At 38.3% G+C, this 112,064-nt stretch overlaps 8 protein-coding genes across 8 annotated transcripts; 5 read left to right on the forward strand and 3 right to left on the reverse strand.

Moving 5' to 3' along the window:
* Positions 1–5,902: 5,902 nt before the first annotated feature.
* On the reverse strand, positions 5,903–8,377 carry LOC146476838 (uncharacterized). Its single transcript, XM_085113881.1, has 2 exons — positions 6,556–8,377; positions 5,903–5,952 (listed from the first exon to the last, which is right to left on the reverse strand). The coding sequence occupies exons 1-2, from the start codon at positions 8,375–8,377 to the stop codon at positions 5,903–5,905; spliced, it is 1,872 nt and encodes a 623-aa protein (XP_084970007.1).
* A 3,826-nt stretch (positions 8,378–12,203) lies between these two features.
* LOC146476839 (protein FAM81A-like) lies at positions 12,204–14,886 on the forward strand. The gene has a single exon (XM_085113951.1). The coding sequence runs from the start codon at positions 12,324–12,326 to the stop codon at positions 13,395–13,397; it is 1,074 nt and encodes a 357-aa protein (XP_084970077.1). The 5' UTR covers positions 12,204–12,323; the 3' UTR covers positions 13,398–14,886.
* Positions 14,887–15,842: 956 nt separating this feature from the next.
* LOC146476840 (AP-3 complex subunit beta-2-like) lies at positions 15,843–58,786 on the reverse strand. The gene is made up of 31 exons (XM_085113945.1): positions 58,609–58,786; positions 58,414–58,489; positions 50,418–50,492; positions 49,932–50,027; positions 49,199–49,294; positions 48,149–48,213; positions 46,994–47,060; positions 46,273–46,455; positions 44,921–45,088; positions 44,410–44,507; positions 44,025–44,079; positions 43,395–43,466; positions 42,519–42,581; positions 40,120–40,252; positions 39,344–39,396; positions 38,066–38,122; positions 37,259–37,369; positions 36,694–36,759; positions 35,192–35,299; positions 34,996–35,074; positions 33,261–33,379; positions 32,533–32,638; positions 30,773–30,880; positions 29,184–29,296; positions 28,516–28,630; positions 23,783–23,904; positions 22,474–22,659; positions 21,822–21,864; positions 19,733–19,817; positions 19,262–19,359; positions 15,843–17,822 (listed from the first exon to the last, which is right to left on the reverse strand). The coding sequence occupies exons 1-31, from the start codon at positions 58,707–58,709 to the stop codon at positions 17,521–17,523; spliced, it is 3,219 nt and encodes a 1,072-aa protein (XP_084970071.1). The 5' UTR covers positions 58,710–58,786; the 3' UTR covers positions 15,843–17,520.
* A 10-nt stretch (positions 58,787–58,796) lies between these two features.
* LOC146476841 (HAUS augmin-like complex subunit 1) lies at positions 58,797–68,798 on the forward strand. Its single transcript, XM_085113952.1, has 9 exons — positions 58,797–58,922; positions 63,064–63,238; positions 64,110–64,242; positions 64,929–65,063; positions 65,573–65,696; positions 66,726–66,791; positions 67,102–67,173; positions 67,345–67,392; positions 67,870–68,798. The coding sequence occupies exons 1-9, from the start codon at positions 58,827–58,829 to the stop codon at positions 67,918–67,920; spliced, it is 900 nt and encodes a 299-aa protein (XP_084970078.1). The 5' UTR covers positions 58,797–58,826; the 3' UTR covers positions 67,921–68,798.
* A 1,548-nt stretch (positions 68,799–70,346) lies between these two features.
* Positions 70,347–75,251, reverse strand: LOC146476842 (uncharacterized). Its single transcript, XM_085113950.1, has 2 exons — positions 75,117–75,251; positions 70,347–74,526 (listed from the first exon to the last, which is right to left on the reverse strand). Exon 2 carries the CDS (start codon positions 74,486–74,488, stop codon positions 72,944–72,946), a length of 1,545 nt encoding a protein of 514 aa, XP_084970076.1. The 5' UTR covers positions 74,489–74,526; positions 75,117–75,251; the 3' UTR covers positions 70,347–72,943.
* A 254-nt stretch (positions 75,252–75,505) lies between these two features.
* Positions 75,506–92,422, forward strand: LOC146476843 (uncharacterized). The gene is made up of 12 exons (XM_085113946.1): positions 75,506–76,960; positions 82,152–82,211; positions 82,412–82,464; positions 84,084–84,228; positions 85,001–85,677; positions 85,914–86,021; positions 86,544–86,625; positions 87,762–87,876; positions 89,129–89,267; positions 90,381–90,492; positions 91,585–91,691; positions 91,779–92,422. Exons 1-12 carry the CDS (start codon positions 75,506–75,508, stop codon positions 91,876–91,878), a joined length of 3,153 nt encoding a protein of 1,050 aa, XP_084970072.1. The 3' UTR covers positions 91,879–92,422.
* A 3,488-nt stretch (positions 92,423–95,910) lies between these two features.
* LOC146476844 (peptidyl-prolyl cis-trans isomerase FKBP8-like) lies at positions 95,911–104,814 on the forward strand. Its single transcript, XM_085113967.1, has 11 exons — positions 95,911–96,670; positions 97,795–97,942; positions 98,998–99,085; positions 100,833–100,952; positions 101,139–101,213; positions 101,541–101,574; positions 102,099–102,155; positions 102,453–102,542; positions 103,276–103,353; positions 103,894–104,019; positions 104,423–104,814. The coding sequence occupies exons 1-11, from the start codon at positions 95,954–95,956 to the stop codon at positions 104,504–104,506; spliced, it is 1,617 nt and encodes a 538-aa protein (XP_084970093.1). The 5' UTR covers positions 95,911–95,953; the 3' UTR covers positions 104,507–104,814.
* Positions 104,815–106,594: 1,780 nt separating this feature from the next.
* LOC146476845 (LITAF domain-containing protein-like) lies at positions 106,595–109,531 on the forward strand. Its single transcript, XM_085113968.1, has 2 exons — positions 106,595–106,966; positions 109,221–109,531. The coding sequence occupies exons 1-2, from the start codon at positions 106,737–106,739 to the stop codon at positions 109,390–109,392; spliced, it is 402 nt and encodes a 133-aa protein (XP_084970094.1). The 5' UTR covers positions 106,595–106,736; the 3' UTR covers positions 109,393–109,531.
* The last annotated feature ends 2,533 nt before the right edge of the window (positions 109,532–112,064 follow it).

A 112,064-nucleotide genomic window follows, 5' to 3' on the forward strand; every position in this document is an offset into this window, starting at 1 on the left:
TAAAGACAAGGACGTCATCAAAGAATGCCAAAAGTTCTTCCCATGTAATTCCTACTGATAGACTTGCAACGTGCCGTACAAAGAAGAGAGCTGCGATACAAAGCCCAAAGGGTACTCATTTCCACTGCCAGTGGCCCTGCTGCTTTGTAGGGAATGCTGTTTTCTCCCTGTCATCTGGGTGAATTTCAAACGCATGATAGACAGAGACAAGTTCAGGGTTAAAAAAAAAATTCGCTCCAGCAAGAGTATCGATCATGTCTTCCACCCTTGGAATAGGGTAGTGTTCCGTGACAGTGACACTATTTAGCCTGCGGCAATCGACACAGTAACGGTAAGAGCCATCTTTCGTAGAAGCTTAGACGAGTTGACCACTCCGATGACTGGTGGATGGCTCTATTATGTTCTCCTCTTGTTGAGGAGAAAAGCGGCGCAGCGGAAGTCTCACAGGAGTTGCAGTTCCGGTGTTAATTCTAAGTTGTGCCTTAGCACAGTGGCCAATATCGTGTAGTCCCCTGGACACTGCGTTAGAGTGCTTGACCATGATTTTCCCCACGCTCAGCTTCTGATCTCTATCTGATCATTATCTATAGGGAACAGTTGCCTCATCTCGTCAACGACAGCCCAAACCGGTTCCAGTTCAACTGACAATGCATTGAAATTCATTGTTCCTATATGGCTGTCATTAGAGGTGGACTCAATCTTGTAATTTCGCGCTGTGGGTATTGCTTGGCCCCTCTCTATGGCTAGACAGAACTCCCCAGCAATTCTGTCCTTGTAGATTGTAACTGTTTGATCAAAATAGTTGTAGAAACGGACTGGCACTGATCCGTTACTGACTAAGGATAGATTACTGTGTACTGCAATTGGGAACCCTTTCAAAGAATTTATCCATAGGTTCAAGGACTCCCTGAATTCCCTCCAAATTTGCCCCATTTACATGGCACATGAGATCAACTTTGTCTGGCTGAATAGTAGCAGTTTCTACCAGGAAGACTGTGCACCCCCCAACTTGATTCATCTCTCAATTTAACGTCTGTGTTTCCAGCGTGAAGGATTCCTTTGCTAAAATCGACAACACACCATTCTCAAGGCAAAGTGGATAAATTAATGCGAAGATTTGATTTCTATACTCTACAGTCTCTACAAATTAGCATATTAACAATGGAGTGTAACCAACACTTGCGGCCAGCTCCACGAACGCGTTGATGGACACAGACAAAAATCGTCGTCTATTTGTAAACACTACTTGAGCGATCATAACTCGAGCGTACCTCCTTGTCTTTCAGAACAATTTCACGTTCGAACAAATTTGATTGCCTAATTAAGGAGATGCTTTTCATAAGAAAATTTAAACCATCCCTAAACGTGCAAACAGACTTGATTCGCGCAAAGGTATTCACTTGAAGAACTTGCGATCCATTGTTAATATACTAATTTATAGAGACTGTAGAGTATAGAAATCAAATCTTCGCATTAATTGATCCACTTTGCCTTGAGAATGGTGTCACGATGACGCCGAAACGTCGGCTATTAACTTTAATTTTCGCTTGCTTATGCTTCAAGAAATCATCACTGATCAAAATCATTGATTATACCGATATTTTCGCAACATCTATACGCTTTTTTGAAAGATTCTTTGTATAATTGTTTGAAACAAAATGGACAAATTGTTTCTTCCTTCGCCATCTCAGCATGGATAATTTTGTTACACTCCATATAATATAAAATATATAATATATTTTTAAAATATTCCGAGGTAAAATGTGTTGTAAAATCTCAAGGTTAAAAATATATAGTATACAAATCCCAGTGTCAAATCCCAAAGGTCAAATGAATTGGAAATCCTAAGGTCAGTAGTTAGACACTTGGAGTGTTATGGCTCACTTCAAGGAAGTGAGTCAGAACCGCCAAGTGTCAAGCCAAGCCACTTTTTTAAAAGCAGTCACCCTCGGGAAAGAGCCAAGTGACTGCTAAATAGAGATTTCCTAAAACTTAGCACGCAAGACGGCAAAACTCGAACCAAAATGCAAAAACTGCATGGATCAGACGTTATGCATTTTATTGTGAGCAACAACAGCTACGCAAAATACAATTTTCAAACAACTTGACCCAGCCAATTTAGTCATGACCTTTCTAAAGAGGCCTATGAACTGTGGAAAATTCCTAATCATGGGGAAACGAGTTACTATGGTCTTCAAGTTAGTTCTGAGTATCTACCTGAAAGATCAGCGACTGAGACAGTTTTTCTTTTGGTTGACTGCAACATAATCGGTCACATAAAAAGGGTCTGTATTGGACCCATGCAGGCGTATCTGTCCAACACAGCATTCTCTCGTTTACTATGTGTACGTTTTATGAGCCGTTCGAAAAATTGGACGTGCTTCGTTTGTCATCTTGCCAAAACATTGCACTGTCACTTATCCAACTAGGTGAACATTTAATAGAGGTAAAATACAATAAAATTAAGACTTTGCCCCTGACTTTGAAAATTGTACCCCTCCTTAACACCACCCCTCAGTTATAATTAACAATCAATCAGTCCCCTAAGACGTGACAGAAAAAAGGCAAAGATCTCATTAACTTAAAATAAACATTGAATAAACCTATCCTCTATAGTTACTGTTTGTATGGGATTACTGTGAATACGAAAGAATCTTTTTCCAAAAATATATATAATTCCGCATCTTTATACTAATTGGTCTAATTGTATGAGTGACGCCATACAGAGTTCTACGCCAATACAAATCGCAACTAATTTAAATTTTATGGCATTTCATACATTGAAAGGTTTCTTCTAATGTCAACTGTAAAAAAAATGTAAAGCTGTTTGCAGTTTAGAGGTCTTTCTCTTCTGGACGTACGACTTCCCAAATACATGAAGGGTTGTAGACCTTTACAGTGGCACAGGAACCTCTATTGCACGACTCTTAATCGATTTTCTACCCTTTAAATTCATTACAGAGTTATTTTCTCTGGAATCAACAATAACATCCGTTTCCTGTTCTCATGATCCTTTTGCCCTTTTTCTCGTCAAAATATACCGCTTTAAAACAATTTTTAAACAAATGGCGGAAGATTGAAATTAAAGCGAGCAAAGAAAGTTTTAATTTTTTTCCCTCTTGCCCGACGGAAAAATCTTCCTGTCTTGTCTTGGTGCCAGTGATCTGATGTTTTTTTTTTAAAGTGTCTGGATGTCTAGCGGTTGGACAAGGTTTTAAAAAGACTAATTATGCCCGGCAGTCAAACCTTTTCAGTATGGCTCTGTTTTAAGTAATTGTAATCACTAATGTAAACATTATTTTTTCTGATTTTTTACGTACGTTTAACGTATTCAATTTGCTTACAACTTTCGTTGATAGCACAGCAATACTAAGACTACTAAGAGCAACGAAAACCAAAACCATTTCCTATTACCTAACATTTACCACGCTTAGTGAACGTCCGTTCTTCTCTCCCGTGAAGACGTCAACCCTTCACAAATTTCTTCCGCTCTGTAGTATTTCAGTGCAATATTTGTGCCTGATTAGAAGCGCCCTAAAGTGTAAGTTAACAATTAAACGGTTTGGTTGAATGAAGCCTTATGTATGGAGACACGAAAACCAAGTGATCTTTCGCTTCCAGATTATAAACAGTTAGCTTGAACTTACGTTAAGTTTACATTTTTGCCCAAAGCAAGCTAAAAATGCACTTACCTTACCTTGGTGCTAACGCAAACAGCTAGACGCTCCTTTGATATATTCTCTGTTGAGAGCTGTTTTCTACACCACAAACTAAAGCTTAGTAGAAGCCTTTCGAAAAGGAGATAAAATATGAGATGAAAAAGCCCAAAGAAAAACTGTTATACGCAGTCTTCTAAACAAAAGGCAAACGGCTCTGTGGGCGAACTCGTGAATTGAACAGGTGAATGCGAACAGGTGAATGAAATGATATTTTGGATTATGTCTAAGTGACCGAAATCCTGCCGGCTTTTTTAACGTGACAGTTACTTTCTACGTCCAAACGATGGCTTCTGTCAACGCTGTATAACGTCGGCAGTGGCTTTCAACTTTTCTTCTTAAAGTTGCCATTTAAGTTGACTTTATCCTGTTCCAACATAAATATAGAATTACGTGAAGCGTTGCAGTGCTCAGTGGTTATCGCAAACATACGCAAATTTTCAGTGTTTAAATTTGTTCTGGATAATCGATCTTATCGCTAACACTGGACCCCGAATGAAAGAGTTTTTTTACCTTCAGCCTTTCACTCACGGCATTGACTTAGATCTTTATAATTAATTGAATGTTTACATTTTGCAGCCGGAGATAGAAATGAGTGAAGTGTTGTGTTACTAGCTGTCTAGAAATTATTAGTGTTTTCTTACTGATCTCACATCGAATGAGATTTAACGCACAGTGAAATTTCCTTTTTCACCTTAATTCTTTCACTCACGGCATTTCCTCCAACTTTTGATGTCAGTTCCTTTGAAGGGTTTCACGTCTGCGTTTCATGTTTACTCTTTGAGCAGTTCAGCGTGTCACAGTCGAACTTTTTGGATAGATCAGTCCTGGAAAGAAAAGTTGAACCTTAGTTTCAGGATAAATGAAAGGATTTAGCAGACGCCACCTTTATCAACTTTTTATTTCAAGAACCGCTTATTCGCTGCGTTGATTTTTCGTTTTTGTTTTATGTTCCATAATGGCGTCTGATGGTGAATACGTAGCTAATGAATAATTTGTGATTTTGATTAAATTCCGATTAAATTAATATAAGGTTTACAGCACACCGATCGACTAAGCGAGTCATTTCCCCCAACTCCTATAACTCGTCCATTGCGCATGCGGAATTCACGATTTAAAAAGCGCGCGAATCAAAGCATCGTTTTCGATATTTTAAAGCTTTTTTAGTGAACAGCTCCTCTTTGCCACAGTTCATCCTGAAACGCCAGGGTTTTCAACTGTTTTGTAAAGTAGCGGACATATTTCTGAAAACAGCGGACGTGAATGTTTTCTTGGCCTCTCGAGCGCCGAAGGCGCAAGCACCTAGGGGGCATGCTCCCCCAGGAAATTTTTAAAATAGAATACCCAGAAACGCCATTTCCAGCGTTTCTGGAACCAAGGAAACAGTTTCCTAGGCTATGCTGGCGCTCACTAAAATTCTCTTCAAAAAGTAAATTACTGAATGAAAATGGTCAGGTGGTAGGGGGAGGGGGAGGGAGAATGGCAACAACAGAATTTTCATTGGCTTATCATTGCGAATTTATTTGATTTTCAAAAATGTTTGGTAACATGGGTTGTAGTCCATTCATCAAAGTGTAGTCTATTCATCAAGAAGCTGAATCATCACTGTCTGTGTAACACAAGTTGCGTGTTTTACCTTGGGATTTCCCTCAAGACTTGGCCGAGCAGGAATGAGAACGAAATAGTCACTTCAATTCCGTTTAAATGAAGAGGGGAAACCAATAAAATATCCCGCCGCTCCATAAGCAAAGAAAAAAGAGTTATATGGCCGTTGTGAAGAATGTAATTGATTATTCTGTTATCCTCTAGTCAGTATGTTCATGAGATGCCTTAGTAAGAAAAATATATAATACAGTGGTAAAAAAAAATAGCCAATATTGATCTTAAAGTACCGGACGTGGAATGGCAAACGACCGGACGAAACGTCCGGCCTCCGGCCTCAAATGAAAATGATAAGAGAAGCAGAGACCGATACAACGTAGAATTACGGTTTAAAGGTTACTATATTTCGGCTGGCCAAACCAGCCTTCTTCAGGTATAATGAAAATTTACATTGGGACACACGCTTATATAGCTGACAAATATTTGCGCAATAGCGGAACTACGTAAAACTAAATTGATTGACAGTAAATATGAAGCAAATGAAATAATAGTAACAAAAAATAAAAAATAATAAAAGGAAAAAGCTAGTACATTTCTTCGCGAATATTAAGACCATGTGGAGAGAGTGTTCTGCCTTTTGAGATTAAAAAGGCTTCCCTGGCCTTACGGATTGAGTCTCGGTTAGAGTAGACTTTTTCTATGGGGATTAATTGCATGTCGTTAGCGGTGTGGTTAGGAGCGGTGAGGAAGTGTTCTGCGGCTGTGGTGGGTTTAGATTTAGTGTTAGGGTTATCTATGGTGCGGCGATGTTCATTAAAGCGGTCTTTTAAGCGTCGTTTAGTCTCTCCTATGTATTGTAAATTACAGCGGTTACATTGGATCATGTAGATTAGATTTTTAGTTTCACAGGTCAGGTTAGATTTGATAGGGCGCGTTTCACCAGTGGAAAAGAAGGTGTAGTTAGTGAGACCATCGGAAATGTATGGGCAAGTGGCGCAATTTTTACCGCAACGATAGGAGCCGGAAGGGAGTTGTGGGTGGGGATTAGTCGAGTTAGAAGAAAGTTTAGCCGAAACCAGTAAGTCGCGTAGGTTAGGAGATCGTCTGAAAGCCACAACAGGCAAATTTGGAAAAACCTTTTTGCAGCGGTCAGACGAGTGCAGTAAATGATAATGTTTTTTTATGATGTTGGAGATGTGAGGAAGCGATGGGTTAAAAGTAGTAATAAAGGGTACACGCGTAGGTTTGTTCATGTCTTTAGTTTGTAAAGCGAGTCTGCGTGGGATGTTGGCGGCACGTTGTATTTGTTTAGTGACAAAGTTTCGTTTGTAGCCTCGTTTGAGTAGGTATGTAGTAAGTTGTGCAGTGCGTATATTAAACGTTTCGTCAGTAGAACAAATACGTCGTAAGCGGAGTGCTAGACTGAAAGGAATAGCATTTTTTGTATGCAGGGGATGGCAAGATGAATACAGTAGATGTTGGTGTTTGTCTGTAGGTTTAGTGTACAGGTCAGTGCTGATGTTACCGTCGTTCGTTAAAGAAACATTAACATCAAGGAAAGATACGTTAGTAGAAGAGTGCGAGCTAGTGAATTTAATGGTAGGGTGAATGTTGTTAAGATAATCGATGAAGATTTTTAAGTTATCCAGACCTTCAGTCCAGATCATAAAAATATCATCAATATAACGAAACCACATGTGAGGGTGAAATGGGGCATTTTTCAAAGCATTCGCTTCGAAATGGCCAAGAAAAAGGTTGGCAAAAGAGGGGGCCATTTTAGTACCCATGGCTGTGCCGTGGATCTGAAGGTAGTGGTTATCGTTAAAAGAAAAATTATTCATGGTAAGAATCATGCGAATGAGGTCACAGAGTGTGCCAGTGGGAATGTTACTATGAAGGCGAGTACGTAGGAAATGGTCACAAGCATTAATACCTTCGTTATGTGGAATATTAGTGTATAAAGATGAGACATCAAGTGTGACTAACAATGAATTAGAGGGTAGCTTACCGATGGTAAGAAGTTTGTTAAGGAAGTCATTAGTGTCTTTAACAAAGGATGGTAATTTGTGAACTAAAGGTTGAAGGTGATAGTCGACAAATTGAGATATGCGTTCGGTGGGATGGCTATTAGATGAAACAATGGGGCGTCCTGGGTTTCCGGGTTTGTGTATTTTGGGTAGTATGTAAAAGCGTCCTGGTTTTACGTCAGTTTGTATGAGGTATTTTCTAGTTTTCTCGTTGATAAGTTTGTCATGATACATCCTGTTAACATAAAAAGTTACACGTTTTTGTATGTCAGCAGTTATGTCTTCGTTCAAGCGTTTGTAAAATTTTGAGTCATTAAGTTGTCTGTTACATTCGTCGATGTACCAAGTTTTGTCCATAACAACAGTACCGGAACCTTTGTCAGCGGGTTTTATAATTATGTCTTGTCGTTGTTTAAGTTGGCTAATGGCCTGTCTCTCTGTAGCAGTAAGGTTGTCACGGATTTTGTTAGGTGTACCAGTAGTTATGTCAAGTTTAACAGCGTCTAAAAAAGTGTCAAGAGCTCGTTCTCTGTCTGTGGGGGGATTCCAAGTACTTTTGTTATGGAAAGGAGTGTCGTCTTTGTTAGCGTTCGCGGTGTTGCTGTTATCGTCAAAAAAATACTCAGTAAGTCGCATGCGTCGAGAGAAGTCGTAGATGTCAGCTGAAACTTCTGACCAGTCAATATGTCGTGGTGTGGGACAGAATGTAAGTCCACGTGCAAGGATTGATGTTTCGTCGGTAGATAGAGAATAGCTAGAGAGGTTAATAACAGAAGAATTATCTAGTTGAATGTTAGCGGGTTTGGTTTTACGGCAAGACCGTTTACGCGTGGGTGTGACGTTAGAAGATTGAGTTGAGTTAGAGATGTTATGTGTGACATAAGAAGACGTGTCGTTATTATTAGTAATGCTGTTGACCTGTGGGTTAACGAGGCTGTTATCGGTAAAATTATGGTTGTCGATAATACGGCGGATCGGAGCGGTCTTTTTGGCACGTCGGTTGGTAAGTAGAGACTCAAGCGATAAGGCCATAGAATCCAGTTTGGTTGAATAAAATAAAAATTCATCTTTGTGTACAGGAGTTGCGTAATAGTTCCATGTGGTTTGAGAGTTCCATTGAAAGTTGCTTTATCTTGTGTTTATATTCGGCGATTTATAGTTTCAGGTAGTGGTAAGCAGTAGAGTATGAGATGTATCTCCATCGTCGATAGAGTTTGTAGTTCATGTATAGTGGCGGTAGCTGTGGGTATAGTGATGCTGGAATGAAGTTGTTGTCTTTGTAAAAGGAGTAATTCTGAAGGTGATGTTTGTATCGTGTGAGCTTGAGGTAGATTCTTTTCGTGGCGTTGAAAAGGCCGGTATATGCACATGGTGTGTGTCGGTCTGAGGCAGCTGGTGTGGGTTGTCTGGTCGTACGACACCTGATCACCTTCAGAATTACTCCTTTTACAAAGACAACAACTTCATTCCAGCATCACTATACCCACAGCTAGAGAAACTAGAAAATACCTCATACAAACTGACGTAAAACCAGGACGCTTTTACATACTACCCAAAATACACAAACCCGGAAACCCAGGACGCCCCATTGTTTCATCTAATAGCCATCCCACCGAACGCATATCTCAATTTGTCGACTATCACCTTCAACCTTTAGTTCACAAATTACCATCCTTTGTTAAAGACACTAATGACTTCCTTAACAAACTTCTTACTATCGGTAAGCTACCCTCTAATTCATTGTTAGTCACACTTGATGTCTCATCTTTATACACTAATATTCCACATAACGAAGGTATTAATGCTTGTGACCATTTCCTACGTACTCGCCTTCATAGTAACATTCCCACTGGCACACTCTGTGACCTCATTCGCATGATTCTTACCATGAATAATTTTTCTTTTAACGATAACCACTACCTTCAGATCCACGGCACAGCCATGGGTACTAAAATGGCCCCCTCTTTTGCCAACCTTTTTCTTGGCCATTTCGAAGCGAATGCTTTGAAAAATGCCCCATTTCACCCTCACATGTGGTTTCGTTATATTGATGATATTTTTATGATCTGGACTGAAGGTCTGGATAACTTAAAAATCTTCATCGATTATCTTAACAACATTCACCCTACCATTAAATTCACTAGCTCGCACTCTTCTACTAACGTATCTTTCCTTGATGTTAATGTTTCTTTAACGAACGACGGTAACATCATCACTGACCTGTACACTAAACCTACAGACAAACACCAACATCTACTGTATTCATCTTGCCATCCCCTGCATACAAAAAATGCTATTCCTTTCAGTCTAGCACTCCGCTTACGACGTATTTGTTCTACTGACGAAACGTTTAATATACGCACTGCACAACTTACTACATACCTACTCAAACGAGGCTACAAACGAAACTTTGTCACTAAACAAATACAACGTGCCGCCAACATCCCACGCAGACTCGCTTTACAAACTAAAGACATGAACAAACCTACGCGTGTACCCTTTATTACTACTTTTAACCCATCGCTTCCTCACATCTCCAACATCATAAAAAAACATTATCATTTACTGCACTCGTCTGACCGCTGCAAAAAGGTTTTTCCAAATTTGCCTGTTGTGGCTTTCAGACGATCTCCTAACCTACGCGACTTACTGGTTTCGGCTAAACTTTCTTCTAACTCGACTAATCCCCACCCACAACTCCCTTCCGGCTCCTATCGTTGCGGTAAAAATTGCGCCACTTGCCCATACATTTCCGATGGTCTCACTAACTACACCTTCTTTTCCACTGGTGAAACGCGCCCTATCAAATCTAACCTGACCTGTGAAACTAAAAATCTAATCTACATGATCCAATGTAACCGCTGTAATTTACAATACATAGGAGAGACTAAACGACGCTTAAAAGACCGCTTTAATGAACACCGCCGCACCATAGATAACCCTAACACTAAATCTAAACCCACCACAGCCGCAGAACACTTCCTCACCGCTCCTAACCACACCGCTAACGACATGCAATTAATCCCCATAGAAAAAGTCTACTCTAACCGAGACTCAATCCGTAAGGCCAGGGAAGCCTTTTTAATCTCAAAAGGCAGAACACTCTCTCCACATGGTCTTAATATTCGCGAAGAAATGTACTAGCTTTTTCCTTTTATTATTTTTTATTTTTTGTTACTATTATTTCATTTGCTTCATATTTACTGTCAATCAATTTAGTTTTACGTAGTTCCGCTATTGCGCAAATATTTGTCAGCTATATAAGCGTGTGTCCCAATGTAAATTTTCATTATACCTGAAGAAGGCTGGTTTGGCCAGCCGAAATATAGTAACCTTTAAACCGTAATTCTACGTTGTATCGGTCTCTGCTTCTCTTATCATTTGTATTTTTTAAAGCCGATCAGATCTACAATTGATCCAACGTATACCAGCAGGATTATCGTCCACGGTTGTTGCTTGGACTTGACTCAAATGAAAACCCTGAAACGCCTGACGGAAAAGTGTAATTTTTTTTTCACAAGGAAGGAAGAATAACAGCAAAACTGTCAACGGCATGGGAAAGATTACGTTCCAAACCATGACGAGGAAACTTTTTCAGACATTTAGAACAACCAACTACTGTCAGCTCAAGTTTATTTTTACTTTTCTCATCTTACATCTTTTGACCGAAAAAAATAATAATGCTCTACTGAAATTTGGCGTTAATACATCTACACGAATCTGACGATAAACTATCGATTCATGTAGTTTAACGTAACTTTGCAACGCAGTCAATTGTTCAGTGTACCGCAGTTACGTGACCGATGACGTCAGAATGCCAAGGATTGTATATAACGTTCTTTACACGGGCTTCTATTGCTAGATCGAATTTGATTTTGCCTTGTGCGTCCAAATGCCGAAGATATGACCATCCAAAGTCATTAGTACCTAGACTCCCTAATCTTTATAATTATGGTTAGGCCCCTTAATTTTTAAATTTGATAAAATCATGATCTTATTGAAGTAAAACGCTTTTTGGGGATGTAGTCACGTGACTTATGACGTTATTACCCAGTGACGCAGCCTAAGGTCGCGTCTGATAACGCACAGATAACGTCAAAACGTTGTGACGTTTTGGCGTCCTCTATGCGTTATCAGAGTAAAGACCCATGGGAAAATGGAATCTATTTGTTTTATACAATAACCCAGACATTTCAACATATTTCTTGAGCGGGCATCGCGTTGCCTGAGCTGAGTCAAAAACTTTCCAGCAAACTCAGTTCTAGACTCACTACACACATTCCGAGTGTGATCCTCTAAATTAGAGTATAATCCGAACGAATTTCACTAACAGTATTTTCAATCCTAACCTTTATTCCACAAGGAAATCCTGACCCCAAAATATTACAGCATGTAAGTCACTTCACTGCGATTTGTAATTGATTATATTACTATCCGATACCGGATTTATAGGCGACGTATTTCGACAAATATTTGTTTCCTTTTGACGTCACAACAAAGCTCTAGCTTTTTTTTTTTTTTTTTATCCTGGTTCACTGACGGTATTCTTCCAATTTTTTATCGGGCAGTTTTCCTTTCCTGCGAAAAGTGGCCTGATGCTCAGGCTATTATTTTGCATACCATACAGCCTCCGAGAGAATAGTATGGAAAAGCAACTTCATTGATTTTTCTTTAATTTTATAAGGATTTGTAGTTAGCACTAACCAAAGCCTAGACACTTAACTTTTACAGTATGTTTATTAGCCAGAGTGCAGCCGCCCACTCTCTTTCAAGACTGAAACAATCACTTGATTTTCTGTTCAGTTGGTAGCGAGGTTCAGTGAAGTCGCCATTTTGAATCCCGTGAAAACACTGGCACTAGTTTTGACGAAGTAAATAGAATTTCCATAGCGATGATGCGTATGCGTGTAGGAATGTTGCCTGATCTTTTTTACACAATCAAAATTTAAAAATCTTTTAAGAAAGAAGACTTTAAGATATGGAAAGACCATACTCCAGAGAAGGAACAAGCCTTCCTGCTATCGTGAATAACAATGCGGACGAAAGATTTGGTCGAATGGAGAACTTAGAAGATCGGTTGGCGCTTCAAGAGAAAACAACAAGATCGCTCGTTGAAAGGGCGCTTACAGTAAAAGAAGATATTATTGAAAGCCTGAGCATTGCTCAGATAAGCTGGCAAGGCGAGAAGAAAGCGAGAACCTTGCTACAAGAACATATACGGACAATAACTACAGTCGTGAAAAGGTTAAGCAAAGAAATCGAGGCCTTGGAGAACGAAATACGGTCAAGACAAAATCAAGTCGAAGGACAAAGTACAGCTGTGAAAAACCTAGAACTTCATCATGTTGCCGGAGTTACGGATTTGAGAGGCCGTGTAGCCAGGTGCGACTCGGCTATTCAGAGGCTTGTATCAGATATGAGAAGTAACAATGAGGTAATAAGCGATTTTAGACAAAAACAGGAGCTTGCAACGAGAGAGGTACGCGACCAAATAAGCTCCCAAGAGAAGAGTATTTCTAATTTGACGTTGAAAATGGAGAAATTTGTGATGGATCAGTCAAACAGCCTTCAGAAATTAAAAGGAGATGCGGATCAACGCGTTGTACAGCTCGATTCTAAGACAAAAACTGTGGTTGAAGACATTCGAGGCAATATTTCGTCAAACCGTTTATGGGCAGAATCGGAGTATTTTAAATTGAGCCAGGATTTTCAAACCCGGCTAGAGAGGTTTGAAGGGCTAATGGTGGAACGGCAGGACAAATTGGAAAGAAGAGTGGATCATTATCTGGCCAAAGTCGATAGAATTCTGGAAGAAGAAAAAAGCAAATATTATAACATATGGGAGGTTAGACTGAAAGAGGTCAAATCAGAACAGGACAAGATTTTGCATCAATCAATGGCGCAAATTAGGGATGAATACAGACAAGGATTTAACACCGTTCATGAAAGTATTTCCAGTCTCCAGAAAGTGTTCCATGCAAAATTGAAATTGTTGGAAGATGACTTGCGGAAAGCGATAAATAATGTTCTGAGAATGGTAGTACTTGTCTGACAAGTAGTCTTATGGCTGTAATGAATCAGGCAATTCCAACAGTGCCTCTCCCCCTTCCCACCGGGCTGATCATCTGACATTAACATTTTTGGAAAGTGCCACGGCTGGGACAAACGAGCTGGCCAAATGCCCCACAGTGCTGGTAAAAAGATAGCATTTGTTTTGTGGATCTAACATCTTATTTAGATCAGGAATTTATTGTCTTTGCTGGTGAAATTGTAATTCAAAGGGAGCAACAGTAGTTGTCAGGTGAAAATCCCAACGCTGTCGAATGCCCGGGGTAGACTAATGCCCAAACCCTGGGACAGGCAATGTTGAAAATACCCAGGGGTGGGGGGAGGGGGCACTGGTGGAATTGACATGATGCATGATGTCGCTCCCAGACCTCACTTGGGTATGAGATTAGGGTCCAAAGGTTGAATGATACTTTTCCTTCTGTCCACCTACATGTAACATGGAAACTTCCTTAGTAATGAAACCTTGTTGTATTAGATAGTTTTACCCATCAGATTCATGCAGCTGGACTGCACATTGACTCACTGGTCTAAAAATGTTGGCTTGAGTCAATGTCCAATCCTGCCTGATCTAACTTAGCCAGTCAGTATTTCATCACCTTGTAGCTTTGTTGGTTGATAGGCTGGAGCAAATGGAGTGATAAGAAGTGGTGTGGGAAGGAGTAAAAGCACAAAATGTGTAAGGATGCTTATGGCAGTTTTGAGCCTTTGTAAGACACTTCCTATGGCTTTGGTCACCACTTAACCTTAACGTAACTGGTGGTTTTGTTGGGGTTTGGTGGCCACTCCTCAATGGCCAAACAAAGTTACCGTGATCTATCTCACCACACTCTTTCTTTTCCAACTAGTTTCTGTGTTTATATACAGTTTGAAGGCTGGGTGTATGTTTTCTGCTGCGTGTTACCACTACACAAACTTTGAGAGAGGAACAGTCACTGCAAACAGTTTAGCTGTAACCAGTCATATGAACAAGCCCTAAAGATGGCTTATCACGCAGACTCAATTCAGTGGTTTTTAAATTCCGAGGCAGCAATGGCACTGAACTGCAGGAGCTATAATCTTGAACTCAAGCTGCTGGCTGCTTTGTCTTAATTTTTACTTAAATTCTTACTGTTATGGTCTTCTGCTCTGTGGTGGAATTCATGTATTTATATATTCCATTTCCATTGCTTCACCTCGATGAGTAAAAAATATTATTACAGTTGTACAAAATAACCAGCACCCAGTTGGCTTAATGCTCAAATATTAGTAGAGCATTGTATTGGTATCACAGAGGTCATGGTTCAAATCTCCTTCAAGCCTGAATTTTTTTCAGGCTTTCTCTTCGCAACTTCTTAAGTTGTGTATATAACTGCGATGGTCATACACTTATTCATACAACAGGTTCTACTGAAAATGTTCATGTACCGTTCCTGTTATTGTAATGTATTATTTTGTAAACCTTTGTTCTAATAAAGGTTGACAGAAAGAAGCCATGTTTGTTTTGACGTATTACCCAACAAATACTGATGTATCCTATGGAACCTCCAACCTCTGTGGAAATTCGTATTAAGCTTTGCTTTGAATTTTGTAGCAACTCATGGACACTTGCCAGAAATTGCTTGCATTTTAACTTGTCTCATGGGCTGCATGTCCATACATGGTGAGTTTGATGAACATTGTCCTTTGACTTGAGGCTAGCCTATGTAGCAATAGTTTCCTTTTCAACAATGGGCAGGCATGTGGGCTAACCCAGGGCTGGATTTTGACGTTCTCAAAGAGTTTGCACCTGTCTTGACCAGCAGTTGATTCCAATTTCAGGTTACTTTTTTTTCCTAACCTCTGGCTCCTCAACATAAGTTATACTGTTATGTACAGCCACTTCATGTGGAAGGCCTTTAATCCTTACCGACAACTCTGTCAGTGATAAAGCTTATAAAACACAGAAATCTGAAAACTGAGTTGTTTATTCTTTGCCATTCATTACTGTGTTTATTGATTCCTTAAATTTCAGTTATATTTTATTCAGTTTCCCTCTTGTGCATGTGCCAATTCTAGACCAACCAGGGTTCCACTCAGGAGTATTATTTTTAAAATTGTTAACTTTAATAATTATAAATCTTTTTGTCATAGCTTCAAGGGAACAAGCCAAAAATCAAAATTAACCTGAATTCCTAATTAAATTAAAGATATATTGCCCTAAAGTAGCCTCCCTTGTAGATGCTCTTTCGGCTCATCATGCAATCTTTCAATCTTTGGGGAGGAAAGATTGCGTGGCGAGCCAAGAGAGTGCCTGTGAGGGAGGCTTTATTAAAGGTCACATTCTCTCAAAGTGAATTTAAGAAAAGGTATGGAAATAATGAGGACATTTTAAATGCTGAGATGGGTACCATAATGATTTGATTTACTGGCAGTTTCTTCCCCCATAGCATGGTAACACAAGGACAACCAGTGTCAATTGGGTTTCTTTATTATAACTGAATTGAATTAGATATATATTCTACTGTCTGCTCGGGATCCAGTAACATGATGATTGTTGATGATATCGAGGTAGAAAAGACCAGCACATGCTATTCTGACTTTGTGAATTTGCATTGTTACAACTCTCAGTTACAGTATGACTGTCTTATTTTCTATTTAGGTGTTCATTTACCACCCTATGTTGGTGTCAAAAAACGAAATAAGTGCCATATCTCTAAAAACAACCACCCTCCTTTGAACTACCAAAAAATAAATTAATGCCCCAGGTAGTAAATCAAATCAATACGGTACTTAAGGGTTAGTATTTCCTTCCTGAGACAAAATTGCTTTACAATTACCACTAGCACAAAAATCAACACATTACCAACAGTCCCATAGGAAATGTTAATAAATGGATTTCAAACAATTTATTATGTGATGACAGTGCAGCTTAGGTTTTAAAATGTGTTAGAAATAACTGCTGGGATCCTACCCGTACTAAAGTTTTGGTAGCTAACACACTGAGATAAAACCGTAACATGGCTAAAATCACCTTTTACAACAAACACTATGAGGTTCAGCTACCTTCTACTACCAACATGGAGAACATTTTTAATTTTTTTTTTCAAAAACCTAGATTCAACCACCTCCTTTCTCTGCTCTCTCAAGCCAGAAAAAAATTCATGAAACATTTTTTATGGCATATGCCCACAATTTGTATGTTTAAATTTATTTAGTATTATACAAATATTTGGGGAAATGCCTCAGTCCCTCAATTACAAAAAATCAGAAAACCTACCCTGATAATGGTGCACAAGAAAGTGAGCTGGACTGGATTGAGAGAGGTAGAAATTGATTTCACGAAAATAAAAATCTACATGGGAACAATAATTATTGTTATTAGTATATACCACAGAAGTGAATAGTGTCTTTCGCATGCGCTGATTGGCTAGCTTAGAGTTGATTAGCCAAATACTATTCACCCCCGCGCAGCTGAAGAGAAACAAGATGGCTTCCCGTTTTGCCACGGTCACTTAAGAGGAAATTATTTCGATAAACGAGACAGCTGTTACAAAAAAGACAAAAATGGCAACAAAGTTTAGTTTGACGGCATTAAATGGTAAGTTATTTTAATCTTTCCAACCTCAAATTCTAAGGCAAAAAATGAAAATAATGCATTCATTTGTTTACGAAAACTGCCGAGCAATATAATTACAATGTAAACAATGAAACATTTAATGTTTTGCAGCATGGTTTCAACTGAACAGCAGGACAAATTTCACACAACAATTGAAGAAATGACACCTTAGCAACCAAATAACTGCCCTTAAAAGTTTTATTTGTTCGCAAGAAAGCGAGACGGAACTTTCTACAAAAAGAAATTGCTTACGCTGGGCTTACCGCACGGCACGCGAGATTGTAAAATCTCCCAACATTTGTTGGTATACTGTCAAAAATAAAGGAATTTTTTTTGGTCTGCTAGTTATTCAGCTTGTGTGGTATATACTAAAACAATTATTCACCTCAGTGTTGGTGAATGTGATGGATATTATCTTGCCGCTTCGCGGCTCGGTAAATATCCATCACTATTCACCTCCACTTTGGTGAATAATTGTTAATTATTTATTACTTTTCTTTCATTCAACTAGGTGAGCACTGCCTGATAGAAATCATTGCAAAGCTTGCTTGATTTCTTTAACAAGCATGGAGCTAATTGCCATCTTTTCACAGTTCACTGTAATAGAGCTGTCCTTTCCATTTGTAGGCACTTTAACAGTCACAAGGACATGTGTTCCTCCAGAGATGGTACGCCCAGCAAATCTGTATGTGGACACCCCCTCAGGGAGAGGTGTGGCACCTATATAAGTGACAGCTGCTGCTTCCTTTACTTTGGCACACACTTGTTCTTCAGAAGATAGGTTAGAAGAAATGTCCAGCTTTCCTGAACTCTCATTCAAACCTCGCAGTTTACCTGCAATAGGATGCAGTTATAACCATGAATAAATTTAGAAAATGGCTATATATAAAGATCATTAAAATGTTATTTTTTGTCCACAGACTACACAGCTATTTAAGGATGATGCCTCCTAATGCAGAGGTTTTTTAGTGCAGTTTATGACTATGTGGGAAAATCAGGTCTTAGCAAGGGTTTTTGGAATCCAAAAAGAATATTTAGGGTAGCCACAAATTTCTGGATAGTTATAAAGCACAAAATTTAAGCTTGATTATAACTGAAAAATGTGTGGTTACCCCCAGTTTTCCTTTTGAAATTCTAATACCCCTTGCTAAGACCTTTGCATAGATCATAAACCGTACAAAACTAATTTTTAATCTGATTCTCATGGACCATCTTAAGATGTGCAGAACATATGCACAGTAGGAAACAGAAGCAAGTAGTTTGTCCTTAATTTCAATGGCATAAAAGTTGTAACAAGTGTTATCTTATGAAAAACCTTTAAAGTCTCTTTGGCTACATAACTGAAACACATAGGAATATCAAAATAGCAAAAGGCAAATAGTTTTGATCACTGGTTGACAACTTATTTGTATTTGGTCTGTTAAAATAGAGAAACTAATGGTACTTTTTTGGAATTCTAAAATTAGAATTTTTACAGGTAATATAATGATGTCCCCCCCAGGGGGGGGGGGGGGAATGCTCTAGAACGTTTTATACAGGGAGGCTCTGCCCTCAGGACCAACTTTTATTTATTTATTTTTGACAGAAAAGGTATCCTTTCCAGATGCCTTCCATAGAGGTACCCCTTTTACATATACCCACAGTAGGTTGGTCTGTTTGAGATATTTTGAAAGGCCCTTTTAAGTTTCCCTTACCCTTACCCTCCAACCTGAAAAAGGTACCCCTTTTGTGCATAGCCTCCTTGTATAGTCCATTATGGAGAGTTCCCCCCCCCCAACACCCAAGATGTTGCCCACATCTTGCACACATTGTGATTAAAGGGGCATGCTGGGATATTAGAGAAATTTTTTGCCACCGTGCTACATTACTGGTATAAGTATCATTGTTATATACCTAGACTTTCACTCAACAAAGCGACCCGACTGGGATACAATTCCGCAGTTGTTGCCCTCTCAGTTGTTTGTTTATTTGTTTTGCTGTGATTGTTGAAGGGAAAGTCTAAATATACAGTAAAGCCCTTAATGTATGGTCCCTCTGGAAACTAGTTAATTTTGTTTTCCCTCGAGTCCTGATGTATCAGGACTCTTGGGAAACAAAACTAACTGTTTCCCTTGGGACCACACATTAAGTGTACATTGTTTTAGCGGCAGGTTAAAAGCCCAAGTCAAACATGACTTTAAAGTATTTTTACTTTCAAGCTAGCTTTCCTTGTTTATGTATCAGACCAGAAGGTTTGTGAATTTATTATTAACTAAAAAATATACTAGGCAAACCTTGCTTGGCCAGGAAATCAGCTTCAGTCATGGGACAACCTTGTAACAACTCGCCAACTGGAGCTTTGATGCTCACTGGAAACTTGCTGTTTTGTGTACTAAAATAGTAAGGGCAAAGATGTCACTCATGATCAGCTGATTGCATAATAATTGGATAATTCCTTGATGTCACACTTCATTGACCAGTCCAGAGGCAGATAAGAGAACACAATGGAATGAATCACACAACACCCAACACCCCTCCCCCCTATATCTTTTCTTCTTGTATTAGGATCTGTTTAACAGTGATACATCTTTTCTCTGACAATTATTAATATTAATTTTGTCAGTAATGTTTTACACAGCCTGACTTTGTGGGACCCTCAACAGCTCAGATAGGTCTAACTGAGAAGCTTAGTCTCACAAGTCCAGCCTACAAGACTTTTTCATATTTTTTAGGTTGCTTTTAGGGCATGGATAAGCTCTTCTTACCACAAATTGAAGCTAGCAGGCTGAGTGGTGTCATTAAAATCAATTCCCACAGTGACTGCGATTGTTGCTCCAGGTGCCAATGATGCTACAGAGTAAATAGAAACAATCACTGCATTGGTCATATTCATATACATTCATTTTACTCCAAGAGCATCTCCCATATTTTGTCAAGACTGTAATGTTTGGTCTCACTAAGACAGATAATTATATTTCTTCTCATTTGAAAAACAGAAATGCAGACAAGTTTCCCATCAGTTAGTGTTTTTGTTCATATGGAAGAGTATGTAGTTTTAATTTCTCCCAATAAAGTTAAGTTATATTTCACTTCCTTGGGGAATGGACTACTGCCAAAAATGATAGAAGTTTTTAATGGGCAACAAAACCGCTCAAAAAGAACCAACCAATAAAATTTTGTTCTTTTACATCTACTCAATTGCTAGTGATCTCAAAAGAAGGCAGACAACTGCTCAAGTAAGCATGCTTCCTGTTTACTTGTTATCAGCATGTGGATTGATGCATTTTAACTCTTGCATACTACCAGACCACACAAGAGTAGTACGGCAGCCATTTCAAATTTAAACATGATTACCATTTTCTATAAAAATTATGTGATTGGCAAAGTAGGAAACGTGATTTCCACAGGCAAAGCTGTTCATGGACAAAAGGTGATCCTGTTAAGCCAGGTACAGACACACTGCCCATGAAAAACTTTATTATATGAATCCCTGAATGAATGTGCTTGTGGGTTAAAATTAAATTCTCGCAGTTCAATAATTATAGTAATCAAGTTGCCTGCAGGTTGTTTCACCACACTAATGTTGGTTTTGGTTGTAAGATGGTCAAGTTATTGTTCCTCAGTGAATATTGCCAGACATAACTAATCAATGATCAATGACATCAATGAGCAATTGATGGGTTATCAATGAGTAATCATCTGATTAGTCACTGATTATTGCTCATGATCAATGAGTGATCAAAAATTCATCAAAGACAAAAAAATTTTGTGGCCTATTGATTACTCATCAATGCCATCAATGAGCCATCAATCCCCCTGATTAGTCATTGATGTTAATGATGACTCATTGATTACCTATTGATTACTCATTGGGAAATCATTTCCTATTATTCAGCAGAACCATTACAAAAAAAAAAAAAAATAAATAAAAATAAGACAATAATAATAATATCGTTCCGCTGAGTGAAAATGGCATGTTGTGATTATCCAAGTACATTGTAAATGTTTTAGCTGTCAAACAAAACAGGTAAACAATAACTATATGGTGTTTCAAGAAGTTTCTAAAATGGTGGGAGATTTCCTAGGAAGACCGTTTGTCAACAAAAAAGAAGGCTATGTCACTAGTAGGCAGTAACAAAGACACTTTCCTTGCCCTCGTGTTTTTGGTGCAGACAGATCTTTGTGAGCTAGTGGTGTGATTATGCGGTGTACATGCTTCAGCAGTGTTATGCTAAAATTGATGGGCTCAGTGCATAACAGACTTATGGTGCATTTCCGATTGCTTTTTGTTGTTTTAGCTCAGATTCATTGATGTTGTGCATGTGGCCTTGAATTCCTTCAAGAAAATGTTTTTCCAATATTTTATCCACTGCTTTACACTTCATTTGCAATAAAAACCTTCACAAAACGAAGTACAAAGCAGTGGATCAAATATTACAGCTATATTTCCTGAAGGAATTCAAGGCCACATGCAAAAACTCCAGTGAATCTGAGCTAACACAATGAAACGTGATCTGAACACACTATCCGTTGGTTATGCACCAAGCCCTACAATTGTGTATATAAGGTTCAATAATACTTGTTTGTTGGATTCTATTATAATACTACGTAAAATAATAAACCAATTGAAGCCATGCAATGATAACAGTGAGTAATCAATGCAATCGATGACTAATCGATGGCTATAAATTTTGTGACCTATTGATTAGTCAATGATAACTTATGATACATCATTGGCAATAACCAATCACTAATCAGCTGATTGCCCATCAATGATTACTCATAGATTAGTTACATGTATGTCTGGATATTGTAACAAGCAAAACATCAGCTACAGTCTTACACTACACTCACCAACTTCTTGAAATTCATGCATACTCATCCCTGCTGTTAATTTCTGCAAACAGATTATTAAAGGTTGTCATGAATTTACATTTAATGAGGTGTAGTTACAATGTGTTGCGTCATTGTCAATACTTCCGGTTTCTGTAACATTAAGCTTTTTATGGAGCAAAGCACGCAACAGAGAGTGTTGGTCAGAGAATGTGTCGGCCTTATGCACCTACTGGTGTGCGGAGATTTGATGATGATGATGAGTGTCAATGTAATATAAAAGATGAAGGCTCATATTAAATAAGCTAGATTCCTCTTGAGACCTGGCAAATTCAACACTAACTTGTGTCTTGAAAAGAAAAGTACCTGCTGCAAAACTCATCATTGCTTACAAGTCTTGAAAAAAAAAATTCAACAACAACAACAACAACAAAACATTGTTCTTGCTGTGAGCAACTACAAGCATATGTAAATCCAGCTAAAATAAAATTTGATCACTTGTACATACACCTACAAAAAAATTCTTCAAAAAATTCATCATGAAAATCACATCAAATGAATTTCAACCAAGAGCAGCATCTAAGTACACTTTTAAGTACTTGCTCTTCCTTAAATAATGTAATGCAAGACTGCAGTGTATAGCACCCAGGTACTAAACATTGCTACATCATACCTTTTCACCAACACATATGTTAGAAATGGGAGCTTCTGAGTTGTTGACTAGCGTGACTTCTACAGCCACCATGGTAGTGGAATAAATACAAGGACCTCTGGTAAACTTGTAGCTGCCACTAAGCCCTTTGCTTTGCATGCGATGGAGCAGCTCGTGTGATTTTGCTGAAGAAAAGCTTGGACTATGCTGCCAAATAAAAAAACAGCAACAAACATAAATACTGGTACTGCTACATGGAGTACTGTGCTAAGAGACATTTGGTTTGACTTCCTGATCAATAGAGAGGTTTTGAATATAATTTTTTGTTTAATTCCTTGTTGAAATTTTGTGTTACTTTTGAATAGTATTGCTTAGATTTGGACAGAAAATAATTGACACTGCATCTGATTGAGGAAAACCTGTGGTAATCAGGGTAAGGATGGGGGGTGGGAAAGAGGTGTCTAAACTTTCCGCTGTCCAAATCTTTCACTCGTAGTTCCTTGAAGGCTATACACTATAATATTATTATATAGTATTGTGTAAGTTATTTTATTATATCTCTCAGTTAGTACACAGGGTGTGATTGGTTAATTTTGCGGGCCCTATTTCACTGTACAGCCCACTAAATTTGGAAGTGTCCTTTTCCGTGCACCTGATTAACCTCAGAGATATAATGAATACCTTACTAACCTCGTTTTCTCGGTCTGTATTGTAAGTTACGGATCCTCGTTTTTTGCTGTTGATTTATGTCCCACTTGGGCAGTAAATCAATGGAAAAAACTTGGTCCGTAACTTACAGTATGGACCTCAAATTGATTAGTAAGAGGTATATATTCTAGACAAGTCAAGAGATGCATAATTTATCTTGATAGGTGGAAAGCTTGAGGCTGAGTGGTACCAGCAGCTGGCTGGAGTTGTTTTACTGACAGCAGACTGAAGTCAACTCCTCAGCGATAATATCTACAACCATAAATAGCAAACTGGTCTGCCTCTTGTTCAATTGATGTGTTATGTATGTTGTTAAGTTTTTTAGTCAATCCAGCTGAGTTGTTTAATTGCTACACTTAGAGAACTTTTATATCAATTTGGTAATATTATTTTTATTGAACAATGTCAATATTTATTGAACAGCCTTTTTAGAGTGATTAATAAAGTATCATCATCATCACCACCACCACCACCACCACCATCATCATCATCATCATCATCATCTGCAACGTTTGCATTCTTAGCCCCACTTTGTGCTACTAATAGTCATTTGCCATGGGAAAATAAAATTAATTAGCAACATTATTTGACTGCTTTACAGGTGAAGTGTGGTTTAACTTACTGGTGTAATAACAGTAGCAGGTAGATCACTTGCAAGAGATAAGGATTCTATTTCAGAGGCCAAACTTGGTGACAGGATATTATTAGAACCAGAACCAATGCTGGGAGTCGCTGGTTCATTTACTGAAACAAATTAAAGCAAATACACAAATTCAACAAATGCCTAAACACTTCTCTATGTCTTTAAGTAAACTACTTCTGAGTTTGTTGATAGAATGTAAATAAGGATGTCTAGTAAAAAGCCTACATACTTGCTGTGATTCATTCTGCTTAGCTTGGTTTCTATATTAATTAAAGTATGTTTCATGATTACTGTAAGGATTTGTCCCATTCAACTATTGCAGCAAGGGCTGAATCTCAGCTTGCATGCGTGTGGGGGTTGCAGTATGAAGCATCCCGCCAGATACTTGGAGGTAACCATGGCAACTCAGTCCGAGCCCCCCCACCATGCACCAGTCACACTGAGAGGCTCAATGGAAAACCTTTCATACTTACCCCACAGGGAGGGAGGGTGGGGTGCAAAAACTAAAAAGGAGTAGCTAGCGAAATGGAAGCAAGCTAGCAATGGCAGACAAAGCAGATGTCCCTGGAATTTCCTGAGGGCGCCCCACATACAACTTTGCAGGTGGACCGCTGACCAGTCCCTGTCTCGAATTAAACTTAGCCTAGATGATATTTAGCCACAATTATTGGGACTTACATGTTAAGGGTTAAGTCTTTATGCAACTGAAGAGAGAGGTGAATGGTTATTTTACCTGTAAAATATAGTTAACTAATGGGAGCTTAACACAACCTTGTCCTTAGTGCATATCAGCGACTTCATCGCCACTAAAAGATCTATTACACTCATCTCGCACAAACAGGGACCTTGCGTGACATTACTTATTATATAGCTGCCTTGTTCTGCATAGCAGAACATAAACTGACCTTTGTGTCTTTGAACAGTACTTCATTACAACTGGACATTGTTAGTAATGTAATCGATACCAAGGTATGCTTATATCCATTAGGTCCGGATTACGTGCCTCATTGTTTGCCTTGCGAGTACACGTTGCAAAATAACTTTTATCAAGTTTACTTCGCCTTAGTGCTGTATTTTGTCTTTACGATTATGCCTCCTCGACCAGCCAAACGCCGTAACCGCCCGGTTAGCCTTAACCCGAAAACCATGTCTCTGCAGGAGCTAAATGCTTTACCTAGGAATTCTTTGATTCTTCTCGCGTCGGCTCGTAATCTCGTGACAACCGGCACGAAGACCCGCTTGGCCCAGCGGGTTTTCGAACACGAACAGGCAGGCACGCACGCACCTCAACGGGAAACTCCAACCGCCTTGAACGAAAATCCTTTGGATGTTGGGCGACCACAGCCTCCAGATCGCCAACAGATGCCTTCGGTCTCCACATTTTCGCCGGATCAACTTCTCCAACTCCGTGAGATCATCGCTGAAGTGGTTGCCCCTCAGCGCTCTGACCAAATTGCTGGCTTGCCACAGGATATTCCTCTACTTTCTCCTGCCAGCGTCCTCAACAGCGGCCCCGCCACCGGCCTCAACGCGCCGAACGCCCTCCCAAACACCTCAAATGCCACGTCGGGAGAATTCCAAGATGGCGGCTTATCGCAACCTCAGCTAGTGCCCAGTCTCCTCCCAACGGCTCTTCCAGGTTCCCTGGGCGTCCCAGTCCACCAACCTCCACACGAGAGCACATTGCCGCCGCTGCCGGAAAAGATCCGCACCAAGATTACCAAACATCACGCTGTTCCGCCGCCTCGCCCCAACAGCAGATGTGGAACCAACTCCTGTTCCCAAGTCAGCACTGACCCTCTGGCACATCGCCTAGCCTTCCTACAGTCCCAGGCGATCGCCAATTCCACCCGCCGTTCATACCAAGCAGGAATTCGTAGATACTCTGCCTTCTGTACCTCCAAGGGATGGCAATGCTTTCCAGCCACGGAGAACACTCTGCGGTTCTTTGCTGCCTATCTTGCCGACCAAGTCAGCTTTAAAACCATCAAGCTCTACCTGGCAGGTATCCGTTTCGCTCACACTGAGAACAGCTTGCCAGACCCCTTCCAGGAAGCACCACTTCTTCATCTCCTCTTGCGGGGAATCAAGCGCACAGTGGGCCTCTCCTCCCGTCAGCGTCTTCCCATTACCATGTCCCTCCTTCGGCAGATTAAAGAGGAGCTAGCTAGGGCTTCTGACCTTCTCCCTTCCGACAAGCTGATGCTATGGTCGGCATTTACTCTAGCCTTCTACGGTTTTCTCCGTTCTAGTGAATTTACAGCTCCATCTGCGACCCAATTCAACCCACTGGTGCATCTCTCCAACTCTGATGTCTCTTTCAACTCTGGAGGATGTCTAACCCTGCATCTAAAGTCATCCAAGACCGACCCTTACCGTCAGGGCTGCACACTCCTCATCGCACCATCTCATCGTTCTGTCTGCGCTGTACGGGCTCTCAAAAGTACCTCTCCACGCGTTCCTTCAACAGCACTTCCCCGCTTTACGTATTCCAGTCTGGAAACTACCTCACCAGGGCTAAAGTCACCTCCATCCTTCGTACTATTTTCCAACGTCTCGGAATACCAACAGAGCTCTACTCATCCCACAGCTTCAGGATCGGTGCCGCAACTACTGCAGCAGAAGCTGGCCTGCCGCCTTGGCTTATCCAGACACTAGGACGATGGTCAAGCAATTGCTTTACTCTCTACATACGAACTCCACCTTCCGTGCTCCAGAAGGTTCCCAGCTGGCTGGCCTCCTCGTCCTCTTAGGGACAGGTTTTATATAAAACATATTTATTGGACTCTGCTTTCGCATATTGTAATTGGCAGTATTTGGGATATTATTTGGGTGCACACCTGCCACTTCCCTTGCATGTTGCAGGCTGGGTGGGGCTCTCGCCCCACCTTAACTTTCACTTACACCCGGGTGGGGACGCACCTCACTCGCTGGCTCATCCATACTTTGCAGGGTGTGCCGCTGCCACCCTTGTTACGTTACTTATCATTGCTAGGGTGTGTTGCTGCCACCCTTGTTGCCTTACTTGTTATTGCTAGGGTGTGTCGCTGCCACCCTTGTTGCGTTACTCATTATCACTAGGGTGTGTCGCTGCCACCCTTATTGCCTCCATTTGCAGGGTGTGTTGCTGCCACCCTCCATTATGCTAGGGAGCACCCAATGTCTTTAGTCCCATTTACTGCCAAAGATTGTGTTGTGTGTATTTATAACTACTATGTTTAGCGACAAGTTGTTAATGGTTATTTTACCTGTAAAATATAGTTAACTAATGGGAGCTTAACACAACCTTGTCCTTAGTGCATATCAGCGACTTCATCGCCACTAAAAGATCTATTACACTCATCTCGCACAAACAGGGACCTTGCGTGACATTACTTATTATATAGCTGCCTTGTTCTGCATAGCAGAACATAAACTGACCTTTGTGTCTTTGAACAGTACTTCATTACAACTGGACATTGTTAGTAATGTAATCGATACCAAGGTATGCTTATATCCATTAGGTCCGGATTACGTGCCTCATTGTTTGCCTTGCGAGTACACGTTGCACAATAACTTTTATCAAGTTTACTTCGCCTTAGTGCTGTATTTTGTCCCACCACTCCCTTTGCCCCTTATTTCAATAAAGCTGGACTACTGGCTTGGGTGCACACCTGCCACTTCCCTTGCATGTTGCAGGCTGGGTGGGGCTCTCGCCCCACCTTAACTTTCACTTACACCCGGGTGGGGACGCACCTCACTCGCTGGCTCATCCATACTTTGCAGGGTGTGCCGCTGCCACCCTTGTTACGTTACTTATCATTGCTAGGGTGTGTTGCTGCCACCCTTGTTGCCTTACTTGTTATTGCTAGGGTGTGTCGCTGCCACCCTTGTTGCGTTACTCATTATCACTAGGGTGTGTCGCTGCCACCCTTATTGCCTCCATTTGCAGGGTGTGTTGCTGCCACCCTCCATTATGCTAGGGAGCACCCAATGTCTTTAGTCCCATTTACTGCCAAAGATTGTGTTGTGTGTATTTATAACTACTATGTTTAGCGACAAGTTGTTAACTTAAGAAATAAGGAAGATAATCCTGAATATGTTGTCAAACTGTTTAACTTTGTCACGATCTACCTGAAAAAGACCTTTAGTCACCATTATATTTTGCTAATTCTTATGCATGTGGTGCCCAACCATTTTGGTTGCAGCTTGGAGTGCTGTGATGAGGTCTCTAGTGCTGTAGCATGGCTAACATTACCAATGAGAGGGTCTCAATAGGGTTAACTGTCAGCTGTCAAACAATCTAAAATTTAACTGGCAACTGTCAAAACGGGCAATTTTTACCACCAACCGTAAAAAAGCAGTTATTATTAGCCATCAAATGGTTTCAAGGTCTTTCAAAATATCACTATTTCAGCTGTTCATCCCGGAATTCTGGCTTTCAAAGAATTGTTTTAACTGATAAACCAGTTTCCATGTTCCCAAATATACTCACTTTATGGTCTTTTTCATTTAAATTGTGTCTAAACTGACATCACGACTAACTTCCATCAGGAAGTACTTCTGGTTTCAAATATTTACAACATTGATAACATTTTTCTAACCAAAAAACAACCCCAGAACACAACTGTTAATATTAAAATGCATAAAAGTTAATATTAAGTCAGGGAAGAAATTTCCCATCAACCATCAAAAGCCCTAAAATTTAAAACAAAATTGTTGATGGAGCTTACAGTCATCAAATATCAGCAAGGTGTTGCCTTTATTTGTTGCTGTAGTAGTTTTGCTGGGTGATTTTTCCGGTTTTGTAGTCTTTGCAGGTGACTTGGTAGATTTTTTCAGTGGAGGCTGAAAAACAAAATAGAAAACAAAGCTGATGTGGTTGATAGCTTATTCACTAATGATAGATTCTGACTGCGAAGTAATCTGAACTTTTAAAGACATTGAAGGTCAAACAATTCAGTAAAGGTTTCTGTGTCATTCAAAAATTGTTGACTCCAGTCAACAAATTGGCCAAAACACTCCCTGACACTTTCTTTGTCTGTCACTTTGTTTGTTTGTTGAAACAGTTCTGATCATGAAGCTAAAGAGACTTAAAAATTATTTTATACAGTCAACTGCCTTTATCGCAGACACCCTCGAGTCTGCAAGTTAGTGTCCTTAATAGCGAGAGTCAGTAATAGCCGGAATTTATTTCAGTAAAACTGTAATTTATTTTTGCTGGGGATTTAGCTACTATCCATATTATTGGGGTGTCCTTAATAGCGAGGTGTCCGCAAGGGGAGAGTTGACTGTATTGGGTATAGTCAAAGTTCAAACAATGTTCTTTTACTACCAAAAAGTCTGTTGCATCTGATTTTGCTCTTAATATTTTCCCCTTCATGTAGAAAAGTGAACAAACCTTTTCTTCATCTGATTCTGAGTCTGAGCTTTCCTCACTGCTTACTGTATCTGATTCATCAGATGACTTTTCCTCACTTTCACTTGCATCACTCTCCTCTTCACTATCACCCCCTGAACAAAATCAAAAGCAATTCCTTTAATCCTTAAAAGCTCCAAAATCAGCATACACATACACATTCTCTTTACTGTTGTGCATATATAAATTTCTTATGTTACTAGTTGGAAGAATTTGTTTAAAAAAATCAAGACTTTTGATCTTTGTTGATTCTTTCCTTTATTCTCATGTCTTAAAGGCTTAACAAGCACTGACATTGTAACTTGGAGAAATTAAATGTTGGTCACCACTGGACTTTTTCAAGGTCCTTTAATTCTCTTTTCTGGTCTAGGAGACACAGAGAACTTTGTGATGGATTTTTTTTTTCTTTGCTGGTGGGCAAGTCTACAACAAACCTCACTCAAAAAATACCAAACAGTTGTCAAAGGGTCAAACATAAGCATGCACCTTATAAATGAATCTGAAGTAGGTGAGTGCAGAGTTTCAGCACAAGGGACTTTTAGATCAGGCTGTCAGTTTAAGGCTGATGAGGGGGGTCATTTTCCCAGAGACCTTTGCAACAGAAAGGGGGGAAGGGGGTGGGGGGTGGGGTTGGGTCTAAATTGGCATGACAAGTGATGACCTAAAGCAAGGATGACAAGACTGGAACATTGGACTTACACTGTCCTCCATCTCATAAAGCTGTAAGTGGTTCCTACAGTTATAAATGTTGGTTCTTCTGGGAGAGTAGTGAGCTCATGTGAAGTTGCCTCAACCCTTTAACATTTTTTGTTCGATTAATCGTTTGCCGGCGAACGATAATTTTACTTGCTCGGTACAAGAGGAGAATAGCCTATGTTAGAAAACAAATAACGCCAGATACAATGTCTGATGAAAGTTTAATGGGTTTAAGTTTGTTGAAGAGGATTGAGGGACAAGCTTACAGGCAGATGGGTGTCTAGGCATCTCATCCAGAATTAGAAGATTTACTTAGGGAAAATGCACCCACTATGCACTGTACGATGCACTACTACACCCTATCAATCAGACTGTGTGAGTCATGATGGATTTCATTCTCAGAGGGCCCCAGTTAAAAGAATATATTAATAACAATTGATTTTGTTGAGATTTGTAACAGCACAGAAAAAGTGAAATGGTGGGTCATTAGTGTAAGGCTATCTACTGTACTGTTAACTGTTTGCTCCTTATCATCCTGGGCCCAGTTGCTCGAAGCATGGTTAGCGCTAACCCAGCTTAAATGCCATGACAACCTATAGGTTTTAATACCTCTTAACCGATGGTTAGCGCTAACCATGCTTCGAGCAACTCAGCCCTGATGAAATATTTATCACTTTGTCAGTTAGCAAGGGAATTTATTAGGACATGTGCAAAATGCAGTTCAGTTTGTGGTACTAGATGTATGCTAAACTTACAAACATCGTTCACCATTGGCACAGCCTTGTAATGCTAAGACCAAAAGTTATGGAATTTTTCATTACAATATTGGAACTCAATCAACATACATCTAATTTACACACTAAAATGGCTGGTACCAGTTTTAGTTGATGCCTCTGATTCACTTTTGCTTTCCTCTTCCTCTGAAGATTCAGATCCACTTTGTGAGCCGCTTTCACTTTCATCCTCACTACCGCTTCCCGATTCTAGACATTGAGTGATTGACAGTAGTTGTACATATTAAATTAGCATCTTGAAGTGACTAAACTCTCTTTTAGCGGTCTATATAAAAATGGCACTAAAATGGAGGAAATGCGTACTTTCAATAATTCATGTATGGTTAAGCTGTTTGGTGTTAATATGCTTACAATGTGTTGTTGCAGAAAATATCCATAAAGCCCTCCTTCAGAAAGTGTTTTGATGTGGCCCCTGGTATTTCCCACTTCATCTAGAATTTCCAGTTGAAGCTGTAGCTTCATATGTCCCTTTAAAACAAAATGGGCTTTTGAAACCTTGAGCACTACCCCTCCAAGTTTGCAATGACCTTCTGTGAAGGGTATAGATATTTTCTGCAAACCTGACAAACATGGCAAGTGTCAGTAGCCCTATTAAGCTCCAATTGCAAACACTACTCCTGACCAGTGATTTTCCTTTTTAAGATAACACAAGCAAACAGTCACAAATCTGTCTCATCATTTCAGATAAAGTGGTTGGTTGAATTATTAACCCTTCTTCCAAATCTGTTAAGTCTTAAATCAGGCAGACTGGAATACTGTAATCAGTAATCCAAAGTGACAGCCAGCAGAGCTCAGACAATACTTGGAACTGTCTGTTTTAATAAAGTGTTGTTGTTGATACTATAGCACTGATTGCCAAAGGTCTAAAAGTCAGTGCAAGGTCATGTACTATGCATGCATGTGTTCAATCATGTGATCGCTTGACTATCCATGGAACAAAAATGAAAATCCTTAACACACTGTAACACTGCCCAGATATGGTGCACTGAATATTAATTTTGTTGTCCATAGCCAATAGATATCCTGCGATATAATTTATGTAATTTTGTACGTTGGAAGAAAAATGGCAAAGTAAAGATTGCCTCCAGCTTTTCTCCAATAACACTTTGCTTTGTTATGAAGTTGAATAACAAAACAATTATCCTGCTCAATCTTGCAAAATATTCCCTGATTTTCACCAACTTGGCGTACCGCCTTGTCAGCTACATGCTAACAATATTGCGATGACTGCTACAAAAGTCAAGTCTCAGCAGAAAAAAAAAACAACATTTTCTTTCTTCCTACATTAACAAGCACTTGTGCCCACTCTGCTGATCAGCCATAATAAAGGAGCAAACTAAAGAAACTTTACACTGTATTCATGCTATCTTGCAAGTATTGACAACAGCTATGTATTGTTGGCAGGTTATCGGCAGGGGAAGAGCTCCACGAAAGAGTCAATCAGAATTTTGCATTGCGAGGGTAACTCACAATTCAAATGCTCTGGCTTTGTTTGGAGTCTCTTTTCCCCACCTGTCTCATCTCCTTGCAGGAGGCAATTACGCTCGTTTTACTATCTCTAAGAAAGATAAGGGACTATTTGTAGTCGAGGAATGTGCAGTTCCAGAAAAAATCCATACCCATCCCATGGAAGGTCATTGGAAATTCCTTGGGGGAGGGGCATCTTAAAAGCCAAAATTTTAGAAGCAAAGTATGAAGCTTAACTGGAATTTCCTGGAGGAAACAAAAAAACTTTCCATGGGGGGAGTATGGATATTTTCTGGAAAAAAAGTTTGATCATAGGCAGAGAAAGAATTTGAACAAAACTCTCTTGCTGTAAAGGAATCTGCACCCAAACTTACCTGATCCGGAATCAGATGCTGACCCAGATTCTGATTCTGAGTAAAATGTTTTTTTCTTTGTTTTTGCAGTCTTCTTCTTTGAGCCAGGTTCCCACAACGATTTAACCTTGCAAAAGGGTTATGCAAACGTTGGCATAAACAAATACATGTAAGAGTTTTAGCTTACTCGTCTCTTGCATTATGTCTTAAAGCTCACCAAGATACACAGTATCACGGTTTATTTCACAAACGTTTTGTACAGTAAAATGTCTGAGTAACAAACTGATTTGTTTTCACTATAAAAGGAAGATTGTTGCACCTATATCACCTATAGTAAGTATCTAAACATGACTGATGAGTGAGTCATAAAATAAAGGCTGCAATAACTTAAAAAAAAATAGTAACAAATTACTTTTAATTAACTAATATAAGAACAATAATTACAAATTCTGAGCTCAAAAATATCATGTGACAGTTGGTGAGGTTGAAGCCAGAAACACCTTCAGTATACCAGCATGATGCAATAAAATCAAAAGCAAATAATGTTCCTGTTAGCAGTTCTTTCACAAAACTGTAAATAGCATAACACAATATATAGACAGAATAAAGAAACAAGCAACATTTTTTTCACTTTTGAAGGTACACATGTATTCAGCCAGACGAGAAAAGTGCTCCATTTAACTCAAAAATAGTTTGCATATTCCACTATACACGTATATGGAGCAGTTTCAGTAAAATCTAAGACTTACTTCTACATTTCTGACTGATGGATCAGGAGCAACCTCTGGATATGTTGGCAGTTCCTGATAACCTGAGGCCTTGAGGTTGATCATGTGAGACAACGAACCCACTTGAAAGCCTTGTCGGTCTGAAAATAAGATGAACATTTCTATTGCTATATTTTTGTAAAAAGAAAAAAAGGCACGTTCTATCCTACTTTAGTAACCTGAAAAGGTGCTGAAACTTTTTTTAAGAAAATTTTATTGAGGATGATTACATTTAACATTAAGAGAACACATCCTAATTTGTTGGGTGTTCTGCGGTTTCATGGGTACCAAAGGGTACACTTCTTTGGTTGGGCTGTCATGTACCATTTTGGCACCATTTTGAATACATTATTTTGGACTGTACACACAGGTTAGTACTTAGTTTGAATGGTAAACAAAAGTATAGCCAATGTTCTGTGACATTATGGAAACCGATTTTGTGTTTCAAGAACTGATGAAACTTCAGTTACAAGTAGAGGAAAGGTAACATGTTAATTGTCCTTTATCTTAACGCTGGTAAAATGCAGGCCTGAGACAATTAAGTTAGGCTGTCAAAATCAGCTGAAGTAATGTGAGGTTCCAGAAACCATCCTTACTCCCCCCACCGATGGGTTTTTGTTTTGCAGCCCCCATCCCCACAAGAAACTTCAGTTTTGCTTCATGCGTTTCTTCTAAAACTTTGGCTTCTAAGACACCCTTCCCCCTAGGAATATCCAATGACCTTCTGTGGGGTGGGTACATGGTTTTTTTCAGGAACTGTACAATGAGTTAAGAGTAGCTCAACTGTCAAGAAGCCAAAATTTACAGCTCACAAGATAAGTTCACTGGAACACACTAGCAACACACACCAAAGAATCAACATGCAGTTATATGTAGTAAATATTAATATATTGAACTATACCAAGTTAAATGAACAAGTTAGCCTTTGTGTTTAACAGTACATGTAAAATAATAACTGTGAATATTCATTCAGAGCCAGACTGAATTGAGCACACTTCACTAACCAATGATACAACACTGTATAACATATTAAAATAAACATTACACATTAACAATGTTTAAATTACATGCTCAATTATTTTAATTAAGAAAGCAATCAGTTATAACAATGAAAACAAAACAAAGTCAAAGAAAAACAACGACAAGAACAAAAAACAATTGGAAAGCTCTTGTCTGTAGAAAGTTTGTTTTCCACATATTTCTGTTGAAGATTTTTGTGAGGAAGAGAAGGACAGAGTGTAAAGGCTTATAATAATATTTGGAGGGGATTCTGCTGTGAGACTGCTTATATCAAGGCCTACAATGTACGCGTGTTTTGTCCCAAGCAACAAGTCATTTCTTCTTATCAGATGTAAAGTACCCCAACAATGAGAATGATGTATTATTTAGTGAATAATGCAAGCATACTCAGAAAAAAGAAATCCAAATGCTCCTTTTGGGAGTTGAACCTAAGACCTTCTGATTACTACATGTAGTTTGGATGCTCTACCACTGAGCTACAGGAGACTCGTGGGAGCTAAGGCCATTAAACTAGGTTCATGGGACAAACATCCTGCATACAATAATGAGAATGATGTATTATTCAGTGAATGATGCAGAGTAAAAGGAAATCTGAGTGCTCCCATCAGGAGCCATACCCCAACAATACTGTGTTAAGAGCCAAAACACAACAACTTGCAAACTGACAGCAATAAAATGCAGATCAATTTTATCATACCTTTGAAGACTGACTCTATAACAGGGGGAGGCTTGGATGCCAGGAAAATTTTCTTCACATATTTACTGAGATGACCACCCTATAAGAACAATGTTAATGAAGTTATAATATATTGTTTAGTTATTAAGTTCTACAATGAGGAGTTTGGTATGTCAGTCAAACATTACAAGTAGGCAAGAATTATGACAAAATTTACCGTGTCACTTGGGATAAGCAGCTGCCGAAGAAACCTGGCTCTGTCTCGGACATCATAACTCTGATCATACTTGGCAAGATTCAACACATACTGGCAAAGAAGTTTGGTCTGGAAAGGACAAATCTAACAATTATTCCATGAGCGTGTGTTAGATGTGAGATATGGTAGACAGGGGTTCATTAAGGGCTAGGGATTGGTCAAAATCTTAAAGGAACCCCTGGATAGATAGCCAATGTGGCATGTTGCACCAAGTTGGCTTTAATCATCTCATATCCAACAAGTGTGAGTGGATTATTATGTTAAAAACAATCAAGATATATCGCTAGATCTTGTTGATTTTGCTTTGCAGGAACAACCAGAGGACAATTGAATGATCACTATTTCTCAGGCATGGTATGATGGCTCAAATACCATGGCTGCTAAGCCAATCAAATCCCTGGAATTGCATTATACAATGATCCAGTTTCTCATAATTATAACCACACTCTCTTTGGCATTTTTTTGTTAAAATTAATTTACAATAATTATGTAAAATGTGAACAAAACCTGCATCTACAAGACTTGGTTCCTTCCCAGACAGTAAATCATGAGTATAACTAAAATATAAACTATTGTTTTGAGTTAATTATTATTTTCTTTTATATCTGCAGGTCCAACAAGAGAACTGCTTCATCACTGACAGTTTTGAATTAATAAATGGAATGTATTGCTATGTGAAGCTGCTTAAATTAAATTTAAAAAAGAGGTGAATTAGTATAGTGCAAAATTCTCTCAGTCTCCAGATAAAATTGGAATTGGGAAAGGTTGGTTTTTGAGGAGAGGGGAAAACTGGAGTACTCAGAGAAAAACCTTTCAGAGCAAGGACGAGAACCAACAACAAACTCAATGCCTATATGACGCCAAGTCTGGGAATTGAACCCACGCCACACGCTCACCACTGCACCATCCAGCTGCTTCATACCATATGCTTTGGAAATGTGGTTGAGTTCTGTATGGCTGTCTACGGTTTGTTAATGGATACAAGGTCTATTTAAAAGAAAACCCACTAATTCAGCTCCTGTGTCACCAACAGCCATCTATGATTTTCTGCATGTACGGTCAACTCTCGCCTTGTGGACACCTGACTATTACAGACACCCCAATAATACAGACAGGAGCTAAGTCCCCAGCAAAAATAGAGTATGTACAGATGTTTGACTGAGATAAATTCCCACTATTACGGACTCTCGCTATTAAGGACACTAACTCGCAGTCCCGTTGATGTCTGCAATAAAGGGAGTTGACTGTACATGTATGTATGCATCTATTCCTTGTCTCTCTTAGAAAGAATATGTCTACTATGCTAATGTTTTCCAACTTTAAAGTGGATGTAAAAAATATAACACTAGGCACTAGGCTTGGGTCGATGAAACAGCTGACATTTCAGACTATAGAACACAACAAACACACACAGAAACTAAAATCCAGACATGTATGTTAGATGTTCTTACTGTAACACTTACCTGTTTTTGGTTTGTGATAAAGAGTTTAGCACCTAAATTCAGGATTTGTAACTTGACAATGTCTTCCTGTCAAAAAATAAAAATAAACATTTTGTAATAAAAGTATATAAAATACAGCAATTTTAAGCTAGCGGTAAAAAAAGTCCAAGTCAAAACTGAGGAACAAAAATATTTTTTCAGGAGTCTTAATTGATTAGTAATTAATTAAGCTCGAATGAAAGTTCACGTTAACCCAGGATTAGCTTAATCGGGCTTTGAACAACGGGGCCCTGGATTTCTCAATTTCTCCGGAACCTCAGAATACCATGGCATTCTGACTAATAGCCTGTCTTTGACTAGCAGCACACTTTCACTATGGTAGCACTGATATGAAATACCTTCATCACAGTCACAAGCTTACTGTACAAGTCAGTACAAACAGTGGGGTCAAACCTTTTTTTGAGTTTTTCTAATTCCACCTTGTGAACACCAGATAACGGTATTAGGAAGTAAGAATGATCTGCATAAATGTTAGCTAACTGGCCATGGATGGATGCTCTCTAAGTCAACAGTGATGGTTGCTCACCTCAGATCCAAATGATTTAGCCATTTTCCTGAGGACATCTGGCGCTACCTTAGGAACTCTCTCACAGTATTCTCCTAATAACCACAGTATGCTTGCCCTTGCCATTGGCACCTGGCAGAGAACACACATAATTTAAACTAGACACACAAACTACACTGCTATTAACTGAAAAGGCCAGATTAATAACATAAATTATTTAACCCTTAGCATAAGCTTCTCAAAATTAAAGACTGGGCAACATTTTTCAAAGTATTTTTCCTTTCATCTGCTGGTGTTCTCATTTTAATCTTCATTATAATTATTTGAATTTTTCATTTCAAATATTAATGATAAGAAGCACTTTCCAGCACAATTTAACAATTACTCCACGAGCACGAATTGGATATAAGATGACGTAGCACCTAGAATAATCATATATCTCATCTCCAACAAGCATGATTATTGGAACAATTGTTTTATTGAAAACAATTAAGGAATATTGCTAGATCTTGCTGATTTCATTTTGCAAAAACAACCGGAGGACAATCTGATGGTCACTATTTCTCAGGCTTGGCATTAAATTTGGCTCATGTACCATGGCAAATGGTACATATCAAATCCCTGGAATTACATTATGTAAATTATTATACTATTTAAGGTGGCTCTAACTTCTGAGTCTGAGAGCCACTTTGCAGTACCTTGGTATCACTGCATGCTACATGTATATGACTGAGATGGTACTAACAAGTAAAACACCACACCTTGTTTCTCAGTTGCTTACTATAACTAATGAGTAACCAAATCATAAAATAAATCAAAAACACTCACTGTAATTGAATCCACTAACTTTGCCATATGCATGATAATGTCTGAATTTCCTTTTGGCTGCAAAGATGAGAAGTAAAATATCTTTATGTTAATAAAAATAAAAATAATCACAGGTTATTTAATATATATTTCCAAACACAGAAGACAATTTGAATTTGAACTGTTCTACACAACAAAGTTCTACATGGAACACATTTTTCCTTAATGTCTTCAGATAGATGTATGTAAATGCAACCATTGTGAAGATTTGTTGAGCAATTTTGATGACTCCAGCAAGTCAACAAACCGGCAAAGACAAGTAACATTGAAACAAAACAAACAAAATAATAAAAAACGAACAACAACTGTCACAACAAAAATTAAAAACATGCCAATCATGATTTAAAGCGGTAGGCAATTGAGCTTTCATTTAAAATATGAATAACTATATTATTATTATTATTATTATTATTATTATGATCATCATTATGTGCAGTTGATAAACGTATGGATGCTAAAACAGAACCACACAGGGTGCCCAGCGTAACCTATGCGATCTGAAGGATATATAAAAAGAAAACTGCTGAGTCAAAAAACATAAAAAAAAAATTAGGGATAAAATATAAAAATCTGATAGACAATCTAAAGCTCTCCAATACTAAAACTATATTGAGCTCCTATGCTATTCCCTCATGGAAAGTCAAGTGACGGTAGCTTTGAAAGTTCTCACTATGTTGAGAGAACTCGAGATGGTAGCCTTCTGCATCCTTCTCAATATGTCATAGCCTCTGCTTATTATTATTATCATTATTATTATTATGGTCTCTGTCTTAGAGGGTCAACAACAGTTAGAAGAGCAATTAGAAGCAATGTTCGAGAAGCGGACTTTGAATTAGACAGATGTCTCGCCAAAATCTAGGTCCTATAATTTTTATACATACTTTTTCTTTTTTTTTATATAATATAGTTTGATGGTTTATCGAATACTTTTTAAATTTAAATAACTCAATGTAATGATTATGTAAATTATTATTACTATTATTATTCAGAATGTGATCATATGAGTTTTCATTCCAAATGAGAATAGCTTCTTGTAAGTTTATGACTTTTGTTTTTTCCTTTACTTGTAAAGAGCTTGGAATATGTTAATGTGAATTAGAACTTTTAACTTGTAAATAGCTTGGAATGTGTTAATAAAGATTTTTTTAAAAGTTATTATTATTATCATCATCATCACCATCATCATCGTCATCATCATTATTATTTTAGGATTTGCTTATAGCATACTTATCGCCCCACCTTAAGCTGAAGAAGTTTCTTAATGACTACAACACTTTCAGCTACAACCACCTCTGTTGAAAACAATAATAGTGATATGTACACGTAAGTCTATCTACAGCCATACAAAACGGGGTCTTATGAACTGAATCATCACAGTTCAACAAGAATTAAATAACAATTATTAACAAACAAATAGACTTCACATTGCCATTGTCATAATCTCTTAAGACATGTTAGTATTCCTGACTGACATTTTAGCCTGTCCAATTTGGGTAAGAGGGTTAGTTTGTAAAGAAACTGTGGTGCTGTATCAGTGGGGGAGCAGAAACAAAATAATGTTTTGTTCTATCACATAAAAGGCAATTTTGACTGGTCACCACAAAGAGATTCAAGTGCTGGCATTTCAAGCATTAGTCATTTGAAGGGGTATGCTGAAAAAAGCCCTAAGTGACATCTGATCTCATGTCAAATTCTCCTTTGCTTATACAAAGAACAAGGCAATTTGCTAGGAGAATTAAGTAGTCAATCAGATGTCACTTAAAGCTTTTTTCCACGCACCCTTTCATTTGTCCTTAGCTCTGACGAAGAGCTGATTGTTGAAATGCCAGCACTTGCATCTCCTTATGGTGGCCAAATTACCTTTAGTTATCAACTCTGTACTTCACTGGAGAACTTGGGGACCACATGTTTAATAAAACCAAACACTGATTTTATGTCCTACACTGTATTTGGGGGCTGACTGTATTCTTTGCTTCATACATGTAGTAGGATAGTATTTTAATATGAACACTCACCATCTCTATTGGAGAGAAGTCTCACCAAGCCGGCTAGACAAGTGTCCGTAACCTCAGAAATATTGGATGCACAACGTCCAATAGCTTGAATGGTTGATGCCACAAACTGCTTATCAGGACTGGAGATATAGCTCTGGAAAAATAAAAGGATGAATCCAAACCCATGAACAATTAAAAAAGACATTATTCCATGAGCCCACATTGGATATGAGATACATGTAGTTAGCAAGGCACATAATGCCATACCCATAATCATCCCATATCCAACATGAATAAGTGTTGTTTTGTTATAAATAGCGAAGAAATATTGCTAGATGTTGTTGATTTCAAGAAGACCACTGATGGCTACTATTTTTCAAGCATGGTATTTAAGGGCTGACATCCCATGGCTGCTAAGTCAATAAAAAGTCAGGAATTGCATAATTTATGGTAAGCATGCAGTTGCAACTCTACAAATCAGTATCTCCATCTTTAACTATTTGTTGCTAAAATGATATGGACTATTTAAAAATCTCAATCATTTTCTTGTGATTATGCAAAGATGTCATATGTTTTGAGTAAAATGGAAAACTAGATACTTTCTAATCATAAACCCCTATAATAAGAGACCTTTTTGTTATTGTTGCTGAACTGAATCCTCAACAATTGAGATCACCGATAATCATAACATATTAAAGGGTCCCATCCAGAATGTTGGGTGTAAATGAAGGGCTGGGAGCATAACCGACTTATGTCGAATTTCAGCCCGTTTTTCGATGTAGCTCGGATTTGTCCAAACTGTTGCATGTGAACTGCAATTCGATTGAAAACCATTGTCCAGTATTTTTTTCACGCCGCTTTGTGTTTCGTGTCAATGCCATTGAGAAATTTTACCATCTTGTAAAGATATATCGGTAACATTATAGACACTGGATGACCAAAAGGACAATGCACTGAGGATTAAATACTTGTATTCAATATACACTCGTTGTCTTCGAAACACGGCACACGAAAGCGGTGTTTTCCGCGGGAGCAACGAAAAGAATGCTGTCACGCTTTTATTTGATTCTGTTACAAACTACTACGTACGTGACAGGAATGTCCGAAATGTAAACAGTTACATTCTCCAAGAGAAAATGTGTCCATTTCCTGGCGTAAAATCCAACTTTGTCCCGTTTGTCGACATATCACTCTTGATAACGCAAAATACTAGCATTCTACACGATTAACAGGAAGACATGTAGCCATTTCAACGATTAACAATGAATAACAACGATTAACGGCAGTTCTATTAAAAGGTAAAGACTATCTATTATTTTTAAGAGCAGTCGGTGTTAACCGTTGAAAATCTATGTTAATCGTACTTTTATTGAATCATTGCCTTGAAATTGTCAAGTTAATCGTTACATACCGAATTTCAAGCCTGGCAAACCACAACTAAGGCTTGCAAAACACCTTGCACATGGCGGGATTTGTCTCTGATGCTCCCGCGGGATTTGATAATCGAATTGAAAAATTCGCCACGGCACAGTCATCACTACCAAGTAGGGATTCTTTGAACAACATTTCCACCAGTTCCTGTGAACTGCATTCGTCAATTTCATAACTTTTCAAAAGATCCATAGATGTCGTGCGTTTACAAACTTCACCAAACAAAAGCGAAACCAACTAGCTAAGTTGTTTATCCCGACTGCCTTGATCTATTTTGGGCTTGTTACAACCCGCAAAAGCAAACCATGGTATCATCTCAAACGTTACTTATAGAAACAACAACTGGTGCGGCTAAACACGGCTCGTGGACAGTGGAAACTTTTAGCCTACCGATAATTTGGAAAACGAGTCTGCCGTGGACAAAAGCTATAAAAAAATTGGCCTTCCAAGCGCGTTCACTTGTAGACAAGCAAACTACCAAATCCCCCTCCCCCTCCCCCTCCCCCTGACTCAATGTTGTCTTTTGGGTCACGAACAGTTTCCTGGCAAGCATCACTTCCCACATCAACATTGCATAAGGGGGAGGGGGGGAGGGAGAAGTAACTGTGGTAGAATTATGAAGGGAGAAACAGTAAGTGAGTGGTTTTTTGGCTGTCTGTGTTCGCTTCTCATTGCATGGGGGGAGGGAGTGGGAGGGAGAAGTAAGCAAGTGGTTTTTGTTCTGTTCGTGTTTGGTTTTCTCAAGGAGTTTTGTCCACGATTGTAAAACTGCGAAATGTTTTCCAAAGCAGGGAGAACCAAAATTCGTACAAATCCGTGCGAAATCGAAAGCTGCGCTAAAATTCGACATAAGGCGGTTATGCTCTCAGACCTTCAAATATAAGAGGTGTTAACTGAATAAAAGTTTTAACTACATATTGTAAATTTGAAGAGTAAAAATAATCAAAACTTTGCATCAGGTAACTTAAATCTACATGTACAGTAGATACCTGAAATTCTCTAAGTATTGTACCAATGCTAGTCTCTCCTGCAACATTTGTCATAATTTCAAGCTAAAGAAAAGACAAGAAAAAGCAACAAAAGTAACAAATTATGAACAGGGTTCAGGGTAACAATAAACACTAGGAGGCACTCTTGGTTTGTGAAACTGCACTATGTCTATATTGTAATAATTATATTGTCATGCCAAAATCCCATAAGGCAACCATTAAGTATTATCTTTCTCCCTATCCAAACTAGTTGTAAATTTATAACCATTATTTTTTTAAAATTGGATTTTGTGATTGTGTGTCGTTATACAATCAGAAAAAACTATTAATTTTAAATTGTTCTTGTAATGCCTGAACAATATAATTAACAAACAAATGGCACAACATGTTATTATTAAATGTCCAAATGGGATCCAGAACCAATTAAAAAAAATTCCCCTACTCAGAATTTTTCTCATCCAATTATTTCCAGGTACCAGAATTATGATCATCGGGGTGAGTGTTAAGTCCTGAGAAGGACTGTTTGGGGTGATATTGACTGACCTTTCAATGACAACCTGAGCGGAAGTCACCTTCAGAGCCAAGTGACTCACTTGACTCTGAAGATGACTTCTGCTCAGGTTCTTGAAACGTCGGTCAATGTTACCTCACACAGTCCTTCTCAGGACTACACTCACCCAGATGATCATAATTTAAATACTTATGATATGACTCGGACCTGGGTTCAAACCATTTACAACATTATTATTATTTCCAAATTGGACAGCATACTTAACGTACGTATACTATGCAGTATGATGTTTTGAACAAAGTCTATGAAAGATATGCTTGGGTATACACTGTAAAACATTAATTAAAGTACCAGTAGACACCAACCTTCAACAAACGTATGTGAGTTGGATCACTAGAATGAACGAAGAAGCCTTTAAGGTAGGGTTCAAACATCCCCTGCAAAACACAATGAAAAAATTCATTTCTAATACTAGTTTCAGAGACGTTCCAACCCTTTGAAATCAGACAATGTTAGGCCACATTGAAAAGAACTACAGGAACTATCCAAATGTTCATTCATTTTATTATGAACACAAAAATGGCATTACTGTCTCTCTAACTGACACTGATGTGTCCAACTGGCTCAAGCATGGAATGCCATCTGCCATCACTACTATGGCTTCATTTTTCTCACGGGCAAAAGAGATGGGGAAAGCTTGTGACAGCATAGTGATAGCACTCCAGATTACACACTAACTTTCACATGGTTCTCTTTGAAAAAGACAACTGAGTGGAACTGATTACAACTTATCATGTCAACCCGCTATAAACATACAAGAAACTAAATAACTATTATTGGTTGAATGATCAAGACGAAAGCGGCAAATATGTGAGTAGGCCTTCTAGCCCAGCCTTACCCAATGTCAGACCAAAATTATCAAAATCTACACCCTATTTTCAGACCAAAAATACCTGGCACAATTGCTCTTAGTGAGAAATACAAGGGTCTCTTACCTTTGAAGTGGCAGACATTGTAGCAATGTTACTCAGAACAATAGTTTGCACCTCTCTGTGAGGAAAAAAAGAAGTTTACTTTAACAAGTTTTCTAAACCTTTTGCAATAACAGATAAGCTGCATTGTTCCCACATGACAATGGTTCTTATTACCGGTAATTAATTAATATTTTTACTATTAACTGGCACAGATTGTTACCAAAAGATAAAACTGCTGGCAACTGAATGTTACATGTATGTATTTGCCTTCCACTTTCAATGTGTTAGCCATGCCCAGATGTAAGTTTAAGGCCCATTTTGCAGCTACATGTACCAGAGTGTATGTCTCTCTCATTGCTGTTTGTAATGTGTCTAATATGTTTACACTGTATCTGGTTAATCGTACCTGTGGCTTCTAAGAAGTCTAACCAGGGAACGAGCTACAATGCCAACTTCATTTAAAGGTGCCAAGTGATGATAAACCCTTGCCACTGCCATCACAACCTGTAAGGAAATTACATGTAGGAGCAAATTAGCAAAATGAGTGGACAATAAGCCTGGAGCTTAATCCAGTCTGTGTAGCATTAAGAACTAGGATAATTTAATTTGAAGGATTATCCCCAGCAGTATATCACATGTATCCATTTTAATAAACACCTGGGAGAGGAGAGACAACATGGAGTAAGTTTCTTGTCTCTTGCAAGGAAACAAAGCAACACTTCAAGATTTATATAGTCTTGAACCACCGACTGACTGAAAATCCAACTGAAGGTGGGATGTACATGTGCAAACCACTACACCATTGCTTCTCTACATCAAGCAATATGCAATTCATTATTATTTGAAGAGGTTGAACAAGTATGTCTGTGAAGGAGATCAGGTACAAGCCAAGTGGTGCATGTAAAATAACAACTCACTGCAGCATTCCTGCTTTGAAGAAGAGGCTTGCATGTTCGTAAGAGTAAACGATGATCAGGATCCATAACATAAGGTTGCTTCTTTGGAACTTTAGCAGATCCATCATCTTCTGAATCCTCTGAGTAATCCGAGTGATCAGACTTGGGATAAAATTCCTCTGACAGAGGCTGAAATCAAATTCAACAATATACACTTAATCACTGGTCCAGAGAAAAATAGCCAGGTTTGTTTTCCCAAGAGTCGTAATGTTTCCCCTGACAAAGTTGAGGAAAATATTTATTTGAGACTTGCGGGAAAGAAAAACTAACTATTTCCTAAGGAACAATCCACAGACATTAAGCGCTTTGTTATACAGCCACAGAAAAGAAGCAAACAAACACCAAAACAACAATTTCAATACAACTTCAGCTACTCTATTGTTTTAAGTTTCATTGTTTGCCATTTTTTGAAAAAGTCACAGACAGTCCAATTCTAGAAATTTAAAGCCTTTTAAAGATAAAAAGAAATAAAGCAACACAGAACTAAATTTCTTACATGATAGTATACTAAGCTAGAACTTCTTTAAGGCAATTTGGATTTTAAGGCCAAAAATAATGTCTACTTGGCATAGTTTTTGATCAAGCTCTTCTGTGAGTTATTAAAAAGATTTAGGATGGCTCTAATGTCAGAGATGGGGCAACGCTTTGAAATCTTTTTGCAGATTATGGCAATTTGCAGGTACGAGAGACAGTTATACTTACAAATGAAGGGTTAAATTATTCCAAAGAACTAGATGGCTCAAGAAAAACGTGGCTTTCAAGGCAAATTTTCAGTGGTAGATACAGGAATGAACCTGAGTCCTATCCATTTTTGTCAAAGGAAATAATTATTATACTCAGAGAGCCAAATTTTTTTTGAAAATAAATCTGGTCCCCCCAGATTTTTACCCCTGGCCCCCAACTTTTCACCATGTCCTGGACCTCCAACTGGGTGTGCAACTGATCACATGCATATCACAGTGGCTGTTTTCTTTAATAAATTTGTCTCCTTGCACCCTCAACATTTAAACCCTAAGCAAGCAACATGTACAAGTCTTGTATATCTTGCTTATAACATTACTCTGTACAGCAAAACAGACTCAGATCGAATTTGCAGATTAAAATAAATTATTGTATTTTTGTATTCATTCTTTTATTTCCATTTTTTTTCTTGCACTTGCCTAAACTAGCTGGACTGCTACCTGTGGGTTTGCAACTGTTGTTTGCTATCATTTTTTTTTTCATTTGACGAGTTGTTGTTCTTGTTTTCTTGATGTACATTGTACTGAATGATTTTCACGAGAAAATACGTAACTTCAGTTTGTATGTGCTACCTCTTTGTTTGGGTCAACAAACTGTGTTCGTGCATATCTTGTCAGCATGTGAATCACTGCCACTTGCCCCCACTCATCTATGTCAATCAACAGGTTACACAACTTGCGGTAGTTCTTGTGTATTAAATCAATTCTCTCTGGGCAAACATCCTCAAAAGCCATCACAGCACTACCTGCAACAAGCTTAACAAGGAAACATTATTAGTCAAACCTATTGTTCACAACTTCAACAAAGACTGAACAATAAGTTAAACATTAAAGCATGGGTATATAGAAGCGTAACACTCCTTATCAACAGTATCTTGTGCATTAAGTGGCTTGATGGGAAAGTTTAATTATTGGTAGTTAGGTCTACAGCTTTCAAAATATATGTGCCATTAAATCTGAGTGAACATCAAAGTAATTTCCTATAGATGCACAGGATCTTATAAATTATGTTAACTTTTGAAAGGAAAAAAAATATTATTTGCATTTATCAGGTCTGTCACTAATTAGTTTTTAGCCATGCCACATCTAGTATTGGGCTTCAAACCCATAACAGTCTTGTTGCTTTGCGAGTAAAATGACCCTATAACCATCAACGTCACTTGTAACGTCAAGGTTCTTTCAAGGGTGTTCAGCTGTAACAGGCGTTACAGGTTACAGTCCTTCATTACAACTCTGTATATCATTCTAAAGTTTAAGAGAAAGATACTTCCCTGTTTCAGTCAGAATTCCTTACCGTTGTCTTATCTTTCAGTAGCTTCTCTATAACCTCAATAAGATAATCTTTTTGTTCAGGATCCAAACTGATAAAATAAAAAGTAAAAACATTTCACTGTCTGGTAACTATTAAAAAAATGCATGCTTTTTTTCTGATTTATTTCATATTCATGTCTAAACTCAACTCTAAACTCAGTTTCGACACAACTAACTGAAAACTTTATTGTTTGTGTCTCAAAAATAAATAAAACGCTACATACATGTACAACTGTGCATTACTTGAGACAATAATAACAAATTGGCTGAAATGTGATTAATGTTTCAATAGAAATTATGTTTGATGTTTTGACCCTACACCCTGGTTATGCCTGAGTCTTGAAGTGTATCATTTATTATTTGTTTTCTACCATTAATTTTTATGGGTGAAAGGAATGTAGATGCATTACTAAACCTAACCTCTATTTTAATAAGGGCTCTATTGAGCTTCCAGGATAACTGGCAAACTAGTGCTCTGACTAGAGATCTTTTGCTGTAATGTAGGCATGAATGATTGGAACAAGGTTGAGCACCCTGTCACCTTTGATGCAAAACTATGCAGTGTAGGGTGCATGGTTTTCAATTGAGTATTGTAAATCCAAGACCAAAGTAGTTTCAAACACAGGAAAATACACAAAAGAAAGTCACAATCCGTTTTGGTTTTGTTTCTCATTGGTTAATAAACTGGCAAGGTGTGAGCTTTGCCAACCAGTCATAGACCACAGTGAAGCAAAACCAAAGTAAACACACTCAATAATATTACAAACCACTCTTACCATAATAATTATTGATATCAAAATATATATATATATGAAAGTAATTATTGAGCAATTTTAAGTTAATGATGTGAAATCTTTGTGCCCTGTCATCGTTTTGGCCTACCTACAGAGCTATAGAGCAAGACAAACAAAGTTTGCACCACTTAATCTAGTATGGAAATTAGCAGAACTCTGTCAAACACAATAATTATTCATCAAGAACATATCATACAGGGGATTGTATGTCACATAGTAATGTGCTCATTCTATTAGTTTGCTTGCTGTTTGGCAAAAAAGTACTTTGATGATTATTATTCACTTGTAAAACTACTTAACTTTTGATACCATTTTAATGTAACCCTTTTTGTCCCACAAAGTACCTGTAAAGTTTAGGGATGGCATGTGCAGCAGTTTTACGCACATAGGGTGACATGTCAGCCACGCCCTATAAAAAACAAACAAACAAAATATCTTATCATGTAAGTATCACACATCAGTGAGCTAGAGCTCAACATTTCTGTGTCATTTCTATTCTTTTACAAACATACATCTAGCAGCATTCAATCTTACAGGAAACAGCTGAATGCACTGATTTACCTGTGGCTTAACAGCTTGAAATATACAGCTACTTCAGTCAGCATTGTCAAATTTTTAAGCCTCAAGCTTATGAGACAAGACTGAAAGTTTGTATGAGTAGCTGTCACAATTTCAAATTTTTCGGTGCCATAGGGTGAGACAAAATACCACAGATGTATACATTTGTGATTAATTTTCTGTAGAGGTGAGCCATAATTGAAGGGGTGCCTGGAAAAGCCCTAAGTGACTTCTGATCAGTTGCTAGATTCTCCTTCCAAATTACCTTGTATTCACTTTTGGAACAAAAGGAGAATTTGATCTTACATCAAAAGTCACTTGGGGCCTTATTCCACACACCCCTTCAATTGAGGATGGTAAATTCATTATTTTAATTACTCAAACATCTTGCATCTTGTCACATACAGTCCCGTAGGCTTACAGACAAAGTTAAACTTCTGCAATACGTGTGGCTGCATAATTACTCTTACTACTGACATGTTCTTTATCCTCCATCAGGAAAAAATGGCCAGAAACTGAATAGATGGTCAGGAATTATTAAAAAATAGAGAAACTCTACCACAAAAACCTGTTGGGTGCACAACTATGATATCACAAACAAAATGCTATCTTGCTTAAAAGATAAGATAATTCACAGTGTTCCAGATAAGTTTCAAATTCAGGGAGTCAATGAATTATTTTGATGGGTCAGTGGATCTGGGTCTCTCCAAATCTTCTTAAGTTTACCATTCACTTTGTCGGGTTTTTCACCAAAGGACCCTCTTCTATCTGAAACACTGACCATGAAAGACTGACATTTGAACCGTACTGTGCTTATCCAAGTAGTGTTACCATACCTCTTTTATAGCAAGCATCATTATTGGTGCAATGACAGGAACTCTGATGCTTGACAAGACACGCAGTGCACTTCCACGGATAAGCTGGTTGGGATCCTGTTCAGGAAAAGAAAATTGTACAAAAGAAAATAAGTCTTACCCCTATTGGTCAACCCTGTTCCCATGAGGTTAGCAACAGTGGAGCTGAGGAGTGTCAGGAAGTACAGTGAGTCCTGCGCTCTGGTGTAAGGTACTACAGGAGTGGTACTGTGAAGGTGAGGTATGTCTTACATGTATAGCGGCGATGAACATGCCGGCAGACTCAGCTATACTAGTCACTTAAATAAATTTAAATCTCTACTACAGAAACAGATATTATGCTGATCCAGAGAGAGCATTGTTCTGCTAACAAGGCACTGCAGTGGAACAGCGATAATCACAAGGTGTCAAGGGAATGGGAAAAATGTGTTTGTTGTATTGGGGTTCTGTTACATGGCTACATTGTACTATAACTGGGCTGAAGAATATTGTTCGTTACACCAGGGTCTTTGTCACATACATGTAGGGGCTCAAAATATCGGGGTGATAATTAATGATTTGATGATGATGATGATCACAATGACAATAACTATAAAATGGTACACCCACAATGCACTTTCTTGTTTATAACTTGCTTCCATGTACAATAAGATACTGTAAACTATTAATCATATGCAATCACATAATTATCAGTCTCAGTCTTAATTTGACTAACCTTCAACCCTTTCTGAAATGTGCTGATAGAAAGAAGGGCCAAATCCTGTTGTTCCTCTGCATATCTAACAAGGTACAAGTATACCAGCTTCTTGACCTGTTGAGTAAATCAGACTTTCTCGTTTTGGCTATAGCAATTAACTGGTTTTAACCTGCTAAAAATGTATCTTTTTGAATGCATACATGTATATAGTCTAGTTACCTACAACATCATATCATAGAGTAGTTTCCTTTGTTTTTTTATTTGTTATTTTATAACTGGCTTGTTTGTTTTTCTTGCCTGCCCGGCCAATCTGCTTTCTGGGACACAAGATTAGTTGATGGGATTTTATCAGAAAAGCAACATTTGGTTCCGCTGTTCAAAATTCACCCTCCATGGCCCAGTCAATTACATGACGTAATATGAGATTAAACAAAAAAAAAAAAAAAAAAAAAAGAAAAGAAAAGAAAGAAAGAAAGAAAGAAAGAAAAGAAAAAAAAAACTTGCCTCAACATTTTTGGAAACAACATTCTTGACTACTGCTGCAAACAGGTCAGACATGTCTCTACCATCAGCCATCATCTACATAATCAGCAAAATATAAAGTATACAATGAAGATTTAGAAAAAAAAACCCTTTAATCAATAGCTTAGCTTGCCCTATTTAATTTGGTTGAAAGCTTCTTTTTTACAACTCTAAGGAAATGCAGCAATGCAATGGATTTCCCAGAATATTTTCTAATGGAAATAGAAAACAATAAATTGTCTACATTTCTACATATGCAAAAGTTTTGGAGAATTCAGAACGCCAATGTAAACACTTGCTATGCTTCTAAAAAAGTTCTTTGTTTTCCCAAACTCCATCTCAATATTATTGCTCTGCAAATTGATACTAACAGTGCTTTGTAAAGCCCTGGTCAAACGGCGCATGATAGTCGATGATAGTCAAAACTATCATCCACTATTATCAACTACCAAATCGGTCGTCAAACAGCTCAAAGAAACTCGTGATAGCTGACGTTGGTTCACCGTGAGCAGTGTCAGGCACCTGCCGAGTGTCAACATTGCGAACAAAACTTCGCATAGATGAATTTTTCGCGGCAAAAGAGGGTAGCAGCCTGCTCTGTTTTCCTTCAGATGTTGGAAGAATGAATGGAAAAGGAATCTAGAGAGCACTGGTAGAGATAACAGCTGACTATCATGCGCAAGGTCAAAGGGGAAAAGCTATCGATCGTTTTCACTCACGTGACCAAATCCTTGACTACCGTTGCTACCCTGCCATATTGGTGTACCAAAATTGTAAACAAACTAGTAGCGGCGCTTGCGAAGAACATGGTTTTGTCAGCCTGTTTGTCTGATTGTTGCTGTAGCAGGAAAAGTGGACGAGATAAAGGAATATACTTTGCAAGGGTGCCTTCCATCGTTACAAATCAAGGTGAAAAAGCTCAAGAGGAGAGAAGATCGCGCTGGATTTCAGCAATTGGCGTGACAACCTCACCGAAGACATCTTAGAGCACGATTGTGTTTGCGAAAAGCACTTCGTTTCAGGAAGAGCGGCTTAAAGCTGGGATAAATTTAATATTGACTGGGTTCCAACATTACATTTGGGACACAAGAAAGTTTCGCTTGTGAACGCGTAACCTAATTTTCGTTAAATTACACACCGGAAAAATTCAATGACTTGTGCACGCTAAGTCAAAACTCAAAAACTATACATCGTATGAAGAAGCTTAAACTTTCGTTGAATTTGCATTAGAATACACTATCCATTAAAAAAAAAAGTAGCACCATAGCACAAATAATAAGAGAGATAGAGGCAAATGAATGCAACAGCTTGTGAACGCGTAGCGCAATTTGCGTTAAATTACACGCCAGAAAATTTCAATTACTTGTGTGCGCAATGTCAAAACTCAAAAACTATAAATCGTATGGATACGATTAAACTATTGCTGAATTTGGAAAACAATACACTGTCGATTAAAAAAAAATAGCAGCATATGTCAAATAATAAGAGAGATACAGGTAAATGAATGCAACAGCTTGTGAACGCGTAACTGAATTTTCGTTAAATTACATGCCGGAAAAATTCAATTGCTTGTGCGTGCTAGGTTAAAACTCAAAAACTATATATTGTATGAAGAAGCTTAAACTTTCGCTGAATTTGAAAAAGAATGCACTGTCCATTAAAAGAAAAATGAACAGCATATGTCAAATAATGAGAGAGATAGTAGTCCAGTCATCTTGTGGTTTGAAGTCAAACTAATTGCAACAGAATTTCTGTCACTGCCAAATGATAGATAGTTGTCAACTTACTAACATACTAAAAGTTCCCCAAAATTCGTGTGGTGGAACATGCTTAGATAAAGCATTATAATATTTCAAGTGTGTACCACAGGGTACCCACGCCGTGGAAAGATATCTTTTATTAATAAGTTAACTTTAATTACAAGAAAGGCTAAAATATTGTTACTAGCTAACGCAAATGTGTTTTTTCTATTACTTGCGTAGCATGTTTGGTGAATTTGATAAAGATTGTGCAACATTTCAAGCATTTAGTGATGTTTGGCATAACAGGCAAAGTGTGGTCCATAATTCAAAAGGTCAAAAAAAGAAACAATCCCATAATATATAGCATTTTTTTGGCTTATTTGGTAACGTCTACATAATAATCTAGTTAAACTGACCAAAATGGATTGTTTGGGGAATTCCGATGGGAATAGGAATGGGGGGGGGGGGGGCTAGTCTACCCGTTTGTCGCATATTCAGGAGGGATATTGATGTGATTTTCATTCATCGTTGGTCTGGTGAGGCAGAATTCGTGCAACTCTATCCTCTACAATTACCACGTGTGGACGAGCACTCCAGTCCATGTTTTCTGCACCTAATAATCTCTAACAAAGACGCGTGAGCTGCTGGTAGGTCAGTTCTTATGGGTTAGAAAATTCCATCTACTAGTTTCCAACTCCAGTCTTTTGTACCTGGTGGTAAACCCTGAGGCTGTGGTAGACCGCGGCTGCAGAAGTCGAAGGGAGACATTCGAGATGTACAAACAAAGTCTCTGTTGTGATCTTCAGGCAGAATCTCGAATATCGTAACGAATCCAGGCTTTCGTCAGACCAGCCGTTGTATAGACAAACAAGGGCTTTCTCTCCAACTGCAATAATATCACTCTTTGTGACATCTTCATTATTAAAAGCCTTATCTTGCTCCTAAAATTCTGCAACCTTCGTAATCTTCTGAAGAGCCAAACCTTTGCCAATCCCATGTATTCCTGTTGTATCACACATCCTAGAACTGCGTGAACAAAAATAATATTTGCGCAAGTTTCTGGTCCCAATCTCTTTCGTCTGTCTCTAAATCTTTCGCTTCGTTGACCTTTGCTTTAGCTGAGGAATGAAAAACAGATCACGAGCGCTTGAATCAGCATGATGACAAAGCAAAAGTAGAAGGTCTGTGTCATCCCCTACAAGGACTGTTGTGATTAACTTTGCGGACTGAACGGCCATATGGACTATCATCAGGTCTGCGTCTCCTGGGGCGTGAATAATATTACATTCTGAAAGTTGCAGTTTCTCCCTAAGTAGTTTTATGAGCCGTTGCTTGTTGGCGGTATTACTTAGAAACACGTCCTTCTTCAGGTTCAAAACCATGTCGCTATCAAAGTTCACTGATGGACCAGAGACACAACGGATCTTCTTTGATGGTCGCAGTCTTTTGTGGAAGGCCCCTCTTCATATCCATCAAATACTACCGTAGCCTGGCTGTACCTTTGGTCACATGTTGTACATAGAGCGAGAGAATTTCCGTGTAGGTAAGGCCCCGTGGCCAGGGAATGCAATGGAGGAGTGCGCCGCCATCAAGAACAAAGTGAACCTTTCCTGTAGACTTGTTTGTTTGCTCATTCTAGGTTCGAGTCCAGATAGGAGAGAGGAATCAAATAATGCTGGTGGATAACCGCACATCTCAACCTTGAAGAATGATTGGGGATTGTCATACTGTCCTCCAGTTGCTACAAAGCTCAATCTCTGAAACAGCAACTGTGGATCCACCTGGATGTTGCCTTCACTTAACCTCACAGCCCTCTTGCACGTAAGGGTAACTACTTGGGTCTTTCTTACGAAATGAGTCGTCATGCGCATTTTTGCCGACCATAGAACTTAACACCTTGTCTCCTACTTCCTTGCACTTATCGACATTGACTTCCTCATCAGCAAGGACACCTGTTGCAATACAGCGCAGCGCATGATCCTGGGAAAATACATATCTCTGGGAAAGGTAATCAACTAGATCAAGGGCGGTCATTATAATTGCGCAGCTATCTTGCTTCAGTGGCTACCCTATGCTGTTCACTAGTTCGATACCTGTAATTAGAAAAGTGAGAATATCAGTCTGATTTGTACTGATTGTGGTAACATAAATACAAATACCATACTATAAACAAGGTGAATACCTGACACCAGTAAGGGTCTGCATGGCGTCACTGCCTTCTGCACAAGCAGGCATTGACATTAACCAAACATGCGCCTGCGTCTCTGACAATCCTTTACCTCAAGTTAAACCACCGCTCGTCTTAATGCTGTGCATTAGAACTTGTTTAATCATCAAATTGGTGGAAAGCCCCGCCCAAATGCAATCCCTTCTCCGTGCGCAATGAAGTCCGTCCTGAAAGTTCTTGTAAATGTTTGGGTGAGTGTTTTGAAGCTCATTCATCATTTGTAGGTAGATATAGGCCGATTTAGCATAAAGTCGGTAGCAGCGGCAAAATAAGGAAGCATGTCATAAACCGATTGGAGGTGCAGACTCCAATTTCCGTGCATTCGGCTTTTATGAATCGGCACAGTATTTCTACCATCTCCATATATGCAGTCCACACAACAGCAGTCCGTTGATTCTTCATTGAACTTTGTACGTGTTTAAGCTTTTCTGAAATTCTTTGGACCACTTCTGTAGAACAGACTTCCTCTACTGTGAATTTGCCTTCTTCAAGTCGTCTTAGCATGGTTCTCACCACCTTAATATCTTCTTCAACAGTTTCGTTCTGGACTCCGCTTGGACGTCACCAAGTTGTATCTGTAAGGGAATGTTTTTTTGCGGGATACTGCTACCGATTTGACTAGTTGGCTCCCGAGCTTTACTAGCAGTCTCTGTGGGGTCAGTACAAGACGCCAGGGTGGTACGTGCAGTCTCTGTGGGATCCGCATGTGAGGCGAGCGACTAGTTGTTCTTTTGCTCTGATCAATATTAGGGCTTCCTGTTTTTTTGGAATCAATTAAATCAAGACGGCATTTCTTATGTACGCATTGGCCAGTTTTCACCTGGATTGTGCACTGGTTGAGTGCCTGGCTTATGCTATTTAAAATGTTTCTGCAACCCTTTTCCGTCAAAGTGACCGTGAGATCTCCATTGTCTAGGGACTCGCTGCAAAAGCAGCAATTCATGATGCATTGTAGTTGCGTACGTCTTCGTAGAATAAATTCCCTTGGAAGAAATCATATTAATATTTCAATAAATAATTCTATTTGTGAATTATTAAGCGTTAGTGTATTTACCTGCAGTACGATTTGAAGAAAAAGGCTGAAAGTAGTGAAAGAAATCGAATTGCCAAACTGTTGCAACTTGTTGTTTCTTGTTTTGAACATGTTGAAAGAGGTGAAACGTCCACAATGACATGTCGTTCGTTTAATTTATTTGTTGCAGTCTTTTATCCCGGCATTAAGAAGACTTTTTTTATAGCAGTTAAGAACGACTATTTGTAGTTCTTTCTAAGACGATAAATTTTTTTTTTGAACAAGACTTTGTTGAATAGCTTTAAGAGTTTGTCCAGCAAGTCTTCTTACATCGCCCAATCGGGCGCCTTTGAGTGAAAAAAAAAAGGCTTTAAAACTTTAACCGTAATTTTGACCTCTATCTCATAGACATTCAATCCAAGATTCCTCGTAAAATTAAGGATTACTGTCACTTGTGTTTTCAGAAGTTACAGAAAGTACCCTCGTCGCTTCTGAAAACACGTGTGATATTAATCATTATAGATTTTACTCGGCCACATGCGATGACATATACAAATAACCTAAATATGCATGATAAACATACAATGTCAACATAAATCAGACTTACCGTTTCTCACAGCACGACCCTGCTGTAAATAGAACAAGTAGATATTGCAGAGAAACCGTAAACGTCCAGTAATAAAAACAAAAGTCTGTGAGTACAGAATTACAGACAATGCAGCGAAACGGACTGAATACTGCCAAGTGTCCATGTTATACCGTTGGAGTCTGGAACCACTCAAATCGTATGTTTTAATCTAATTATTTTATTTTTATCTTTTAATAACATTTTTGTACATTATAAACATTTATTGTAGTCCAAGATGGTTTAGAACCGCTCAAAACAACTTTATTTTGTGTGTTTCAATTTATTATTACTTTCTGGGACGTGGGTACCCTGTGGTACATACTCCAAATATTACAATGCTTAATCTAAGCATGTTCCACCACACGAATTTTGGGGAACTTTTAATATGTTGGTAAGTTGACCACTATCTATCATTCGGCAGTGACAGAAATTCTGTTGCAATTAGTTTGACTTCAACCATAAAAATTTCATTAGATGACTGGACTATAGAGGCAAATGAATGCAAAAGCTTGTGAACGCGTAACCCAATTTTCGTTAAATTACACACTGGAAATATTCAATGACTTGTGCGCGCTAAGTCAAAACTCAAAAACTATAAATCGTATGAAAAAGCTTATTTATAAACTTTCATTGAATTTGGATTAGAATACACTATCCATTAGCACAAATAATAAGAGAGATAGAGGCAAATGAATGCAACAGCTTGTGAATGCAGAGCGCAATTTGCGTTAAATTACACTGCACGCAATGTCAAAACTCAAAAACTATAAATCGTATGGAAAAGATTAAACTATCGCTGAATGCGGAAAAGAATGCACTGGGGATTTAAAAAAAAAAGTAGCAGCAGATGTCAAATAGAGTGTAGAAGCTTGTCTCTAAAACAAGATAACACAAGATATCTGTGGATTCGACCGGAGGTAAACAGTCAGGCTGAAAGTGCTTCCCTTCGATCAACACTGGATCGATTCCGATTGTGGATATTTTCTGCAAATATCGATCTCTGACTGGCAAATCCAGCTTCTTTGCATTTTCAGAAATCGGAAAAGAATAGGCAACCTTCGAATTATCCTCAGAGCTTGATTCGCTTTTGTTTAAATCCATTTTTACTGGTGGGAATTGCAGTTGTGACCTACCAATGCCATATTACGCAATCAAAAGTGGTACACCAATATGGTGGCGGGCCAATGCGTGACGTCACGTGAAAACGATCTATTGTCAACAGTCATGAAGAATTTGAACACGCTCAAAGTGAATGATAGTTGATGATAGTCAATGATATAGCGCATGATAGTTGGTGGTCAAACGAGCTCACGTTTTAACTATCATTGGCTGTCATCAACTATCATCGACTATCACGCGCCGTTTGACCAGGACTTAAGTTTAGGCCAGCTCATTGTGATAACTGTGTACTACAGAGTCATGAAACTGTGTCGGCAACCTTCAGAGATTATAAGAATAAGGACATATGGAAAAGTTTACCTTTTTTAATTTTGAGCTTCTAAGAGGCTTGGTGACAAACTAAACGATCTTCGATGCTCTCCAACGGTCAACATTTACGTTTTCAAATGTTAGGAATGTTCACTGACCATGATCATAAAAATCTGGGATGTGCCAGGAAAGTAGAAGCGCTCTCAATTTTCCGGATTTATCCTGGACCATCCCAGATGATTGGGAATGTCCTTGGTTTTGCATTTTCATAAGTTGGTAAAATCTCTGACAACCGAGAAAATGCAAGATTCCTGATCATCAGGGATGTTCCTCATACAGTCAACTCTCGCCTTGTGGACACCTCGCTATCATGGACACCCTGATAATACGGACAGCAGTTAAAACCCCGCAAAAATATATTAAGGCCGATTTAGACCGTACAACTTTTGCTTACGACTGTCGCATGTGATTTCTAGCGCGCACGCTGCTCGCGCCATGCAAAAAATCACACACAACTCTCGTCATTTAACATTGCCTATAGCTACGATTGTTGACATTTTTTGTGACGTACACAACAGTCGTAAGCGAGTTGTAGGTTTGATTTACACGAAACAATTCGTGTCGTAGGCCTATCGTAAGCTTGTCCCATGCGACAAAGTCGTACTGTGTAAATCGCCCTTAACAGATATTTGACTGAAATGAATTCCTGCTATTACAGACTCTCGCTATTAAGGACAGTAACTTGTGGTCCCGAGGGTGTCCGCAATAAAGGGAGTTGACTGTATATGAAAACCAGACCTTACAACTGTACTTCACTGTTTCTGGTAGAGTTCTATGACCAGAGGAGAAGTGCAGGTTTGTTTAGAGTGATACAATTATTTAGTAGCAAATATATGATAGAATAAAAGCTATAATTAGCTCAAAAACAGCCACTCACGTACCCCTATTATCCGCTTCATAGCATCAAGTTTTAGATTGTCCTTTGAGCTATCTAACATAGTCTTCAGATCATCATGCCTGCAAGTCAACACAGAGTCACGTCCTGGGTGAACTTAAAATCAAATTGAAACCCCGTGACAACTGTACACATCTGGCGCTAACTTCCCTCGAAAATCATGCAGAAAGAGCGAGGTTACCTTTGAAAATCACTAGAAAAAAAACCACCAGTTGAGGTGTCAGGGACATCAGGGTCTCCAGTGGGTCTTTCAGCGTTGTACGACATGCTTGAAGCCGCCATTTGTTGAAATAATCAGCTGATCTTCTCCTTGAGCTAATCAAACATGGCTGCCTTCGTGGAAGTGACCTTCCTTAGCCCCAGTCCTTCTCTCTATGAGACGCGAAAGGAACTGTGGGAATGGAAAGAGTTGACCCGCCATTTTCAAGGAAGAATCAAAGGGTTGTTTATATGGCTGGGATTCAAGCGACTACGAATGGAGGGAAACACAATAAGGCAAGTTTATTTTCAGCTTATGTGTAGTGCTTAGGCACATGCCAGATTGGTAATCTAATCGGACGTAACATGTTGGACACCCTTGGTGTCTAGTCTTGTGTAATGACCAGCAGACAGAGAGGGTCATGCGATATCCACTCAGACTGTAAGCTGCCGTATTTGTGCACACTTTACACTTTAGCTCCGTATAACAATTGATGGAAAGATTTCTGCACAGCCCCATACATTAATTATACATGCATCACTGCCATAATAACCCGCTTACACAAAGAACGAGCATGAATAGAGTTTGAGTCACAAAATGTATACATTTAAATTAAGCTCAATGTGTGACCGGGTTGTGCGGAAATCTTGCCCAGAGTTTTACTGATTTTGGTCTACCACTTGATATGCTATGATCTGGGCTGGAAGGTGTTCACACTTGCGACAGAAGCAACGGAATCAGAATCAGAGTCGGAATCAGAAAACCTTCTGACTTAGTGTGAATCAATACTATAGAAGCAGAAAAGGAAGCCTTGCTTTTGTTCGAAATGGCAGACGGCTGCTATGTTTTCCATTCTAAATCTTGCGTAAATGGATTGGGAATGAGCCCATTGATCGATTCTTCTGCTTACGACTCTGTTTCTGATCAACCAGTTCACACTTGATTGCAAGCGACAGAATCAGAAGAAAAAGGAAACATAATGATCCTTGCGATTCCGATAGTTCCATCAAGTTTACGATTGCAATTCTGTCTCCATGTCATTTATGGTAGACATCACAAGGTGCCCCCTACCCTAAATTCTTACTGAAACACAAATAATTCTGTCAAACATGAAGTCATGTTCAGCTATGTTCTACATTGTATCTCCTGCAATCATCTGTGATCAATTGCGATAAGAAAGTGGTACCAAGAAAATTCACATTTGGCCAATTCTGATGTCTGGGAAGTATGCAGGTAAAATAGATCACTTTCTTTTCTGATCATTTCCAATTCTTTGCGATCAAGTGAATGAATAATTTCTATGATCCTGCAATCATCGGCGATTGTTTGGAATCATGTGAAAACCTGGCCTTACTCCTGCCTTGCACCAAGCCTTCCAAACAATCTTGCATCCAGTGTCTATGGGTTTTCGGTCAATAGACGGTCATCAGGCCCCCAGTTGTTCAAAGAGCAGATAACTTTCTCCGCTGGATAAGAGTTACACAAGACTGTTCTCAGTCTCCTATTGAGACGTAGTCAGGGCACGTTGAGTCGAGGAGATGGAGCAAGAAAAATATTTTTCTATTTTTCCCGGCGCTTCCCCACTCCTGCTTCCCTCAGTAGTTTAGACACTCTCCCCAGGTTGCGCCCGCCGTTACAATCTAAAATCCCACGGAAAAATAGGGGACTGTGAACAGTCTAGAGTTACACTGTATTCGCTCTTTGAACAATCAGGATAGGTGTTTCCATGGCTAACATCTGCTTATGCTCAACAAGATGTCTTTTAACTTTTATCACAATTTTGTTGCATTGTTGCTAGACAAGATACGTGAAATGTTGTTTAGTATAACATGGGCTGATATGAATACGTGTCTCAAACCTCTTTGTCAGTCATGTCCAATACTCACCACTTGTTCGGGTCGTGAAAGTGCCTTTACGACTCGTGCCAGTCGTACGAGCCAAGTGGTGAGTGTGATACTTTTAATGAAAATAACATGACGTTTGATTTGGTAAAACTGCATCTCATTAAAGGAGGTCTTGGCCTGCCAAATTCGTACGAGTCGTACGACTCGTTCAAGTGGTGAAACTGCATCTCATTAAAGGAGGTCCTGGCCTGGCAGATTCGCACGAGTCGTACGACTCATTCAAGTGGTGAAACTGCATCTCATTAAGTAAGGATTCTTTAATCCATGAGCCGAACCAAGCGCAGTACACATGAATATATCTCGTTCTTTAATCCATGAACCGAAACAAGCGCGCTACACATGAATATATCTCGTTCTTCAATCCATGAACCGAAACAACCGCGCTACATGTGTATATAACTTGTTCTTTAATCCATGAACCGCAACAAGCATGCTACACATGAAAATACCTTGTTCTTTAATCCATGAGCCGAAACAAGCGCACTACACATGAATATATCTCGTTCTTTAATCCATGAACCGAAACAAGCATGCTACACATGAAAATACCTCGTCCTTTAATCCATGAGCCGAAACAAGCGCACTACACATGAATATATCTCGTTCTTCAATCCATGAACCGAAACAACCGCGCTACACATGTATATAAATCGTTCTCGTTCTATCAGCGTGAGCGACCAAATGATGCGTTTCTCGTTGAAACAGAAAATAAACTAGGAGTAAACAAAATTTAAACTAGGGGCTGATGCTGTAAAATACAACAAATATAAGTTTTCTTCGTTCTTTAGTGTGAGAAACTAAATGATGCGTTTCTTACAAAACAAAACCTTACAATCGACTGGAACTAGGAAACATGTTTTCCTGGCGACTAATGCAGAATACTATAGATTAAAATTAGTATTTTAAGGAAAAAGTAGACTGTACGGTAGTGTTGGTCAATAACTTTAGTGGCATTTGGTGGCACCTAAAGGAGCCATTGTGAGAGATCATTTTGTAATGACTCTCTTTTACTTCGGTAACCCATTGAGGTACAGAAGTTTGTTGTAGTCTACGTCAAAGTAGAACCACAGATGGCTTTTCTGCTCGGCATTGTTGAGGACAAAATCTACTTGTCTTGCCCTCTTTTCTGCTTTAACTGTTGAGTCTGCCCAGTGTTGCGCCAGCATTATCCATCTTCTGATAAGGGTTGGCTCACAACCGTTGCCGATGAGAAAGAGAACCAACTTGAAGGTTTCGGTTTCACCCATGGGTTTTCTCCAGAATATGAGCCGCATTTCCTTTGACCACGATTTTAAAGGAAAGAATGTGTCCCCGTCAATTACTCTCGTCAACTGCCTTCTTTCCTCCACTACTTCTGCTCGTGACAGTAAACAAGTTTCTTCCAAACAGCCCATGAGATGCATTTTTCGACTCGACAATTTACTTTGTCGACTCGCAAATGCTTCTGTCCACCCGTACGACTCGTACGAGTCGACAACTGATTGCTAGGGCCCTACAGCCTTACAAACACGGACTGATATTTTCTAAGTCTCCCTAATGAGATGCATTTTTCGACTCGACAATTTACTTTGTCGACTCGCAAATGCTTCTGTCCACCCGTACGACTCGTACGAGTCGACAACAGATTCCTAGGGCCCTCAGCCTTACAAACACGGACTGATATTTTCTAAGTCTCCCTAATGAGATGCATTTTTCGACTCGACAATTTACTTTGTCGACTCGACAAAGCCTCTGTCCACTCGTATGACTCATACAAGTCGACAACTGATTGCTAGGGCCCTACAGCCTTACAATCACGGACTGATATTCTAAGTCTCCCTAAAGAGATGCATTTTTCCACTCGACAATTTACTTTGTCGACTCGACAATGCTTCTGTCCACCCGTACGACTCGTACGAGTCGACAACTGATTGCTAGGGCCCTACAGCCTTTAATACAAACACGAACTGATATTCAAAGTCTCCCTAATGAGATGCATTTTTCCACTCGACAATTTACTTTGTCGACTCGACAATCCTTCTGTCCACCCGTACGACTCGTACGAGCCGACAACTGATTGCTAGGGCCCTACAGCCTTACAAACACGGACTGATATTTTCTAAGTCTCCCTAATGAGATGCACCCCTAAAAATTAAAAGCAACATCATGTAATTCCACGAAAATGTAACTACTTCACCACTTGCACTAAACTGACCAGTGGAACAATTGTTCCACGGCTCGTACGAGTCGTAAAGGCACTTTCACGACCCAAACAAGTGGTGAGTATTGGACAACCCTCCTCTTTGTTGCAGTCAGCATTACAGAGAGTAGAACCAGCTTCTGCTACTTGCAAATGTTTCACCAAGACATCTTCATTTCAAGGCATGTTACGCTAGGGAATGTTTCATGCATGCAACTTGGATGTCAACAAACTAGGGAGGCAATTTGAAAGAAAAATTACCTGGTGTAATCCTGGAGAGAAGATCAAATTCATTTATATTTGTGATTCAGTTTCAAAACATGTGGTTCATGGAATCATTTCACTCTTAAACAGGTTTTTTCTTGGCTGCAGCAAGTTTTTGGTCAAGATCCGATTCCTCAATTTGAAATCAACAAGTTCACTTTAAGTGTCCTAGAGCAGCTTGCAAACAGAAATCAAGAGCAGAATAAAAATGCTGAAATAATCACTAAAGACTACATTCAGAAGGCAACAGAATATGCTGCTGAAGGTAAAACTACATGTAAATATAAGACACTGTATTTTATTTTATGAACTATTGAGCTTTCTTGGTCCATTGGACACAAAGTGTTGGCAGGGTACATGTTCTCAGTAACTAAGTATTTTGTTGATACAGTGGTTTATAGTCAACCCCCAACTGGGTGGGGGGGGAGGGGGGCTAGGGAATACAGAACTTTTTAGGGTAGTTTAGGTGGCTATTAGCAAGGCACTGAAAAACCATTTTTTGGGGGTGACATGCCCCTGTAAAATGGCCCCTCAAAAAGACATGTGACACAGCACATTTGTCAAGTTAACGACAACCCAAAATGTACATTGTAAAAGAGACCAAAATATTCATAACTTATTTGAAAAAATTGCTGAAAATTCTGGGACACTCCCCTGGAAAGTGTTACAGTTTGAGAAAAATTAAAACAGTGACAGAATTACTGTCAGGAATAATTCACACGAATTAATAACACCCCAAAATGAAAAGGAAACCAAGACTAGACTGTATTTATCTGCACTTTGTGAAATGGAAATGACAATTTACATTGAACAACAAATGGTGTGAAATTACATGAAACCAAGAGTTTCATGGTATGCCATTGCTTCATACTTTATGGGGTATCTTGTTTCTGAATTGCATTTGACTTGTAAAAGTTTTGTTCTAAGTAACATTTTTTGATTTATTTTAAGAAGCTAAAAACAGGTATTATGTTCACATTATAAATCCCTGAAAATAGAAATGAATACAAATTATTAATTACATGTTTCAAGCAACCACCCATTGATGGTATTTTGAGCCTAGTACTAACTTAACCTGTTTCTTGTTATACATGGATTGTTAATTTGTTTGTCTGTTTTTTTTTTCTTTTTCTCAGTTGAAAGACTCAGCAGGATAATGGAGCAGGTGGGTTTACCAGTATCCAGCATGTCACAGTCAGGAAGAATGAGTTTGAAAACCCTGGCTTCTGTGGCCTTGCTGCTTGGAACCAAGAACTGCTCTACATCAAGGTAACTGAAAAGGGACTTGAGGGGCAGGGGGTGGGGGTGTGCAGTAGAAAGGCACATTGCAAACTGGCAAAGGAGCCAAAGAAATTAAGGATTGGAACTAGGAGTAACGTGTATAAAACCAGTTACTGTTAATGTAAAACAGCATTTGATAGAAGTGTGTCTCTTTACAAGGTCAAGGTAGCAGAAGATTCAAGATTATATTGGGAATCTACTGTATTGTAATTTTGAAATAATGTTGTGTATTATGTTAGGGACTAAATCCCAACAGTATAGTGACACGCAGCATGTATTTAGGATATTTTTAACTGTCATCAAACTTGGGCATTAGGCATACATACACTGTTATGGGTTCAGCAATCATCTTGAAAAAATTCTTTGGCTACATAATGCTGTTCAAATGTGACTACATTTTTAAGAGCATTTTTTAAGGGCATCCAATATGCATTTTTTAATAGGAAAAGTCTCTGCAATTACCAGAATTACAATGTACCAAAGGCTGTATGACCTGTAGGTAGTGTAACCTCTTGTAAATGACCACCTTCCATAAGTGACCTTCTACATGTATATTGTAAGTTAGTTGCTTATGGGGGTGGGGAAGCTCAATGCAGCCTCTGTTTAACATGGCCCTTTAAAAAATTAATGTCAGATCTGAGAGATCACTGTTGAACAAAAGCTGTTGTTTTCAGTCTTTTGTTAGGGATTGCAGAACAAAGTCAGGCCTTGTCAGCTGCAATTGATGCTAACTCAGAAGAGAAGCGACTTCTTTCCAGGCTCTTAATCAAAACAAAGAAAGCTCAAACTAATGTCTCTGACCTACAAAGGTACAAGTCAGTTGGAATTACTTCCTCTTATAATCTTACAATGTACATACAGTAGACAGGGTTCTTAATACTGAAATTAGGCCTTTAACAAGTGCTGTCATTTAAAACCTGTGTTGTTTTGTCATTGACTCCTGGATCAAAGTTGCTGTGGATCCACTTGCCTTTGGTTTGTAGACCAACAGCAAACTTTGACAATGTTATGTTGAAATCCATCACCAATGGAGAGATAAATAAAAAACTTTCACCAATTTGTTTTTTAACATAACTAAAAGAGAACAAATTTCTTGCAACTGGGAGTAAATGGAATAGAATGAAGAGAGTAAAATTAATGCAAAACTAATTATCCACAAAACCTTAAGTTAATATTAATTTTTAATTATTTATTATGTATTCTTTATTTGTCCAGTAAAGATTCATTGTTGTCATGGCAGTTTTGAGTGTCAGCTGTCTATGCTCTTGGGTGTAGTAACTCATGGTTGTAGCATACTATGATAATTGTTCTTTTTTAGATCTCTTGGTGGCCTTCAAGATCAAGTAGCCTTACAGGCTCCAAAGCTGAAGAAAAATGCTCAAGAAACGGACTTTGTGAAATTGAAATGCAAAGAATATGAGAAAATTAACAAGGAACTTGAGGTTAATGTGCATTGTATTTCAGTCTTTGATTAAATCCCGATGATCAGAAATTCAATCGATATCAATCGATAAAATTAGTTAATTGGTATCGATTGGTATCGGCCAATCAATGACCAATCGATAACCACACAAAACCGTTCATCGATTGCCATCGATTGGCTCAGCAACCTTGAACAAACGTCACGCACGCTACCTGTCTGATCATCCGCCAATTTTTAGGAAGCCCTGGGGACAAAAAAACAAATTCCAACCCAGGATACACCAAACACCAAAACTAAAATGGCTCATCGCTTACTACTGTGATGATAAAAGGAACGTCTTTTTATCTTTTGGTGCATATTTTATTTCTTTTAGACGCAATTGGCACCTTTATAGATTTTTTAGTTTGTATGTATGTGATCTTTGTTTTAAGCACAGTTAGGTTCGTTATTATATTAAAGGCTAGGTGTTGCTGCTTTATTCATTATTTTGCAACAACTCATGCTGCTGTTGTTGGCAACTTCATTGTTTGCAAAAGTACAACTTCTGTTACCAGAATTTTTCTGTGAAGGCACGGTGCAACCACTTTCCGTTTTTTGAAGTCTATAGATTGGCCCATGGAAGAAACTTTTAATTTGTCAAAAAAAAAAAATGGATTCCTGTGGACGGGCCGGGGCATTAACGTTAACGAGAAAGAAGAGAGCATTGTTCTCCCGTTAACATTAAAATGAAATGTGTTTATAATTACTGCGTACAAAGTTGTGTTTTTTATGCTTCGATTCTGGTTCCGTCAATCTGCAACCAATCGATAGCAATCGATACCAATTTATCTATCGATTGGTATTGATAATCGATACCAATTGATAACCACAGGAATCTTTGCCATCGATTGGTCATCGATTATCAATATCAATTGATTAATTGATATCGATTGTCTGCGATTATCAATTCCATCGATTGGATTCCCCGGGATTAAATCCAAAGGTAATACAAAGGTTGTGATCCAATAAGAATTGTATAATGAGATGGGGTTTTTTATGTTCACTACAGGGATATCAAAGTAAAGTTCAGCTAGATTCTAGCATCTTCCATGGATCCCTTGTCAAGAAATCAGAGGTATGATGATATATTTTTCTAGAACTGATACAAAGTTTCAGTCAGTGTGATACATTGGAAGGCAAAAGAGGAGAGTGGAGGCTATCTTGAAATCAAGCTCCCTAGTGCAGCTTAGACTTACAATTTGTATGTGGAGGACGTGTGTGTGTGTGGACCATAAGATTTACACCTTTTATGTTGTCTTCTTCACGTGTACTCTCCCTTGCTTTCCCAGTCAGGCAATGGAGCATGGGATCAAAACAAGTTCTTGTTTTGATTGAATTCAAATTACTTTTAAAATAAAGTACTGTGGCTTCCTTTTTGTGATCAGGAAGTGAGGATTATCAAGGAAAAGATGAAACCAATCAAAAGCAAATTAGAAGGTTACCACAGTCTTCCACCCGTAAGTACAGTAATTATTTGATAATCATACCCTTAATAGGAAAATAACTAAAGAGTTACAAGCAGAGAATTAATATTTTTCAATCAATTTTATGTATCGTAGTGAATCTGTACTCATTACATGCCTTTATCAAATGCCATTAACATGCCTGCCAATTTTCTTACTCTATAGGACATTTCTCAAGCCAGAGTTAAGGTTGAAGAAGCAAAGATGCAGTTGGTATGTTGCAGTACTGTTGCTATGATTTACAAATGGACATTGTTATATTTTTGCCTTATTTCCTGTGTTTTACTTTGGAGTCAAGAAAACATTTCCATATTAATCATGTCTCACTTTGGTTACTCACCTGCAGAAGTGAACCTGATTACAAACTGTGAAGCAGTGGTTTTGGCTATTCCTTTTATCTTTTGAAAATTTGGAAGGCAGTTGAATTCTAAAATTAATGTACATAGGTTCATAGGGTTTTCTTGGCCCACACAAAGGGGTGATTTCTAAACGTGTATATTCTACCTTTTCTGAAACTATAAGGTCAAAAAATTAATGAATTAAAGAAATTCATTACTCACAATATCCAGACTTTATGGAAAAAGTCCTGATTGGGAGGTCAAATCATGACTACACTAATGCGCCTTCATGTATATTGCACCAATCACATTATCCCTTCACTAATTTAGTTGTTTTTTCTTTCGGCCCTAGGAAATGTTGGAGCGACAACTGTCAATCAGTATAGACACACTTCACTTGTAGCAGGTGTTGTTCGATCGTCTTTAAATATGGTATCATTAAGTTTGTACAAGGAACTTTGACTTACACATCCTGCTACTTGGGGCTTCTCAACCAGGATATTGCTAGTGCCATGTGTGTTTGGTTGGAATCGTCTCTCTCAAAGGATGAACTGACATGGTTGCTAGGCTGGGAAGATGATAAAATCGTATCCCATGGCTGTGTGAAAGATATTCTATGGCTCTCAGTGTGTTACTCAAAAACCACATCAGAATAGAACAATACACAAACCGTTGACTTTCCGACATGTGCCTAGGCAAAGTGGAGGCTACACTCCCCTTATCTTGAAATCAAATTAAATTTAACAACAAGGTACAAGTCAGACTGCAGGGTGAATTGATTGTGAGAGAATCTTCTGGTTGTCACTGGAGAGTGAGTTGAACAGTAAATTAATAATAATTTACTAGACTAAGTGATTATAGGGGAAAAAGTCAAACTGTCTTGCCGCACACTGAACTTGATGCACTTGAAGTTTTTGACTACAACTTTACTATAGACCGGTATGCATTTGTACAAAATTAATCATCTTGCTGAATCTCTTTAAAAGAAGTTTATTGTGCAGAAAAAAATAATTAAATATTTGACAGCAGACACAGTTTGCTGATGTGAACTAATTAAAGTTGATGTTTTTTTATTTTTTAAATAAAGACAAATTATTGTCAATGACACAGATTTGGCATTCATTAACCAGGAGTAAATTCAGCAGTGCCTGGCATGGTCCTAATTACTTGTAACTGTATATAAGAGCTGTACATTCAGGAAAAGCTATACAGTGTTGGTCCTGGTAGAAATTTGTACATGTAGGACAGTGCGACACAATAAAAACTCTGAAGAAAAACATGCTTCACACAAGGGTTCTCTTAATATTTAAAGCAGGCGGCTACTGTTATGCAGCAGCCATCAGATGGCAAATTATGTAAGAAGTTGCCATCCCCACCCTGCTGCGAACTAGCCAATTTTTTTTGCTGGGGCCAAATCGCAGACAAATTTGTTCGGCCATTAGCTAGCCACAACGTTTTATCATGACAAACATGCTGTGCCTCCATTGAGATCAAAATTAATCCAAAATGGTGCCAGCTCTCTCAATGAAGTCAAGAATAACAAAACTTGCTCATTTTGTATTGCTTCTATGCTTGGGAGAGTACAAAATACTATTAGTACTAAAATGAAAACATGGGAGAGGATTTGCACACTGAGACAAAAAGGCACAAGTGCATTCAACATATATGTATTATTGCTGAGAACTTGGTGAGAAAGATCCAAGTGAACTTTGGTATCATATTCTCCTGTAAAAGGGTCGAGAGTTTCTAAAAAATTCTTGCATTACTTGTATTTTAGAGACTAGAAAATCATCTCTTTCAGTTCTGTGTTTGGTGCCATTTGGTATTTGTACTTGAGCATGTAATCAGAATGATAGTGCTGTTTCTAATTGATGACACGAGTGAATCCGGGCAAATTATCTTTGTCTGTTGCACAATAGCTGACAAGGCCTGACAAAACGTTTTGAGATTTAGTACTGCCAAATTGCACTCGACAAGATTTTTTGTTCATCCAACAAAATATTGGTTGGTGTGTGGTAGGCTTTGAGGGAAGAATTTCTGCAAAGCTTAGAATAGTATTAGCTTAGATTAGTAGCATCTTTTAGCATTTTTATTCATTGTAAATTTTTAATTTTCGAGGTCCTTTTTGTAAACCACTTTTTAGTGAAAAAGTTTCCTCATTAAAGATTGTCATTATTATTATTATTATTATTATTATTATTATTATTATTATTATTAATAAGTATTCTCAGTATCATGAGCAAAATCATACATCAGAACCACTGAGAATTCTTCATTTCATAGTTAATATTAAGGACGGTGCCTACTAATACCGAAGTATTTTTGTGCGGTTTATGACTATGCGGGAAAAGCAGATCTTAGCAAGGCTTACTGGAATTCAAAAAGAAAAATGGGGGTAACCACGCATTTTTCAGAGATAATTAAGCAATAATATTGCTTAAAAGCGCCAAAATATGAAGCAATGTACGGGATTTTTTCCTAAATTGAAGCTCGATTATCTCTGAAAAATGCATGGTTACCCCCAATTTTCTTTTGAGATACCAAAAGCATTTGCTAATTACTGCTTTCTCCATATAGTTTTAAACCGCGCAAAAATATTCCTGTATTAGTAGGCACCACCCATAGGAAACCCGAGTATCTTGAGATGCGCAAAACGTATGCGCAGTAACAATAGTAGGCACCGTCCTTAATAACAGTTTCATTATTTGACTAATGTCACATTATTGTACTGAATACAGGAATTATAGCCCAGTGTTCACTACACCAAACCTGCTGGAGTTCCACCGGGTGCCACGTCTAACTAAAAAGCACTGTCACAAAAACTTTAGCTGATTGTGGAAAACAATTTTATTTTGGACATCCAGCAGTCAAGTTGCCATTGTCATACTAAATAAAAGTTTGTCTCATAATAAATAACATAAGTTAGTTGTTAATGATAAAAATATTTGTCCCTCTGTCATGGCAATTGAATGTCACTATGTTCTGTCCAATTTAAGCTAATTATTTTCCAGCCTGATCTTTCCACTCATCAGGTAAGCAAACAGTGTGTCTTTGACAGAACAATCTAAATGAACCATCAAAAGTCAGTTGCATACTTAGTAATTCTTACATTAACAAATGTACTGTATGGTCAATTATAAGTAATTAAAAAGAAACCTGGTTGTTTGAAGTATGTGTTAATTATTACAATGATAATTATTTTGTGTACTTTAAGCCAGCAACACACTAGGCGATTTTATACACTGTTCGTGGTGATCAGTGAAAATCACCAAAAATGTGCTTGGTACTGCAATAGTGGTTTTGACCAATCGATGTGATCAGTGTACAGAATCGTTGGTATCTGATACACCTGTATGCCAAAAATTGGCAACATTTAAATTTGCCATCGTTCACCTAGTGTGCCTGCTCCCACAATTCTATTCACTTATCACTGTGAATCACCAACTAATTCAACCAATCAGATTGTGCGAATTTATCGCAACTTTTCAAAATGGTGAACAGCAATGAAATTAGTGGAAAATGGTCAAGACCAGCGTACAAAATCACCATGTGTGCTCATCTCAAGTGGTGATGAAATTTTCTTGTGATCAAATTATTTTGCAACAATCAGCGAATAAAATCACCTTGCGTGACACTGGCTTTAGAGTCATTTAGTCCTTGGCTGTATAACTATTAAAGATTTGTTTCTGAGAAAGTATATGATGTTCATGTTTTCCGCTGGATAAAACTGACTAGTCTAGGTATAAAACAGACTCTTTTTACAGTCTTTTTAATTAGCTCTGTACTGTCTGGAATGGTAAAAAAACCTCTTTACTGGAGACCCATGACTATCAATGTTCAAGTTCCCTTTAGTTAAAAGAGTGTATTTAAGTCATAAAAATACAAATTTAAAAATAGTATCATGCTAAAAACTTCAATACAGTTTACATTAACCCGGGAATATCTAATACAGTATTTATGTGCTATACTTTGTTGGCTGTACATAATTAAGATTGACGCTCTTTGAATAAATTGAAGGTTTTGGAATTGACTAAATTGAAGACTACATGCAAACAGTCAAGTAATTTTGAGTGAAACAAACAATCGACCTAAATTCAACATAAGACGGTGCTCTCAGCCTTCAATTATACTTCTGAGTTACTGATTAAAATAATTCAAACTTTGGTGTTAAAAGACATGGTTAAAATGGAGTTTAAAAGACAAGTATCTTAGAAATAAAACTCTCAAAACCCATGGAAAAAATGAATGACACTTAATTTAATCTAGTAAAAGCCTTATATTGAAAAAAGAAAACATTTAGCCATGATTCTATAGACTAGAGTTGTGGAAACGGATGTTTGTGAGAATATGAAACTAAATATTCGAGCCTGCAAGGTATATAATTATATGTTTCAAGTTCTGTCAACTTGTATGATGGAATATTTCTGTTGAGCAGATCAATAATTTCCTTGTGTTGTTTCAGAAAATAACTGTACTCCTCCCATAAAGGTATTTTAGTTTGGAGCACCCTCCCTTCTTGGAAATTTTCATCTTGTTTCCCCAAAAAATTAAAAAAAAATGGGCATGAGAATGAATGGACTGATCACCAAAGAAAAAATGAATGTGTTATTGATGGTTAAACAAATTCTCCCAACAAGTACTAAGAAACATGGAGAAAAGAGAGGAGAATTTGTCTATTGATGCTGTGGCTTATGTAAGGTTTAAAAGCTGACTTTTACAATGTAAGTGGATCCCCCCCCCCCCCCCTTGGGATTTCCAATGACCATTCAGGGGAAGGGGGTATTTGCTGAAACCACACATGTTAAGAAAACAACTCATGGGAAGTTTATAATTTTCTATCTATAGTACTGTTATAAATACCATGGTGATGACTGCTGTTTCAAAACATTTTTTCTTAAATCTGTCAACCATCAAAATTGTAAAAAAAATCCTCTTGTTTCAGCGGCCAAGAGGCCTCTAGTTGGGCATGTTGATATTAAAAAATGATTCTATGCAAAATGTTGCTCCAGAAGCAAGGATTTCGGTCAATCAAAGTGTATGTTTACAAAAGGTGGCTTGCTAAAAGAAGTCACAAAATTGATCAACCCCATGCTACTGTTTGGCTGCATGTCTGTTTATGAAAGTATTTCACTCATCTAGCATTAAGATACCAGTTTCATTGTGGAGATGGCAATAGATTGCATAAGGCAGAGTCATAAGAACTATTCAAGTAGGTTATGTCTGGATGAAATGTTGAAAAATAGCCTGTTTTGAGGGCATTCAGGTAGTGGGGTCCGGCACAAGAACAATTGTGTCCAAATAATAAATGCAAGGAACCTTTTTTCTCCAGTCTCCTCACCTTTCACTTGCATAGCAATATTTTATTTGACAATGTGGATCTCCACTATCTGAATGCTGGCACAGGCTCATAGAAAATAGAAAAAGATTTACAGAACAAATGATCTTGGCCTTTGCTTTGAGCCTCTCTTTTTCTCTTTGCTTGTTTTTTCTTTTACTTTCATTGCTTGGCTTTCCTGCCATCTTTTTTGACATTGTTTCTCATGGATAGAAATTGATGCTGAGCCATACTCACGACCACAAAGATAACACACAACCAAGGATGGCTTGCTGGGTGTAAAACTTTTCTTTCCTTGCACTTCATCAACCCAACTGGATTCTTCGCCATATGCAGTAACCTCTGGTGACAGCAGATCTCCATAACTCCCACTTCTTGGTGGGTTTTTTTGGTTATTATTTTCTTCAGCAACATGGTCAATTTTTATACTAACAGGGAGGTGAACTGAGTGTCGTTTCTTTGATTCTTTTTCTTTCTGTACCTTCTCTGCAGCTTCCAACCTCTGTTGTGCATCCCATTTTTTCAGACATTGCTTTTCATGGATTGGCAGGGAGTGTGCAGTAAACTGTTTCCCACAAAGATAACAAAGTATCATCCTTGATATCTGATGGATGCCCTTGGGTGTTTTTGGTTTGTAGTTACTCCTGTCAAGGAGATTGTCACAAGATGCAGATCGGGGTTTATTCTGTTTTCCTAGAGGGGTGAAACTCATAGCACTGCTTGCCAAGTCCCGTGAAGATGTCAGAGAAGAAACTGATCCTGCCTTAGTGATTGTTGCCTCATGTCCACGAGAACATGGACTGCGAGAACGTTTGGGGTTAGCAAGGCGCCATTTCTTCAGGCACTGAGGTTCATGAATTTTCAAGGACTTTGACCCATATTCACGTCCACAGATATAACACACTGTCAAATTAGGATGACTTGAAGAAGACCTATCAGATAAAGATGTTTCAGTTTTTGTTTCAGTAGCAGTTTCCTGTGAATCGGATGATCCTGTTAGTGACTCTAAAGATCCTTCCCTATTCTGGAGATTCGAAATTGAGTGATTGCCATTTAGCACAATACTTGCTGATGCAGTACAGACATCACTGTCCTGATGTTCTGTCTCTTTAGAAATAGTGTAAGTTGCAACACTGCACTTGTCAACATCTTCATCATCTGATGTGTTTTGCTCTGCAGAGGAACGAGACTGAACTTCTGCCCTCTCAAGTGATGCGTTATATTCAGACGATGAATCTGAAGAATCACCTGGTAATGCAGCAGTGCCAGGACTTAACAGTGGTGTTGTAGTAGCCAGTGACTTTGAACGCTCTTTTAACAACCTTTGTCCCAATTCTATGTCCTTCAGTGTAACAGCACTAGGTCTCTTCTGTGACGTCACGGTCGGCTTGGATGAGGCCCTTATGTCATCTAAACTCAAACTTTGTTGTCGATTAAAAGTTGGTACCTCGGGTAGAACTCTTCGTCTCCGCGGCTCGTGTGAAGATTTTCTTTTCTGTTGTTGCTTGGCGACTTCTTTTTCCCTTAGTTTCGCCATCTCCCATCTTTTTGCACACTGTCGTTCATGGACAGTAATGGAGTGTGAACTAAATTCTCTGCCACAAATATAACAAAGGACTGTTTTCGGCTTTGGCATTTCGAGGACAAGGGCTCGCGCTTGAAGTATTTTCAGATCTGTGGAAAGAACAATTGCAAGTACATTTAATTCCGAATTTGGTAATTATGATCATAACTCATTGCCAAAGACACCATCTTTATTTTAACATTAACCTCACTTAACACCGATGACACGTCTCCATGCACGGTTTAATTTGCCGTCTGTGCAATAGTCAATTGAAGTGAGACAATAAACGCAATATTCTTATCAATTCAGCGAAGAACAAACAACTTCTTAGTACCCGCTTGTTGTCATACCCAAATATCATACAAACAATAAAAACTTTAATATTTTAAACCGAACACAAGGAAGGGTGTCTCAAACAGATTGAAATGAACCAAGCCTTGAAAATTCGGTCGCGAAAACAACTTACAACAGTTTGGCATCGCTGACCAAGACTCAAGTGGAAACAACAAATATTTGGCCATACGAAACAAACACTTTTAGAGATGAAACGGTTGCGATAATGGCCTCGCTCGAATACACATTACGCTCGACGAACTGACGATAAATTTTAATGCTTTTAACGGAACAGTTACAATCACGGCATAGATTTCTGTCGGTATTATCTTGAGGTCGCTTAAATTAAATTAAAGGTTTTACTTACCCGTTCACTGCCCTTTGCCACCCAAAAGCGCTCAGGAAAAAAATCGTTCCTCGTTGCTTGTGACGCGTGAAATTTTGCAAGAACAAGATTTCCTCGCTGTCTTCGCGTCATAGGGGATCTGAAGCGAACAGACAGCTGTCCCTATCACCTGACCTGTTTACAACTGGGAGTTTAGTAACTTGCTGTGGCCAGACCGCCAGAGGGGACGCGAACATACGTGTGTGTGAGGTCACGGCAGAAAAATCTCCTTGAGAAACTCCGTCGTATATTCTACCAGCCTGATTTCTAACCGCTTCCAGGCGTAAAATGAAAAGGGTCGGTTTCCTGGATACGAAAATTCTTTACAAGCAGGTGCGCTGCTACGGTAACGTCCAAAATTAAAATTGAAAATGAAATTTCATTCATTTTCGCGAAAACTGTTCGAGTGTAAACAAAAAATTCAGGTCCGACCGGAAGTGAAGTTACATGCTAAAAATACCACTGGTTCCCAAGCCTTCTCTTCCGGTACGTTAAAGATGGCGGACGGGAATGTTGATACTCCTGATGTTGACGGTCCTTCGACAGTGAAAGCGAAAAATTGCAGGTTCTTTCAGACTAAAAGGGGGTGCCAGTTTGGAGATGATTGCCGCTTTGTGCATATGAAAAAGCTTTCAAATGAACCCGGAAGTTTTTTACGCGAGGTTGATGAATTGCGTAGTGGAAAAGAGGATGGGAAACAATACGAGCTGAAGAACTTGAAACCACAAAATGAAGATCATGAACCTTTGGTTAAAGAAAAGGAACCGGGAGAACAGAAAGATTCTTCTTTGGATAGAAAAGGAATTGTTTGTAAATTCTTTCGAAGGAAAAGAGGCTGCTTGAGAGGCGATAAATGCCCCTTTGTGCACGTGATTGCCGATGGTGAATCTTTTGGTAAGCATTCTGAGAAAAATTCTGGCAAAGCGAATGTGAGGACAAAGATACGAACACAACATCATAGAAAAGCAATCGCCAGCCCAGATATTGGTAATGAACAGGAAACCAACACAACGATAGATTCGCCCAATCTACAGTTTACAGAGAACTACAAGAAACAATTAACTGGACAAGGTGATCCACCGACCCAAAGCAACAATGTGACCAATTCCATGGTAACCCAACAGGGATCAGTGGTCACTATGTCAAACGAGAACAATTTGACCAAATTTGTAGAAACTGGTAAAAGGCACCCACGCCATAAAAAAGGCAATGGAGCCAAAGGTACAGATGGTGGTAAAGGGTTACCTGCAATTGCCAAAGCCAAGGGCAAATCTATAACCAACCATACAGAAGCTAGGAAACAGACCTCACTCCTTGAAAAGAACAATGCAAGCAAAGGTGAAGAAATTGTAATTGGGGACCCATTCCCAAAACAGGATGGTGTTACGAAAGGAATTGCTGGTGGACAAGGGGACCAACTTGATAAAAAGAACAGTGGGACCAAAGGTACCAAAAGTGGGTCAGGGATCTCATGTCCTAGCCAGAAATATGCAACAAAAGGTGTAGAACAAGGAGTGGGGTACCAAAACCCCCAAAAGGACAATATACATGTATCTAAAGGAACAGAGAATCCAAAAGGGGCCTACATTGCTAATAAAGACAATGTAAACAGACAAGGGCAAAAGGCTGAAAAGCCGTATAAAGAAAGTGGTTGCGATGTTAGAGGTACCTACACTCTTGCAGATGCCATTTTCATTGAACCTAAGAGACTTCGATCAACTGAGATACAACAGCTTAAGAGACGTTTTGGAGACAGAGGTGGATACAGTGAAATCAAAGAGAATTCTTCTTACAAAATCAAATTCAAACCAACTGATCCTGACTGGGTGAGCGGTCCATTTATTAATGATATGGTCCTGTTAAGGTGGTTGAACAAGGTTTAGTAGTACCTACATCCCACTACATTTATTTTCAAACTTTACAAGTCTGAGCACTCAAAATAATTATTGGTAAAGGGTGAGCTTAAACTAAGGACATTGTATATTTACGCTTGATGCCCTGAGGGCAGCACGTGTCTTAAAATGGGCTCGATATCTTTGTCATTTTTTTTCTTCATGGTAGCCTGAAATCTGCGTCTTTCAATAATTATTAACTCGTTACGCGTGATGCCTCGAGGGCAGCATTGTGGCGGCCATCTTGTTTACATGTTTTAGACTCCACTAGGCCGTTCTCAAAAAAAAAATTGAACCTGTCAAGGCGGTAAATGGAAAGAATAACTTCTAAGAAGCATTCGACAGTTAAAACGGTGGAAATTGGAGAGTTCCTGGCAAAGGAATTGTGCTTTGTTTGACAGTTTTAGAACCACGATGGGAGACTGATCTGAGAAGAGGTCATTGATAAGCTTACAATGTCATAATAGAATTTTGGAAAGTTCTGGTACAACCAAAAGTAGCGTAACACAAGGGACACAACATAACGTGATCTTCGTGACTCAAACTATTCCATTAGCAAGGATAAATTTATCAATCTGCGAAGCATACAATTGGAATAAGTGAATCATTCACAGCATCACGCATAAATGCCAGTATAGGCATCTTGTTAGTTAAGCTGAGAGAGGGTCTTGGTGCCATTTCCATGGTTTACAGAAATTTCAGCTATTAGAATTCCTCCATTATTTGTCTAAAACAAACTCATTTAAATGTTAAAATTGTTCCCACAGATTTTTAACAGAGGTTTTTGTGGCAAATCCTCGTTTAGTGTGTTTATGTTAAATTCCAAATTATTGAAATTTTTCTGTTAAAATTCAGATTTTTTGCAAATAGACCACTTCTCTGTCTTCTGCCAAATTTCATAATGAGTTGTTCTTGAGAAAATGGTGCATTTCCTTGAAAGTCACAAAAGCACTTTCTCAGTTTTGGGGTGAACTGCACATGCAGTGGTATCAACTGAGTTCTAACAGCGAAGGTGAAAAACTTGTAATAAGGCTGGATTTCTTGCAACGTGACTTTCTGTTAGATACAGATCTTACAGAAACTTTCCCAACCTTCAAACTGGGTAATTTTAGGGAGAAAAAAGCACTTTTTTATCCAGATAAAATGAAAGAAAGAAATTGCTTTATTGGTGTCATGTTGTTTTTCACATTCCTTGAACATGTGATGAGTCACTACAGAGCTTGAGCAATTTAACTGTGTTCAACTACAAATGCATTAGGTGAACAGGGGGATAGATTTTTATCAGAAACTTCCCTTCCTGGGGACATGTTTATAATGTAAAATGCTAAAAAGATTACAATAGGTGACTTTTCACTTAATTTTTTCCCCACCAAGTACCAAGTGAAAAAACAAGGGAACCAAAAGCAATATAACATGCCATGAATGGAAGGTCCTTTACTTTTCAGCAGCAAGAAAGCCATAAGAGCTTAGTGAGCAGCCTAGTTTTTCCCCACTAATCCCCCCCCCCACCACCACCACCACTAGTGAGATTGTGCTTCAACCAAGTTCCCTTGCCCCCTCCCCTCCCCTTTCTCTTGCCAGAAAAAAGCTCTATTGGATTGTCAGTGTCTGATCAGAGGCAGTCCAATTTATAACCTTGTATGGGAAATTCACTTCAGTTTTGAAAATGCTTTACAGCGGTTACCAATGACACGCGACCTATCGCCTTCAAAAGACTCCGATAAAGTTGCGTTTTGGTGGACGTCAATCATAGAAAAGCCGTTGAAATTATTTTGAATTCTGAGAACATTTCAAGGCAACAGAACCAAGAAATTGACAGTTTTATCCGCAGACGGATGGTAAACTTTATGAAAGTTGATTTCCAAGCCAGATTATCTAAAAAAATGGGCATTGTTTAGACGAAGCCTTATTTTTTTTATGAAACATTTGAAATCGCTACACCTGATAATAAATCAGCGATGCGTGCAAGTGAGTAAATTATCACGTGCAATGAAAATTGAAATTTTTAATTCAAAAATACCTTTTGTTTGCGCTTGATCTGGCTCGAGAATCAATTTAAATAAAGTTTACCTTCTCTTAGCGAGGCAAATTTCTTAGTTTCTTGCCGGGTTACCTTGGAATCTTGTCAGAATTCAAAATAATTTCAACGGCTTCTGTTTGATTGACGTCCACCAAAACGCAACTTTATCCGACTCTTTTGAATGCCGTAGGTCGTGTGTTATTGGTAACCGCTGTAAAATACAGCCATTGAACTTCGTATGCGTTCAGTTTTATTTTGATTGTTTGGGGGGGTGAAGCAGGCCAGTAACCGCTGTCGACTTTGCCAGAATCTTTTAGAATAAACCAGTAATAATGATAACATAGACACCAAGTTTGAGAACCCGAAATGCTGGTCATATGTGTTGTTAAGAGCGCCGCAGGCGATAGCAGCGAGCACAAAAGGCGCAAGCTTCTAGGGGGGGTCTGGGGGCATGCCCCCCCCAGAAATTTTTGAAAATTATAGTCTCTAAAATGGCCATTTCGTGTAATTCATGTGGTTTTTCAACATGTTTTATGAGCCATTTATTTGTTATTTGTAGGAATCACGGCATGAAAATTAAGATTCTTTTAGGAATTGGCTGATTTTATCAAAAATTCAGAGCTTGAACACAAATGCGGGTTTTTACTCAGTCGCGGGGGGTCAGCGGGTTTAAACGTTCAAATGCGGGCCAGACCCGCCTGTTGCGCAGGGTTGTAGCTAAGAAATTTGTTTGCCGGTTAGCTGAGAAATTGGGCCGGCGAAAGAACGAGCGAAGTGCCTTCTGCCGTCAGCATAGCTGACAGAGGGGTAGGTATGGGAGGGGGTCGCCGCCTCCCATTAGGGGGGTCTGGGGGGCCTCCCCAGGAAATTTTGAAAATTTTAATTCAATTTGGTGCGCTCTGGCGAAATCTAGGGGCTCTATTATGCAAAAAGAAACAGCCATTAAAGAGAAGGTCAGCTGTGGTGCGGCAGTTTGAAACGTGTGGTACAGAGATTCACCCTGAATTTATTCAAAATTTTCTCCCTTGTTTTGACGTTTCCATATTTCCTTCGTGTGGTTTTCGTTGTTTGGCGTTCACTGTACCCCTAAGGAGAATGACAGACCTGGCTTCTGAGCAGACAGTGCTTTGTTTTACTTCAGTTCGCCAATCTATGCTGTTTTAATTTCTTAATTCCCTTCTTGGTGAGCTCACTAGAAGAATAGTTCTTTATTTAAACATGGTAAAATCCATCCGGAGTATAAAAATCAGAAATAACCTAACTCTCCTAAACAAAATTCAAAACCTAACTACAACTAATCTTATCTAACTAAAACCCGTTTTTCATGAATGCCGTGTATACTCTAACATTAAAAATGAAAATACGTGCGTGAGATTTTCAACATTTACTTAACATTAAAATAATGAGAAAGAAAGCTACATCGCTTTCCATTCGTTCCGAAAAGATAAGTGCTTTTAATAAAGTTTGCACTAGAATATCAGAAAATCGATTCTTATAAACGCTTAAAACTGCAAACAAAAGAGCTGACCACTTGGTCGTTCAGCTGTTCATCCAGTTTTGCGGGTTCGTTCACTCGGTTTCTCGTTCGTTCGTTTTCGCCGGCGAGGAGTTTACGTTTCTGGTTTGTTCTCTTGTTCCTCCGTTTGCCCAGTTCTTCTTGCTATTCATGAGCATAAACATGTTATAAGCAATAAAATTTAACCAATTAAAAGCTGTATTAAAACATTACGAAGAAGTTCCTTCACGCTTTTTTTCTCTGTCATGCTACAGAGAAAGACTTCTTCTTTCTCCGAACCTGGTAACAAACTCGTTCCCTATCTTTCGCAATGCCTTGAATGCGGGGGCTACCAAGCTTCGTGTCGACAAGATGGCGGACGCAGAAAACGGAAAGAGGACACAGTAAACAAGTTCTCAAAACAAGACGTTATTTCAATTACTTTATGGCATCGATACTCAAGGTAGCCAGAAGTTTATTCAACCTTTTCACTTAAAATATATTATTCTAAATCGAACAATTGCTAGTGGGTAACTAAAGAACTGTTCATTGCCCTTTTAACTGAGTGTTTTCCACCGAAAATTCTGCCGGCGATGACCTCTTTCCCAGCCGGCGAATTTCGCCGGCAGCCGGCGCTTAGCGACAACCCTGGTTGCGGGTCACTTGGGGTCTATGTGATAAATTATAATTTATTATTATTAGAATTGACTAAGAGACAGTTTGGACATGAATTATGTATTTTAGTTACACGGAATGCCCGCAGGGCAGGCCGTGTCCAGGTTTTGGTTGGGTATCTTTTTTTCCTTCGTCGTAGCCACCAACGTGCACATTAATTTATGCAATAAAATATGTTCTCTCCCAGAAGGGATCTATTGTTCTGATTGTCTTCAACAAAAACAGCCCAATCAAAATCAATATTTGGCGCTTATACCACCAGGGAGGGAATCGAACCTCTCATCTCTACCTGTGTGACGTCAATGCAAATCACCATTTAGAAGGTTGTTTGCATTCAATGGCAGCCACATGTATGAATTTTTAGACTCTGATCTGCCGTTTTCAGACAGAAAACAAACGTTTTTCAAGCAGTAAATCGAAATAATAACTTCTAGGTGGTACTGGAAAGTTGAAACGGTGGAAATTGGGAGAGTTCACAGCGAAGAAACAACGCTTTCACAAACAGATAATAATTTTAGGTGTATACAGGGCCCCTCAGGATAACAGCCCCGTAGCTGATTGGGCCACCCTGTCTAAATAAAGTTCACTTACTTACTTACTTACTAGATCAAATAATTTAATGCAGAGGAAGCCAGACCGGTTCAGCAGGGTCATGACGTTTTTGCAGAGTTATTCCCGGTATGATTCCCAGTAACACAACGATTAAATATCACGCAGTCTCTCTGATTAAAACCATTCAATTATTTCAATTGTGAAGGGAGGATACAGTTGACTATAAAAATAAGCGAAAAAACTGTATCTCTAAATTTAATCTTATTAGAAAGGAGGATGGTTTTTAAATATCTGTGAAACATATCACGGGGCTACATTAAGCATTCTGTGTAATGCCGATTAAGGGCATCTTGTTAATAATTTTTGTTCTTTTTCACCAACAGCCATTTAAAATTGAAGCAGTATACCTTACTGTGAGCTTTCCCGATGATTATCCATTACATGTGAGTTAATTTCTTTTTATTAATATCATATTTTGTCATTGTCATCATCATTATGATTCCTTTAATTACATAACAGTGACACATGAACCACAAGCAGAGGGAGTCAAATGTAGATAATGTGGCTTCCAACTTGGCTAATGTGCATGTCATTAAATTGTTATCCTGCTATTGTGAAGTTTTCTATCTTTTCATCTTGGTAGATTTTTAACGTGTCATTGTCTGAGGAACAAGACCTTCCTCAGGACATCATCAGGTATGCATTATTAGAGGATATGTCTCAACTGACTATATTTTGACGTGTGAGCAGTGATTTGTCCAGTGGACGCTACGCTACCTGGAGAAACCATTGCTCGCAAGGTAATTTTGATGGGACTTTGGGTAATTGTGATCAAATGTTAAAGGCTCAATTGAATTACATAAAAGATACATTTGTTCATAGTTAGTTACTAACTATGATTTGTTATATGGGAGTGTATAATGGGAGTGTATAATTCATGAGAGTCCTGCTTGACTTGTACCTCTCATTTCATAATATTGTTACTTACTGGTAACAATAAACACCCAATGTGCTTGTTACAAAGTACAAAAAAATTGCTTCCTTGAGAGGGGTTTTAAAGTAACAATCATTCATTGTATTAAAGCAAAGTAATCTGCCAACAGAAACTGTTATATTCTTAAGATATTTACAGTTAAAAAAAATTGTCTCTCCTTAAACCACAACGGCCTTAAAAACCTGTCCTGGTTTAGAGGGGTGGGATTTATTTGGGGGGAGTTTGAATTAAAGGAGGTGTTAATTTAATAATGTATCACAAAATTAATTAATTGATGTCAGTAATATTTTATGCATTGCATGGTTCTCTTTAGACCTTTCCAACTTTGACAATGTTGTGGTGTAATTTGTCGTCAGTAAGAGGACAGATACATAAAAAACTGATGTCAATTTTTTTTTTTTTTTTTTGCAATAACAAATTTAGCAAACAATTTACCGGTAGGCTCAAACACAAGTAACCAGAGAATAATGCAAGTACAAAACAGAGAGTAAACAGAGAATGTTAGCAAAACTTAAATTTTATTGTCATAATAGGGAGATTTTCAGGCTCGCAAACAAAAGTCTAAAAGAATAACTTAGCAAGACACTGGAGAAGTTAAATTTTGAACTAACTTGTATTCCAGTTGACAATTTTCTCCTCAAAATAATTCACGAAACACAGTTATTTATAGCTCCAGTCATTCAAGTCTCTGCAGTAATTCCTACTCGCTACTGATTTGTGCATCAAACCTAACAAATCCTCGCCTTTCTGCTCCAGAGCTGCATTTTAGTTTCTTTTGTTTTACCTGAAGTGTTTAGACAATTTTCTCATGCAAGAATAATAAATTATTTATTTTATTATAGTTTTGAGCTTGAATTCTCGCCACTATAAAGAACACAGTGATAAAAGTTTTGTGAAAGCCGCACTGATGGATTATCTGCTCCCTATAGCTACCTTTTCATCCGTCTTTATGCTTATTGGCAATAAAAATTAGCCAATGAGCTCACAAGAATTTTGACAGTTTACTTACCACTTTTTTAAAAATTATATGTTTTCAAAATTAATAATTTGAATACAAAGAAAAGAAATTTATTTTGTATGTAATATCATTCATAATAGTCTTCCACATAATTATTATTTTCTTGATTGGAGAGTGCCAGATTTATTTTCTATTTTGTAGCATTCATTTCATGATTGTAAAATAAAAAAGTTAATAAATAAAATAATTTATAAGTCAATCTTTTAAAAGAGTTTGACAGTCCACTTCCTGTTGATCATTTTGTATGATAAAGTATTAGACTATCTTTAGTTTATATTTATTTTAATGAATTCTTTTTTCAAGGTTTGTAACTCAAAGAATTCAACAGTGGGCATTACAGCAAGAACAAACTGGAAAACCTCAAGGAAATTTGAAGCTGTTCTTCCGTCCGTTTCTACGTTGGTTTGATAAGAATTTAGGATCTTTCTTCATCGATGCAGGAAAAGAGGTTAATTGACATAGCTCACTAACTATAATTCAGCTTGCTCAAGGGACATTGCATGAACACAAATAATTTGTGTTCATGCAATGTCCCTTAATTATTAATATTATGATTATTAATAGTTACAACCCACCCATTAATTTTCGCGCAATTTTATTGGCTACTTTGCGTCATGTGGTGCAAATTCACAGGACGGTTATCACGCAATAACCCCCGCCTGCATCGATATTTGCCCTCCTATTGTTTCCATTGAAAAGAAAGGCCTTTCAATGAAAGTTGAAAACCTGGTGTGTGTGTCAATCAATAGTCCCAATAACTTTTCAGGCCTGAAAAACTATTATAATCAATTTATTATCATTTTGAAAGGTTTATTTCAAGGTACATTTTATAATTATTTAATTAATTTTGAAAGATAAAATGTTGAAAACTTAACACGATTAAGAAGCACTTTGGGCTAGTTTGCATGAAAAACTACCTTCACTTGAGAGGATTTGGATTTGAAAGCTACTTTTTTGTCCCAGAAACTCTTCAGGAGTTTGCGGAAATTGAAATGCATGCCTTGCCTGTATCCTGCTTGTGAATTATGATAGAAAACCGTAACCTAGTGGGTGACACATCCTCCATGGGTAATGGTTTAAAGGGTTGCCATTATAGCTATTGGTAATTCCTGGCTTTCAACCAGTCATGTAGTCTAGTCATTTTTATTTTAAATAGATTTATTGTGAGTATCTTTAGTTAGTATTTATACTTGTCTTATTATTTTTTAAACTGTACATAGATGGGAAAAAATATGTTTGTTTCAAGCATCACTGGAGTTGACAATACAGCATGTGAAATCCCTCCTTATAAACTACAATTAGACACTCATGATCCAATCAGTGGCTTACCACTCAATCCCCAACAGTTACAAGACGTTGGCTATGGCAGGTTGTGTGATGACACAGCAACTGATGGTGAACTGATGGTAACTCAAGTCAATCAAGCATCAGATGATGGTTTCAATGATCACACAGCTGAGGAGGACAGCAAAGGATTGGAGAGATTGAACGAAGATACAGAAGTTTTAGAAAATTTGGAGGCTTTTACAACAGACAGTACAGGCTGTACCGCTAACCCTCTTGCAAATAACAGAACAATAAATACTGATGTCGGTTGTAGAATCGGTGGTGACATGATGTTGGTTGTTGATTATATGAAGCAAGGAATGGACATAGATAGCTCAAGCTTAAACTGTGACCAAAGTTGCGCCAACCAACAAACAGCACAATCATCTCAGTCAGACACTCGTGATAATGATACTGCTACCTTGAAACCTGCAGAGAGAGGAACTCAAATTCAGTTCAAGGGATTAAACCTGGAAGAAAGCACCAGCTCCTTGAGGGGGAACAAAATAGTGTTCACTTTGGAGTGTAACAGGTGCAAACAGAGGATTGATCAGCAATTGTCTGCATCAGGGTAGGTGTTCAAGTATACTAGTTTAATTTTTCTTCACGAAATTTAATTAATTGCTTGTTGGGGGAAAATGGACAAGTTTACTCTAATACTTGGCCAGATATTGGTTTATTTAATTGTGAGATTTTTTAATTTCTTATAAATATTTATTATAATTCTTTGCTTCAAGTTTATTATTCAAACCCAGTGGATAGTTTAATAAATTTCAGCTTTCTCTTCATCGTGTTCTTTCTTTGCAGTTCTGTTGTTAAACAATGTACCAGATGTGCTTCATCATTTGCGGTGACATACAGACCAGCTGTCATTCATCAGTTCTCATCTATTTTGGGTTATCTAGATGTGGATGGGTAAGTTCCCTGAGTGTTAGATTGTGATCATGGGTTAGTAATTAAAAAACTGCAAAAAATATAAATATCTACAAAATGCTTTCTGTGGTTTAACGTTTTTGTTCAAACACTCTTTTCTTGGGGGTGGGGTGGGGGAGAGGTGCTGCATTTAAGATTATGAGGTTTGTTTTGATCTACATTTAGAAGGTTTAATGGTGTTTCATCACATGGTTCATTTTATGCCCGCAAATTATTTACATAATAATGTGATTTTATCACTTTGTATTCAATACCCATATCAAAGGGTTTTAAAGGTACAATCAAATTGTGAAACTTAAAAACATCCCTGCAGAGCAATATGACCCTGAAGTAGGTTGTGTTGATTGGAGTGTGCAGAGGATTGTTTAAGGGTTTATAAGTCTAACATGTTTTTCTGTTTTCTTGTTGAACATTGTTGTTGTTGTTGATCGTTGTTCAGGGTCAGCTTAGCTTTTAGCAGTGTGCAGTATGATTTGATACAATGTTTCTGTGACATCTCATTAGATGTGCACCATTTGATGTGGTTCTACCAGAAAGCGAGTTGCTGCTGGGTTGTTTCCATTGTTCTAAAGAAACAACAGTAAAGGTAATTGTACTTACTAGTAGGGAGCTTAAGCACAGACGTTTTGGTGAGCCACGGATGGCAACCGGAAGTCGAATGTTTCCTTTTTTGGCGTGGTTTTGCTCCTTACCACGGACAGGAAAAGCTCTTGTTGATGACTGTGGCTTAACATTACAAATGCAATGACGTGAAAACACTCAAAAAGGGAAAATTCAATTTCCGGTTGCCATCCGTGGCTCAAAAACGTCTGTACCCTCATTTCAGGTCATGTTACACTAGGCAACGATTCCTGCAACTTGTGTCACAACAAAATTGTCAGGCAAGTTCAGGGATGTAGCTAAAATTTTATACAGGCGGTAATGTGTTTATTATTATTATTATTATTATTATTATTATTATTATTATTATTATTATTATTATGTGCACTTAACATGGCGTTACTTAATTTGATGTGCCGCAGGCGCATCCCTATGAGGGGAGTCCGGGGGCATGCTCCCTCAGAAAATTTTGAAATTTAGACTCTCGGAACTGATGTGTTTTCCTCGATTTTCTGAAGGCCCGGCAGGCAAGTTGCCAGAAAAATTGTCTTCAGAAATTCACTGACCTACAGAAAAGTAGGCAGCTGAAAATACAAAGTAGCTGTGATTTTAGCCAGCTCCCGGCACTTAATAAGAACCACGGTAACTACTATCATCTCACTGTGGTGATTGGAAACAGAATTTTATCTGTGAAGGAAAATTTAGTCCTCTTAAACTAATCTAGAGGCTGAACATGATCTTAAAGTTCTGACAGAGACTGTTTTAGAGGTCAATAGCTCTGGGGAAATAAAAAAAAACAATACCAATAGCCAGTTTTGGACTTAATATAAATATCTAGACACAAGACTGTTGGTCAAAAGAAGAAGTGTTTTTTGGAACGAGACTGTAACAGAAAATCACCCGTAATCACGGTATTATTTTACAGTGCCCTGTAGTCAGTCGCTTAAATGCATTTTACGTTTCCCACAAGCCGATAGTTATGCGGTCTTGCAATATTGTTCAAGTTGCTACAGCTGAGAAAACTGATTGTTAGGCTCATTTAAGAAGATGTGTGTAAGTTACAGCACTTCTTTCAATGGTAAAAAATACTAATGACGAGAAATTGTCCACTGCTGCTTGTAGGGTCTGCAGTATGGAGGAAATTGGAGCTGGTGCAGTCACTGTCATCAGAAACTCAGATTCGAGATTCAATCCACTCGCTTCCAACAGCTACAGACTGATGTGTCTAACACAACAGGTTGGATAATAGTCTACTGTCAAATACCGAATATAAGCTCTCTGACAACACTCTATTGTATTTTAAATAGTTTCTTTCGTTTACGGATACTAACACATCACCATTTACTATTTTAGAAAATTTAGTTGTGAAGTATGATTTAACATAGGTCAATCTTGCACGATATTATTCAAGGACTCAGGGCATAATCGTCTTAATAGCTTATAGATCTCGAATTTTAGGTCTATTTTTGTTTTGCTCAAAAATGCCTGAATTTTTGAACGTGGACTTCAATTTAATCAGAGAACATCGCTCTGTGTTTTTTCGCTCCAAAGCCGGCATCCACGTTTCCACTTTTTTGTTTGTTTTTCTTTCGCGTACTCGATATTTTTGCCAGTTTTTCTCGAAAACTATGCGGGAAAAAACACAGAAACTGAAACATTCAGGATGTTTTCTGACTAGATTGAAGGCCACATGCAAGAATTCAGACATCACTTTTGAACAAAACGAAAGATCTACCTAAAATTCTTCACTGGCGGGTTATATTGCCAGTCCTTCAATTAACTTAGATAAAATCAGTTCCATTATAAATAATATCTTGACACAGACATCAGTTTCTGTAGTTCGTTAAACAAACTCTCACTCTTGAAATAAATTGAATTTAAGTTGTTGAGATTCAACAAAATTCCGCTGGAAAACAAGGAAATCGTATTTCAGTGTCAGACAAAGCAGGATTTTAGTATCGTCTATTTTCGCTTTTTATAATTTTCCCTCGGGCCGTCGATTTGTTATGTAAGAGGTGGGTTCCCCTTAAAACTTAAGGTAGCGGGTCGTTGCGGAAAACAGTACTCCAAAATCAAAGGCAATGTTTCCGACAAACAACAGGAATACAATTTGTTTCAGGAAAAGAGTTGAATGGAAGTAACATAGAAGAAGCTATTTCATTTAATTATTATTATTATTATTATTATTATTATTATTATTATTATTATTATTTTTATTTTATTTTATTTTTTTTTATTATTATTTTTTTTATTTTTTTTAATCAAAATGAATTTTAAATATTGAATTGTAAATAGGTTTTAATAGCTCTTTTTTCCACTTTTTTTAAAACTTGTAAATATCAATTTTGCTTGGAATATTATAATAAAGAAAGATTTATTATTAAAATTTTTTTATTATTATTATTATTTTTGTTATATTGGATATGAATTCATAATGCTTGTGGACCATTGAAGGGAAAGATCTACAATCATGTGATGTTTTCCCTTAGTTTCTCTCAGAAAAAGCACGGTTCTTAGTGCCTCTTCAAAACCCAAGAAACCACCGCAAAGCTCCGGAGTGAAGGAGGGTCAGTCACTACCGGCAAATGGAACGTGTAAACATTACAAGAAGAGTTACAGATGGCTCAGGTAAGCTGATCAGTATGTCTTCCAAGTAATACACAGGTGACATGGGCGTCACATCTTAAGATTGGTGGTCAGAGTGTTAGCTTCTACCGTTGGGTTTTTTCCCTAGACAAGAATCTTTGCTCCACATTGTCTCTCTTCACCCAGGTGTATAAATGGATACTGGCGACACAATAGATATACTCCTGAGGGGTACCCCTGCAATAGACTAACGTCCCAGGTCGTGGGTTCGATTCCCGCCAAGGTCAAAGATTTTTTTTGTCCCTTGCGGTCTCCCATTTCCATAATGAGGCTAGTTGGAATTTTATGGCTTCACTCAACACTTTAACATGCACTACAGAGTTACTTTTCGGATCCATCATTCCCATCGCATAGTAGTATGAAGTTGAGCTACGAGGCCAGACGGACCCAGACGGGAGCAAGTCGTAGGTGATAATGGTAGTCATTGCGGCAATGTGAATGTTAAGGCTAGGTTCACTTAGCACTTAAACATACACCACAGTGTTAATTCTCTGATCCATCATTTGCGTCCTTAGTGCTAGCGGCACAACATTCATTTGTACTCTGTGATGTGACTTGTTGCGTGACGTGTGACGGCAAAGCAGTTCCCGTATATAATAGTTTCTAGGGCCAATCCAATGCTCCCGAAAATATATGCTTTTTTTGGCGATGTAGTTCTGCTATGCATATCGTCTCGTTATTGTGTTCTACCAGTACTTAAAACGTGCGAGCTTACCTAAAAGCTATACAAATAAAAAAGCCCGACTATTTTTCTATTTTAGTATATTGGGACTGGTTTTGGTAAAATAAGTTTTAATGTTTAAATATTTGACGTGAAATACTCTTATTTAGCCTCACACGGCCTATGCTGCACTATTGTTTTGATAGAGCGGTCGTGATTACTTAAAACTCTTGTGTCACGTGTTTTATCCAACTGCAAGAGAATCGTAACTGCGAAAGGCTTGTTGCACAGTTGAACTGAGTAACTTCACATTTTTCTCTATCACATCTCCCCAATGTATTTCCATAATACAATCCGGACGTTTAATCTGGTTTTTCGATTAAACGAAAGGACACATGATTGATGTGTTAACGACGTTTGCCATACTGTAATAGGTTCCCTTGTTGTGGGAAATGCTACCCGTGCGATCTGTGTCACGAGGAAGAAGAAAACCATGAAATGAAATACGCCACAAGAATGGTGTGTGGCTTCTGCTCAAGGGAACAGGTTTGTCTTGATTTTAGTCCATTGGCTTTTAATTTAAACTAAACTACAGCAGAGCGATCATTTACATACAGGGGTACTTCTCTGTGGAATAGTCTACCTAAGGAGATTCGGGATATTAGATCTTTAGACTCTTTTAAAAAACAAATCATGAATCGCGCTTTGTATAAATTCTTAGAAAATAATTAATGATTGCAATGCAAATCTTATGATGTTGTATTTTAATTCGTTGGTAGTTCTGAGGATGTGTAACATACGCATTATCCTTTATTTAGATATCTTCTTATAGTATTTATATTGTATTTTGTTTCTTTTATATATCTCATTGTAATTGGTTTCTGAAAAACCATTAGTGGACGCTTTTTGTTTCGTCTTTGTTGTTGCTGGTCTGTTCATTAATTTGTTTTGTCGTTTGTTGCTGTTGTTGTTGTTGTTGTTTTGTTTTTGCTTTGACGATGAATCTGTCGGTTCTTTTCCTATGCTGGGAACTCGACAGGGAATGTAGACAACTTTTGCAGAAATATGTCTCTAACTTATTTGATGAGAAAACAGAAATCTGTCTTCCCTAATTTTCACTACGTTTTAGTAGCGTTTCAATAACACTACAGACGCCGATACTTGATTCTATAAAGCTTAAATTTGCAAGTTATCATAATTTTATGGAAACATGGAAATAATACTGGGTCCAGAGTAGTTCTGTTTGATACGTAACAGTTTTCTCTCCTCGTTGCCCTGTGTGAAACGAAAATTGCGCCCGCGGAAACCGTGCCACGAGTCGTACAAATGACAAAATCGAAAGACATAAAAACAAAAACAAAAAACGGTTATGGATAACAAGGGTCCATGGCTATTCATTGTACAAAGCATTTTTTTGGTCCTCAACGAGAGATATTCGAAGACAACAGTGTCTTAATATACGGCAGAAAAGAACTTCTCTAGACCCTCTGAAATAGTTTCTATTTCTTACGTACAACACACGGTGTCACTTTACTGGCATGCGTATAAGTGGATTTGCATGGTCCAGGAAACTGTTGCATGTGTTTTCTATCCCGCCTCTTATTTCTTACTATGTTTTGTACGTTTATTTTCTTTCAGCCCTACTCGCAACAGCCTTGCATCGGCTGTAAGGCAGCGGTTACCAAGTCACATTCAGCTCACTGGGAGGGAGGCAAAGGATGCCGGGACAAGCTGGCCATGAGTAGGTCAGTGTAGATGTTTCCATCGTGTGTTATCATCACGTTTCTCTCATCTCGCGAAACAACAAATTGATTGTTTGTTCTTTTCTGTAGAAACGACAACCAAAAATACCGACAGCAGGGAAAGACAGCTTCACGCAAAGCTCAAAAGCGTTCTGAAGGAAAGGGAAAAGGCAACAAAGGAAGTAAATAAAGCCTGGATGCGTTGTGAATATGACATTTGCTGTCGAGTGCAACGATTGACAAGCTAGCGCCTTTATGAAAAATAAAATAGTTTAAATTTGTATTTCTTACTGATACGAGAAGGAAAAACGACTGAGATGGCCATGGAGCGGATTCAAAGAGTTCAATCTGTAATTTTTTTGCGGTCATGAATGAATTAATACCGGAATGTTGTAATATGGTGACCCAATTTGCAATAAGAGGCGTTTAAACACATGAAAACGGTGTTGAAACACTTTTTAAGGGTCAAAATGTGCTGTGTGTCATTTTGATAATCCAGTAACTGGAGAATTCATGTAAAATAATGCTTCGATATGAAGCCTTGCAACAATGATTTTCTTTGCTTGCCCGTAAATTGCTGCTTTAAAACGTTTTGTTGGGTTTTTGGCATGTTTAAACAGTGTCTACACGCATTGAAAATTTCATCAGTTTTGTTTAAAACACTAAAAAAGGTTTTGCACCTTAATCCCTCTTATTGTAGATAGGGTCACAATTGTTTTATGACATCAACATAGCCGATAAAAACGATATAATAAAAAGTCCAAGTTGATCAATTAGGTATCTGCATTTAAGGTGTCATTTCAACGTGTTAACAATACTGAGTGGAGTTAGATGATAAAGCAGCAGTGTTTTTTAAAACGGTTCAGTTCTTGACGGTTTGAGCTTCATCAAAAAATATTTTGACATCATTCTGTAACGAAATGGGTAGCACTAAGGCGAGTTACACTCTGCCAGGGTTCTATGCCCGGGTTGTTCAGATTTCTTGGTCCCCAAGAAGTAATCGTGTTCTCGTTCAATGTAGCGCTCACCATTTTGTTTACTGTATCGAAGAGAGGAATGGGGATAAAGCGTGGGAACAGACAAAATCCCATTCAGACTAGTGCCTGAGTGGTGCCCGTTGAGGAAGCGCCCGTGCCAGGGCACGGTGCCTAGATTTTTTGTGAGCTTTGATCTTTGTGGGCTCTGTATTAATAAGGTAGCCTTGACACGAATTCTGTCAGGGATCGTATGAACTGCATGTCCACCATATGGAGGTTCCCGTATAAGGAGAGGTTCAACTGTAGCTTCAAATCTTTGTCAGAACCTAACTACAATTCAGCTACTAATGCGCCGATCAGTTCCAACCTTTAACAATCCCCCCTTCCCCCCTCCCTCTGCCGGGCATACGAGTAGGGCATTTGACAGGAAAGGCCTTCCAGAGACAGGGAGATTTGAACTTTACCTGGTTGGGGTGGAGAATTTGAACATAAAGTGTGATGTTTACATCTTTCTTCTTTTCCAGTGGAATACACGTGGTTTCTGATCCATGGATGAGGGCAAAATGTTGCTTTTGTGTGCGATTGGCTCGCTAAAAAGGGCCTCCACAAACTTTGCTGTGTTTTCGAAGGCACCCAATGAAAACATTAAAGCGAACCAGTTATTCCCTGCATTATTTTTTCGTCTTTTAAGGGTCAATTTTGAGTAAGCTAATAAGAAACGGAACCTTTTCGCCAAATTTGCGAGGTCAGTACAGGCTTGGCTTTGCGAAATGCCAGGTGGCCTTTTTTCGCATTTCTAACGACAAATTTGCCTCTCCTAAAACAAAAGTGATTGGTTTTGAGCGTTGCGAAAGTTTGAGGTCTCTTCATATTAAATCATGAAGTAATCTGCCATTACATTTAAGAAAAACTTTATCTTTAAAGGAATTTGCACCTGAAGAATATTACTACATTCTCTTAATTTGTATTCTTCTTTTTTTATTATATTTCTTGATTATGTATGTATGTACTTATTTACTTTTTAGCTGGTGTAAAGGTAACCCTTCAGTGAGGGGCGTAGCTCCTGTTTAGGGTTTTCCTGTCAATACTTTTCTTTGTATTGCCAAACTATTAAAGTAAACAAAACGCTAGTTTTCTTCACAATTTAATCCGAATATCTGAGGCGGGTAATGTCTTTCCAAACAGATTTTCCAACGAAACCGGAACTTTTTGGTGCCCCTGGTTTGACTGAATGTAAATGAACCGGTTTCCAAATAGTATATACCAACAATTTTACAATAACTGTCCAAATTCTCGCGCGCTGATTGGCTCGTAGCTATTGTCTATAAGACTACAGACAATAAAAATGACGTCAGATGTAACGCGCGCGCTTTCTCAACGAAAAAATAGCCAATTCCGCTCGTACTTTTTCCATGTTATTGTAAAAAAAAAATCGATGGCAGTTTTCTATGGTCTATACTCTTATAGACCATAAAATGACGCCATAAAATGTCCAAAACTTGGCAGTGAAACCACTCGCCTGCGGCTCGTGGTTCCACTTGAGTTTTGAACATTTTTGACGTCATTTTATGATCTATAAGAGTATAGACCATAGCAAACTGCCGTCGATTTGTTAATTTTACAATAACTGTCCAAATTTTCGCGCGCTGATTGGCTCGTAGCTATTGTCTATAAGAGTACAGACAATAACAATGACGTCAGATGGCGCGCGCTTTCTCAACGAAAAAAATAGCCAATTCCGCTCGTACTTTTTCCATGTTATTGTAAAAAACAAATCGACGTCAGTTTTCTATGGTCTATACTCTTTTAGTATAAATCTACTAGTGTTCTATCACGAATGCCGTTCTCTGATTGGCTACGCTACTCGCTATCTATTCTGTGATAGATAGTGAGTAGCGATTTTCAACAAAATGGCGCCTGCTTCTTCGCGTTTTCGAAGTGTCTGCGATGAGGAAATAGATAATTTACTTCTTTAGTTTTGACCGACTAGTAGATTTATACTAAAACAATTAGATTATTCGCTCTCGATTTCTATGCGTGATAGCTGATTCGGGCTGCGCCCTCATCAGCTATCACGCGATAGAAATCTCGAGCTCATAATCTAATTGTTAAATAGACCATAAAATGACGCCATAAAATGTCCAAAACTTGGCAGTGAAACCACTCGCCTGCGGCTCGTGGTTCCACTTGAGTTGTGAACATTTTTTGACGTCATTTTATGGTCTATTTAACAATTATTCCACGAGCGCGCGTTGGATATGAGATGATAGATAGCCAACTCGGCGCTACGCGCCTCGTTGGCTATAATCATCTCATATCCAACAAGCGCAAGTGGAATAATTGTTTTATTAAAAACAATCAAGAAATATTGCTAGATCTTACTGATTTCGCTGTGCAAGAATAACCAGCAGACAATTTAATGGTCGCTATTTCTCGGCCAATGTATAATTGTTTAATATACCATGGCCGCTAAGCCAATCAAATCCCTCGAATTGCATTATACAATGATTCAGTTTTTAATAAAAGAATATAGACCATAGAAAACTGCCGTCGATTTGTTAATTGAAACGTTTGTTTTTGAGGAGGGATATTTACAAAAATTGGTCGTCAAATTCCCGCGAGCTATTTTTAGAGCAGTTCAGGGCTGGTTCGCCAACAGACAGATGTATGGAAAGTTCAAAACACGACTGGACGCTTTCTGGCACAGCTACATCCCTCCAATTTTTTTCTTAAAATCCTTTTCCTATGGCCAAAAGTTTCCAATTCATGAATTTTTCAGAAGCGATGTTTTATGAAAATTATTTGACATCAGATTTCCATACAAACACTGTTATTTCGAGCCTGTTTGCCTACTCGTCAAAATGGCGTCGAAAACCGTGATAAGGCCTATTAAATCTAGCCGACAGCAGCAAATAACGAGAACTGAAAAAGTCTATTTAAATTTGACACCGTACCACAACACGAGAGTGCCATACACTCGACATGGAGACTCAAGATGCCAACAGTTATGTTGTGCGTTTACGCCTACCGAGTACATTACTCTACTCGTGGAAAATCAGTAGGTTGTACGGTGTCGCATTATCCGATTACCGCACGGTCGTGAGATCCGATCTGTGTCATGTGGGCGGTTTAAAACGATAGAAAATCTCAAACCATTTAGCCCCAAAATTGGTCGCAGCCACTTATGAGAGGTTCCAGTCTGAAAACAGTTTGATAGTTTCTTGGGTAGCCTGTGTCTGCCTAGGAGGTGGGAGACTTGAAACTAGTGAAGGTGCCTGAAAATTCAATATGGAGGAATCGCGCAACATCAGTGAATCTCTTTCGACAAAAAGCGACCAGATAAATGACATTATAGATGCTCTACCGGAGGAAAACAGTGAGAAAAAGGGAGATTACCTTGAAGATGAAAAGAAATTAATCGTGGAGGATGTTTCTGAAGAACAAAAGGTAGCTCGGATTGAAAGTTTGCAAAAAGAAAATACGACTAATATGGAAAATCCGCTTGCAAGCGAAGAAAGAAGTGAAGTTCAGGAGACAATTACTCCCGAACTGAACGGGACCAGAGAAGATGAACAATCTACAACAGAAAGTCCAAGCATAAATACTCCGGCATCAGAGGAACCCGAGAATTTGCCTAGTACTAACATTGATGAAGGTGATATTGCCTCCAGTACTTTGGCAAGAGCTCAAGACCAGGCTCTTAGCTCGCAAGAAACGAATTCAGAACTCACGAAATCTCAGTCTGAAAGCTTTGTAGACTCAAAACATTCTTCCGAGAGTCCAGGAGTCGAAGGTGGGAGCCACAGGTCTCCTGACAGGAAGAGTAAAGTTGAGTACAGGAAGATCAAGAGTGAAGTGACGGGCGAAGGAGAAACATCTGAGAGCGAAGAAGAAGAAAACAACAAGGACACCACAGGAAAAGATTTGAAGACCCCTGAAAATGATAATGATCAAGCTAAAGATGCATGGATGGATATACTAGGGAATGGACTCCTTAGAAAGAGGGTAATCACAGTAGTTTATCACGAAGTACTTGCCATCTCCCACTCCTAAAAATTACAACCCCTTAAACTGATGCATTTTTGAGTAATTTTAACCTCTGAGGCTGGGAGTGGGTCAGAATAACAAAAAAAAAGGAAGACATCTTGTCTTAGCACACATTGTGTGGCTGAGACGAGGTGTCTTATTCTTTGTATGTATGTTCAACTGATGAGACCTTCCAGGGTGGGGGGGGGGGGGGGGTGCCACTTTGTCACCTGTTGACCAGACTGCCTATCATCTGTTTGGTCGCTGTTGGATTTTTCATGAAACAATCCGAATGCGTAAATATCAATGTCGGTGCATGAATTTCTTGATATGTCTTTTTTAATTCAAAACTCTTGCGCAGGTTAGTATTTACTTGTTTCAAACAGAAAATGGACTACATCTAGGTCTACATCTACCTTTAGTGTAAACAAAAGGCACAGCGACAATTTACACTTATGTTTGAGCATGAATGTGAATAAAAGGAAACAAAACAGCAAAGACTTTGCCAAGAATGGCCAAGATCTAAAGAAATAAGTAAAACTGTCCAAGGTCTAGTCGTCTTGATCTTGAAACGATACAGAAAATGTGAGTGAACAAATGTTGCTTTCACTGAATTAAAAACAAATTGTCCATGTCACAAACTGTCACACTTTTTCAGTCAGTTCCAGTCGGTTGTCGGTATTTTGTGAGAAGATTGTCCCAGTTTTCGCCCCCAATGCATTTGATGTGAGGTTAACTCTGTTTGGTGGGAAAATCTGATGTGAAACGCAACCCACCTGCTCAGGCATTAACCTCTCTAATCTCTCTGCAGCAATCATCTTATCTTCTGTACCTAAGCATATGTCTGCCTAATAATTATCCTTTCTTCTAATAATGGTCTATTCCAGGGTGACTGTACCCATTTCTGTTCAACACCATGTTGCAGCGTCACATCCCCAATTTTTGCTCACTATCCACTGTTTAATTTATCAGCGAAAGTGGCAATATTTTGTAAGGTTCCATCAAAGCTTTGCTCTGATCAAGAGACTACACTAAGTAACATCACACTGGCCTTCTTGATGATAGCTTAATAATTTAAATATTTACTACTCGTCTTCTTGCAGGTATTACAAGAAGGAAAAGGCCAAGATACCAGACCAGACAGAGGCCAAGTGGTTACTTTACAGGTAGCTGGACGTACGGAGACTGGTGCTGCTGTTGACTGGAACAGAAGTCTAGAGTTCATACTTGGTGAAGGAGAAGTGATTCAAGGTCAGTTAGCCCCGTTTAAATATTTGAACATCTGCCACTGTTGTTTCGGTAAAGACTGGGATCCACATTCCATATATGGAAATTAAACTTACGTAATAGCAAATGATGATCTCGTTTGAGACAAAGCTGAGTGGAGCGGTTTCCAAAAGTGGTAAAACAAAGCCAATTTGACACTACCTTAAACAAGGCAATTATCGTTTTGCAAGGAAAGTGTAGTAAGGGTTGTGGTAAGTTTTGTGATTAAAGAAGTAATAAAACCTTTTAATATATCTTTGCTGTCAGCCTCACAGTTAAATTTAATCGATGTGGAAACACTCTATGCTATTTGGCACATTGTAGTATAAGGCGCTGAAGGAAGATGCTGTGACACGCGACCCACCTAAAAAACGCACAAAATAATATCAGATCACGTGCTATGTTTCACTGTCAGACTGTACACAATATCAGCGAATCTGCTTGACCTGTCGAAAATCTGTAGGAAAAGAAAATCTGACTCCAGCAAAGAGGAAAATCCTAACAGTGAGAAAGTGAAAAAAATATGAAGAAGGCCAATTTCAACAACTGTTTTTTTTTGGACAAGTGAACTTTACCCAACCAAAATCAGGATGTTACTCATCCAGTGGACAAGTGGAATAAAAAAAGTTCTTGCCTTTCTTCACTTGACTTGTTCAGTCTCATACACAAAAGAAATTAGTCAAGCATTGGTATCTCTTGCTATAGGTGAACGTGACACTCACAAGATTTCAAAGTCATCAATAATAATTGTGTACAAAACTTTGTACACTTTCTCTGTCCTTGACAATCAAAGGAGTATGATTCAATAATTTTGGGCACCTAGATTCTCTCAACATTTCAAAAATCAACAAATCTCACAATGCAACTTGATCTTAGCTGTCTAAATTTTGTTTTTAATTGAGTTCATCTGGTGATGTTAATGCCATTGTTAGTTTCAAAACAAATTAATTTTCTGAACAGATAAAATTATTCGCAATAATTATGTTGTTGGTATATTTTGCATATCAAAAATAATACTGTTTGTGTGCTCTGTATTTCAGCTTTTGATTTAGCAGTAGCTCTGATGGAGTTGGATGAAGTGTGTGAACTTGTTACAGACTCCAAATATGCTTACGGAAAAGCTGGAAAGTATGTCATTATTTTGTAAATACACTCATATTACTTGTTCCATGTCATATGTGCCTGTAGTATTCTAGTATTGATTTGGCTTTGTTTATAATCTCGACATGAAAATGCATGAAAACACCCACTTTCCCTCCCCTCTCCCATGAAAAAGAAAACCCAATGTACGGAAATAGAGTAGTGAAGAAAACATACATTGTACTCGAGGGAGAATATTATACGTCATATATGTTGTGGTTTAAAGTTATGTTTGGTTTGAAATTCTACACACCAGTTTACATTTTATTGTACTTTGTCTCAGATTATATGAAGGGCTGGGAGCATAACGGACTTATGTCGAATTTCAACCCCGTTTTTTGATGTAGCTCGGATTTGTCCAAACTTTTGCATGTGAACTGCAATTCAATTGAAAACCATTGTCCATTTTTTTTTTCACGCCGCTTTGTGTTTCGTATTAATGCCATTGAGAAATTTTACCATCTTGTAAAGATATATCGGTAACATTATAGACACTGGATGACCAAAAGGACGATGCACTGAGGATTAAATACTTGTATTCAATATACACTCGTTGTCTTTGAAACACGGCACACGAAAGCAGTCTTTTTCGCTGGAGCAATAAAAAGAATGCTGTCACGCTTTTATTTGATTCTGCTACAAACTACTACGTACGTGACAGGAATGTCAGAAATGTAAACAGTTACATTCTCCAAGAGAAAATGTGTCCATTTTCTAGCGTAAAATCCAGCTTTGTCCCGTTTGTCAACATATCACTCTTGATAACGCACAATACTAGCATTCTACACGATTAACAGGAAGCCAGAATGATACGCAAGTTGTTTATCTCGACTGCCTTGATCTATTTTGGGCTTGTTATAACCCGCAAAAGCAAACCATGATATCATCTCAAACATTACTTATAGAAACAACAACTGGTGCGACTAAACACGGCTCGTGGACAGTGGAAACTTTTAGGCTACCGGTAATTCGGAAAACGAGTCTGACGTGGACAAAACCTGTCAAAAAATTTGCCTTCCAAGCACGTTCACTTGTAGACTAGCAAACTACCAAATTCCCCTCCCCCTCCTCCTCCCCCTCCCCCTCCCCCTGACTCAATGTTGTCTTTTGGGTCACGGACAGTTTCCTGGCAAGCATCACTTCCCATATCAACATTGCATAAGGGGGAGGGGGGGAGAGAGAAGTAACTGTGGTAGAATTATGAAGGGAGAAAGAGTAAGTGTGTGGTTTTTTGCCTGTCAGTGTTCGGTTGTCATTGCATAGGGGGAGGGGGTGGGAGGGAGAAGTAAGCAAGTGGTTTTTGTTCTGTTCGTGTTTGGTTTTCTCAAGGAGTTTTGTCCACCATTGTAAAACCGCGAAATGTTTTGAAAACCAGGGAGAGCCAAAATTCGGACAAATCCAAGTGCAATCGAAAGGCGGGCTAAAATTCGACATAAGTCGGTTATGCTCTCAGACCTTCATATGGTAGTGCATATGAGGCAAGGAAAATACAAACAAAAGTGGTTTGAAAATTTTCAAACCAAAAATAATGTTAGTGTGACATTTGATGTCTGGTTAGCACTATTTTTGATTGTAATAATTATTGTACCTGTTTTATAGAGTAAGTAAAACTAAATTAATTTAAAAATTACAAAGACTACATTCAGAAAATTTTATAAAGTTGTGTATCAGTTGTTATAGTCCCAAGTTTGGGGTATCAAAGCATTCTTTTGTTAATGTTTCCTCATCTTTTCAGGCCAGAAGGAAACCCGCCTATTCCACCTGATACTAAACTAACTTATGAACTGCAACTGTTAGCAGTACGAGATGGTCCTAATATTGCCAACATGAGCGATGAAGATAGACTCACCATTGGGTATGTAGGCTTTTCTGATCCTAGCACTTACTCCTTCAACACTTGTAAATTATTTAAAGTACTTGTAACCATTGAGCTACAGAGAGACTTTTGGTAATTAAAGTTATTTACTAGGTTAGTGAGGCTGTGTTAATTTTGTGATGCAAGATATTGATGTCAATAAGTTATCATATGCTTTGCTTGCAGAGAGAAAAAGAGAGAAATTGGTAATGATTTGTACACTGGTGGAGACTATGCTGGTGCAATTAACACTTATCAAAGGTGAGTTTGCTTTGTCATCCTAGTAATTATAATTGCATCAGGACAGGGTGTACATTCAACAGAAACATTTTATCTTGGTGCTTTTAATTAAGAACTCTGTAAACAATTTGCAATCATTATCTAATGATAATTTCACTGGCTCTAATGAATAACTTTTCAGTTAATCAGTAAAAAAATTCCTCACTGCTTAATAACCTGAATGAAACTCACACAAAAACTCACGCCCTGGTTGTACTCATTATTGTCGCTTTATTCATTTCATCAAAACTGTGCTATTTTATACAAGTATTGTAATATATCTGTTTTACCCTTTTTCTTTTACTTCAGAGCCATTAAATACCTATCATCTTCCACTTCTGAGGTTAGTTGAATAAATTATTTGAATTGATTTTTATTCTGCTTGGTTATGATGCACAGTCAATTCTCGCCTTGTAAACACCTCTCTATTATGGACACCTCGATAATACAGGCAGCAGCTAAATCCCCAGCAAAAATAATTACAGATGTTTGACTGAAATAGATTCTTGCTATTATGGACGACCACTATTAAGGACGCTAACTCATGGTCGCAAGGGTGTCTGCAATAAAGGGAGTTGACTGTATCTGGAGCCCCATTCCTTCATGAATGAGCTTGTAGTAAGTGCTGGTTGGTTAAGGATGCGGCAATTCTACATGTCATTTGCAGGAGAAATATTGTTTTGCAATTTTCTCTGTCAGTATATTGGTCAAGATAATCAAAGGTTTCACTACAATCTGTCTTGGATTACTTCAACATACTAATTTCAAAAATTAGTTCTATAGCTAACTATAATCTCAATTATGGACAAAAAGGGGAGTGAGTTCAATGTATGATAGCATTTAATTCATTTAATTTTGTTTCCTTAGGAAGTTCAAAGCTTGAGAGTGAAATGTTGGAATAACATGGCTGCTGCCCAATTAAAGGTAGTAAAGACACAATACTTGTCTATAATAATAATATTATAGTAATTATACTGATAATGTAACTAATTTTACTCCACCATATGAATAGTATTTTGTTTGAAATTTGTAGCAGGAAATAATTATGTTGATTATTTACTCTTTACTGAGAAAGAAGAAATTAAAAATGCAACAGTAATACAATGAAAAGCTCAAACATTCTCAAACATTCTACTTGAAGTAATGCTGAGACTAAAGATGTTGAGCTATATTTATGTTTGAAAAAAGTTCCTTTCTTGAGTGTGTGATTCTTTTTTGTAGATAAAAGCATTTTCTGCAGCAGAGAAATCTTGTTCCCAAGTGCTGCAAGTTGATCCTGACAATGTCAAGGCTTTGTTTAGGAAAGGCAAGGTAGGTCAAAAACTTCAGTCACTTGTTAATTTTTTCCTTGGAGTTTGAGTTCACGGTACTTAAACAAAAAGTTTGTCAAGGCTGAAGAAAACTGGTGATTGATAAATAGTTTACTTTCTGAAACACATTAAACCATGGTCTCACTCCACCCAACAGTTTATGGCTATGCAGGAAAAGTATCTTGGCAAGGGCTACTGAAATCGAAAACGAAAACTGGGGGTAACGGTGCATCTTTCAGAGATAATTAAGCAAAAATAATTCTAAAAAGCATTCAAATACATAAGAATGTGTGGATTTTTTTCAAATTGGAGCTAATTTATCTTGGAAAAATGCATGGTTATCCCCAGTTTCTTTTCAGATTTCAATAACCTGTACTAGGGTCTTCTTTTCCCACGTAAACCAAGCAAAAAAACCTTTGAAATAGTGGGCACCATCCTTAAGAAATCATGATAGTTTCTCCTACCATTCTGAAATGTGCAGAACGTAGGCACACTAACAAAAAGAAGCACCGTCCTTTCATAGAGTATTGGTTCAAACCACTAAACTAGATTTCAATTTGTTTATCAGCAAGAGAGTCTTTCATCGTGCAAAAAAATAAAAAAACCGGCCTTCTCGTCAGCTGCACATAGTCAGTACAACATACAACAAGTCAGCAAGCAGTAGTTGAATGACTTGAATTGAACCGCTTATTTTCATTATTATTATTATTATTTTTTTAATGTCCACACTCTAGGTATTAGCAGCCAATGGTGATACTGGTCAGGCTTTAGTGTATATCAAAAAGGCAGACCAGTTGGACCCTAGCAATAAAGTAAGTTATGCTAAACTACTTACAGAGTATAAGGGGCTTAGTTTCTAAGACCTGGTTCACAGTAGCGACGGAAACGGAATCAGGAGAATCTTCTGACCTAGTGTGAATCGATGCAACGGAAGCAGAAAGCGAAGTCTCACTTTCGTTTTACGAAATTCAAAATGGCAGAAGGCTGCCATGTTTTCCGTTCTAAATCTTAGGTAAGGGGATTGGGAATGATTGCGATTGGTTGATTCTTTGCTTGCACTTACGATTTTCATCGATCTTTTCATGCTCGATCACGAGCGACGGAATCAGAACCGGAATCGGAAGAAACTGGAACGTTCTGATCCTTGCTATTCCAATTCCATCGAGCCAGTCATGTCCAATACTCACCACTTGTTGGAGTCGTGAAAATGAAGATTCGACTCGAGTTCATTCCGAGTGTACTCTAGACTTGAGCTGGATTCATCTTCAACCAACTTGTTGACAAGTTTTCTAAATGGTTATCAGTGATCAATATATAAACCCAAGTAACTGAAAGTTTGGTTTAATTTTAAGACTATCCGAGCAGAGCTTAATCGATTGAAGCAGTTACTGGCCTCAGAAAAACAGAATGAAAGAAGTATGTATCGGCGAATGGTGGGGGATCTGACAGGCCAGGCCAACAAGAAAAACAGCCGCTCGGTAGGTGGTCCACTGCACTATACATATACAGTAAACAACTACTAGTTTAGAAACCAGCAGATAAGCTGGATTTAACTGACATTTGAAAAACAGTCATGACTGAAGAAATGCCAGTAAAGAAAAAAAAGTACCATAGAAAGAACTATAATGTGCTCAACTAAGAGACATGGTTATCTTATAACACAATGTGATTTTACATTTAATGAGGCAAGAATGTGATCAACCTTTGCAAACTCCGAACCTTGCACTTTCTCCAGCCTTTTGGCCCTAAACTCTAATTTCCCTGGGCCTTTAAATTGAGGTGCGAGGGGAACATTGTCTTCACTGGAACTTTTAGAGAATGTGTAAGAAAGGAGAGTGCTGATATTGAGCTGTTGTGATGGCAGTTTCTTTTCCCTTTCAGATTTTTGGATGGCCGTTAGTGTTTGGAGCCACAGTAGTCGCTCTTGGAGGAGTTCTGATGGCTGTTTATCTCACCAGACATTGATAATATTAGAGCACTTTTCCCGTGACAGCCGTTAGAACAAAAAAAGCCGAGTAAAACCGAGACAATCACATCTGAACATTGATTAAGCCAAACAATGCACCAGCGCTAGATTCAGAGCTTGAACCAGACACACGTGCAACTTGTGTGAAGTACAGGAAAATGCTTGTCAGTTGACCCATAATACCATATTTTCTCCAAAAAGCGCCCCTGGAATGCCCCGCACGCATTTCAAATTTCGAATTTTACAATACATCAGTAGAGTGGCTTGAATGTTGGGCAACATACCAGTAAACATGGAGTAAAGTCAACCTTGTTCAACTCGTATATATCTTTTAACCGCGGTCAAAAGTAAGCCCGATAAAGATAAGAGATCAAATTTGATAAGTTTTTCGTGAATATGAGTTTACTAAATCATTTTATGATTTGCTATAAAATTTGTGTAAATCGTAAAATAATTTACGGCAGTTAACTCACAGACTCACAAGAAACTTATCATCTTTGAGTCAGTCACAAAGTAAAAACCCGACCGTGGAAATCCATCTTAATGGACGTCTGATCGTGGTCAATATATGTCTTCTACAAATACAAATGCAACGAAATTGTTTAATGACTGAATATGGAGGTCTATGGGAAACAATTTATCCGTATTTTTCGATTCCCTGGTGAGCAATAGGTACCCACTTCATTAAATGTTCAAATTGTTGAAAAGTGACTGAAGGCTGTAATAATGAAAGTGGAAAGATTCATTGCAAATTCAAGTGCTTCACCTCTTTAAAACCGACTGTTAAACACCTTTCCTTTATTGTTTTAGACAAGGAAAACAGTGCAAATAAGCACTACAATACTTGCAATGTATCTAGACTCCTAAGAGGTATTCTTTGTGTGGATTTTGATGAATTTTTCGCCAATGACCTTTGTATTCTGAAAGCACAGTGAGGTTTAGTCGGTGAACGCAGCCTTTGACGTTTATCAGTGTTTCATTCAATTCTCAGCCCGGCGGTCAAAAAAAGGATAACTGATATAAAGCAACAATTCGTCGCTTGTGTTTGAATAGACTGTTTTGTCTGATAAAAGTTACGCAATAATGTAGTTATCTACATCATCGCGTTTTACATCGAGCCTGTCTCGGCATGGAATTATTGCCAAGGTTATTAAGGGCGCTATTACACGAGGACATTTTCCTTACAACTTGTCTCGAAATTTTGTTGCGACACAAATTGCACGAAACAGCCTGACACATAGCCTGAACGCTCTACTTCGTGCAATGGTGATTGCAACAAAAACACGGCGAGACAAGTTCATTTCAGGGCAAGGGTTACACTACGCTACGTTCCACGCAACTTGTGTTTATACAACGGCAAATTGTCTGGAGTAACATTGCCTTAAAAACCATGAGTGACTGGGAAAACGTCAATAAAGGAATCCCGGTACATTTAATTGTGAAATTGTTGTCATGATAATCTGAACAGACACAAACTGGGCGTATTTTATTTCGCAGTTAGAAGCCAGCGCAAATGTGTTACTGAAGCTACGTGTAGTCAATGTATTATTTATAATCACAGCTTATCACAATTTCGGTTTTGAAATTCAGTTCATGACACGTTCTCGTTAATTGCGCCAGATTTTCTTCAAAACTAAGGAAAATGTTCTTACTTCACAAGAACAAGTCCAATAACAAAACAAACGAGTCCAAATTTTCTCGACTTCGGACAAGCCGGTTGGCTTGAGAGATCAATCGTTCCTTTGTGAATTCTGAACTTAACTTTTGAGGCTCTAAAATATATTTTCTAAAATAATCTACATATTGCTGTCTAAACCTTTTCCACATATGAGTCACAAATACCAATTAAAAAAGTACGTACCGTCATTTATATCGTTATTTCAATTATTTGGAAAAACAACATACATTTATAATCTTTTATACATTAACGTCATATTGAAAAAGAATTTCGTTTGATTGGTCACAGTTTAAGAAAGAATATTTGCTTCTTAATAGAATAACAAAAGAACGAGGATAAATCTAGGCCAATGAAAATTGCCAACCGAAGCAAAGTCTTTCGAGTAGCGAATACAATATCTTCATTTTTGTGCCGTGTTGTTTAATAATTGTTTGGATTCAAAACATAGTTTACGAAAGACTTGGCAGTCGGTCAATTTCAGTTTTCGGAATTGAGTGGGTTTTCTTTGCAGGAGAAGTAGTTTTCTTCCGGTCAATTTGGATATCACAACTATGTCAGATGAAGAAAGAATACACCTGGTTTCTCAAAAATCCGAAAGTGATGAATCTGCCAAGCCGGTGGCAGGTGCAGAGGGGACGGAGTCTTCTGATGCGGAAACAGCGTTCGAAGATGTTCCTGTGTATGTTACTTGCCCGCATTGTAATGAAAAAATAGTCACCCGTACAAGCTTCAAATCAGGCAAATACACCTACTGGACTTCGGCGTGTCTTTGCATATTTCAGTAAGTACGAGTCATTTTTCTTTTGAATTTAATTTAATTTTTCTAAAGCGTAAGGGATATTGAATACTCTTTGACAAAGATCACGTTAAAATAATCGCATTCTTAGAGTTTTAGTGTAAATCAAACAATAAATATATCACCGAGTGTTTTTCGTCAGGATATATGTTTGATACTTTTTCATTAATATTCCAATCACGGAGAACAAAATTTAACGAAAGAATCTCAGCTGTTAACGATCGCGACATTGCAGCTTCCATTAGAACTGAGACAACTCAATCACATTTCTTTATCAAAAGTCAAAGAATACATGTGTGTTGCACCTTTGTTGTAAGAAAAATGATTACAATGCATCGGTTTCAGAGCTCGTCGATCTAATGCGAATCAAACAACACTGTTTTGCAAACTGTTTTGGTTCTACAGAGTAAACACTAGTGATTTAATTTTGTTCGAATGAACTACTCAGAAGGTGTGGCTTACTCAATGTAAAAATTCAATATGAATTTAATTTTCATTCTCGTTAGAAGTGTGACAAGATTTAAAACAATTCAGCAATTAGTTACAGGTGTTTTTCATGTTCTTAAGCGCATCTTCTCTTGCGGCAGTATAATATCGGTGCGAGCGTCCTTAGTTATGAGTTATGTACTACAGTCGTCAAAACACTCTCGTCCGATAATAATTGAGTAATGAAAGCATAGGTACCCCATACTGTGTTGTCACAAAATACACCTTTGTTCGCGTCATCAAATTCCACGCCTGCTAAATTCAATTCTGATTTTTTTTTATTTTCGTTTCTGTTCCTATCAGTTTCCGTATTTTCTCGTTTCCTATCGTGCTGTGATAAAAAGCTGCCTTCATCTTAAAACAACTTATTAAGCTCGGGAAATATTTAAATTCATTCCACGAGGATTCACTTGCGATTATGTGTCCATAGAGGGAAACTATCGAGACACTTCGTAAACCAGTCAGCCCGCGGCTTAAAAACACTCGCTTTTACTGCATAAGCAAAAAAAACCAACTGAATAGGTGATTACCTGTCATTAAGAGAAAAATACAAGCTAATATTATGAGAAAACTAAACATTGATTAAAGCAATAGGCTATCAACTGGGTCCAGTCCTCTTGCGCGGAATATATTAAGAAAGCAGCGGCCGCCGTTTTCTGTACGGTGTACACAAAACAAGCAAGTTTACAGGTTATTGACAACCAAAATGTTCTTGTGTGGAGACGCATTTCCGAACACTAACAGTTGTCGATTGAAACTAGTCGTCGATAACAATTTGCCACTTCTGTACCTTGGTGACCTAAACTTTGAGTTGAAGCAAGGCCGGGATTCAATTTGCTTTGAAACAAACTGTTATCATAAGAACGGCATGATTTTTTCATGAAAAGTAGTGTGGTTTGTACCAAACGAAGTTCACCCCTGCCTCGCTTCGATTAAATGGCCAGGTCACTAAGCAAACAACTGTAAAATGGGCTTTTGATTCACCTGAGAAGTGAAGCTTTCTACTGCTTGAAAAATCACGTGACACATCGTTAAAGTGTTACTGGGAAATTCAACGAAATTGTCTAACCCGTTGCCTCTGTAAGGACTCAAAAATGGCCACTGGCTACTTAGACACAATAAATTTGGTATTGCTAACAAATGAATTTGCTGCCAAACGTTCCTGTGGTGAGAAATCCGTGAAGGACAAACTGGGTCACCGCACCAGTTTTGCAGATAATTGACAAGCAGTGATAAATCGAGTTGCAAAACTGTTTTAAGGACGGTGCATACTTTTGTTACTGCGCATACGTTCTGTGCATCTCGAGATACTTGTGTTTCCTATGGGTGGTAATACAGGGACATTTTTGCGCGGTTTAAAACTATGCGGAGAAAGAAAAACTTAGCCAGTGCTCTTGGCATCCAAAAAGAAAATTTGGGATAACCATGCACTTTTCAGAGATAATGAAGCTTCAATCTGGAAAACAAACGCCAAACACTGCTTTGTATTTTACTGTTTTTTAGAACAATTGTTGCTGTATTATCTCAAAAAAATGCGTCGTTACCCCCAATTTTCGTTTTGGATTTCAATAGCCCTTGCTAAGATCTGCTTTCCCCATTAAGTCATAAACCACACTAAAGTACTCCTTTATTAGCAGGCACCAAGAACGGTTTGGGTGAATTTTACAAAAACATCTTACTTCTGCGCAAAATGGAAATTAAAAATTTTTATTGATGGATATGAGTAAGATTTAATAATGTTTTATCCGTGTAGGTGTTACTGTTGTATGTGGATTCCATTTATATTGGATGGTCTCAAGAATGTCGTACACACTTGTCCAAAGTGTGGCACCAAACTTGGTGAATACACACGTTTTAGGATGGATCGCATCTGGCAGAAAAAGAAGAAACACAGACAGGCACAGCACAATTACACCAGGGGATAATATGGCCGGCACACAAAACTTTGAAACAATATCCAGGACATTTGCTTGGCCTTTGCTTTGGGTGTAGCTCTTTGTCAATGGCAACAAAGTACTTAAAGGTGATGTGCGCTGTAGATTACTCGTCTACCTGCAAATTTGACGTTGTATAAAAGCCACTGTTATTGTATATAAACGACTTTTTATTGAATTTTAATTTGGTGAAGATTGAAAGACTCTCTATCCACTCGCATGCATTACGCGCCCCACCCCAAGTTTTCGACCAAGAATCCTCCGTTTATTGAGTTGTTGGTCGTCTCGTTGTTCAATCCCTTAAAATCCATGGCATCCATAGGGATTGTCATCAGTTATTGCTTTCTATAAGGAGTTTTCTTATCGATTATAACATAGTAGAGGATATTTTGTTGTAAATAGTTGGTTTCATTTGCGTATTCACGTAAGGTAAACAAATGGACAAGAGGGTTAGTTTCTAAGGAAACTGTGATGCTGCGTCGGTAGGGGATAGAAACGAATGTTTGGTTCTATAAACAGTTATCAACAGAAAATTTTAAAGAGGAAAATTGCCACCGTAAAGATATTCGAGTGCTGACGTTTCGAGCGTTAGCTCTTCGTCAAAGAGAATCAAATAAGTAGACAAATGCCGGTATATGAAGCAGATTTTTACAGACACAGCGGCAAAATGAGTGCGCACGCTCGTCACGCGTGAGCAATCTTACGCGGCGAAATGGCGGCATTTTTAAAATTCCCATTGTTTGTTTTCGTTTCGCGGGGATAAGCCCAAATCAAAATAGATAAGGTTGCCGCTTTCAGGAAAGGTTTCTTCGAACTTTCTCCATCACATATCTTATTCAACAAAACAAATATTGTGGTAACAGGTGTGAATTTGGCTATTGAAGTAGAGCATTCGTAATCTATTCTCGCTCTGCGGCGCATGGCAGTTACGAATAACCCTGGGGCCCGTTTCTCGAAAGTCCCGGTTACTTATCGGGCCCGTTAAGTACATTTTTAAATGTTTTTTCGCCGATTACATGTACAACGATTACAGACATGGTACTTCGCCAATATTTTCATAGAATTGTAAGATTTTAAAATTTAGTATTCAAAGCTAACAAAAATTGACTTCTGTTAAGAAACATTTGTCACCAAAATTACTTACCGGACCCGGTAAGTTACCGGGTCTTTCGAGAAACGGGCCCCTGGTGGAAAAGCAAGAAAGAATACCGGAGGTATACTTAAAGAAAGCTTAAAAGGACTTACTAGAGACATCTGTTCAAGACCGCCAGTGGAGGAGCCAAAACGCTAGCTTTACTCGGATACTCAAAATTCAGCGATAGCGAAGTCTAGTTATTTTATAGTCAGTGTGATCATTCGTAGCTAGAACTCATGAACATCATATTTGAGATTTTTAATCCTTCAGACTCCAAACCTATCAGCTGATGACACACCCATAATTGCTTCCCTTTAGCAACCTTTCTTCGGAAATATTCCACTCTAATATACTGTTCACCATCGTCTCACATACAAACCGCCATTGATGATTGATCCAAAACTGACCGAAAGCAATAACAAACCCACACAAAGGCATGCCGTTCGACAGAGAGTCTTGTAACCAAAAACATTCGCGGGCCAATAAAGTTGTAATTTCAGGAATTTTAAATATAGGACAATAAAAAAGTTTAAAAAATGATTTTTTTGGTGAGCACATGATAATGAACTTCGGATATCTTCAGCAGGTCGGTAGCGGATTGCCAGGTTTGGCGAAGACGATTTCGAGAAATCCGCAAATTATCCCATTAGTTAAGGCGGGGCTCTACCTGAATTTGAGTGAAATTTGAAGAGTTTTAAGAATGGATAGAAGAAAGAAAATGATTTTTGGAACACTAACAGACAGTCGACAACCACGCAAGAGCACCCCAGGTTGCTAGTGGACTAACTTGGTATCCGTCTATTAATTATTAACTACAAATTCTAATTTTAAAACTTCACTAAATCTTCAACATTCCTTATTTCTTTTAATTTTACCAATCCTTCAAGAAAAATTATTTCCTTCCAAATATACCTAAAAATCACCCAAAAATTCATAAAACACCCCAAATCATTAATTTGTGCTATGAATGGAGGGTTTTTGTATTGCTTGAAATGCAAACAAGATATTTTCATTTGACCGATTTTAAGCGGCGTGAAAATGGCTTTTAGGTGAACCCCCACCTTAAGGTGAGGGGCGGGGGGTTAAAGCTCAGAGAACAATAGAATTCACATCATAGCCGTCAATGATACTGGGCTAACTTTGGTGCAAGTTCCCTTGGATCGTTTAACTTCGTTAACCCAATGTAGACTGGGCGCTTTTTTTTGTTTTTCGTTTTCTGTGGCCAAGGGTGGCGATGGATATCAACCTCTCCACATCTATTGTATTCAGGCTAAGACAATGACAATTGGAAGATACATAGTATATCCAAAGATTTTTATTTTGAACCAGTGAAAAATATGAAATGTGTTTTTAATACATCTCTAATTAATAAAAAAATTAGCTCAAATTAAAACAATTGTGTTGTTAGTCACGTTTGTACCATCCTTTTTAATTTACTTGCTTTTCAAAACTCCCAGTGAAAAATTTGAAATGTGTTTTTAATACATCTCTAATTAATTTACCACAATAAGCATATCTCATAGTTGAA

This window comes from Pavona decussata, unplaced genomic scaffold, assembly GCF_977016875.1.
Source record: "Pavona decussata unplaced genomic scaffold, jaPavDecu1.1 SCAFFOLD_72, whole genome shotgun sequence".
NCBI classification, from domain to species: Eukaryota; Metazoa; Cnidaria; class Anthozoa; order Scleractinia; family Agariciidae; genus Pavona; species Pavona decussata.

Excerpts from the sequence above, each read along its gene's own strand:
- LOC146476838 (XM_085113881.1), bottom strand. The coding sequence starts at position 8,377 with ATGGCCTTATCGCTTGAGTCTCTACTTACCAACCGACGTGCCAAAAAG. Across the intron at positions 5,953-6,555 it reads AGACATGAACAAACCTACGC|GCAGAACACTCTCTCCACAT; the intron begins GTGTACCCTTTA and ends TAATCTCAAAAG.
- LOC146476839 (XM_085113951.1), top strand. The coding sequence starts at position 12,324 with ATGGAAAGACCATACTCCAGAGAAGGAACAAGCCTTCCTGCTATCGTG.
- LOC146476840 (XM_085113945.1), bottom strand. The coding sequence starts at position 58,709 with ATGGCGGCTTCAAGCATGTCGTACAACGCTGAAAGACCCACTGGAGAC. Across the intron at positions 46,456-46,993 it reads TACTGAAAGATAAGACAACG|CTTGTTGCAGGTAGTGCTGT; the intron begins GTAAGGAATTCT and ends TTCCTTGTTAAG. Across the intron at positions 19,818-21,821 it reads GCATGAATTTCAAGAAGTTG|CATCATTGGCACCTGGAGCA; the intron begins GTGAGTGTAGTG and ends TTTACTCTGTAG.
- LOC146476841 (XM_085113952.1), top strand. The coding sequence starts at position 58,827 with ATGGAAAGAGTTGACCCGCCATTTTCAAGGAAGAATCAAAGGGTTGTT. Across the intron at positions 64,243-64,928 it reads AAGAACTGCTCTACATCAAG|TCTTTTGTTAGGGATTGCAG; the intron begins GTAACTGAAAAG and ends TGTTGTTTTCAG. Across the intron at positions 65,697-66,725 it reads AAATTAACAAGGAACTTGAG|GGATATCAAAGTAAAGTTCA; the intron begins GTTAATGTGCAT and ends TGTTCACTACAG.
- LOC146476842 (XM_085113950.1), bottom strand. The coding sequence starts at position 74,488 with ATGCCAAAGCCGAAAACAGTCCTTTGTTATATTTGTGGCAGAGAATTT.
- LOC146476843 (XM_085113946.1), top strand. The coding sequence starts at position 75,506 with ATGAAATTTCATTCATTTTCGCGAAAACTGTTCGAGTGTAAACAAAAA. Across the intron at positions 76,961-82,151 it reads AACCAACTGATCCTGACTGG|CCATTTAAAATTGAAGCAGT; the intron begins GTGAGCGGTCCA and ends TTTCACCAACAG. Across the intron at positions 87,877-89,128 it reads TGATGTGTCTAACACAACAG|TTTCTCTCAGAAAAAGCACG; the intron begins GTTGGATAATAG and ends GTTTTCCCTTAG.
- LOC146476844 (XM_085113967.1), top strand. The coding sequence starts at position 95,954 with ATGGAGGAATCGCGCAACATCAGTGAATCTCTTTCGACAAAAAGCGAC. Across the intron at positions 96,671-97,794 it reads ATGGACTCCTTAGAAAGAGG|GTATTACAAGAAGGAAAAGG; the intron begins GTAATCACAGTA and ends GTCTTCTTGCAG. Across the intron at positions 104,020-104,422 it reads ACAAGAAAAACAGCCGCTCG|ATTTTTGGATGGCCGTTAGT; the intron begins GTAGGTGGTCCA and ends TTTCCCTTTCAG.
- LOC146476845 (XM_085113968.1), top strand. The coding sequence starts at position 106,737 with ATGTCAGATGAAGAAAGAATACACCTGGTTTCTCAAAAATCCGAAAGT. Across the intron at positions 106,967-109,220 it reads GCGTGTCTTTGCATATTTCA|GTGTTACTGTTGTATGTGGA; the intron begins GTAAGTACGAGT and ends TTATCCGTGTAG.